Genomic DNA, 144,179 nt, shown 5'->3' with positions numbered 1-144,179 from the left:
AGGCTTCTGCATGACACTCCATTTTTCTTCTTCTTTTTCTTTTTGTAATAAATGACAGTCTAATTCAGGACTTTATATTCTGAGTTTAATCAAGATTAGTATTTTGCGTTTTCCAAATCTACCTCAGGCCTGGTGGGAGAGAAAAATGACATTGGACAAAAAGACATATATATATATATATATATATATATATAGATAGATAGATAGATAGAGACAAAGAGAGAGAGAGAGAGAGAGCTCATTACTTGAGGCAAAACTTCTTTGAAAAACCACTCCAAAAGAGAAAGAAAGTTTAAGAATGAAAGAGTTTTTCAAGTCATAAACAAGTCATTTTCAAGTTAAGCAAATTAACTTAAAATTGACACATTTATTAATCATATTAAATGAATCAATACAATTAAGGTAAACCCAAACCTAATTACCTACAATCATGTCACAATGTCATCTTCAAAAAGATTCATGAATTTTACATAAATTATATAATTGGTTGGTGGCATGCTTTAATGATTCAACCATTAAAGATCTTGGCAATGTTTGTGTACATCCAGTCATGCCTATTGAATTTATCCCTTTGTCTTGGGATAGTATACATGACCCAATTTACAACATATTTGTTCAGCATTAGCATTCCCTCTATCAGAAATAATAATTATTCCCTAATTATCTTGCAATGATGCCTTCAAATTATCATAAAACCAAGTACAATTCAAAATAGAATAGTAAATTAATCATTAGCATCAATAGTAATAACAAGTAAAAAATCTTCTTGATATTTACCAAACAAATGTGTCCTATCAGTTGACAACCAATTCTAAATTCATGAAATGATGCATAAAAAACAATAAATAATTGGTTAAATCCATCATCATATTATCAATTGTGTGTATAACAAAGAACCTAGGATTAGACTCTAATAATGCTTCATACAATTAAGGAATTTCCATTTATGAATCATCATCTGCTCTATTGATTAGATATCTGGCCTCTCCTTGTCATGCTTGTTGCACATCAAATGCTTGTCAAGAATTAGGCCATCTATCAATTTGCTCGACCTTTTAGACTGATAGAGCATTTAATGCTTGTTATATGTGTGTGTATGTAATGCTAATACATGTTCAATCTAAAAATAGGCTCTTCACTAACTGCAATTGCACACATCTACCATCCATAACTATTTGCATTATACCTAGCATGAATACGTTGTCTGACATTTATAATCAAAATATATGCAAATCAATGCGCTAAAAAACTTATTCAATGCTACTCGAAATGCATCTCTACTATAAAAATATTTGTTCAACTCCTATAATCTCATGTCTTACTCAAAAACTCCTCTAATCTCATTTGATCATATTATAACTATTAATGTTCCATTGAACCACCTCCATTGGAACCTATTTGTGAATTTGGACATGCCTCTTCATTATTGGCCCCTCCTTGTATACAAATATTCAAAAGTTGAATGGATCCTATCTCTTTATAAAAGACTATGACATCTATACTTATGGATATATTGAATTATCACTACAACATCATCATGTCTCTGTAATGGCAAAAACCAACATTCTTGGCGTTTAATCCTATATTGGATCAAAAACCAACTAACGGGTTGGGTTAAATGGAGAACCAATGAACCGATCCCAGTTTCATGAAACCACTTAAGTCATTAAACAATCGAAATTCTAAAATGTTATGGCAAGATTTGAACCCATTACCTCCTTTGTATTTGTTTTGCTTGATTACCATCTAATCCATTTCTTTATTTGTGTTAATGGGAAAATTTATGATACTGGAAAGACAGTCCTAGAAGATCTTTAACCAATCAAAGCACCTTGTGAATTTTGATGAATACCACCTGATTAGTCACATCTTTTATGATACCAACCTTGTGAATTTTGATGAATACCACTTGATTGGTCACCTCTTTTATGATACTAGTTGATTGGATTTAAGTTTTTCCGGTATGATATAATGCAAGTTAAGAGGTTTGAACTTTGAATATCCACCACATTCAAGTATAATATAATTTGTAAAATAAATTATATAGTATTTATACGACCCATAGTATATATGCATATATGCCACTTTATCACAGCTCAACCTTTGATTTAACCCCAATCAAACCTCGTACTTGTGAACCTCCCTTTCCCAATTCTATGTTTGGTTCCGGTCTCTGAACATTGTTTGTATGTGCATATGAACAAAATCAACTTGTAGTTGTAGATAATAAACTGGTTTTAAAATAATTGAACATCTATACCTAAATAACACACATAGAGGTAGGGGTAAGCCTTCAGCTTGTTTGATTCAAAACCAAATCGAATAAATAAAAATTATTGAATTGAGAACTGGACCAAAACCAAAGTAATCAAGTTGAAATTCTTATTTGGTTGTCTCAATTAAAATCGAATTTACTTGTGAGAACTATTAAATTGCTTATTTAGTTATTTCTGCATGAATGAAAAAAAAAATCTTATTTTTTTCATACATCACCACTTGAGATTTAATAGATTACATCCTTAAAAAAATTCCCATGGAAATTGGCTAGTTAAATGGAAACAACATCTCAAGGATAAATTACATACTCCACTGCCATTTTGCTTTGAAGATTTGGGTTCATTTTCTTAAAGCTATTGGGGTCGACTGGGTCATGCCTAGCTCTATCAAGGACTTGCTCTATTGTTGGAAGTTAACTGGCCCGAAGAGAAAGGGGAAATTGATCTAGAGCACCATACTTACGACTAATCTTGTGACCATTTGGACTGAGAGAAACAGTTGCATTTTCTGTAACAAAGCTAAAAACATAGATGACCTGATACAGATATCTATGTGTAAGCTTGCATCTTGGTTGTTAGTTAGACTTGAGTTTAAGCATCAAAATTAATGTATGTTAGATGCTTCACTCTCAATCAGTTTGGAATCTATAATGAGTTTTTTCCTCTTTCTCCGGGGAGGTGTACCGGGAAGTTGTTGTACCCTTTTCTTTTTTAATCAATAAATTCTTGCCTTTCCCTTCAAAAGAAAAAAAAAAAACTATTCGGTTGTTATATCGAGACCGTTGGTTTTTCCTCAATACCAATAATGATAGCGGGCCTTATTCTCAAAATGCAGATCATTCATTCTATAATGACAATACGTAAATTATTGTTTTTAAAAAGGTAAATTTCTTAAACTATCCCTATCATTAGTGTTCATGAAATTGACAAACTGTATCCTTATTGTTTAGATATTGTTTTATGGTACTCTTAAGTTTTCCGACAATTAATACATCTACACTAATAGAAAAAAATGAAATATCGAATTTGCCCTTTATTATTCACCAAAATTTTAAAATAAAACCCAACTGACTATGTAGATCGTTGATTACTCTTTGTATGGTTGATTGAACGACACCACTGCAGAAGATCTGAATGCCAGTCTGGAATTTCCAACGCCTCTCGAAAACTGGAACTATACCCAGGGAGGCTATTACATGTTACCGGACTGCTGTTGGAGAGGTCAGCCGCCGCTGCAGGTGGTAATGAAACAGGGGCGAGAGAGAAGGAAGGAATGGGTGAAGAGAGAGAGAGCGTAGGGGATAGGGAGAGAGAAAGAGCCGCTATTGGAAATTAAATTATCGGGGGCTCTATGGGTTTGTCTGTAAACTCCAAAGTCGCAAAAGCTTGATTGCAGCGACGAACAACCAAACTGATGAACAGGGGATCTATCTAGAAACACAACCAGATTACCAAGGGCTTTATGGGTTTCTCTATTTTACAAGGGTTTCTGTTACCAAGGGCTCTGTGTAAGGAACTTACTTACTTAGGAGAAAAAGGGTTTCTGCAAACCCTTGCTCTTCACTAGATTGCTTTCTTCTCTAGCTGCTGCCCATACCTAGTTGCAGGTTGGTCACTTGCATTTAGTTAATTCGAGTTACAGAGCATCTACCCTCCTTTTCCCCTTCTTTCCTTTCACAAACTTTTTCATTTCCTAGATTTGAAGCTTGAGTTGAGACTCAATATTCCTATCCTGAGAGTCTGAGACATTGAGAAAAAGGGTGGTCTTCCGCATACCCATTAAATTAATTCATTCATTCGAGTAGATGGTAATTTAATTGAATAGGAAACTACATGACCTTCCTTCTGTGAACCAAACTGTTCTTCGTATTCGATCCTCTGTCCAGACTTAATGGCCATGTCTGTTACTCTTGAATACACTCGGGAGATGATGAAGGTACCTCTGTATTCGATCTTATGTCCAGATCGGCGTTCAGATATGCTATAGTGAATGGGTGGGTATTGATCAGTGTTGTATGATCACCAAATTTTTGACGTTCAGAAGTTGCAATGGCCTCCATCGCTTACGATAATGATACCAAAATCATCGCCACTGCTGTAACTTCCGACAGCGGCGATGAACAAAATTGAACTAGAGGAGAATTAGAAACATCAAGGTGGTCGTGGTGTTCCGTCATCCGGGAGGTGGCCATAGTGTTCCGTGGTCACTGCAATTGCCACTAGTGATGGTGTTCTAACAGCGGTGGTGAACAATAAGAGTATTTTAGGATTTTCAAAATAATCAACACTCACATGATGTTACATCAGAGTGTGACAGAAAATTAATGGCAAGGGAGATGTTAGACAATTATCAGAAAACTTAAGGGTATCACAAGACAATATCTAAACAGTAAGGATACAGTTTGTCAATTTTATGAACAATAAGGATAGTTTAAGAGATTTACCCTTCTTAAAATAATGGTGAAACTTGCATGCTTGCATCTTGTAATGTGGCTAGATCCCTTAAAATAGGTGCTTAAGCTAGCTTAGCCCCCAATTGAAATATTTGCATATATAGCATGGTTGAGTATAGGTTAGGGTTGTAAATGATAACCATTTATCCAATTTGAATTTGAATCTGAATTCAATCCCATTAAGGGTTATCTGAATTCAATCATTTTTATAATTGGATTGAATTATCTGATTCAATTAATATATATATATATATATATATATATGCTCATATATACTTAAAATTTATATTGTATTTATATTGTATCTATCAATCAAGTTGGTTTAAGTTACATCTTTATTTGATTGTCATAGCTTCAAGGTCATACAAATTATTTTCCATTCATTATGTTAATGAAATAAAATATTAAAGTCATTTTTAATTTATTTTATTATAGTATATAAGTTTATGATATTTTAGTTAATTTGTTAATACTATTCAATAACCAAAATTCCAATTAGGGGTATTCAAACTCGGCTATCAAATGAATCAAATTGAATAAACCGATATACATTATTTTTTATTAATAACAATATAACATATTTATATATTAATAAAAAATAATATCCTCACAAAAAACCAAACCAAATAGAATTGAGTCGATTCAATCTGGTTAATTAGAATGGGTAAACCCAGATACCAGTAAGATTCTCGGTTATACTGGTCGAATCATCCAATTTGAACTCACCGAATGAACACCCAACAACCAAAGTACCAATCTGATCTCAATTGGAATCTGATATAAAAGTCCAGTGGATAAAGATTCGAATTCAAATATAAATAAATAAATTTTGGATATATCCATATTCTATTCGACCCGTTTTCATCCTTATATTCTTTTTTTTTCCAAATAATTTGCAGCTCTATATTAAGTGCATTGTACATGAGATTGGTCAGAGTAGAATGGGTTTAATATCTCATTATCTCCTTCTTCAATGAGATCAATCTTCCTTTAAGCTCGGATTGAGTCCGGGTTAGGATTACTTAGGACCAGATCCGGGTTGTGAAAAATATACTGAACCCGACCCGTAGTTATACCTAAAAGGGTTATATGACCTAAAACAGGGAAAAGGGTTTTTGAGTGTTGCTCCTTTAGGTGATCGAGGGTTTTAGAGAGTTGGGGCCTGGTTGAGGAGGTGCAGCAGCAAAAGTAGAAGACCGGAGGTCAGAAGCTCTGCGAATTACTTCCGGTGCGTATCATTTTACTTGCTATTCCTCCTTTTCTCCTTCTTCTTCTTCTTCTTCTTCTTCTTCTTCTTCTTCTCTTCTTCTTCTTCTTCTCTTCTTCTTCTTCTTTCTGAGAGAAAACAAAATCTTCATTCCTTTCTCTATGATTGTTTAATAGAACGGGACTCCTTCATATTTCCCTTTTTTTTTCTACAATCTCTTTCTCAATGAACAGATTTACAGACTATGGCCTGGGCAACTACAGGCGATTCCCTGTCGCCCAGGCTCACCTTACCCTATTGGCAGCTATGGATGTTCTAATATTGTTTGTTTGACATTCCATTTTCGGTTTTTGCAGTTTTTGCGAAATGAATTTCAACAACTTGAAGGTCCCCAAGGTTCCGGGAGGAGGTGCGGCTGCTGCTTTGTTGAAGGTTGGAGTTATCGGAGGCCTTGGTCTATATGCAGCCTTTAATAGTCTTTACAATGTCGAGGGAGGTCATCGTGCGATTGTCTTCAATCGTCTAATTGGTGTCAAAGATAAGGTATATTTTCTTTCTCTGCTCGATTTGTTTAGTTTAATTCGTCATCAGGAACTTGTAGAACTGATACTTTTCATATTGTCTCTGCAAATTGCTTTATGGGTATATGTACTTTCGCCAATGCATTTCCTCTGGTTTCCTGATTTCTAATTTCTTGGTCGGGTTAAATATTTTTGCTATTATACTTCTAGGCAGAGTATGATTGAAATCCTTGCTGTATTTGATTCTTTGTTCTTACACAAAGCAGGAAATAGCAACCCAAAACGGTCCTAGTAGTTCCTCATGCCACGATTTTTCCAAGTCAAATTTCAACCCAATAGATATATAACAAAAGACCCATCCAGAGGTCCCTCAGTACATGAATTCTCTGGATCTGCCATTTTAGCATTCCTTGTGGAAGATATCCTTTGTTGCTGTGGGGCTTGGAACTCACTCTGACGGAGTGGATTGCCTTTTGTCAATAATATTTGCGTTTTCTTTGATCTATCTCCCTGTCATCTGCATACGTGTCTATAAAAACTTATGTCCGTTTCCAGCAGCTTTTAGTCAGTGGCGTAACATCTCCATGAAACTGCTATGCTTTTAATGTCCTATTAAGTAAGGCCCATTACTCAGTCCTGGTCCTGGCTATCCAAGGTCTTGAGAGGAGTAGAATGGATATGTTTTTGTTTTTTTTTTTTTAACAAAAGGTGGTCACTCTCGGACTTGAGCTCATGTTCTCAAACATTTTAGTCTGAGTTTTACCCATTTTACCAAGCAATGGCCCCTTTTAAGTTACCATTGGGTGTATGTAAAATGTTTTAGGCAACATTAGCCTTTTACATCATTTCTTTCCTAATAAACTATTAGATTTAATTTTTCTAGTCTAAGTTATGCTTTTTTTAATAGAAAGTTAGGGAAAATCAAATCTATGATACCAGAAATACAGGGTACTGGAAGAGCTTTGAGCAATCAAAGCACCCCTGTGAATTTTGATGAACACCACCTCTTTCATGATACCTATTGATCGGCTGTAAGTTTTTCCGGTATCATAGTCAAACCCAGAAAAGTTATGCTCTTAATCTTTACCTTTTGAGTTTTTAAATATGAAGTAGTGTTTTATATTATCTTCTGTCTCTCCTTGTGTGTGTGTGTGTGTTAAACACCATGTTATCTTAGACAAGGAAAAAGGTGAGGCAAGCATCTTGTCATATGCTGTATTTTACTAGACCATAGAATACATAAATGATATGGTATATTGATATGCTATTCATTACTTTTTTTTTCTTATATTTTTACCATGATACTTACTTGGATTCCAGCCTTCCAGGTGCTGTTTCTTTGCTTATTTGCTCGAGTTTGGTGTGTTGTAATACTTGCTTGGTTGGATTCACCATTCAATTGACTTGTTAAGGACCATTATCCAATTAAGTTCCTTGCTATCAAAGGTCTTGGGTGGGGTGGTTGGATGATCATAACTTCTTGACTTGTTAAGGCATTTTGTTGCACAAAGTGACAGCACACAGTCTTGAATTCATTTTTTTTGAAGCTATTGAGTTAATTCTTTACTTATTTATTTGGACTCTTGCTATATGAAAATTCATGATTTTAAATGTCTTATTGTTTTTCTAAATGGATTAATGGAATTGATTATATCGTGTATAGGATGATGAAATTTGTGAGTAAAATTAAGTGATGGTGCCTTGTGAAACTAATGATGTAAAAGACACTGGTTTAAGAAAAAACAATGTATGAGGCTTACATTGAGAGAAGTTATACTTTTAGCAAAGGAACTGCTTGTTGCCTTCAATTGGGTGCATGGAGTGTTAAACAGTATGGCTGATTCTTAAGCAAAAGAAGGGGTTAACAGGGATAAGCTATTCTCAGGGTAACCACAAGTGGTGTTTAAAAAAGAATATGCAAGGGGCTAGGTGGTTGAGACCTGTCTAAGTTGAGGGGTAATATTCATAATCAATTAGGTTTACAATGTTACCAATAAAAAAAAGAAAAAAAAGTATCAGGTTGACACCTTGAATCTCACTTTGAGATGGGGGTAAGGAAACCACCTCAGACCTGAACCTTGAGGCTCATGCCTGAATGTATATAGTACATTCATTTTCCTTGTAGACCTCTTGTAAGTCTTGTGTGTGCTTCTAGATGTATGTATTTATGTACTTGTATCTATTCATAACATATTTAATGTGAATACACCAAAAAAGGAAGGGCCAATACATCCAAACAAGGAAGAAATTGCCAATGAGAGAAACCTTGAAAATTGGAGACTTTCAAGGTGGGGATCACAAAGCACCAATAGGGTGTCTGCAATTGTGCATCCTACAGGGCCCTTTGGTATCATGTGACTGAAGTAGAGCTAAAAAAAATTGCCATTTGTTTGGAAGCATTTCAAGATCTCCCAATTCGGGGGCACCATGAGTGTTGTCGTGGGTATTTTCTTTCCCTGAATTAATTTTTGGTGCAGATTTTTCCTTATAATGGGTGTGTTCTAGGTTAATTTAAGAGTTGGAGGAGAGTTATTTAGGTTGTATTTACTCTAGTAGTCAATACTCTAGTATCATGGGCTCCTGGTGCCTTTAAATTTTGGAGTTGAAGTTAAAGACTCTAGATTTAACTACTGAGAAAAAAAACGAATCAAGATTCAACTGTTAATTGTTTCAAGAACAAGAGTTGTTATTAGTTCATTTGGTTCCTAGATAAGTGGACTTGACAGTTGATAGTTTTACCATGTAGGATCAAAGAGTAAAGCTAGAACTCTTAGCCAACCATACCTGTATCTTCCTTGATCTTTAGAGTAACAATCGGTAAAATCTTTTAAGTAATACATATCAGTCAGACCTGTTCAGCTTCTTTTGTGGATTGATTAGTTCCAACATACTGCTGTACCATCTTAGCCCCTTGGGATTTACACTAGGTCAGCTTTCGAAATTACCAATATATCATCCCACTACAGCCATACCTCAACTTTTATAGAAACCCTAGTTTTTTCTCATAGTTAACCTACAATTTTTTTTTGATCAATTAGTTAACCTACAATCCACTTAAGTCAATTAACATTAATTCAGTTCATCCAATAAAAGAGAACCTAGATTACATGCTAGCTTAAAGAAAAACTTACAAAGAAAGAACTCTACTCATTAACCCTGCACGGTGCACCGCAGGCTTCTCTGAAATCTTAGCTGATGATGAAAGCCCCATTGCATGTGCTAAAGTGAGCCATTTAGTGTTGCAGTTTAGCTCTGATCTCTTGACCGGCTAATCTGTGTCAAAGCAATGGCCACATCTCTAAATTCTGATCTGTTGCCTCTCTTCCTTGGCTCTTTCTTGATCTGAAAACACTCAGAAAGAGATCAATCATGGAGGCAAGGTGCCAACCAGCTGGTTGGTAAGGTCTCCCACTGGTCGTACTGGAGACATGGGATCGAATCCTGCCTGCACCTGGGTTGGGGGATGGGCTACCCCCGTTGTGTAGCCCTTAAAAAGAAATAAAAAAGTGAGATCAGTAATGGAGGCAGATACTGAACTCAACAGGGTAATGTGGGGGTTTCACCCTTCCAATGGTTTTGCCTCGAATTTTTTTTTATAAGAAATATAGATTTTATTAAGAATCAATAAAAATATACATAATGAATGCTTCCCACAAAGAGGTGCAAGGTGCACCTGGGTTGGGGGATGGGCTACCCCCGTTGTGTAGCCCTTAAAAAGAAATAAAAAAGTGAGATCAGTAATGGAGGCAGATACTGAACTCAACAGGGTAATGTGGGGGTTTCACCCTTCCAATGGTTTTGCCTTGAATTTTTTTTTTTGATAAGAAATATAGATTTTATTAAGAATCAATAAAAATATACACAATGAATGCTTCCCACAAAGAGGTGCAAGGTGCAGCCTCAAGACAACTCAAAGATCTTATAATTGAGCCCAAAATAGTTGGTTCCTATTTGCCCCTTGTTTAGCCAGAGAATCTGCCATTCCATTTGCCAATCTCTTTCCCATTGAAAGCTGACTATTATATTTGTAGTTAGCCATTTGAATCTTCTCAAGGCCTCCCTATAGGACCAAGCCATTGTCTCTGGTTCTTTCAGCCACCCAATTGCCTGTTTCAAATCACCGTCAATTAACAAGTGTTCAAAGTTCAATTATTTAGCAATCTCTGCTCTTTGCAACACTGCTTGGACTTCTGCATTAACCGAGTCCCCCACTCCAATAGGACCAGAGAATAAGGCAACAATTTGATCCACAGCTTTTCTGAAGACTCCCCTAATATACTGGATGGCCCTGGATTGCCTAAGCTACTACCAAGGTTCTAAATATTGATATAAGCCAATATGCCAGATGGGGCATATGGGTCGGTATAAGGTCTGTCTACCCCCTGAAACAGGTCAAATCCCAAAACCAAGCTTAAAGTATACCGATATGATATGTTATATGTACCAGCTGATACGGGATGATACGTTGTGAGATGACTGTTAGAACTCTACTCATTAATCGAAAAGCTTAAAATATTAGTATTTTAAAGAAACCTACTACGCAATTTTATAGAAAAGATGACTCCCATTAGTAATAAAAAAATCTTCTTTGATTTTCTATTAATCATTTTGTCTCAAACCTAACAAAACAAATCTTACTACTATGTGCAATACCCCTTGTTTAAAGGGTCCTTACCCAATGTTAGTCCCAGCTGTCTGGGGTCTTGGGAGGGGTGGACTGTATATGGAGCTAACTTTTGGTTTTTTTTTTTTTTTTTGCATAAATCGATTGCTCTCAGACTTGAATCCACGTATGAACTCTTTTTCTTTCTATGTATAGAACTTCTACCACTTGATGAGGTACATCATACTTGAAATTCCATAAAGCAAATTATATTGTGGTTAATGTCCTACCAGAAATTCTTTGCACTAGCAATCAGAGAACAAAAGTAGAAATCTATTCCTAATTTACATGGTTCCTTTAAGAGTTAAAATGCAAATCAAGTCACTAAATGATCAAATGACAACTTGTACCTGATTTTTGGAAAAAACAATAAGATTTTTGAATAACTTCACTTGCCTCTGGTTCAATGTGAAGCACACGTCGATACAGAGTTAAGAACCCTGATGTTTAGTTTTATATACACTGCTATCAAACTAAAAAAGGTTACACACACAGCTTCAATGTTAATTGCATGGGGGGTTCTTTGTTGTAAAGGATCTTTATCCTAACAATTTCTTGTTGTACTCTTATTTTTCTTTTAATCTTAATAAAATTTCTTGAGTTACTGATTAAAAAAAAGGTTACATACACTAAAATGTTCGTATCTGTACTCATAATCTAATTTGTCAAGTAGTTAATAGGCCTCCAAAACACATAGATAGTTGCCTAGTCAATGCATAGGCAATATTTTAACTGTGCTGGTTGATTGTTTATTTTCATTCCACATGATGTATGTCAAAGAAATTCTGCTTGGAATTCTCTTGTTGTACTTTGCATTCTGCATGGTAGTTATCATGTAGAAATGTTCAGAGTGTGTTTGGGTTCAGCCATTTAGGGTTAGCTTTAGGGGATGGTGGTATATGCAGTTTGAAGCCATTTAGGCTGCATTTGGAACTGGTGTAAAATGTCATTGGTGTAAAAGTACATCGAACCGTATAAAAATTGACCGTTTGAGTTTTGAAAAGCATGATGAGAAGCGGAGTTTTACATCAATTTTATTGATGTAGTATTTACATCGATAATCGATATAAAACTCTACTTTAGATGTAAAACTCCACTCCATACACTGACAAAACTGAACTGGCGTAAATATTTACGTCGATCTTGATTTACATTGCTTCCAAACACAGCCTCAGGGTTAGCTTATGGGGTGATGGTATATAAAGTTTGAAGTATATGACTTCATCTTCGAATAAGTTAAATGGTTTCTATTGTTCTCCATGTGCTGATTGGGGTTTTCATAGAACCCATTGATCATACCATACAGAGCTCTCTTTCTTGATCTTAGGCTTGGTATCTTTTGGCATTATACAAGTATGCATGCCATTTATTGTTCACCAGATAGTTTTCAAGCATATGAATTTTAAAACAAATGGCAACCAGTTCTTTCCTTAAAAGGATATATATTTTTTTATTCTTTTGTAGTTTCTGTTTTTTCAATCAAGAAGATATTTGGTGCGGGGATGATAAATTGTCTCCAAAAATATGATGGTAAATTGATTCTTTACCAGATGGAGTGTGTTTATACTTTTGTGTGGTATCCTGGTTTTAGAAGACCCTAATGAGGAAGATGTGAGGTGGTGGAAAGAATGTGTGGATGGGAAGTTCTTGGTCAGATCATTCTGTGGTGTGCCCTTCTGTGAAGAAACCAGTTGGAGGAAACAAGCAACCAGCCATCCGGGGGCAACCCAATTCCACCTAGACTGGAAACCTTTTCTTGGCTTGTGGCTTTGGATTCATACTTTGAATCATTTGAAGGCTAGTGGTTTTCACTTTCCAAATATGTATGTAATGTGCCGAAGCAGAAATCAAGGGGATGAAGTTGAGCATTTATTCACTTTTCATATGGGATTTCTTCTTTGAAATGTTAATAACTGGTTGGATGTTTTCCTTTTTTCTGGAGATTGCGGTGAAACCTCCTCACCCTTGTAATTGAGGATGTTGATAGCAAACTGTTGTTTTCATTAGGTTTACAATAATGGGTCCTGTGTTGGTATTTTTCCTGTTATTTTCTTTTTCGATTTTAACTGGTTGGATGTTTTCCGTTTTTTTTTGAAGATTGTGGTGAAACCTTCGCACCCTTGTAATTGATTTGATATTTTTGATGAAATTTAATCTTTATATCATTTTTCCCGTCCTGTTATCTGTTCTGTTCATGTGTGGAGATGGAATTTCAAAGAACATTAAAAGATTGGCTAGACATATTATAACAAAATCCTGAAAAATAAAGTATGCTGCATGTATTCTTCATCCTAGATATCTAATATCATTCCCCTTGTGAGAGCTGTTAAATCCTCTAGTGTATTTTATTTCTCAGCCTACTGACTTGGTGAATTTGCAGGTTTATCCGGAAGGAACACATTTGATGATCCCATGGTTTGACAGACCAGTCATTTATGATGTTCGTGCACGACCACATCTTGTTGAGAGTACTTCAGGAAGCCGTGACCTCCAAATGGTAACCTATTCCATATATGTTTTCATACATTCTCTATTCTTCAAGGAAAGCCACAGAAACTACAATTCCAAAGGAATTTATATTTTTATGTATTGAGAATTTGTTATTTGTGAAGCAATATGACAAGTTTTATTTTAAGAAAAAGTAGAATGAGGGTAGAGCAATGAAAAAATCCCCTGCAGTCCAATATTGGAAAAGAAAATGAAAAAAAAAAAATCAATCTTACAGTACGAGCATATTTTGATGTTTCCAGTCAGTCTTGCCAGGCCACTTTAGGCAAACTCAGCAGCTAAACTGTTAGCTGATCTAGGAGTCTAATTAAGTCTTTGCCATCAACTCATCATAGTGGACTATTGCATTCCATCAAGATCAATGTAACTCCCAAAGGATTTTATTAATTTCTTTTTGTAATTAAATGTGGCAGCCTGGTCTTTGGGGTTGCTGCTGGGTCTCGTCACTGTCTTTGCAACCTTTTTCTTTTTCTTAATAATTTTTTTATTTATTTAAAAAATGTACTGCAAAGGCTATTTTCCCCATCTGGATCTATTTTTCTATTTCACATGCATTTGGTTCTGTGATGGATTCAAGTTTGTTTTATGTCCTATATGACATGGGCTTTTGCTGTGTGTTTGACTTGTTGTTTTTATGTTATTGCAATATTACACTGATTGGTGCAATATGGTTTTATTTTGCAGGTCAAAATTGGTCTTCGAGTTCTTACAAGACCTGTCCCAGACCAATTACCTACAGTATACCGAACCCTGGGTGAGAATTATAATGAGAGAGTCCTACCTTCTATTATCCATGAGACTCTGAAAGCTGTGGTTGCACAGTACAATGCCAGCCAACTGATCACACAAAGAGAGGTAGGCTGGGACATTTATCTTGTATACTAAATTGCTACCGATACAATATGGTGCTGCTCCCCCCCACCACTCTCTTTCAAGGACCTCAACAGTCTTTTTTTCTTCACTCATCAAAATTATAGTTTCATGACCATCTGATGACAGTCATTTCCTGTATAGTCTGGCTGGTTACTCGCAGTTTTTAAGATAATTCTGATAACTTTTTCTTTTGATGATTAAGGAGAAGTTTTATTGAAAACAGAGAGAGTCTAGGAGTCTAAATACAGTGGCTTGGGGAAAGAAACAGAATCTAGACAACTGCAATTTCTTTATAAAGATGAAACTTGGGACAACTTTTTTACGTGTTACCACGACTGTTTTTAATACTTGGATAATTGGGGTTATTTGACAAGGAATTTATGGGTCGTATTTGTTATGAATGTTTGTATCATCTGCATATGGAAGGACATTTAGGAAAAGGTTAAAACCTAAAGGTGTTTCTTATTTTTAAAAAGCCTAACTAACTTTTCTCCATCATCCTAGGTCTTGTACCTGGTTTGTAGATACTAATTCTGAAGGTAGATTGCTATTTTTATTAATTTATTTATATTTATCGATGCATGGTGGCAGGCATTCACAGTCAAGCGGTATTGCAGTGAACATGGAATTTGCTGCGGAACTGGTGTGTGAACCCAATAATCAATCATGGCTGGGTTTGCACACTTTTGTTTGCAGCAAATCTTTGGTTCGTTGCAGTAGGTTTCAGCCCACAATGTACTAGGATGCTACAATACCTGCCCACTATCTATGATGGGTCCTATCATGTCTGTAGTGGGTTGAAGCACTTCTTAATGCCTTCTAGAGATACAATCTTTATTTTTTTTGGAGGGGGTGTACTGTCTACCGTGTGATAAGAAACTCCACTTCACTTTGGCGTTTTTCTCATCATAAAGCCCGGTTGTGTGTTTCCTCTTAATTTTGTAAAATTTCTTGTTACTGAAAAGAAATGTTGTTTTAGGCTGTCAGTAGAGAAATACGGAAAATATTGACAGACCGTGCAGCCAATTTCAATATTGCATTGGATGATGTGTCCATTACAAGCCTAACATTTGGGAAGGAGTTTACAGCTGCAATTGAAGCTAAACAGATTGCGGCTCAAGAAGCAGAACGAGCCAAATACGTTGTTGAGAAAGCAGAACAAGACAAGAGGAGTGCTGTCATTAGAGCACAGGTAAGGAAGTGCTCAATAGTCAATACTGTGACTACTGACTAGGATAATGATCTTGAATTCTTGATCACCATCCCCACAAAACACATTCATGGCTGCTAATGCTCACTCTATATTCTGTTTTTTTGGATCTCTAGGGTGAAGCCAAAAGTGCCCAGCTGATAGGTCAAGCTATTGCAGACAATCCAGCATTCATCACATTGAGGAAAATTGAAGCTGCAAGAGAAATAGCACAGACAATTTCCAACTCAGCCAATAGGGTATTTTTGAACTCTGATGACCTGTTGCTGAACCTTCAGGAGATGAATTTGGAGAGCACACCTGGAAAGAAATAGGCAAAAAGAGGTTAATTTTGTGTCATCCTAGTTATTTTTTCCCTGAGTGTCAAAACCTTGGTCTCTTAGACAAAGTGATATTTAAATTCAATTCGATGTCTGAAAATGCGGGTTACATGTGAAACAGAAGTTAGTGTAAAACGAAAATAAGTTGACTTTTTGAACTCTTCATGAATGTTTACCTAGCGATGCAATTCCTTCCAAGGTCTTTTCTATACAATCCCTCAGTTTTGGACTTTTATATCTGATAATACTTGAGTTATTCTGTAGTTGTAGCTTTTTTTCTTCTTTAGCCGAGTGCTTGCCGAGTTCTTGTGGCTGAGGCTGATTTATTGTTAGGTTAATATTTTCGGTTGCCAAATCCGATCCGATTATTTGAAATTAGTTGCCAATCCGATCCGATTATTGGAACATTACATCCAAATCTGATCCGAAATGCGATGGGATTTGAAGGCCTCCGATTTGAATTCGACAATCCAACTCTATTTAAAATTTAAAAAATATAAAAAAATAAAAAAGTTAATTATATTTTATAAATTAGTATAAATTAAAAATATATATTTTATAATTTTAAATTAAAAAATATGAATTCATATGTAATATAATTTGTAAAATATGTATATTTTTATAATTTTAAATATAATTGTATAAAAATTATATATTAAAATCAATAAACATTATAATATAATCAGATTTTGATTTTAGTGGGATCGGACCTTGAATTTTGGATAACATTGACAGGCCTTATCTCAGATGCACAAGTTAAACCAACACAGCGAGCGGCAAGCGTCGATTCTGCATTGGTTTCGAATTCAAGATCTTAGGTCCACTCCCTGGTCTAGTCAAATCATAAAAATGGGTGCCAGTCTGGCAGTTAGCCAGGAGAATCTAAATTAAGAGCAAACTGGGAAAATTATGTAGGCAATGGATTTATAGTCGCTTTTGATATGAGAAATGGATTGCACTTCAAATCTTGAAAAGAGGTTCTTGCAATCTATATTAGAATGAAACAGTGAATAAGCCGTGGATAATCTGCTGACTCAGATAACAGGAGATGCATGGTTTTCTATGGACTAAACCTTGCTCTCACGAATCTCACCATCATTTAGATCTGTTACCACCAAGGTTCAAACTATTGATTCAGTTTTTTATCAAGTCTCGGTTACCCTTTGAACTATGATTTGACCTGATACAATTGGATGTATCAGAAAGTTATCGACACGATACGTATCAATTTATACAGGCCGATATATTTCGATACTTTGAATCCTACGTAAAAGTTTTGATGGATTGAAATGGTTAATATGCAATTTTTACCTATTGAGAGTATCGATAAATGCAATATGCATAGATATGGTGGAAAAAGCAAAGATATGTGAATGTGAGCCATCAGGATATTATAAAGAAAGGCCGGGGGGATGATAGAAGAATTAAAATATGGCTAGCTTAAATGATAATTAGTAATTTATTTGTTTTTTGATTTTTTTGGTTGCTATAATATTAATAGGAAAAGTTGATAAAATGACTTTTTTTTTCTATAAAACAGGAGGGGCTACTTAAAACCAGGGGTGGGAGGTGGGGGTAGCATGTCCCTAGAAATTACTAGCACAAATATAAACCAACGACCAAGGAAGATCTTGGAGTTTGAGATTCATAAAACCTGGACTACACAAATGAACTTCGTGAACTAACTCGTCAGCAACTTGATTGTCCTTATGGTATACATGTCTTTAAGCAAGGTTCAAGGTATCGACATGTATCGACCGATACGTATCTTTCTGGGACCCCTCCAACCCTACATTGGGTGTATCAGGGGTCTGACTGGTTCAGGGGGTGGAGGAGCCCTAAACCGTCCCCCTAAACCAATTTTGAAAAAAAGAAAAAAAAAAGGTATTGATTTGCCCGTCCGATACACCCGTATCAATATTTTGAACCTTGCCTATAAGTAATATCTTTTTCAAAATGGTTCTTCAGCTCCTAAAAGTCTTAAATGATGTTCTTTAGTTTCCACGAAGGATCCATTGCTTTCTGCAGTGCAGACAAGAGATGGCAGTCTTCAAATTACTATCAATGATTATGGAGTAGCCCCTGAAATTTAACACCAGGTTGTGCGCTTCCCAAGCAGCCGAAGCTTCAGCCATGTTTATTGTTGATTGCTGTAGATATAAAGCTTTAACATCAATAACCTTTCCAAGGTGGTTCCAAGCAATAGCTACCACCCAACAACTATCACCACTGATGCAAGAAACATCAAAATTTATTTTAATAATATCACTTTTAGGGGAAAGGATATCAATAATCCTTGAAAAGTTTTTTGTTTCTACTCTTCCATAGAAACCACAAAATATACAATGTCTTCTCCATTCTGTTATCACACCCAAAGTCCTTATTTATAGAAAGTCTTTTCCACCACTTATTTATCGATGGGTCAGTCTCATCAGCGCCCTCTCTATATTGAGCTTAACTGTCATCCAAATTTGTTTTGCACAGCTGCAAAACTTGAAAATATGGATAGAATCCTCTTCTTCACCACATCGATTGCAAGATCAATCAACATTTGCTCCTCTATTCCTTAAAAATGTCTTTGATGGAAGACTATTATTCAGAAGGAGAATAATAAAGACTTTTAAGTTTTAGAGAACAAATAAGATTCCAAACTTTGGAATTCCACTTAAAATTTTCCATAGATCTTTGAATCAAATTGACCTTGGCATAATGCATTGGTTTCATGGTGAATTTACCATTCACATTAAGGGGGCATTCTTTTTCTGGATTTTGAGAGGGGGGAATGTTGGTCAATGGGATTTTGATTCCCATTGACCAAAAATCCCATGTTCTTTTTTCAGATTTATGTGGGGACCAGGGAAAGTTTATTTTTCTGGGTATCACTTACCCGGGTAAGTGATACCCTTTGTAATAATGAATTTTTATGGATAAAATGGTTATTGCCGTATTTACATGGGAAATAAAAGAACATGGATAAATGCACTTAACTGGGTAAATCTTTCCTGGAAAACAATTACCTGGGTAAGTGCATTTACCCAGATAAGTAACTTACCTAAATGTGAACGGAGCCTAAGTATTAATATCAACTTATCTTTTTTTTTTCCTCACTCCAAGGGGATGAAGATGGCCTTGATCCTATGCCACACATGACTTGAAACCAAATCATAGATTTTATCTTCTCTCCAAACTTTCATTTCTTGATCAACAACTTCACTAACAAGAAGATTATTGTTCTCAATTCTTTCGTGATTAACTTCATCTGCAAGATGCATGTCTCCAACCCATTAATGGTGCCAAAATTAATAGATTTTCCATCTCCCATCATCTAATCAGAACCCAACTTGAGGCTCTCTCTAGTTAGTAAAATTGCCCTCCTACACCCATGATATTCCTTTCCCAGTTCTTACATTCCAGAAGTAATCATTTTTCAAATATTTGTTTGACAAACCTTAATCCATAAATGATTTGTGCTTGATAAAACCGCTTAAAAAGTTTTATAGCACATACCATTTTATCTAAATACAGTATTAATTATATCTTAGTTGAAGAGTTTTTCTTCCATTTGGTGATTTGTATTCGAGTCTTTGTAGTTGTATCTATCTATATTTAATTTTCTTAGCAGCATTTCAAAATTGAAATAGAAAAATATGCATCAGTTTGCACCAATAAATACCGATTTGTAATAGTTGAGTATAAATTTGTAACAGTCAAATATGGCTTTGTAATCATTATTGAGTATGATTTTGCGATGGTTTGTAATGGTTAAATATATATTTCAACAATTGAGTGTTAATAGTGACAGTTTGTAGCAGTTGAGAATAGCTTTTCAACTATATATCTACTGTAATTGAGTCTCAGTTTTTAGCAGCTTTAAGTGACAATTGATATGGAGCAAATACTACGGGGCTTTGGTGGATATGGTTGATTTTTTATTTTATTTTATTTTATCAAAAACCTCATTTTCCTATCATGCCACGGTTTGTCAAAATAGGGGTGAGAAAAAAAACCGAAGAATCGAACCAAAAATTTGGTTAATCAAATCGGTCAATTTGGTTTCGGTTAATCAAAATAGAAAACCAACAGTTAATCGAATTGACTGGCATATATATATTTATATATATTTTATGTATATTTATATATTATATATATTTTATATTTTCTATACATTACAAATTGATAAATATGCATTATATATACATATATATATATTTATATTTATAATATATAATATATTATTTATTATTTAAAATATAATATTATATATATAATTCTAGTATTTTATTATATATTTATATATTTTTCTATAATAAATATTGTAAATAAAAAACCAAAAAACCGATAAATCGAATCGGTCACCCAATTAACCAATTGGCTTCGGCTAAAAACCAGTAACCCCGGTTCAGTTTCAAAAATTAGCCCACACCCTAGTCAAAAAGGCAAAAAATGATGTTTGGTGGCTATATAGGTGATTACCAAATAAACAAAAAAAATCATGTTTTCAGAAAAACAAAATAATGTCTATAATCTTATGTAACCTACTTTGAACTGTTTGACACCATGTATTTACCTATGTATGAATGTTTGTGATAGGTGTCAATACAAATATCGCACTAAATTTGGAATACAAAAATTAACACGAACAAATCCAAAGGAATTTAATCTTTTTTTTTTTTGCAAAAATTTAAGTGGGATACAAATTCTCTTTTTATTGGCAAAGAAAACCCTCTGATTCTCTTGTCTTGGACAAAATCCAAAACCGCGACTGAAACTTGCAATTATGAGAAGCAAGTAACGCTCAATCTTGTGTGAACGAAAATTTACTCACTCAATCAACGATTAGGACATGAACGGCTTGTAGAATTGACAAAAACCTTTTGGATCACGGGAACATGAAAATCGAAAATTCCCCGATAGATAATGGTATAAAATTGTAGCAATTTCGGTGCTTCGGCAGCTGAAGAATTGGTGTTTTTTTTCCTTGATCTTAGTACAGTCCGTTTCCTCTCCTTTTTCAAAAGCAACGAAAGCGATTGGAGACAAATGGAAGTGGTCGGAGATGAACGAAAGTAGTGGTCAAAAGGGGGGAGCAGAATGTGTCAAAGACCACCCAAACAAGAAAGCCCCCCATCCCCTTTTATAGTGAAAAGTCCACCCAATTCAGATCTGAATCAAGCATTTAATTTGGGGTGGGGGGATCCACAAGATTAGCTTTAAATAGCTGTTGACAAGATTTCCTCCACCAATTTTGGTGTAATCCAATCAAGATTGATTGGCGAAACTTGCTGAAATAGCTAATTAGGAAGAGTTTGACCCCCAAGATTTTAGTAGTTCGATCAAGCTATCCCTCTTCATATTTATGGCTAGTCATCTTACCTTTTCTATAGATTTTCATTTAAATTTGATTGTCATTTAATTGGGCCATTAAATTCACAATTCGTGATACATCTTGGGATCAAACGCCACTTGGCAAAGGGATTGGGCCCATGCATCTTTTAGTGCATTGACCAATCGTGACTTCCTTAATTGGTTGACCAATTATGCCTTAGTTGCCTTTTAAATGAGATTCCATATATCCTAATTTAAGATTCAGCTCATTTATGGTCGGATGACAGATTCGAATCAAAAAGAAATTTATTTTCTTTACATAAAAGGAATTTTCTATTAGGCCCGCCAATGTTTTCTTGGGCTAACTGGGCTAATACTTTGGGTCCTACCGAAAAAGCCTTTCATCTTTAGTGGGCCCGGCATGCTCTCATTTGATTTTACTAGCTGTTGGGCTGAGGCGTCAACCCATTCAATCCTTCTCATTCTCTCCTCTTAATGGGCCCAAGTCCTTTTTCATTTAATCTCATATTGGGCCCTATTTACTTCACTTCTTGGGCCCAAAATTTATATACCAACAATAAGATAAATAGATAATTCCTGCAACACTCAACTATTTGTTATTTCCCTCATTTGCATCTTATCTACGGTGAATTGGCTTGTCTTACTACATTCCTGCTTTTGCTGTACATGAATTAAAGTAAGAATGGCAACGGGCTAGGTTCTAGGCACGGCCATATTCTCCATCCCTAACCCCAATTTTAAAATAAATTCATGTCCCTTCTTGCGGATAAAACTACCCTCTATTCCATATCCCCCGATATCTTAATGGGGATCCGAATTCCTGAAATTTTCTAATTAAAAGCTTTTCTTGAAAAATAGATTTACCTGCCTCAGTTCTCAATGGGGTCGGAGAAGCTGAGTACCCGGCAGGGATGGAGAAATTGTTATCTCTAAATAAGAATCACATCACAAATAGTGGTGCATATGGGTGCAACCGAATCGAACCAAACCAAACTTTGCCATGTAGCAATGCATACTATTTCTTCAACTTGTTATAATTTTCAGATTTAAAATCAGGATTGTTGCCATGGTTTTTAAAACTGGACCAGACCGAAAAAACCGAAAACCAGTCAGGTGATTGGTTCTGTTTTTCCCTAAAACTGGATTTTTCCCAAAAACCGTTGATTTTGATCAGAAAATCACTGACCTAGGCAGTAAACTGTTCAAACGATTTTGACCATTTTTTTTAATTTTTTAATTTTTAATTTTTATTTTTTAAACAGTCAGACTGTTCAACCCAGAAACCGGACCACTGACCGGTTCATTCTCCGGGACGGTTTTAAAAACCTTGATTGCTGCTACTATAGCATGCTCAATTGCTCCTTGTTTTTTTTCTTGATCATCATATAATAAGTTCATACACATCTCACGTCCTTTCCTCTATCAGCCTCTATGGATGTTAATGGGTTGGGTCAAGTGGTGAACCTGCACTGAGCGGACCGCATTGGGTTAGGGTCGGTTAGTCTTAATGCGATTTTGGGTTAGATTTGGGTTTAGGTGAACTCTGTGTTGGGTCGGTTGGCTATGACAAACTCAAGCTGTTGACATCCTACATTGCACCATGATTATTTGTTTATTACCAATGCCTTCTCAAAAGTTCAGATGAACATCTAGAACATGGTGGGTCTCAATCTCATGTTGATATGTATCATGTTGGAAGCATGTTGCAATGTATTTTGTCTGAAGCAGATCACAACTCCCTTTTGAAGCCAATTTTTCTTTGTATTGGCTCCCATAATTGTGACTTTGACATGCAACTTTCCAAAGTAATTGGACTTTAGGCCCGAGCTTAGATCAAGTTTGAGGTCTCAGTTGGTCAATCAACTAATTTTAAAATTTGACATATATACACATATATACATATATATATATAACTTAATTAGTGCTTAAGGATCCAATTTGGACAGTACAATTATATATATATATATATATATATATATATATATATATATATATATATATATATATATGGACTGCCTAAGTTAGACAAACATATGCAAACCTTGTATTAATTTTCCCGTCTTTTCCTTTCTTTTCCTACATTTTCTTTCAAACCAAATATGGCCTAAGTGTTAGAGGATGATTTTGTCGCAACAAATCTGTTTGATCAGCAGTAGGGACTAGGGATGGCTAAAATTAAAGTTTCTGTCTTTGCTTTGTTGTTTGTTTTTGCTTTTCTTTTCTTTTCTGTCCTTATTTTAGCGTCAGTTGTTTGTGTTGTGTGGTGTCTAATAGAAGTTAAAAGGAAAGGACAAATTACGACAGGAATGTAAGCTATACGATTATATTATTTCTTTCTTGTATGTTGTAATTCATTTCACACCAGTGGCTTTAAAAAAAAAACAAAATAATAATAATAATACATCAGAAATCTCCAAAATAGTATTGGGATTCACCTGCATACCCATTTTAACTTCAGCTAAGCATTACATGAGCATTTCCAGGGTGCAGCAATTTTTACAACCATAAATGGTTAAAAAATAGAATAATATATAGTATGAATAGGAAATTTTCCCTGTTCTGTGAGTATTAAAAAATTATGAAATAAAAATAAGTACAACATGAGAAAATTTACTTCACCATATAAAAAACATATTTGTTGGCGTTTGTGTTTGTATGTGATTTGCCACCAAACATCAAAGACTTTCATATTCCTTTACCAACAAACTTTTTTTTTTTAATCCGAAAAGAAAACTGGTGGATGGGGGACCCACCTAAACTTGAATTAATCAAAGGCCAAAAGGCACATCAAATTACATGAGAGAGGGAATTAATAAGCACCTCTAGTCACCAAACGCAGATGGATAAACATAAAACAAGAGAAGAGAGTTTATCTTTCTCACAGTGTAAGCTAGGTTCCAAGGATAGGAAGAAGTACCATTCATTATGTCTGTGAGAGATTTATTATGTGCCTTGGACCGTTGGGGGGGTTTGGGAATTGGGACCTCTCACAACAAAATAAGTTCGGTTCGGTTAGTTTGTATCACAGTGTAAGTAAGTTCGGTTCGGTTTTGTTTTTTGAAAAAATCAGATTTCAGTTTTGGTTGAGATTTTACCGAACAAAAAACTGAATTATATATTAAATATTTAATGTGATCTATTTAATATTTTATGCTAATTAATTATTATATTTTTCAGACCAATTTGGCCATTTCCCATTGGGCTTTAATTGTGTGTGAATAACTTTTAATTAATAATTGTTAATTAAAACCTTGACTAATCATTAATTAGTCATTATTTATTCATTGTTTTTGAAAAATGCCCAATTCGCCAATTCCCCATTGGCATAGGGCTTTTTGCATATCTTTTAATTAATAATAGCTAATTAATTAAAACCATTGGGTTTTGGGGCATTCTAACTTTTAATTAATAATAATAGTCAATTAACTAAAACCATTGGGTTTTGGGGGCCATTTTAACTTTTAAATAATAACACTTTTTAATTATTGATCAATATTTGTCATTTATGTGGGATTAGGGCCCAACCAAACTGAATTCGGTTAGGGTCGGTTGGAGAAAATGGTCAAACCGAATAGTCAATTTGGTTCGGTTCGGTACCGAACCGACCGATTGTACACCCATACTGCACATCTTACCATGTATCTGGGGAGTCCAAACCTCCTGCCCACTAGAACTCTGCCCATGTCTACCCACATAACATCACAGCTACACATGGGGATCATCTCATCCTCCTACATGGTATTATACATGGGGAGATGTTCCAAATGCTCGGAGGTAGTGTGTTATGGGTAGAGTTCTTATGGGCAGGAGATCTGGAGTTGTATCTGGGACCCATCATAAGACTATGACCCACAATGTCTGAGATGAGTGAACACATATCATGTTGCAATATCATACGTAGTCTTTTGCTGTGAGCAGATTGGTGTTGCTACTTTAAGGGATCTTGGCAACATGGTTGCTTTTGTTTTAAAAAACAACAAACAACTGCCACATCAGCAAAGGAGGGTGTTCTTGCTTTAAGGGGAAGGTGGATTCGGTCCTCACAAAATTGTGCTCACACCGCCCTTTTCAGCCTTGTATTGGGAACATCTCCCCATGAAGATGTTTCCAATACAGGGCTGAAAAGGGTGTGAGAACGTTGTAAGCACAATTTTATGAGCAGCAAACCCGGGGTGTTGATGAATTGTTTTTATTTTCAAAAACAAAACCAACCATGTTGTCAACACTCCCTAGTTGTCCTGTATGACACCTAATTACACCCATGCATTTGAAACTATTAATACACCTTTGTAAGTGTCTGTATGTGCCAAAACATCTCACTTTCTTGATTCCAATGTCATGATTTAAGTTAAAACATTATGACCTAAAAACCAGGGGGCCAAACACCATGAAAAGCATTTTATAAACAACTTCAAAATTTGGTGGCAAGTTTTGTGGACATCTTCTTGTCCCTTCTCTAGTGTTTAGATTTATTTGTTTGGAAATTTTTATTGGCATTTAGTACTTTCCATATCATATAACGATCGTGATTGTATAACAACATCCTTTAGCAGAAAAGGAGAACAAGGCACAACATTCATCAATTGTAATAAATTCTAGCAACACCATTATTTAAACCAAGGTTTTAAAAACCAGATTGGACATGGAACTGTTATGGCCACCAGTTCCTAGGTCAAACAGTTCGACTGTCTGGTTCAAACAGATGGGCCATTCTGACTTGAAAAATAAAAAAAATAAAAAATGACCGAAAATCGTTGTCCGTATCAATGGGTTGCCGGTTCGACCACTCGAATCAGCGAATCATTGACCAAATCAATGGTTTTTGGCCCAATAGTACTTTTAGGGTGAAGCAAAACTGGTTACCTGATTGGTTCCTATGTTAACTGGCCCATCCATCCGGTTCGGTCTGGTTTTCAAAACCATGATTTAAATACATTTGCGAAGAACATTGATACCAAACACCCAAATAAAATTTATGCCATCTCTCATGTAAACATTTGTAGAAAAACCAACTTGATCAGTTTTACAATAATATTGTTATTTGATAACTAATCAAATTGAGAGAAGGAGAGAGATGAGTAGAGTGCTAAGAGAAGAAAATAAATGGAGAGAGAGAGAAAGAGTAATTAGATTAGATTTTTGGATGGTGGCCTGAAGCCAAAGCAAATATGGACATTATATAATTGATCAAAAATATGAGAATTTACTTTATATATGGAGATATTTTCCAAAATTACAAAAAGCAAATGGGATGAAAAGTAGAATACTAGAAAATCACTTGAACTCAGTTTGGGAAGAGTACAAATACAAATATTTACAGTGGAAATTAGGAGTGAGCATGGGTTGAACAGTTCCATGGCAGAACCTGAGACCTACGGGGCGTTGCTACTTCAATAAATACATTTAAACTTCATAATTGTTCTAATAAATCCCTAAGGCTTCTTTGGTAGTAAAGTTTCAAAACAACGTTTTTCATTGTGTGTGTGTTTTATTCCTCAGGAATTGAAAAACAAGAGAAACATTACCAAATGCATTAGTTGTTTGGCATTAAACCATTTCAACTTGTCATTTTTCATATTTTAGCTTTCAGGCATTTTAGAGTCATTTGATTTTTAGTTGTAGAGACTCAATGCTTCACCAATTACCATGAAAATTTTATCCAAATTCTTTATATGAATCATTGTTATGAACACCCTAATTAAAGAGTAGACCAATTAATGAGACCGTTTAACATGTTTCTTACCACTTGGGCATGAAAGATCAAAATTACTATAACCATCAAGTGCAGGTGATGTCAAAAGGGTTAAGCCTATACAATATTTACTTATGGTTTGAAGGAAAAAGTAGGGAAATCTATACAAGTTTTGTAAAAGTTTCCTTACCTTTAATTTCCCTTCCTTTCCCTACTTTTTCCTTCTAACCAAACACAGCTAGAGAAAGAAAAAAAAAAGGAAATAACCCTTGCATGATTTCCTTAGCTTACTAGTGAGGGTAGAATTCCCTTTGCAAGTCTGTTCTGGCCAAGGTAACCTTGTCTCCCATTATAAAGCAAATACTTTCACTTTATTTTTCTACATGGATGTTAAAGCCACTAGCAAAATTTATGGTGTATGAATTGCACCGTGAAACAAAAGACATGAACAAGTGATAAAATGATACACCACAAGTAGTCGACAGCATTGTTGAAGTCTTGATGATAACTATACCTTGTAAAACATAAATGATTTATGATTATTAGCGGTTGCAGTAGACAACTCTAATCCTTTCCCTTCAATTCTTGATCCTCCTCTAGTGGAGATCGAGTTGAAAACTCCAATGTTGAAGTGGGTAGATTTGGACAACAATGTTTTCGAACCATCATCCAGGCAACCTGTTTTGTTTTACCCCAAGTTTGGTCCCTAGCCAAAAGCCATTGAATTGTTGACCTAGATGGTCGAACTGTCAACCCATTCAATGGTTTTGATCGTGTTTTTATTTTAATTATTGTTTTTTAATTTTTTTTGTCAAAACAGGCCATCCATTCAAATCGAACGATCAAACCATTGACCTAAAAACTGGTGGCCAAAACGATTCCAATTCCGAGTCATTTTTTTAAATATTGTTTAGTAATGTTTTTCTTAAGACGAGGACATTGAGAAATCTTTATCACCTCTATGTTTTGCTTTGGTGGGTAGGTGCATCCATGGATGCCCTCCTTTTACTGTAATTCGAGAGTTCTTCATAGGAACCTTTCATCTTTGGTTAACAGTGGAGGTGACCACCTTGGATTCTCGCCATATTCTTATTTGTTTTGAATCAAAGGAAGAGTTTTTGTGGGTATGGCATAGAGAGGTTTTTGTGATCAAATCTTTTCTTTTTCATCTATGGACATGGAAACTATGGATGGAGCTTGGTTGGGAACCTTCTATGGTTTTGATCTGGTTATCCCTTCCCCAACTCCCTGTGAACTTGTATAATGGTCAATTTGTACAATTTATTAGGCAAGTCATTGAACAACTGTGGCTAGGGTTTGGAGATAGATTTATTGAAGCAAAACCCTAAACAGGGTTTGGGTTAGACTGGGTCAGAGGTCCCGGGGTGCTTTACCCAGCCCGGTGTGGGAACTCCAATGCTTAAGTTAGTGAAGAGTGTTGTAGCAAGCTGCTTTGACTGTAAGTATGAGAGTATGAGAGCTAAATCGTGCGTACCTTATGAGGCTAGAGGTGATACACTTATATAGGCGAGCTATCGTAGGCCTTACAAAACATAGCCGAAATCTTTGGCCTGCGTAACTAGGAGTTCATTTCGCACCCAAAGATGGCTTCGTGTGATCTAATAAGGCATATCGAGTCCATTTGATCCTGGTGGGATAAGGATAAGGCTCACTGACGTGTGGTGTGATCCTAGAGAGATCGGAGACCGCTGGCTAGCTTCTAGAAGAGGGCTACATGGAACCTCAGCAAGTTGGGACACCACAAGCTGCTTAGACCTCAGTCTTAGCTGAGGTGTCTGAGGTGCCCAAGCTGACCTAGCCTACTGAGGTGTTAAGAATTGTTAAGTTGTCATTTAATCAACAGGTCGCTCCACGTGTCTGCGTACTAACGGATTGAGCCAATTTACACCTCATCAATTGCCCCCTACTCCCATGCCTGAGGCACTCAACACGGACATCATGTGGACTATAAACTCCGTGGACGTCAAAAACATGCTCAACCAAGTTCAACCTCGAAATTCGAGTGATCACCCTCCTAGGAGTCATTGGATTTGATCGGTTATACTGGCTATAAATAGGGCCCTTGTGGACCCATTTTTCTTTATCCCATTTGAGCTCTCGTGCAATTGGAGGTCATAGAGCATGCATCGTCAGTGTAGCTAGGTTGGTCATCGAGGTCAGTTATCTCTTTCTATGAGTCATCTTCCCTTGCTTGTTTCTTTTGTTCTTTTCCTTCAGTTTGTTGAGTAATAGTGGGTCTAGCGAAGAGAGGGTAGAGTCTGATCAGGCTGAGGAGGGCAACTTGGTTCAAGACCAATAAGGTTCCCATAAAAGGGCCTCAACTTCTCATTGTGCCCTAGCTTCCCATTGACCCTCCAATCCTAAAGAACAGGACCACTTCAGTCCTACTTGGCTGTCCATCGAAGTTGTCTCCAATCTGGCAGCTCGATATAGGATTCCGAATCCTTTTGGTTATTCACTACCATTTGTGGCCTTCCCCTAGGAGAATGATAAGGATGAGGTCATGATCTTCGAGGAGGTTTTGAAGGCCAATCTTTGATTCCCGCTTCATCCATTTATTCCCGAGGCCCTAAACTTTTACAACATTAGTCTTAGCCAACTACACCCAAACTCTGTCCAAACTGTGGTTGGTACTATCTCCCTTTTCACCAGTTCAGCCTCCCTCTGGACATCAAAACTTTCACCGCCCTTGTTCAATCAAACAAAATACCTACTAGTAAATTGGGCTACTTTATCTATTACTTGTCTTACAGGCCTAGGTACAAGCTTCTTCACGGGTTCCCATCTAAGATCCTAACCTAGAAGAGCAAGTACTTCATCACCTTAGGCACGGAGTGACCTTTCTCGACACACTGGAGGAAGAGGAACAAGGACATCAGGGAAGATCTAAGTGAGCAAATGTAAGCCAGGATGCGGGACTTGGTGGAACTCAAACTGCAACTAGATACTACTTGTCCAAGGAGAAGCTTATTTAGGCCAAGCTGAGTCCTCCGGGTAGGTCGCCACCTCGGGTGTGGGTACTTTATCTTGTGATACTTTACTTTATGTTGACTTGGCTAACTTTCGACTTTCTTCTGTAGGCAATATGGCAGATATCTCGGCAATGGGGTTTCTTACCGATATGAAGAAGAAGAAAGGAAGAGGAAGTCATCCCATAGAGATTCATATCGGGCGCCAGCTACTAAGCCCGTTGCCCCCACCATGGCCAAGGAGGTTCCGATCATAAACTTAGTCAAACAAGACTAGGAGAAAGGATTGCCACATCAGCCCGAGGTGGTCCAATCACCCGAGGTGTGTCCTAATGTTTCCGAAAGCACGTCATTAAACATTTCGGAACACCAGTTTAAATATTTATAATTTTATTCCGATTCTCAAACAACTATTAACGCAATAAAGTGATGAGAATGGGTCGTATCCACAGGGAGCAGGGGAAAAATAATTACGTACTTAGACCTAGGAGAGAAAACACAAAGGGGAGTTGCAGAAATATAAAATTAATTAATTAAAAAGAGAAATACAACATTCATTAAAACCAAATTCGAATAGTACTGAGAATAACAAGTGCATAAAAATAAATAACACAAACAAATAAATAAAAGGAATGAAATAAAAATGTCTGAGAATTTGATCAGAGGTAGCAGTCTTCGGATCTCTCTTTCGACCCTCGAACTTCTCGAATTAGGCCTTCCGACTTACCTAGCCAAATTTAAGATCTGCAGAAAAGAAATAAAACACAAATTAAATCTAATAAAAAATAAAATTGCAAGAAGGAAAAAATTAAAATGGAAATTAAAGAACAGAGAGTAATTCTAAAACGGAAGAAAAAATGGTTGGGATTCAAATCCAGAGGTGGCAGTAGTGGTGTTGGCGAATTGCAAGTAGGAACCCCTCCTCTTGCTTGGGCATCCTCCTCTTTCTCTACCCTTGAACTTCTCAAGATCAGCCTTCCTTATTACCTGGGTGAATTGACTAACCCCTTCTACAGGGCCCCTAAGATCGATTTTATAGAGAATGATGGACACAACTGGAAATAGGGAGAAAAATGGGGGCGGCCGCTGGGATTTAGAAAAGTTAGGGATGCCCTAGGGTTTCTAATGGATGGCTAAGATGGTTTTGGGGTGATACTATGGCTGAAAATGGAAGGAGAGGGCACACAATATTATGTAGGGTTGAGATGTGGATGCCTAGAAATGGAGGGTGTAGATTAGAACATTTAGGGTTGAAGGGTTAAGATTAAAAGAATATGTGGTGCCCTAGATTGAACGGTTGGGATATAGGATGGAGGGAGTGGTTGAGATTTAATGGTGAGGAGTTGAATGGTGAGGATTAGGAGAATAGGTGGCATCCTAGGGTTTAGAAGCTACAAAGGAGAGCCCTAAAATGAGTGATTGAGATTAAAAGAGGTGGAGGGTGGAGATTAAACACCTAGGGGCGGCTAGGGTTTGCTAAGTGTGAAAAGATTAGGTTAAAAAGGCCCCCTCTCTCAACTTGACTTCACACCAGCTTTCCAAAATCTGCATTTCAGCCATGAAAACTTCCCTGTTTTCCCCAGAATTTGCATAGAGACCCTTAGAGGCCACAAAATGCAGGGTTATCACATTCTCAATGTCCTTGGGATAGTTCTATGGGTGAAGTCCTTGAGGAGAGCTGGAGCATCATGGATACCTGGACCTGCCTCATCAAAAGCAAAGAGGCCACCTTTCCCGTGGAAATCTCCAAGTTCGCTGAGATGCGGCCTACCAAAATGGGCGCAAAAATAATGTGTGCCATGGTGGTAAGTTCTCGAGCCCATTATTGTGTTGCTACTAAGGTGCTCTCTGGTACTTAATGAATTTCCCTTCCTATTGTAGGTCAGTTCCATTGTGAATGCCTTCATAAAGCAATCTGAACAACACTTCGCGAAGGTTAATGAGGCCGAGGCGGCGGGGGCGGAGTATAAGTCTAGGGTGGAACAGGCTGTCGAGTTCATTGGCAAGTTGAAGGATAAGTTGATGTTTGAAAGGAAGCGCAACGAAGAGTTGGAGCTTGACCATACGGAACTCAAGAAGGATCTTGAGGAGAAAGTGGTCACCTTCACTGACCGTGAGTCCATCCAAATTAACGTGATCAAATAGGCCAAGATCCATGCCACAAAGAGTACAAGGCCTCACTGGAGTTTCGTAAGGAGAGGTAGGTCCTTGGCATCACGACCTTTCGTAAGGGTTTCAAGCTTTACCAAATGGTCATGAGGTCGATGTACCCCTAGCTCGACCTTGGACCTGTCACACTTCTTCTGCCTACACCAAGGAGATGACCGACAAGGTCAACGAGGACCCAGACTTTGAGGAGGAGGAAGGCGATGAGAACGACAAGGATGCCATAGAGGAGGCCGACTTGGATGCCACCGGAGAGGATGTTATGGAGGAAGATGTTGCCGAGGAGGATGCAACCACTACTGCTAGAGACAAGGGCGAGGAGCCCCAAGATGTCTGATAACTTTTCGCCTCTTTTCTTGGACCCCCCTATATATATCGAGTCTCCGAGTTCAGTTTAACAAACTCTTCTCTTTTTTTTTTTTACAACACTAATGTAAAATGTTTTTGAAGTAATGAGTGAAGTTCAATTTCCTTTTGCACACATCGCGTACATCTGCCCTCAAGATACTTAAAGTTCAAAAATAAAACCTAATGTAGGTTCACCCGAGGTGCCTATCTCTCAAAGTGGCTAGACACGGTATGGGATTAACCCAGGGTAACTGTGTGCCGAGGCGACTAGGCATAGTATGAGATATAACCAGAACTACCTATGTGCCAATAAGGCATGATAGAAAATATAATCGAACTACCCATATGCCGAAGCAAATGGGCTTTATTGTAGTGTTGAGGTCATTACTAGACTAGCGTAGGAGCCCTTAGGTTTAGAGCAACTTGACATCTGCTCTTCGGTACATAACTTAGCCGACATGCACTCTTCGTAGGGCGACTTGACCAGGTCACCGAAGCGGGTGGTCTTCCATACTTAGAAAAATTTTGTTGATGTTGTAAATGCTTGACTCCCGATCTTATAAATAGTACTTCCTTAGATTCTTAACGTTCCAGGCGCGAGGTACCTACCTCCCTTCCAACGTCTCAAGTTCGTACGTCCCTTCATCGAACACCCGTCGTACTCTGTAAGGACCTTCCTAGTTCGGTCCTAGCTTACCTACACCGGACTCAGGTACCATAACTTTTTGGAGTAAAATGTACGCTAATTCAGAAGTGGTGTCTCTTGACTCAGGCATTATAATGAAGGAATGAGAGATCCATCATATGGATGGCCAAACCCTGTAGGTAGGTTGGGCGAAATTTCAAAAAATTTCCTCTCCCCTCATCTGGGAATCACATTCAATGATCAATCTTGAACCATAAACTGAACTAGATCTGAAACCAGAAGCAGGAGAGAGATATACCTGATACGGAGAAACAATATCTCCCAATGGAGGTGTTCATGCCCAAGGAAGGAACCAAAGACTACTCCCACTGAACATGGCGCAGTGTAGGATGGAGCAGAATCAGCAGTGTTCTTTCAAAGAACCAGATCCTTCACAAGAATCAATTGGACAACACATGAGCATGACTTCCAATCAGCCATTTCACAAAGGACTGATATCAAGAACCGTTCTTGATCACTCCTACTGTCATGGAGATGCACTGGCAATGACAGCGGCGGCAAGGAGAAATCAGCGCAGTCTTACTGGAAGCTGTTTTCTCTCTTCTGTAATCTTTTCTCTATAGGTGAGAATGTGTTAGAGGCTGCTGCCCCCTCCTCCTTTTATAACCTTAAAGGGATCAGCTCCTAATCCGATTAGGAGTAGCTGATCCAAATCTTATTTGGATCTAAATCCCCTTTAAGTGATAAGAATGAGTCCTTATCTTATTTACAGATTAGATCAACCCTTCCTGATCTTATCAGGAGGTTTCCAGATTCAAATCTTTATTTGGATCTAGACTCTCTGAGTGGATAGGGATAAGACCTTATCCTATCTGCTTAATCTAATCTCAGATCCGCCCCCTTCTTTAACTGATCAAATCAGCCCAGTTCGAAAATGGGCTTTAGGCCCAATAAGTATATGTGCTCACTTAGCCTTCCAAACTGCTGCTCAGTTGGGCTTCCTTGTATGGCGTGGGACCCAAGCATTGATCTACACATCAGCCACAAGGGTTCAGCCCAGCCTTTGTTACAAGGCTTAGCCGAATTCACTGGAAAGCCCAGTGAACCCCTCCCATCACATGGACTCTATGGGCCCAACACTTACACTAAGTGGTCCTTGGACCAAGCCACCTTGTAACACCCAGGAACTGTGGGCAGATGCAAGATTAGCCCATCAGGTATAACCCTTAATGGCCTTACACTTAACCTCTTAGCTCATAATGATTAAACACTACCCGACAAGAGAGGACCTCTCCCTTGGCGGTAAGGAACAGTGCTGCACTCTCTGCTCACATGGATCCCGAGAATTAAAACCTTTTGCAAACATTTTGAAACCATAACATATATATGTATATCCGTATATAAATATATTTTTCAAAACAAATTTCGACGGTTGAAATCAATTGCTGGCAATTTAGTTTCCATCAGAGAGAGTGCATCCCCGATCATTACCTTTGTCCGACAAAGGGGCTGATCTTGTCACTATGATCACCCACTCAGATGAATTCTCAGACTGTCCCAACATACCCAGGTTTTGACCCCCTCTAAGGATCTCACTGATTGGCATATCAAAGACAACCTAATCCGGCACCTAGTGTAGTATCATAATCGAGTCTAGGGGTCAGGTGTAACTTTCCAGTTTTTTCCATCAATCACCAAGGTCCAAGGCAATACTGGAAATCTGGTCCGGTTTAGGGTTTCATGTAAACCTACACTGCATGTGCCTCGGGTCTCACCCTGGCGGCTGAGATAGGCCACCCCAACATTTGGCAACACACCAGTGTCAACCTTGGTAGGATAAATCTCCCTAGACTTATCCAATGGCTGTGAACATTGTAAACTAACATGAGTTTCATAAGTGTCCAATTTAAGGGTATTACACAGAAACACACCACAAAAACATGAATCAAATATATACTTTATTCATTTACAATAAATGTCATAATGTACATCATTCTGATTGGAGCTAAGGGCATAGGCCAGGTTGCGCACTTCTTCGATCAAATTGAGATTGGCCCGCAGCTTGTCATCATTGGCCTCCTCGCCATACGCCTCTAACCGCAAGTTTAGTACTTTGATATCGACAGGGATGACGACCTCTGTACCATACGTCAAGTTGAATGGGGTCTCTCCAGTAGCCGTTTTGATTGTAGTACTATAGGCCCAAAGGACGTTGGATAGCTCATCTACCCACAAACCCTTAGCTTGAGAGAGCCGAGCTTTGAGTCTACTGAGGATTGCCCTGTTCGTCACCTCCGCCTGCCTATTTTCCTACGGATGCACTACCGAAGTGAAACTTTGCTGGATCCCCCCATCTCGATACACCAGTTCTAGAACTTTATGTCTTTGAATTGTTCATCATCTCGGCACACCTTCGGGAGTGTGAATATTCATACTATGTTCTTCTAGAAGAAATTCTTTACATTCTAGGTTGTGATTGTCACCAGTGGCACTGCCTCCACCCACTTCGTAAAGTAGTCAACTGCCATGATGTGCTTCGTGCCGACCTCCCTCACCAAAGTCAGCCTAGCTATTAATGCCTCGTACTCTGCTTCGTTGTTCGACGCCTCGAGTGTATGCTAGAGAGCATACTCTAGCTTCACCTTGCTAGGTCCGTAGAGTCTAAGCCCAGCTCCGCTTCCTTACGGATTAAACGAGACATCAATGTGGACGATCTAGGGCTCCTCATCCCAGGCCGGGATGGGTGTTGACACCTCAGGGATCGGCGTGCTAAACGTACACTCGCTAATGGAGTCTGCCAAGATCTGTGCCTTAATTGCCGAGTGCGTCTCAAACCGGATGTCGTATTCACTCAGCTCAATTGCCCACTTCGTCAACCATCCTGAGACCCCAAGGCTTTTGAAGAACATGCTTCAGAGGTTGATCAGTTAAGACAACAATGGTGTGGGCATGGAAGTAGTGACGTAGCTTCCGAGCTACTAAGACTAAGGCGAAGGCTAGCTTATCGGTGTTGGGGTACCTGGTCTCAACTGCATGCAAAACCTTGCTTTTATAATAGACGGGCCTTTGGACCCGGTCTACTTCCCTTATTAACTCCGAGCTCACTACCAAGTCACTCGTAGAGAGGTAGAGTTTTAGCTCGTCTCTTGGCTCAGGTCGGGTTAGCATAGGTGGTGAACTTAAGTATTTTTTGAGATCATCAAACGCAAGCTAGCACTCCTTGTACCACTCGAAGTCCTCATTCTTTTTAATAGCATTAAAGAATGAGGTAAGGACTGCCCAGTCAACTAAGACAAAAATCGGTTCAGGGTGGCAATTTGGCTAGTTAACCTCTGTATCTCTTTTATTGACCTAGGTGGTCTCATATCTAAGATTGCTTGGATTTTGTCCAGGTTGGCTTTGACGCCACATTGGTGCACTATATAACCAAGAAATTTTCCTAATGTGACCCCGAATACACATTTATTAGGGTTGAGCTTTATGTTATACTTTCTTAATATTTGAATAACACAATTTAAATCACAAATAAGAGAATTTGAAAATCGGGTCTTCACGACTATGTCATCAACATAACATTCAATTTTATTGCCTATCAAAGGTGCAAAAACTTTATTTACAAGGCACTGAAAGGTTGCTCCAATATTTTTCAGTCCAAAGGGCATAACTTTATAATAGTATAGCCCGAGTTCAGTTACAAAAGTAGTTTTCTCCTGCTCAGCTAAGTCCATCCGGATCTGATTGTAGTCGAAGTGTCCATGAAGCTCAGCAACTCATGCCCTAAGGTCGTGTCTACCGGCGGTCTATTATGGGGAGCAGGAGATTGTCCTTTGGGCAGGCTCTGTTGAGGTCACTGTAGTCGACTCACATGCACCACTTGCCATTGGCCTTCTTCACGAGCATAGGGTTGGCCACCCAACTCGGGTACTAGGCCTTTCTAATGAAATCTGCTACAAGGAGCTTGCCGACCTCCTCATCTACAACCCTCTACCTCTTTGGGGCGAGGTTTCTTTTTCTCTACCTGATTGGCCTGACTAAAGGTTCTACATTCAATTTATGAGTAATTACCGATGGGTCTTTCTCATACATTTCTGCTACCAACCATGCAAAAACATCTAAATTATTAAGTAAAAAACTTACCAGTGTAGACTGAAGTGGTTCTTTTAGGCGAGCTCCGATCTGGATAGTTTATGTGCTTGGGGGGGGGGGGGCTCCAACTCAATGTCACCTGCCAGCTTTGCTTTTTCCTCCAATGCCATGACGTATTACTTTCGGGATTCCAATTGGTCACCCTATATGACCCCTACTCCGTACCTCAACAGAAATTTCATCGATAGGTAATAGGTCAACACCACCGCACAAAGTGCATGCAAGATGGGCTGACCCAAATTTGTAGGGGGACGGGGTGGCAACCACTGAGAATGTGTGCTCGAATCGGACTGTGTTGGGCTCTATCCTTGATGCGATTGGAACTTTGATCTTGCCCAAGGGTTTCACTACATCTCTATTGAAGCTGACGAGGGGTACATCCACTGGCTACAAGTTCTTCTGATCTAGCTCCATCTTTTCGAAGGCCTCCAAGAATAGGATGTCTACCAAGCTCCCTGAGTCAACTAGAGTTTACTTTAACTCGAAGCCATTTATGATCATTTTGACAATGAGGGTGTCAGCGTGCGGATACTAGATCCTGTGAGCATCATCCTCGGTGAAGTAAATGATTTCCTCCACCCGAGGGCGCTTTGGTGGGTTCTCGTAATCGTGCTTTAACTCCTAGACTATATTCTTCCCTGCTGCCATACTGTACCCTACTACTATAGAACCTTCTATGTTCATGTTGATCATGCCACGGATCGACCTCTCTGGTGATGGTGGATCCCGAGGTGGCTGGTTACGATCTTGCCACCTACTTGATTCTAGTGCATCTTTGGGCTGGTCAATAGGTCGGGCATCTCTCTCGTCGCATTTGATAAATTGCTTGAGGTAGCCATGATAGATCAGCTCCTTGATCTCATCCTTCAAGTTTTGGTAACTTTTTGTGCCATGGCCAATGTCACGATGGAAGTGGTAATATTTGTTTGGGTTATGGTTAGCGGGGTCACCTCTCATCCTGGGCAGCCATTTGATGTACTAAACTATTTTTATTTGCATTAATATTTCACCCTTTTTGGCATTTAGGGCGGTGTAATTTTGGGCCTAGACTGGTGGGGTTCTATATCACCAGCCTGATCTGGAACTCTGGTGGAGGGATTTTCTTCTCCTTGGCGACCTGCTTCGCTTGCCTCAGGGTGATCGTCTTCTCTTCGGCCACTTGCTTCTTCACTGCTACTTGATACTTCCCGCTTCTTTCTCTAGTCGCTTTCTCTTCTTGGACAACTGTAGCTCTAACTAGGATCTGAGTGCTTCCTCCACCTTCATGAACTTATTAGCCTCAATGTGGAACGCCTCCAATGGAAGTTGAAGGGATCAACTCGAGATATCAACGTAAGTCAGGGTGGCAGACGCCCTTCACTGCCACTATGAATTGTACTACCGGGTCGAGATTTGGGATCTGGAGCCGCTTGAGGTTGAATCTCTTGATGTATTCTCGAAGAGGATCATTGGGCTGTTGGACTATATTCAGCAAGTGGCAAAGTGTGTGGTGAATAAATCTGCAAACTGGTTCCAATTCTTGATCGAGCCGGTAGACAATCCCTGGTACCACAACCGAGTTATACCTTGAAACGTTGTTAGGAGCACCATATACAGGCTCGCGTCATCCACCCCATGAAACTGCATCAGGGCCTGGAAACTATCATTGTGATCTATTAGGTCGGTTGTCCCGTCATAGGATTCCATGCTCGAGGCTTTAAAGTCTTTGGGTTGTAGGGCCATAAGAATCTCTGGTGCTAGAGGTGAGGGCCAGGTCATGCACAATGTTGCTAGCTACGCGATGACCGAGCTAACCTCACCCTTCTTCTCTTTCTCAGCCTCCTCGTTGTTGGTGGGCACGATGTGTGCGCATGCGGAGTCTCCTCTTCGACACCTTAGTAGTATTGTTCGCTTCTGTCCTTGTTGACGTCGTGGCTTTGTTTTTCTCTTCTACTAGGACTTGGCTTTGGTTGTCAGGATGACTAGATGAGTCTAGAACCTGGTCCTGATTTCTAACACCATGCTATTGATTGTTGGGTTGTTGGTTGTTCTGCTACTGCTGGTTCACATTTGGCCGGGGTGGCTATGGCTGCTGTGGCTGTTGTGGTGGAATGAAAGCGGTAAACCTCTCCTCCCAAACTTGCATCTGAAGGGTCATGCCGTAGACATATTGCACTAGTTCGCCAAATTGTCATACGTCAATCCCTGTAGGAACCATTGATGGCTCAACTGCGGGGAGAGGAGCGTTTAGCTAGTGCAGCAAGAAGGGTTGGTTTGGCGCTGCTGGCACTCCACGTAGTGTCAAAGGTACTATCATCTGCCCGATGGTCACTAAGAGCACTTTTGGTTGGACAATAGGCTGTTCTTGCCCCTAGTGACTAGGCTTTTTGTCGCTATTCCCACAAACGACGCCAATTGATGATGCGCGATCTGTACTCCCCTAGTTGGAAGGCAGCTCAGACGTCAGACTAACACATGGTTGGTCTAACTGCAAGAAGAACAATATAAGAGGTCCTGGGGTGCTTTACCCGGTGTGGGCACTCTAATGCTTAAGTTAGTGAAGAGTGTTGTAGCAAGCTGATTTGCTTGTAAGTATGAGAGTATGAAAGCTAAATCGCGTGTACCTTATGAAGTTGGAGGTGATGCCCTTATATAGGTGAGCTGTCGTAGGCCTCACGAAAAATATCCAAGATCTTCAACCCGTGTAACCAGAAATCGATTTAACACCCAAAGATGGCTTCGTGTGAGCTGATAAGGCTTATCAAGTCCGTTTGATCCGGATGGGATAAGGATAAGGCTCGTTGCTGTGCGGTGTGATCCCAGAGAGATCGGAGACGACTAGCTAGCTTCTAGAAAAGGGCTACGTGGCGCCTTGACAGGTCAGGACACTGCAAGTTGCTTGGACCTCGGTCTTAGCTGAGGTGTCTGAGGTGCCCGAGCTGACCTGGCCTGTTGAGGTGTTTGGAAATGCTGAGTTGTAATCTAATCAACAGGTCACTCTACATGCCCGCGTACTAACAGATCGGGCCAAATTACCCCTCATCAAGAGTCATTAGGATAGCGATACATTATGTAATAGGGGTGTACATATTAAATGTCAAACCGACCAAACCGATCAAACCGGCCTGACCCAACCCGAGTTGGTCAGTTTTTCAAAGTTTCTGGTCGGTTTCGGTTTGTATGAAAAAATAAATTGACAACTCGGTTTGGTTTTGGTTTTCATCAAGCCAAACCAAACTGAACCTATCCTATATTTTTAAGTAATTATTAATTAGTCCCTACCTTATATGTTAAATGTTGATATATTTTATTTGTGTTTTGTTTGAACTTTGAAAAAATTTGGTTATTTATGATAAAAACCAAAAACGTACAACAATACAAATATAATACAATGGTACAATATTTAATTCAGTTTTGTATTAATTTAAATATATATTGACAAAAAAATTAGTTTTGCATAAAAAACTAATCGACTTAAATATATATTTTGGTTTTGCATATAAACTAAAAAGAAATAAACTTAAATATAAATAGATATTTAGTTTAAAATATATATAAAAAGTAACTAAACCAATAAACTGACTCAAACCGACTCTTCATGTTTGGGTGGGTTTTGCTTTAGGGTCAGTCGGTTTCGGTTTAGTGAATAAGTAAACCAACTAGGTTGGGTCGGTTGAAAAAAATGACTCAAACTAACCCAACCTGACCCATGAACACCCCCCCCCCCCTATTGTAAGGTCAGTGATGAAAGGATGAAACTTTCTCCACATATAAATTGCAAGATTTCTTTAAAAGATTGCGCCAAATTAGGATATAGAATTCTAACAAAGCGAGTCAAACAACGAACACGGGGGAGTTGTGGACACTCAAAGAAAAAAAAATGGAAAAAAACCACAACAGTGAGTCTAATAATGCTTCAAAGGAAAAACTGATCCAAATATATAATCAGTGACAATATAGTAAAAGAAAAAGAACCGTAAGTTTAATAACATCTAGGAGACGATCCAAGTTTGAAGATTAACAAGAAAAAAAAAACAAATGTTATAACCCCCCTATTTACTCATTATGTATTTTTGAGGGTCAGGTTTCATGCCCCTTTTGTTTATTTTCATCAATAAAGCTTTATTTTCTTTAAAATATACAGAGAAGTATGGACAGGCCCAATATAGATTTCTGATTTCCACTGCAAAGCTATAAACATTCAAAATGGCAACAATCCATACTGCCCGTGAATTGGCATCAATTCCGAGCTGGCACCTACCCAACAATTCTCTGTGCCTATAAATTCTAACCCTGGGTTGAACCGTCTTTAAAAAGTATATTTTGTAAAACATGAATTAATAAAAAGTAAATAAACAATGTGATGTTTTTAAGGTGAATCTGAAATCTTGATTGAATGTATTGCGCATATTATTTAATACATCACAATTGGACTCTAAAATCATTTTATCCAACATTAAAAAATTCAAACATTTTCACAAAAACAAGGAATTGTGGCCTTCTCATCCATAAGTTTATTGTACCTACTTTCTAAGTGGAGCAAAAGTTTCTTTTTTCTTTGCTATGACCAATCAAAGACCTTAACAATTAAACTAGTTTATGGAGTCAAGCAAGACTTTGTTTGATAGCATTTAACTCTTAGTGCTGAAAGAGGGCCTTACCAATTAGAGGCATTTTAGAGCATTTGGCTGCCAATAAGGCTGAATGGTTTGGCATGATATTGTCTTCCATCAATGCTCAAATTTAAATGATTAAGTTCCAATTTTGCCCATTAGTTATTTCTTTTGTTTTTTACAACCTATTTTGCACTATACAACAACAACAACAATAATAATAGTTTTTAGATATAGTAAATATAAAATAAAACTATTCATATATTATTTATTATTATACTATTTAATTATTCTATTATATTAATTATTTATTTCAATAAAACAGAAATTATTAATAAATTAATTAATATTACTTTTATATTTTAATCATATCAAATTATTGATTACCGAATTTTTAATAATTAATTAGTGAATGAATTAAAAAATTAATAAATAATTATTTTCATTAATTAATATTTACTTAATTAGTTATTGTGCAATTATTTTTAATAGATAAGAATAAATAATTATGTGATCATTTATTTTGAATTTCTAATAATTAAATAATAGTTATTAAATGCTCAATTCTTTAAAAGTATTTAATTATTTATAATTTTTATCAATTTCATCATTTGTTAATCATTTTATACTCATTTAATTAATTGTCATATCCAATGTTAAAATGGTCAATTGTAATTTTTCAGAACTTAACATTTAGATTTTTCAGAACATTCTCTAATTCAGATACCAGCATTGAGAAAAATTCACTGATGTACCTTTGAAAATAATTATTGTAATTTCAAAAGCATTCAGATGTCAAACTCCAGGTCATCTTGGTTACTTATAGCCGATTGAGCCGTGTGGTCCAACTTGCACCAAGTCAAACCCATTTTACATCTTAGTTGTATAATTTGGTCAAACCGGATCTAGATGGGCCAAGAATTTTGGATCATGGACCATAAGGCCTAGTCCACGTAGAATCGTTGAAAAGCTTTGTATTTTTTTGTTATTTTTTAATGAAGACTAGTAGGGAATCTGTGCGATGCACGGGAAAACCCAATGTCTAATTTGCTGGTAAAAATGATGAAAAGGATATATTGAATGTCGGCTCCTGGTAAATTTTCAAAAGTATATATACTAAATTATTGATTTTTTAAATATATTAAATAATTTATTTTTTTTAAATATTATTTACAAAATTACACTAATTTATCTTTTATTTTCATTATAAGTTAATTAATAATTTCCTTTTCTAAAATTTTCCAATATTATACTAATTTATATTAATAACAGAAATAATTTGTGTAATTATTGGTTCAAATTAACGTTTTCCTTTACCAATACTAATTTGTCTTTAAAAATTTAAAATGAAAATCACACAATTATTAAATAATTTTCCAAAATCTATCAAATGTAATAAAAATTCCCAAATTTCCATAATATTCCAATAATTTTCAATAATTATTTACTACATTTAAAGAAATTTTCCAAAATTACATTAATATATTTTTTTAATATTTTCTTCTCCAAAATTATGATAGTTTGTTTGCCAATTTGCAAACTCCACCAAATCTTTCCTGAAGCTATAATTGTTGAATTTATTTTTCAATTTTATAATTTTTAATTAATTTTAAATGACATTTATAAAGAAATTATTGGTTGAAAATTTTGTATATTCATTGATTTCTAGTAATTTTTTTTGAAAAATAACACAATTTAATTGTTAGTGTAATAAAATTAATTTTAAGAAATTGTAACTATAGTAAAACATTTATTATAATGATTACTCTATTTAATTACTACACCAAAATTTCAATAATAATTATTAATGTAATAATTATTTTGAAAAATAATTATTTAACTACACTAATAATTATTGTTGGAATTACAATTATTTCAAAATTACTGTAATTACAGCATTTTGAAAATAACAAATTTTACTATAATAATTAATGTAACTTAATAATTTTTATTACACTAATAATAAAGTTACACTAATAAAACTACATTAATAAATTTTTGAAAATGTAATAAGATGGAAATATATTTCAATGGCTGGGGTATAAATGGAAGAATGAAATCAGGGTCTTTGACGATAACATTGAGCCATTCTTATTTTTATTAATGGGTAAGAAAAGTTCTTCAACCAAAATTGTGAAAATTTTTAATGATTATAATTTATAAGAAAGAAGCACGAAATTTCATTGAGGGAAAAGTTATTTACAAAATTCGTTAAATCACTTAGGCTGTGTTTGGTTACAGTGCAACTTTTTTTGCACTAGTACAAATGTCTTAGAACGCAAATGTAAAAAAATGCAAATTCTTATTTAATTTTGTTTTGGATTTTAGTTATTTCGTTCCATGTCTTAGTTTGCTTCATTTGTAGTGCAATTAAACAGAAAAAAGATAAAATTTAAAATAAAAATAAGTTTTACTTGCATTGCCATGTCTTAGTTTGCTTCATTTGTACTCAAATAATTTGCACTGCCATAGTTTTACATCAATACAAATTTATTTGCATTGCAACCAAACACAGCCTTAAGAATTTTCCCTCAACTTCCCGTCTATCTCTAATTTTATATCAAACCAAACGCAGCATTTACCTCTTGTTTTGTTGGTAGGTATAAGAACCACCTACCCCATATAAGCTTTGAATGAGAAGCATCAACCTACCCTCTTTATTCTTCTCTCATCTGCCACCTGCAGGCTACCCAATTCCTTATACACCATTAAAATTAATGAAATATAAACCCTTATTAAGAACTGTTTCATTGGAATTTCTTAGATTCTCTTCCATCCAATGGAATACTTCTACCTCCAAGTTGTTACACGGATTTCACAACGTGAATTGTTTTTTGTCGTTGGTTCTAAAAATAAATGAAAACCATCTCGTTTAAAAATAAATTGTTTCTTAAAATAAAAATATAAAAAATATGTTCTTGATTATGTGTTTTGTGTTTTCAAAATTGGAACCAAAAGTATGTCTTTGAATCTGGTTTCAAAAACATATTTTCATCTGATTATTGAAGATCATGTTCTATATGATCATAAAATTTGGTTTTGCTTTAAAAACTATTGTTTTGTTGGTTTCAAAATAATATGTATTATTATTATTATTTTTTTTTTTGAAACAAAACAAACTTGCTTTTCTCTTTGAAAACAAAAAGAGTTCAAGAAAATGTTCTTGTTCTCGTATGATGTGGTGATTCCAAAAACAAGTGGAAACTTTAACATTTATGTTGTAGAATGCCCCATAAGTGTCAGGATTAGATATAATAGACACAATATAGGAAATACATTCAATAAACACTTTACAAATTTAAAAATACTCATTTAACATGCTTACAATGACGTGTCGACCTGGTTGAGACTCCTTAAATGCATGTTTGGAAGGGTTTTCACATAGCGACTTTTAGTATTATATGAGCTGAGAAACACGGACCATTATAAAGGCATGTTTGATAAAAGCTTGGGAAATCCAGGAGCTGTAATATCGACTTTTTGTTAAGCCATTTCAAATAACATCTTTGAAGTTCAGGGCTTCAGGCCCCATTTGGGAGAGCTTTTGGATTGAGCTGCTACAGAAAAACCGCTCACATTGAGCATTCATTTATATTGATAATGGCTTCAAGTAGATTTTTGGATTTTTATCAAACATGAATGATGGACTTTTCGAGGCTCATTTCGAAAAGTCAAGCATAATTATATATCTCTCAATTCATAATAGAAATGTGTGACTCTAATTAATGACAAGTAAATAATTGATGGAGAAAATGTGTAGGAAATCCCAACACATGTCAAGGGTGTATTAGGATTATGCCATTTGGTTGAAGTAGTTGAACTTTGATGACCTCACAACCATCAAACGCCCATCATCAATTACGATAACCGGCAGTCTTTGGTGGTCCCTTTTGTACTTTCATCTATATGTGCTCATCACCTGGCCCACCCACGTCTGATGGACGGTCCACATTGAAAGATTTTCCCTTCCAATTATCAAATACTAGTTTAGCACATGGGATAAAGCATTATTTCTGTAATATGCACCACACGTGCCAGGCTACGACCACAGCATATTTTTCGAACGTTCATGTTGTCTAACCTCCACGTGTCGGAAAAAAGATCCAGATTTGTAGATTCCTACCAGTAATAAGGAGATCCAGATGCCGACACGTGCTCGTAAGAATTCCTTTTTTTTTCTTTTTTAATACTCTTATTATATTATTATTTCCTTTTCTCTCTCTTTGTTCACAACGGACTGAAGAACAAAGACTGAAATAACGAGAGAGATTTTTGTTCGTCTCAGAGCTTGGGTGGTTCTTTCATGCATTCATGGCGATTTCGAAGTTCTTGATCGTTACGATCTTTCTGGCCCTAGTGTTTGTAAGAATTAGAGCAGATATAGCAACCGAAGATGAAGTTGTTGCACCCGAAGTCTCTGATTCTTCTCTGAAGATCGAATTGGAGCAGCTTAAATTGAAGATCCCTCTTCTTGGTTGGTTTTGATTCTCCTTTGATCGATTGTTGGAATTTCTTTTGATTCTTATATTTTTATTCGTTTTCAGTGGATATTGTTTTAGGTTGGTTTATCATTGGCTTTTTGATATATGAATTTGACAGTTTTCCGGATTTGGAAATCAAGTTTCTGAAATGTGTTTGTTGAATTTTAGTAAGTTTTGCTTGTTGAAAAGATTTTAGATTTCTTCTTTGTTTTACTTAGAATCTCTAAGATCTTGTTTGTTATAAGGGAAAATTATGACAAGCAGAAAATTGCGGGTTTGGATGCTTTACTAAAGAATATACATTTACTTTCTGAATTCTTTTGTGTGATAAAATGTTTTGGACGAAAAGAAAACCACGGATAAAATTGTCTTTGCTTTCTGCACAAGTATTCATTACCAACTGTTTAATGGAATTTTGTTGAAGTTTGAATGTCTAGAACAACATGAGCGAGGTTGTTGAATGTGTCATTTGACCTTTTGAGTGTCTGGTTATATCTGTCTTTCATGTGATTTGTCTTACCGATTTAACCATAGAGATAACAGGATTGAAAGGCATTTTGGATGGAAATAAAGGAATGGCTGTTGATTATAGTATAATACTAATGAAGGAAAATATGATACTTATTTCTCCCCTAAGTTTGTAATTTGCCATTTTCTTATGTCTAATCGTGACATTTTTTCCCTGTTCTCTGTTGAAGAGTCTAGCATTGATGAGAAAACTCGAGAATTAAAGAGCAAGGATGAGCGCATTGCAGAGATGGGAAATACTATAAAAGAGAAATCGGATAGCATTGCATCATTACGGAGCGAGATAGATTCCCTCCAGGTAAGTTTTAGGGTTGAATCGAACGTTACTTAAGAAAAAAGAAAGAAAGAAAGAGGGAGAAGGAAAATTGATGAGAATAGTCATTCGTTATAATTTATAAACAGAAAATATCCCCCTAAAGTAACTTCTTTGAAATAAACCCCTAACTCAACTTTCTATTGTGCTTCCTCAATGGTGGTTGACTAATACATACAAGCAGTATCCAAATATGGCATAGGCTTTTATCAACGTGAGGCTAAGGAAAATACCTTGAGGCTCATGTGTGAATATATAAGGGCCCATTTGGTAACAGCTGAAGTGGCTTAACTGAATTAATTATTGCTTTGTGTATTAATGAATGCCATTAAGTAGGTTGAGCTCCTTAATGGTTGAATAGAATATTAGGTTGGCCCTTAAATGACTAAATATTTTACTATCCAACTATTTTATTTATATAGGACAAAGCAATACATGCGTGCATGTGTATAGTTGCAATTATATCTTTGTTTCAACATTTAAAGTAGTATTGTTTTACATCCAAGGCAAGTAGTTATTAAATGGTTTTAAGCTCCAAGAATTCTTATATTTTTTGTTTATATGATCAGCAACTATTAATAGTATGAACCTTTTGTGCATTTTCTATGCTCTTATTTTAGTTTTATCTTTTTGTTCTTAAAAAATGGCAACTCATGAGGCTTATGGCTCATGCCTCACTTCACACCTTATTTATGAACACTGAATACAAGCATGCACTTGGCTTATCTGCAATTATTTCCCTTCTTTGCAATTAGTCTCATGTAACTTTCTGGAACTAGCTTGCTTTGAAATGGTTAGTTAGTGCCTTGGAATTTTGCCTCCTTCGGAATTATACAATTTGTGCATACAAATGAAAAACAATATTATTCATTGTGCACAACCAAATTTGTCTTGAGTACTTCATTAATTGGTTTTCGAATTTATATATTTATGAAAAATGGTTATCATGTATTGCAGAGAAAGGGGACTGCAGATGCTGCAGAGATGGTGGGAAAGGCTCATGCACGGGCAGGTGAACTTGAGAAACAGGTTAACTATGATGGACAAAAACACTTTTAATTTTTCTTACAGAGAAGTGGAAAGAAAAACTTGCTGAGTGAATCTTTTTGACTTCAATCTTTTGGGCAGGTAGAGAAACTGATAAAGGAAATAGAAAGCCAAAATAGGAAAAAAGATGACTTGGAGGCCCAAGCAAGTGACACTGAGAAGAAAATACATGAAATGGAGATCAAAATACAAGATGTAAGTAATTTGTTATGTTTCATTGCCGATAAGGCTTTTACTTTTATATCTATATCAATAGCTCTCTCTCTCTCTCTATATATATATATATATTATATTCTTTATATGCTTATCATGCTTAGGGTTCTGTTGTCATCATTCTAGAATTATGTATTTTAGGTGTGACCTTTGCTGCCAGTGATCCTTAATGTAAACCTGATTTAATTGAGTATTTACTATTGTTGTTATTTATTTATTTATCTTTGTAAGAGGTAATTGAGGAGTAGATAGACAAGTAGAGGTGGGAAAGTCACTGGGGTTATTCTTCTTGGGTGGGGAGAGGGTGGAGAGGAAGGTAATTGAACAATTTATAAAGAACAGAAGGGAAGAACTTAATAGAAAGAGAGTGAGCATCTTGGGTGGAGTGGACCAAGCTGAGGTAGGAGCAACTGCCCTTTTGCACAAGTGTTGGCAGGTTGGTCTAACCTTGGAATTGACGGAGTTGAAGGGATGGTTCAACCATTGTTCCCTGTTGAACCCGCCATTAGTTGAGGTTTGTCTCGAGTTTTGACCTAAGGTGAAGAGGTGACCACCATTCTTTTGCCTTCAGTTGGCTGGTCAGTTTTTGTTACCCTGCCTAGTTGAGTTAGTTTAGTCAATGTTTAACCGAGGTTGGACATTTAACTGAGGTTGGTTTTTTATCTCTGTTCCCATTGTGCACGACCCTAGTCAGGTCTCTGTGTCGAGCTTAGAGCTTGTGTTGAGGTAGTCACTATTTTTTATCTCAGGGGTGAACTAGTGTTTGTTACTTTCTGGTTGAGTCAGTTTGGTTGACGCTTAACTGAGGTCAATCAGTTTTCCGTTGCTGTTCTCTACTGTGCCCAACCCTGGTCTGGGCTTTCAAATGGGCTTGGAGCTCGTGTCATGCTTGCTTCATTGCACAAGATAGGCGAGTTCTACAAAATTAGCATAGGTCATCTTTTTTTTTGAAGATTAAAGGTAATTTTCATTAACAAAAAAGGAAAATACAATCTGAGAAGTGGCAAGATGACACCTCACCAATACAAAACAGCAACATACTAAAAAACTGAGAATTGATCAGAATTACAAATTCAATTTTGAGGACATTCCAAAAGATTCCCTCCCATATCTGATCAACCACTTTGATTAAAAATCTAAAGGCTCCGATACTCAGTTCGCCACCATATTCCAACCAGGGTTGCAAGCACCTCGAAACTTTTGACTTATCTTCGAAACATTTTCTAATTCTTCCATTCCATTCCGAAGGACCCAACGTAGAAAAAGGAGAAGCCACTCCAAACGATCCTTCCTTCCTCGCTATCTTTGATCCATACTCACCCTCATCCTTACCCCCTTTTCCTAGTTCCTTTCAAAATTTGGACTTTGAACCCTCACATGTCCTTACCTAACACCTCCTCCTCACGCCGATCTTCATCCCAATCTCTATTCTTCTCAATTCTTTTACTCTCTTTTGTTTTTCTCCTCCTTTCTAACTCAAATTGCTCAAAGGATTTCCTCGCAAAATCTTCACCTCCCCAGAAGAACAGGCCCAGGGAGTTCCCCACTATCACATCTCTCTCAACCAACTTGCTGATTTCCACCTCTCTGTTCTGGACTGTACCCATTTCTTCTTGTATCTTACTCTCCCTTCTCCTCCTCCTTCTTGCTCAACTCTTTTACTTTGGACCCTTCTCTTGGTCTCCTCTTCAGCAACTGTATCAATACCCACTAGTAGAGGTGTAAAGTGGGCCATGCCGGGCTGGCACGACACGGCCCGTGGGTGGCCTGTGCAAAGTGTGGGTCGTGTCATGCTGGCCCACAGGCCGTGCCGCCCTCCAAGTTAAAAATTTGGGGGTCGGCCCGACACGGCCCACGGCCCAGGCCCGTGGGCCGAGCCTTGGGCCAGGTCGGGCCGTGCATCGGGCCAAAGCTATTTATTTGAAAAAAATTGACAAAAAACTTAAAATTTTAATTTTATATGAATTTTGTGTATTCGATTGCTTATATATACAATAATTAAAAAAATTAGTATAATAAAATAAAAAAAATTATTTATTTTATTAATATATTATATACTATATATTATTATATAATTATAATTTATATAATATTATATAAAATAATATATATAATATATATACATATATATAAATATATAATATATATACATATATATAAATATATAATATATATACATATATATAAATATATAATATATATACATATATATAAATATATAATATATATACATATATATAAATATATAATATATATACATATATATAAATATATAAAATATATATGGGCCATGCTAGGCCGGGCTGTGGGCCATACCGTGCCAGCCCGCTCGGTCGTGCCGTGCCCTGCCGGCCTGTGGACTTAAAACTTCAGGCCCAACACGACCCTCATGATTGTGCTGGGCCTGGCACGGCTTGTGGACCATTGTGCCAGGTCACAGGCGGCATGGCCCGATTTACACCTCTACCCACTAGTCTTCTCTTCCTGTTATAAATTCTCTCCTGCTTATCACCCCCTTCACAATCAATAGACCACTTTCTCTTCCTTCCACTTGCCCTCCCCTCTTCTTCCCCAATCATTTGGTCTTCAGTCTTGTAACGTTTGGATTCCATTTGTCTGGAGCGCTATCTGTTAAGATGACTTCTAAGTGGTGCTCGGATATCGAAATGCTGAGCTTGGTGGTTTGAATGCCTAAGTGGTAGCTCAGACCGGCAAGCTAGCAGGTCGGCTCCACTAGTCTTCCTCTCCTAACCTTGTTGGTTGTTCAGAGGGGGTACAACATTCCTTATCATGGTGATGATGTCTTGGACTTGTTGGTGCTCATTGAAATGCTCCTAAGCTGTCAATTCAGTTCGAACAAGAGAAAACCAGAATGAAAGGGTGTGTTCAATGAGTCACATGCCTAAAAATATTATCTTATATATGTATTATATACAAGGCTGAGAAAGGACAATTATGTCTCTCACAAGAAAGAATAAAACAGAAAAAGATAATGCACATATGATGCAACATAAACATGTGATCATAGGAGCAAAATAAGGAAAGAAATTGTATGGGACGTAAATCAGTCTCTACACCCCCCTCAAACTGATGTCGAGGCACAAACATCAGTTTTTCAACTAGAAAATGGTGATGAGAACAGTTCATGGTCTTTGTGAATAAACCAGCCAACTATAAAGCAAAGGACACGTAGAGTAAGGACCATAGTTGTCAAGGTGACGCCTAGGCGACAAGGCACCCTTGGGGGCTCACCTCGCCCAGTTGCCAAGCAGTTCTGTGCACTGGGTTATAAAATACTTATATATTTTTAATTTTTTGACATTATAATTATAAAATAGACATTATTAAACTAGAATGTTCATTTTATGTGTTTATATACTAATTTCTTTTTATAATTTTCTTATTTTATTAGGGTTTAATCAACACAAACATTGCTAACTGCTGTATTGAACAAATGGTTCAAAGTATCGATACACCTCTGTGTATGGACAGAGGTGTATCGGTACTTATAACGATACTCCCCCTATTTTTTTATTTCTTTGGTTTTCAATTTCATTTTTAAATATATATATATTATTTAAAAAAATTGGTCCTCGACAACACCTGTAAACAGGTATCGGGACCCCAAAGATACAATACAACACACCCGATATGGGGCGTATCGTATCGAAATTTTGATCCTTGATTGAATCCTCAAAAATTTCAAAACCTGAACCAATAAGCAAAGGAAGAACTTAAAATTTTGTTTAATCAACACATTTTCTTCTTCCACATCTTCTTCTTATTCCACCTTTTCTTTTCTTCTTTCCTATAACAAAAGTAGGGGTTCAGCCCCTATATTTTTTTGAATTTTCTTTCCTTTGTTCTTTTTCTTCTCATAAAATGTTGATTTTCTAGACTTAAACATGAAATTTATACTTCTCCTATGAAAATTATGAATAATTATTAAGGAAAGATGGTTATGGAACCTAGGGAACTACCCTAGGATATATGGTTTTACTTAAAAAATCCATCACCTAGGTGACTAGGCGACAAGGTGCCCCCCCTGTCACCTAGCCTCGCCTTGGTGCCTTGAAAACTATGGTAAGGATTGTTCCATGGCATCTACACCCAATCCCTGGATCATTGACTCTGGAGCCTTCGATCACATGACTGGAACTCCAGGTGTGTTTTCCTCCTTATCTCATTGCTCAACATCACAATCTGTTACCCTTGCTAATGGTTCCACATCCTCAATTTGTGGTGTTGGTAATGTTGACCTAGATCCTGTATCCCTCTCATCAGTTCTGTATGTTCCTAAATTGCCTTTTAACCTTATGTCTGTTAGTAAGCTGACCAAATCACTTAACTGCTCCATTACCTTTTATCCTTCTATGTGTGTCTTTCAGGATCTCAAGATGGGGATGAAGATTGGTGGAGGGCATGAAGCAGGTGGATTGTATTATTTTAACGGTGGTGGTGGTAGAACTTCAACAGCTCTCCAGTCATCTCTCTCTCCTCTTTAGTGGCACTGCCGATTTGGTCATCCGTCGCTCAAAGTCTTGAAGTACTTAGTTCCGTCCTTGAGTCAGCTTTCTGTTTTGGATTGTGAGTCGTGTCAATTTGGGAAACACCATTGTGTTCCCTTTAGTTCTAGGGTTGATAACCGTGTGTCGAGTCCTTTTTCTTTAGTTCATTCAGATGTTTGGGGTCCTTATAAAGTAATGTCATATAATGGATACATATATTTTGTCATTTTTGTGGATGATTTTTCAACGATGACGTGGCTCTATTCAATGAAAGAAAGAAGTGAATTGTTTACCATTTTTCAAAAATTTTATGCTGAAATTCGTAACCAATTTGGTACCCACATCAAAGTTTTTCGTTCTGATAATGGCTGCGAATATTTATCCTCATCATTTAAGGAATACTTGGACCAACACGGCATTATACATCAGACCTCGTGTACCTACACCCCACAACAAAATGGGGTGGCTGAGAGAAAGAATCGCCATCTCCTTGAAACAGCAAGATCCCTAATGCATCACATGCACGGTCCCAAACCTTTTTGGAGTGATGCAGTGCTTACCTCTTGTTTTCTGATTAATCGGATGCCCACGTTCATCCTTGATGGTCAGTCTCCGTTTCAGGTCTTGTTTCCCACTTTGTCTCCATTTCTTCTTACGCTGAGAGTTTTTGGGTGTGTGTTTTGTCCACTGGGTCCCGGGAACGACAAGTTTGATGCTCGTTCTCTCAAGTGCATCTTCCTTGGCTATTCTCCGACCCAGAAAGGGTATAGGTGTTACCATTCTGGTTCTCAACGGTCATTTGTGTGTGCTGATGTCAGTTTCTTTGAGTCTACTCCGTTCTTTCTGGGGACTGGTGATGCTTCTTCCTCCTCATCACCTCCTCCTCTTCCACTTCCCGTTGTCGATCCTTATGTCCAACAGAAAACTGATCTCTGATGAAATGACAGTCAACTCTATATGCTTGGTTTGAATGGGGTTGGAGGTGATCTTGATGGTATTGACATTGTCTGCATAAATAGGATTTGGTGAGAGACCAAGGTCATCGAGGAAGGCCCTGAGACATAATCTGACAACATATGGAGGACATAGCTCTATACTCAGCCTTAATAGAAGATTTGGAAACAATCTGCTGCTTCTTACATTTCCAAGATATGAGAGAGTCTCCAAGAATGACACACCAGCAAGTAGTAGAGCGTGGAGTGTCTGGGCATCCTGCCCAATCAGCATCTGCATAAGTTGATAGGCTAAGAGATGTGGATGTAGGAAACATTTATCCGTGTGACGGTTCAACGAACATATCTGATAATACATAGAACTACAGTCATGCGGGGTTGCTGAGGAGAAGAAACAAATTGATTGACTACTTGGACAACATAAGAAATATCTAGGTGTGTCATGGTGAAGTAGACAAGACTACCAACAAGCTGTCGATAAAGAGTAGGATCAGCAAGAATATCCCCATCATCCTTGGAAAGCTTTTAAATTCATCTCAAGGGGAGTATCAACATGTTTGTCATCACTCAGATTGGCAGATTTCACAAGGTCCATTGCATATTTGTGTTGATTAACAAAATGCCCACGAGTAGAATGAGTGACTTCCAGCTCTCCTTTTCTCCTTTTCCTCATTATGACCAACCTCTTTCAAGCTCTTGTCACTCATCTGAATCAACTCTATCCCTTTGCCCTCATTTTCTCCTTCAGCCCCTGCCTCCTTCCTAGCCCAATCCTTCCCGGAACTCACTTCTACATAGCCCTCTCTAACTCTGCACTCCTCAAGATCAAAACAAATCAGCCTCCAAATTCTTTCTATCTCCTCCCTACCTTTTCTAACATCGGATTCAGCCTTTTCTTTTCTTTCCTCTATAGGACCTTCCTTTCCACCCTCTAACTTGTCACCGCCCTCTGCCCAAAGGTCATTACCATAAAAAGGATCAACATAAAGGTCATTACCATAAAATGGCTCAACATAAAGGTCATTACCATAAAAAGGGACACACATACCTGACTGAAGAGAAAACAAGGTAGGACTAGAAGGGCTTTGGGGTTGGGACTTCATAGCTGAGGCCGAGGAGTTCCCCCTAGTTGGAAATTGCAGTGAAGTGGTTGGGTTAGTGATAAGAACCCACTAAACGACCTGCTCTAGGAACTCTTGAATCAAGTTGTTATGCGCACCCATAAGCTAGAAAACAAGTTGTAGTTGATCAGATTAGAACCTTAAGGAAACTAAGTCCTTAAAGAATCCAATCTTGAAGACGCCACAAAGGTTGATCACTCCCTTGATAAGTCAAGATATTGTATTCTACCAAGAACACAAGAAGGCAAAGCTAAGCTTGCTGAAAATACCTCTATATTATTGATGATCTCGTTTTACATAGTTGTAGCCTTTATATAGGCATGTAAACATTCTTATAAGGAAACTCCTAACTAATGAGAATCCCTTTTAGGAAAACAAATATGCCTTGATATAGGAATCCTTCTAAAAGACTACAACTAATGACAATTAAGCATAGAAAAGTCAAAGTAAAACAAAACAAGACAAAAACAAGCCCATCAATACATCTTAGCATGCGGATTGGGCCTTTTCTTATCATGTCCATGCGCCAAGCCCATCAATACATCTTAACATGCAGATCGGACCTTTTCTTATCATGTCCATGCGCCTTGGTCTTATGTCATGGATTCCAAGCTTTGTTCTTCAAGATCTAAGCCTTGCACATCGTCTTGCACATAAAGATAGGTGATTATCCTTGGTGAAGCTTTGGGAACTTCTAGAACAGTCTAAAATCTTCTAGAACAACCTTTTTGTCATGCACTTCCATGATTAAGTCTTGTAAAGCCTCTTTCATCCTCTTTGTCCTTGCCCTAGTCATTGGACCACCGATTCCTTGCAAAGGATCTTGAGAATATTTGGGAATATTAGCTTGAGCCATTTGGCCAACACCTCCGATCTCCATTATTCCCTCCTTCCTCGAAAGGATTCGTCCTCGAATCACCTACATCAAACAAAGATAAATCAACAACATTAAAAGTCACACTAACATTACCATAGTTGGTTGGCAAATCTAGCTTATAGGCGTTATCATTGATTCTTTCCAAGACTTGAAAAGGTCAATCTCCTCTAGGCTACAATTTTGATTTCCTTTGTGTAGGAAACCTCTCCTTACGCATGTGCACCCAAACCCAATCTCTAGGTTCAAAAACAACCTTCAAACGCCCCTTATTAGCTTGCTTAGCGTATTGCTCATTCTTCCTTTCAATGTTAGCCCGAACCTTGGCATGTAAATCCTTCACAAAAACTGCCTTTTTCTTACCATCAAGATTAGCATGTTCATTAGTAGGCAAAGGTAAAATATCCACAGGAGTTAAAGGATTAAAGCCATAAACAACTTCAAAAGGTGAAAAAGAAATAGTAGAATGAACAGACTAGTTATATGCAAACTCAATATGTGGCAAACACTTCTCCTACTGCCTTAAGTTCTTTTGAATGATAGCATGCAACAAAGTAGTGAGTGTCCTATTAACTACTTCAGTTTGACCATCCGTTTGAGGATGTGCAATAGTAGAAAACATGAGTTTAGTTCCTAATTTATTCCATAAAGTGCGCAAAAAATGATTTAAGAACTTAACATCTCTATCACTAACAATTGTCTTAGGCATACCATGCAAACGAACAACTTCTTTAAAGAACAAGTCAGCAATATGTGTTGCATCATTGGTTTTAGAACAGGCAATGAAATGAGCCATTTTACTAAACCGATCAACAACAACAAATATGCTGTCCTTACCACTTTGAGACCTTGGTAACCCTAAAACAAAATCCATAGAAACATCAATCCAGGGTTGGTTAGGCACTGGTAAAGGGGTATACAAGCCATGCGGTTTAACTTTAGATTTTGTTTGCCTACACGTAATGCATTTATCACAAACATATTGTACATCATGCTTCATATTAGGCCAATAAAAATGCTCACGCAATATATCTAAAGCCTTTTGTACACCAAAGTGCTCCATCAAGCCGCCTCCATGAGTTTCTCTAACAAGCAACTCACGAATAGAACAAATAGGCACACACGATTTATCTTTCTTAAAAAGAAATCCTTCATGCCTATAGTAATCACTAAACGCACACTTATAACATGCATTCCATACTTGGCCGAAATCAGAATCATTAACATACAAGTCCTTAAGCAATTCAAAACCAAGTAACTTAGTTTGTAAAGATGTAAGTAATGCGTAGCTCCTAGATAATGCATCAACAACAACATTTTCCTTTCCATGTTTGTACCTGATCACATAAGGAAACGTTTCTATGAACTCTAGCCACTTAGCATACCTTTTATTAAGCTTACCTTGGGATTTCAAGAACTTTAAGCTCTCATGATCAGAATGAATGATGAATTTCCTTGGCCACAAGTAATGCTGCCATGTTTGAAGAGTCCTCACTAACGCATAAAGTTCCTTGTAATAAGTAGGATAATTCAAGGCTGCCCTACTTAGCTTTTCACTAAAATAAGCAATTGGTTTGGAATCTTGCATCAAAACAACCCCTATTCCAATTCCAGATGCATCACATTCTATCTCAAAAGCTTTATCAAAGTTAAGCAAACACAACAAAGGTGCATTAGTTAGTTTATTTTTCAAAGTTTCGAAAGCTCGATCATGCACTTCATCCCACTTAAAAACAACATTCTTTTTAACAAGTTCATTCAAAGGTGCAACAATAGAACTAAAATCCTTAACAAACCTTCGATAAAAACTTGTTAAACCATGAAAACTTCTTACTTTGTTCGCATTCTTAGGTGTAGGCCAGTCCCTTATTGCCTTTACCTTCTCTTCATCAACACTAATACCTTGCGAACTAACAACAAATCCAAGAAACACAACAGATTCTATGCAAAACGTGCACTTCTTAAGATTAGCATACAATTGGTGCTCTCTTAACACACTAAAAACAGCATGCAAGTGTTTCACATGTTCATCCAAATTTTTGCTATAAACTAAAATATCATCAAAGTAAACTACCACAAATTTCCCTATGAAAGCACGCAAGACATGATTCATTAACATCATGAATGTACTAAGTGCATTAGTTAAACCAAAAGGCATCACTAACCACTCATACAATCCATATTTAGTTTTAAATGCTGTCTTCCATTCATCTTCCTCTTTCATGCGAATTTGATAATAGCCATTCTTTAAATCAAATTTAGAAAACAAACAGGAGCCATGCAATTCATCAAGCATATCATCTAATCTAAGGATAGGATATCTATACTTAACTGTTATTTTGTTAATGGCTTGGCAGTCCACACACATACGCCATGTTCCATCTTTCTTTGGGACTAAGATGACAGGAACCAAACATGGGCTAAGACTCTCTCTTACAAAACCCTTTTGCACCAACTCATGCACTTGCTTTTGTATCTCCTTTGTTTCTTCGGGATTAGCTCTATAAGCAGGTCGATTTGGTATGGAGGAACCGGGTATGAAGTCTATTTGATGCTCAATACCTCTTAAGGGAGGTAATCCATGGGGAATCTCCTCGGGAAATAGGTCATCAAACTCCTGCAATAAAGACACAACAACATTAAACAAAGAGGGGTTAAGGTCATTAGTAGAAAAGTAAACATCCTTGTACATAAGTACAAGTAGTTGTTGCCTTGCAATCATGACACTCTTAACCTCATTTTTTTCAGCAAATACACTCATTCCCTTGCTTGTCTCTCATTTTTGTACACTTTCTCTCCAATTTTCCTCTCGGCCCCACTCTTTCCACTAGCACTTTTCCTCTCGGTCTCACTTGCTCTCTTTGCTTTTGCTTGTTCACTTTCTTTCTTTTTCTTTTCCTCTTGCTCACACTTTTGTTTTTCTCTCATTTTGCACTCTCTTGCTATCCTAATCTGATCGTCATAAGCTTGCAAAGGTTTGAGAGGGGTTAGTACAACAATTCGGTTATTCATTACAAAAGAATAACAATTTTTATACCCATCATGTGTAACCTTCCTATCAAACTGCCAGGGTCAGCCAAGCAATATATGACCAGCATGCATTGGTGCCACATCACATAGAACCTCATCCTCATACTTGCCAATTGAAAAGGAAACCAGAACTTGCTTGATTACCCTCACTTCTCCACATTCATTTAGTCATTGCAATTTGTACGGTTTATGATGCTTTATGGTATGCAAATTCAGCTTATCTACCAACAACGTACTAGCAACATTAGTACAACTTCCACTATCAATAATCATAGTACATACCTTATCCTTCACATTGCATCTTGTGTGAAAAATATGCTCACGTTGCTCCTCATCACCATCATCCTTAGGCTGTATACTTGGGGCTCTCCTTGTAACCAACAAATCACCATGAACGGGTTCTGCAACTTCAATATCAAAACAATCCTCCAATGGTGGCATCTCATCCTCGCTTGAGCTAGCATTTTCTATTTCTCCATTCTCCAACACAATCATAACTCTTTTGTTTGGGCATTGAGAAGCAAAATGCCCGAATCCTTGGCACCTAAAACACTTAACTTCACGTGACTTAGAAGAAGTTTTAGTGTTGGTTTTATCCTTATGAACAACAACTGAATCCTTTTGCTTTGCTTCCTCTTTTGTTTTTGAGGCAACTTTGTTATCCTTCCAATTAGGTTTCCATGAAAAACCAGATCTGAACCCTTTTGATTTGATTTGATTTGCTTCTCCACTTTAATGGCTTTGTGCAACTCCTCCATCTCCACATAGTGTTGTAAATCAACCACATCAGCAATCTCCTTGTTTAAGCCGCAAATAAATCTAGTCATTGTTGCTTCTTGGTCCTCCTCTATGTTTGCTTTAATCATGACTATCTCCATCTTTTTGTAATAGTCCTCCATCTCTTTGCAACTTTCTATGCAAATCTCTATAGTAATGACTAGGTATAAATCTCTTGCGCATTACCAATTTCATCTCTTCCCATGACCGAATTGGCCTCTCTCCATTCCTATGCCTATTGATCACCAATTGATCCCACCATATGCTTGCATAATCTGTGAACTCCACGCTGCTAGTTTTACTTTCTTCTCCTCGGAGTAATCATGGCAATCAAATACGTGCTCAACCTTTCTTTCCCACTCCAAGTATAGTTCGTGATCATTCTTTCCTTGAAAGGTTGGAATCTTCATCTTTATGCTGCCCAAATTGCTATCTCTTTTGGAAACAACCTTCTTGCCTCGTTTAGAACTCGATTCCTCCAAATCCGAATCATCTTCCTCTTCTTCCTCAAACACACGTCTTCTAGTGGACTTAGAAATAGATGGGGATTGCAAATCATCCAGCCTCACATTCAACTTTCTGAATTGTTCATTAACAACCCTTATGAATAATTTCATGTCAATCTCTTGTGGTTCTCCTTCAAGACTCATGTTTATAACCTGCAAAAACTCGTTGGAAATAAAAGAAATTTTGTTCCTCACAATATATTCCCAGCTCAAAAAGGACTATACAGCTGGCTCTTGAATTAGTCAACTAGTCAAACCCAAAAAGGAAAGGAGAACTCGTTATGACTTATAGGAATATGATCTTGCAATTCAAGAAATCCCATTTATGCTGGGAAAAATGATTAAAAATCAGATATGCAATCTAACTCCTTTTTTTTATCGAATTGGATGTTCTTTTCTGTTTCTTTTTTTTTTCTCTTTTCTTCTTTTTTTCTTTTTTGCCAAACTAAATACACAAAACAGAATTGACTCTATTCAAAAACACAAAGAAGTCGAATGGAAGAATTCAAAGAAAACTATGCAAGGACAACACAAGAAACGCGCAAAGATCAAAGAAAAACACAAGACAAGGATAAGCAAAGGATAAGTAACATGTTTCTAGAGACAAGGCTCTGATACCAAATGATAAGAACCTACTAGACGACCTGCTCTAGGAACTCTTGAATCAAGTTGTTATGCGCACCCATAAGCTAGAAAACAAGTTGTAGTTGATCAGATTAGAACCTTAAGGAAACTAAGTCCTTAAAGAATCCAATCTTGAAGACGCCACAAAGGTTGATTACTCCCTTGATAAGTCAAGATATTGTATTCTACCAAGAACACAAGAAGGCAAAGCTAAGCTTGCTGAAAATACCTCTACATTATTGATGATCTCGTTTTATATAGTTGTAGCCTTTATATAGGCATGTAAACATCATTATCTTATAAGGAAACTTCTAACTAATGAGGATCCCTTTTAGGAAAAAAAATCTGCCTTGATATAGGAATCCTTCTAAAAGACTACAACTAATGACAATTAAGTATAGAAAAGTCAAAGTAAAACAAAACAAGACAAAAACAAGCCCATCAATACATCTTAGCATGCGGATTGGGCCTTTTCTTATCATGTCCATGCGCCAAGCCCATCAATACATCTTAACATGCGGATCAGGCCTTTTCTTATCATGTCCATGTGCCTTGGTCTTATGTCATGGATTCCAAGCTTTGTTCTTCAAGATCTAAGCCTTGCACATCATAAAGATAAGTGATTATCCTTGGTGAAGCTTTGAAAACTTTTAGAACAGTCTTAGAATCTTCTAGAACAACCTCTTTGTCATGCACTTCCATGATTAAGTCTTGTAAAGCATCTTTTATCCTCTTTGTCCTTGCCCTAGTCATTGGACCACCGATTCCTTGCAAAGGATCTTGAGAATATTTAGGAATATTAGCTTGAGCCATTAGGCCAGCACCTCGATCTCCATTAGTTAGATTGGCATCTCCTTTTCTAGGAAACATTTTTTTTTTCAAATATCTCTGACATTTTGCCAATATGTCGGCAATATTTCAGATTTCAATGATAGACTTTAAAATTTTAGAATATTTTTAAAATTTTTTGATATTTCATTAAAATCATCATAATATTTTAAAAGTATTTTTCTGAAAGAACCAACAGAGAATTTGTGATTGGAAAATTGACTTACTATTTTCACATGATTGACTTACTATGTCATTATAATTCAAAAGAAAAAAAATGCACATAACTACAAAAGAGTGTTCTCAATCTAATCAAAACATATAGTAACAAAAAGAAAAAAGTCAAAATGGCAAGTAATAGACATTTAATTAAGAGAAGATGACTAAAAGGCTAAAAGGGAGATAGAAGGATACTTGTTAAAGTCTCTTAATTTTCTCCTATTTGATTTGTATAGTTCTTTGATCCTTAAATATGCAATTACATTTGTTCCAATGATTCCTTAAGGGTTTTTTAACCGATTCTATGTTTCTAGAAACTTTCTTGATTTTTTAGATTTTCTAAATATCTTAGTGAACTTAGTGAAATATCTCTGAGATATCTCCATCTTTACATGGCTAACTAACCATCGACATTGAAATTATGAACCATGAGTTCTTCCCTTTATCTTTCTCTGCTGCAGCTCCAAAAGATTAATGATGAACAGAAGAACAGAATTCGCAAGACTGAACGTGCCCTTCGTGCAGCCGAGGTATTTTAGTAATTTTGGTGTCTGCTGTGTTTCTTATTTTTCTAAAGCTAGGTGATGATGAAAGTTTAATATACTTTTCATGTCTACAGGAAGCAGCGATGAATGCAAAGTCAGAAGCTACTTCAAAGACTAAAGAGTTGATGGAGGTAAGAACAAAGTGCAGATTTTTTAATTTTATTCATGGTCGAAATTTTCTGTTATGTGCTGCTGTATACAGATGAGAAAAGAAGAGGAAGAGGAAGAAGAAGAGAGTGCAAGAGAGAAATAGAGGGAAAAAGGTTGAGGGGAATATAATAGCTCCCTACCAGTCAATAGCCTCTATAGGTTTTAGAATACAAATAAAAGGACTGTGCTGCCCATAATAAAATAGAACTTCAATAATTCTTATATTATAATATTAGGTAATGAAGTGGTACTGAATAGAACAGAATAGCGGAAAGGGATTCATGTAGCCCCATATAGTTGAGACAAGGATTTGATGATGATGATGATGATGGTGATGATGATGAGACCAAGATACCCCCTCATGCCTCTTAACAATTGTAGCTAGTGAACCCATGCATTGAAGTGAACCCCAGAAAATCAGGAACTGGATATTAGTAGGATTGAACTCATCCTGTATTGGATTTGCATAAAATTGGTTAAACCTAATCAAAGTTGAGCGTACTGGATAGTTTTGTGTGAAATCTGGTGTTTTCTAAAAATGACAGGTTTGCATGGCTTAGAAGGCTGTACATGTGTATCTGTAGTCTGTGATTTGAAATCCATCAGATTCTCTCTCTCACTCTCTCTCTCTCTCTCTCTCACACACACACACACATATGCACACAAACAGGCATGTGCTACCAGTGAATGCCACTTTCTTTTCTCTTTGTTATACTTTTGTAGTGATTGGCAAATGGCATTTTGTCATAGTTGTAGCTGGTGCATTATTCTGTTTTGCATTTAATTTAACTCCTGGTTGAATGCCAATTAAAATAGACTTCTTAGTATCTGTTGTGTGACTAAATAGTTGGTCATTATCATGATCAGGTTCATGGTGCATGGCTTCCACCTTGGCTTGCAAGTCATTTACTTCATTTCCAGGTAAAATGATGCTGAATCTGGTGCCTACATATATGGCAAGGCCTCTCTTGTGTCCTCATATAAAAGAAGAAAAAAAATGATGGCATTTTTTTCGGGCTTTCTTTTCTCTCAACTTGCAGTCCGTTTTGTTGAAAGAGTGGGATGAGCATGGGAGACCTTTCCTGCATATTGCATCACAAAAGGTTGTATTCTCTTATCTATCAATTTTTATTTGTTTTGGTGTCAGATATGGTTTATGAATATCGTTGAGCATTTGCCAGATGAATTTGTCTGTTTTACAATGAATCAACTGATTAGCTTTGCATTTCCATATTGTTTCAGGCATTAGAGATAAAAGCTCAAGCTCAGAACTGGGCTGAACCTCACATTGAGACAGCTAGAACTGTAAGTTGTATCAACAGGCATTCTGTGTTCCACAACCTTTTGCTATTAAATTACATTAATTAATGGGTTTTTCTTTATGGGGTTACTTTAAGATTGGTTACTTAGCCGAGTCTTGAGAGATGAATCACATGTCTTTTGGTTTCTTCGGTATCCTCATCCTGGTTTTATATGAACATAAGATTAGTAATTAGTTAATTAGCTGACCAACATGTCTCTGCCTTTCAATTTCTTTTTTCTTTTGGAGAAAAGGTAAAGTTTTGTACTAAACCAAAATCTTCAGAAAATATACATCATATAGTTCATGTACAGTGTGGAACTACACAAGAGGATCTATCCTTTATGGTACCCCTGGATGGGGCTACAAAATACAAGAGTTAATTCAAAATAAGCATGGCAAGGATTCATGTGCTCCCAGCCAAGAGTGATGGGAGGCTATCACCCATTGCAGCACCTTCTCTTTGAGATGGGCCTTGTTGTCAAGCACTCTGAGTCTCCTCTCCTTCCAAACGTTCCATGCTGTTTCTAAAGGGATGATACTCTACATTTTGCCCCCCTTAAACTTCTAAGCTTTTAACATTTGTGCTAAAGATCTAGGGTGGTATCATCTGAGGTTTATTGATCCACAAAAATGATCAAAAAAAGATGCCACAAGAGGGCAGTGCAATAAGATGTCGTCAAGGTTATTTATAAAAAAAAAAAAAAAAGAGGTCAAGGTTTCCCTTTCCTCTGTGAAGAGCACACGTGGTGGATGGGATATTAACAACTCTCCTCTCTAAAACATCTCTAGTTAGGCATCTACCTGTTGTTGCAGCCCATGCCATGAAACACACTTTTGAAGGAGCATGCAACATCCATATTTCTTTATATGGAAAATTTTCCTCCATGGAGGGATTGAACATGTAGAAGAGGGACATATCCAACTTATCCCTTTTATAAACTCTTTAATCATCTTTATCTGGTTGAGGAGACATGAATTCAGCTTCTGCAATCTACTGGTTAGCTCTTGTAGTTTCCAATCATTCATATGTCTTGTGAAAGTTGCACTTTAGGTCACTTTTCCCTTCTCACTTCATATTAGTCAATCACTCTCACCCTTCTGTTTTCTGCTATGAGCAATAGAGGAAGAAAGTTATCCATTAATATGGCACACTGATATTTTTCTATATGACATTTTGGAATCTAGGATGGCCATTTACTGCTTCTTGGGGAGCTTCTATGGGAATTCTATCTATATGGCATACTGATATCTATGAATGTGTGGAAGAATTGGTGTCAGTTTTTAGTGTCAATTAAATTGCAGAATTGTGTAACTGGTTTTTGGTGGGTGATAGTGAACGTTATGGTCTCACCACTTATAGAGATAGAAGGGAACTATGGAAAGAATTGTTCGCAATTAGAGGGTTGTGGGATGGATCATGGTGTGTTAGGGGGATTTTAATGCTATAAGATTCACATCAGAATTCAATAATCCTCAACAAAGAACAATGGCTAGTATGAGGAGTTTCAACAGTTTCATTAATGGTTGTGAGCTTAAATAGACAACTCTTCTCCATAGTTCCTTTACATGGACAAATTTCCAAGCTAATCTGGATAGGTTCCTATTTTCAGCTATTTGGGACTTGGGAGGAGCATTAACTGAATATACGTGTTGGGTTTGTTAGAAGCTTTTTTTTTTATTATTTACGTAAGTGGTGGCTGTTATTAGTTGTATTTTCTTTTTATTTCTTTTGTTACTTAAGAAGGGCTAATATTGTAAGTTTACTTTTATTATAATCTTAATAAAAGAAGGTGGCAGTGCAGATCAGTTAAGTTCAATTTCTCTGCTCTTCATCCCTAGTTTTTTTCTCCTCTCTTCTCTTCTTCTCTCCTATTCCAGCTAAGTTCTGAACTGTTTTATTTTATTTTTCCTCATTGTTTAAGACTGTTTTTAGGTCTGATCACATTCTATTGGAGCACCATTTATTGACCTGATCAGTCCTAGATGCCTGACAGTCCTTTACATATAGAAAACTCTCTCAACACTTAAAAGGAAGGAAAGAGGAGAGAAAAGGAGTGATCGCCCTCTAAGGAAGGAGGTTTCCATCCCTCCAGCTGCAGTGGTTTGTCGGTTCTTAGTGGTTTTCTAGACTCCCTCTATTTGGTGATTTGAAGAGGGACTGTTTGTAGATGTTACAGGTTAGTTTCTTGTATTCTTGATTTTTCTAGTGGATAATCACGCTTGGGTGTTGTGGTCTGATGAGATAATCGAGTCATATTCATGTCACTGAGATCAACTAGTGTTTTTGAGAAGGTTTTTTCAATTTTCTCGAGTTGTGGATATCAGAGTTTGGTGTTCTAGGCGTTGGAGTTTGCTGTTTAGCATTTTCTTGTGTTGGTGTGATTGGGTTTTTGGTGGATTTACTGGAAAACATATCAAAATTATTTTCTGCATTATGGCATTGTTGAGAAGAGAAGTTGGTCTAGTGGGGTGATACAACCAGATTTTATGGCTGTCTAGATGACCTCAATTAAGCTTAAAGGTGCGAATTACATAATTTGGGCAAAACCTGTAAATCTGACTACCAGGGGTAAATTGAAATGCACTTAACCAGTCCTAATCAACACGCTCTTCACTTTTCCTGCTTCGATTGTACCTTGGGTTTGGTTTATCTAGACTGGTAGGATAAGAGACAAGTCTCAGTGCCCATGCGTAAGCCTTCTCAGAACTCTTTATCTCCTTTGAAATAGTCTTCACTGGCTGCGACTTAAATGCTCTTAAATTTAATCATACTTGGGATCCCAGTCCTCTCCTTCTTGGGAAGAAGGCAGTAGGTTGTTAGTGGGTTTACATAGTTAAGCACTGGCTTGATGGTAGTGTGGAAAGGTAGGGAACTAGTGGGTTTACATAGTTAAGCACTGGCTTGATGGTTGTTAGTGGGTTTACATAGTTGGTAGCAAATGGATAATACCCAAATATATGACATTGATTAAATTGATACTTTCTCTTCCTTTACTAAATTGGGGTATGTGTTATTATTTCTTTTGCCCTTTGTTTTACCTAAATGTGAAGAATGTCTTCTTCCATGGTGATATTTAGGAGGAAGTGTATATGGAGCAGCCTCTTGAGTAATGTTGCTCAAGGGAAGGTAGGGAAGCAATGCAAGTAAAAGACAGTGGTAGAGAAAATGAATCTTGTGCTCCCAAAGGAGATTGGTATGACCTCAGAGGATGAAAGGATGGTACCATGAGAGAGATCTATGTAAATTCGAGCAAAGGTGCTTTAGAGAGGGTGCGCTGGTTAGAGAAGTGCTTGGTAGGGTGATTTGTTAATGTTGAACCTGATGAAGGGGAAGTCTTGAGATGGGTCAAATCGGAGTGGAGTTCAAAAGGAGACATCCAGGTGAGAAAGTTAAATGTAGGTTTCTTTCTCTTCTTCTTCCGTAGCAAGGAGGAGGCATATGAACTTCTGAGTAGAGAAACATCAAAGTTCAGGTCACCGGAGCTTAGGTTGGGTAGATGGAATCCGCTAGTGGGGGCAATTAGAGAAGTGGGTAGCAAGATTCTTATCTGGATTAATGTCCTAGGGATTCCGCTCCATAGAACATACATCTTATCCCCCTGAGTATGGCGTTAAACTTTAATGGAGAGTGGTATGATTTGAGGTTGGTTATTGAAGGTTGCATCTCGTTTCATTGGATTCAAGAGGATTCAATGGCCTTGCCTGATCGAATCCAGGAGTTAGATTACCCTGCAAAGGATATTAGGATGCTGGTTGAACTTGAGAACGCAAGTCGGGAGGAGGAAGACAATGGAAAGCAAAAGGTCGGGGAGTTGGAAGGACAAGAAGAAGAGAGAGGGGAGATGCCGGAAAAGCGGGGGTGGTAAAAGGTAGTTTTGCAAATGGGAACTGAAGGGCCCTTTTTTGCAAAGGAACACATAGTGGGAGTCTTTGAACAGGGGATCATTTCCGAGAAAGATTTTAGCTCCTCAAGAAAGGACCTTGGAGGAGATGCACCCTCCACATAGAGTTTTTCTCGAAAAGGGACACTTGGAGGTTGATGGGCTTGAATCAGTAGGACATTGTTTCAAAAGGGGGTAGGGGTGATTAGAAGGGGAACAAAATTGTCACCAGCCAGTGATAGGAGCGAGGCGTAAAATGAGTTTATCGCTGAAACAGGATAGCGGTAAACTTTAAAAGAGGGGTGAGAATCAAGAGAAGGGCTAACAAGAGGGGTAAAATCGAAAGAACATTCTCTTTGAAGAAAACGAATTTCGACTGCTTGAATTCTAGGAAACAAGTATGCAGAGGGGATAAGGAAGGAGTAAAAAGAAATTGGATTTGGGTGGTGACCAAATATAAGAATGGAAGAAAGATTAAGATCTTGGGAGGAGAGAAAGACAAAAGAATAGTGATAAGCTCGACAACGGAAGGAGATTTGCAGAGAACTGACATAGAAGAGAAGATCTTGGATGGAGAGAGAAATAAAGAAGCAGAAGCCCGGAAAATCCGAAAAAGATAGTTCCAACAAGCTGAAAGAAGGGGATTCTGACTCTAACTCGAAGGCAAAAAGCAATAAAGATGAATTCTCTCAAGAAGCCGACAAAGAAGAGTTGGGGTCTTGGGGGAGGTTGTATGTTCAGAAAGGAAAGAGGTCTTTGGTCAACCAAGTTTTAAGCTCTACAAAGAATATAGTAGAGGCAATAGAAGGAAGAAAAGAAAGAATATTTGCGCAATCTGATCCAAGCAACATGGTGTCTTCACACGAACTTGAGGAGGTGAGTCAGTCTAGCTCGCAGAGCATTCTGACGCTGGAAACTCCAAACAATGGTGTAGGGGAAGAAGGAAAAGGAATAGAAGAAGAGATAGGAGAGAAAATAACAGAAAAGGGAAGACTAAGAGAGGAGGAGGGAGGGGGTGGAGTACGGAATCGGGTTTCCAATAGAAAAAGAAGGCTTATAGGCACTACTCAGCATAGTTTTCAAGGCGCCAAGGTGAGGCTAGGCGACAAGGGGGCGCCTTGTCGCGTAGTCGCCTAGGCGGGCGTCTAGGCGTCGCCTAGGCGATGGATTTTTTCAAGTAAAAATATGTATCCTAGGGTAGTTCTCTAGGTTCCATAATAATTTTCATGAGAAAAGTATAAACTTCATGTTAAAGTATAGAAAATCAACATATTCCAGCATATTCATGAGAGAAAAAGAAGAAAGAAAAGAAATTTCAAAAAATATAAGGGCTGAACCCCTATTTCTGTTATAGGAAAAGAAGAAAAGAAAAGGTGGAAGAAGAAAATTGGCATATAGTATAGACACACAAAATTAGTAAAGAAAAAGAAGTAAATGTGTTGGCTAGACAACATTTTAAATTCTTCCTTGCTTATTGGTTCAGGTTTTGAAGTTTTTCAATGTTCAATACAGCATTTAGCAATGCTCGTGTTGATTAAACCCTAACAAATAAGAAAATAATAAAAAGAAATTAGTATATAAACACACAAAATGAATATTTTAGTTTAAAATGTCTATTTTAAAATTATAACCTAAAAAATTAAGAATATAAAAGTTTTGTATAATACACTATAGAAAACTGCTTGGCGATTAGGCGAGGTGAGCGTCCAAGGGCGCCTTGTTGCCTAGGCGTCGCCTTGACAACTATGCTACTCAGAATTCAGAAGAAGAGAAACAAAGGGAAGAAGGAGAAGGTTCAGAGACTGGGAATAGGGATAGAGAGAGAGAGGGAGGGAGGGAGGGAGGCAGCAGAACATACACAAAAAGACCAAGAAGTCAAGGAAATAGTTCAAAATGGGGAAATAAATATTAATAAATTGGTGGAGAGGGAGGTGGAGGTTGGAAAGTCTCTTGGCCTAGTTTTTTGGGGAGAGGAAGGTTTTGCGACAATAGCATTTGGGAAGTTTTAAAATAAGAAAAGAGAAGAGAAAAAGAAGAGGGAAGAATACTTGGGAAAAGTAAAGGGGTGGGATGAGGAGGGGCTGGATGAGATTGAGTGATTTGGGGGGAGGGGGAAGGCAGGGAATGGGGGAGGAAGATGAGGATTCTTAGTTGAACTGTAAGGGGTATAAGGAATGGAAGGAGGAAGTTAGTGAAGAAATTGCTTTGAAGTATCAAACCAGAGGTGGTTCTTCTCCAAGAAATTATTTCTTGTAATTTCTGTTTTGAAGTTGGTTTGTCAACTAGGCAAAACCAGCATTTTGAGATGTACTGCGTTTTTTCAGTTTAATTAAACTTCCTTTTATCCTTCAAAAAAAAAATTATGGGCTGAGACAATGTCACGGGCCCAGTTTGGTACCACTCTGTTTTTAGTAGAGATCTATTTTTTGGTAAGAATGTCCTAGCTTTGTACGCTGATGATATTATTATTATGTGTGATACATAGGGAATCAAGGAGTTGAAATCATTCTTGCAACTGTAGTTTCAGACCAAGGACTTGGGGCACTTGAAGTATTTTCTAGGTATTGAGGTAGCAAGGTTGTAGTGGGGAATCTCGCTATGATAGAGGAAATGTGTGCTTGATTTATTAGAGACAAGACTACTAGTGATGTGGACAGAAAAATAAAGTACATGCAGTACTTCAAGTATACATCAATAAGCACAAGAAGTACCAAAGTGATAACAACAAAACGAGTTGTATGTTTAGGGATTTCAGACTTGAAACCGAAGTAAAAATCTTCTGGAACAGTTCCGCTATAGTAACAATGGAAGCAAGCTCTAAAGCAAAAAAAAACAATGGCAGCATGCTGGCCTCCCATGCGGACATGTAGCGATAAAGGGATTGGAAGGTGTCAAAAAGGGTCGACTCCTCAAAACCCAAGTTCCCAATACTTGAAAACCCTAACTGGGGCTGAGCTACAGATCAAACAAGAGAGAAAAAAACAAAAAGACCCCTACAGAAACAGCCCCCTTCTCTTTTATATGACCCAATGGCTTGTTGGAGAAGCCAATTAAAATTATTTACAAATGAGCCCCTGGATTGTTTCCCTTTCATAAACAACTCCTTAAGAACAAAACAAACCCCCAAAAGATAACTTTTGTAACAGAAAAACCCAAGAGACCCAAACCCAACAGCTATGCACCCAACTGCCCCTGACCAGAATTTGAATTATAAAATAACGAAAATCCCCCTGGTCCCAAACTGTCAACAAAACTACCTAAAAACAACAATTTGGGGTCCTACTACAAAAACATGCAAAATGGAATACATTCACTTTTCTTCCTTTTTTTTCTTTTTTTTCTTTCTTTTGGCCTCATCAACTAGGAGCAAAACCAATGGACATTATTGATTCAAATATCAAGATTTCTGATAGTGAGGGGGAGTTCCTGGATGATCCTAGGAGATATAGAAGACTGGTGGGAAAACTCGTCTATCTCACCATCATGAGGCCATATATTTCTTTTAGTGTGGGAGCATTGATCTAGTTTATGTAGAATCCAAGCACAAATCATTGGAAATGGTATTATTAGGGTTTTTCTATACTTGAAGTGTGCTCTAGATCAAGAGCTGTCTAAGGGAAAGGGGGAAAACTATCTTTGGAAGGGTATACAGATGTAGACTGGGCAGGATTGGTGACTAGCAGAAAGTCCACAATTGGATGTTACACCTTTCTTGGAGGAAACTTAATTACTTGGAAAAGCAAAAAGTAGTGTGTAGTTGCAAGTAGTGCTGAAGTTGAATATATAGGGCCATGGCAAATACAACATGTGAGTTGGTTTCGCTAAAGTTGAATATAGGGTCACTCCTATTAGACTGTTTTGTGACAACCAAGCAGCAATCCACATTTCCTCTAATCCCTCGTTTCATGAAAGAACCAGTGGATTGCCACTTTGTAAGGGAGAAGGTCACAAGTGGAGAAATTGTTATAGTATATGTGAAGTCAGAAGATCAATTAGCTGATTTCTTCACCAAAGACTTAGGTTGTGCACGGATGGATCACATTTGTAACAAGTTGGAGCTTTATGACATTTATGCTCCAACTTGAGAGGGATTAGAAGTTTTTTATTCTTTATTATTTACATAAGTGGTGGCTGTTATTAGATGTATTCTCTTTTTATTCTTTTGTTACCTAAGAAGGGCTAATATTGAAAATTTACTTTTTATTATAATCTTAGTAAATGGGTGTGACAGTTGAGATAAATTGAATTTGATCTCTCTGCTCTTCAGCCATAGTTTCTTCTCTCCTATTCCAGCTTAGTTTGAACTATTTTACTTTATTTTCCTCATTGTCTAATATTGTTTTTAGGTATGATCACAGGCTTTATTAAGACCTATGTATAAAGCCTGTGATCACAGGCTTTATTTTCCTCATTGCCCTATTCTTTTATCTCTAGATTGTTTTTTTTTTTTTTTTTGAGAAAAGGTAATGTAAATTTTATTCATGATGAAGATAATCATACAAGAAAGGGGGGAAGACCAAGAATCATTCACCCCCTAAGGATCTGATCATAGATCCCACAGATTGACAGAATTAAGCATCACAAACAAGTTCTGATTACAAAACACATGGTAGAAAGCCAAGAGGCAAGTCTAGCTACAATGCACTGGATCAGCACCTCTGGCTCTTTCTTCTCTTTTCTAAATATTCTGTCATTTCTCTCAGACCATATAGTGCTGATTAACTGCATCTGGAATGGCACTCCAAATGTACTATCCTTTCTTTGATAAGCCCAGCAGGTACCAGCATTTAAGCAGATTCTTCACTGTACCCGGCATTACCCAACTAATACCAACAGTATTAAGGAAGGGAGACAATTCTCCGAGCAATTTTGCAATGCATACAGAGGTGGTCAATGGATTCCTCTTCAAGACAACGGATTGCACAGCTAAGATCATCTAAACTAAGACCTCTTTTTGCCAGATTGCTTTTTGTTAATTTCCCTAGTGCAGAAGCGCACAGCAAGAATTTGATTTTGGACGGAGGTTGAGGGTTCCAGATTTGTTTATATGGGAAGCCAGTTGCCCTTCTAACAGTCATACTCTCAGCAAAAGATCTGACTGTGAACTTTCCATCATCTGTCCAAATCCAGATCCACTTGTCAGCTGAAAGAGGCTGAAAGGAAAATGCATCAAGGCAGCTCAGCAGATTTACAACATCCTCCACTTCCCAGTCATGGAAATCTCTAGATTGTTTTGTTGGTGACCTAACTTCCTTCATATTTGAGAACATGCAGCTCACTTACACAACTTTATTAGGATGGTAAAATCTTGGTGGGGAGGAGGATGCAAATGGGGCTTGATGAAGGGTTTTGGCTTTTGCAAAGAACAAATCCTAACTCAGTTAGACAACCTTGATTTCAAGAAGACTCAGGGGCCTTTGTCTTTTGAGAAGAGAGAACAAAGGTTGAAATTGATGAATAATTTGCATTTACTGATTTAAAACATTGAAGGAAGAAATCGATAGAGACAAAAATTGATAAGCAGATGAATCAAGGAAGGTGATAGAAACATTAAATATAAATAATTTCACTCCCTAGCTGACAGTAGGAAATGGAAGAATTTTGTCCCCAAACTAGAAATTGATGGGAAACCCATCCTGAAGCAAAGCAACTACTTATCAAAGGATTAGTAGCCAACCTTGGATGGGTGCCAGCTGTTGAGTTGGAGAGGTCATAGTTGCCTAGGCAATACCTATGTTACAAGGCACACCCTTGGAAGGTTACCTTGTTTAAGCACTTAGCTGTTCTGTACATGGTGCTATGAAATATTTTTATTATTTTTTGTGATTACAATAAAATAGACATTATTAAACTAAATTATTCATTTTTGGGGTTTATGTATTAGTTTATTATTATTTTCTTAATTGTTAGGTTTCGATCAACACACATGTTGGTGTATGCTGTCTTGAAACCCTTGAAGACTTCAAAACCTGAACCGATAAAAAAGGAAGAACTTGGAATTTTGTCCTTCCAACCTTTCTTTATATTTCCTTTTCTTAGGACAAAAACAGGCTTGGCCCCTACATTACTAGTGAATTTTCTTTTCTTTCTTCTCATGAATATGTTGATTTTCTATGTTTTAATATGAAGCTTATACTTTTAAACAAGATTTATAGATGGTTACTAGTAAAATATGGTTGCTTTTTACTATGGAACTGTTAGAGAATATCAACCTACTCAAGGACCTTACCTAACAGCTGAAGCTTTTAGGTTGAATGGTTCTTTAAGATGGTATCAGAGCCATTTTGACCAAGTGGTCTAGTGTTCGATCCTCGTTACCCCCATTATAATTAAATAAGTTTCAACACAAGGTATGAGTGGGCCTGTGCTTGTTCACGCTTCAAGCCCAATGGACTTTTTTGTGAGGGGGCGTGTTAGAAAATATCAACCTATTCAAGGACCTTAACTAACAGCTTAAGCTTTTAGGTTGAATGGTTCTTTAAGAGGAACATAGGGAATTGCCTAGGATTCATGATTTTTATTTATAAAAAATAGGAACTTGCTTAGGGGTAAAGGCACCTCTTGTCGCTAGCCTCGCCTTTGTACCTTGAAAGCTATGAGATCCTTTGAGGAGGAAATGGGGAAGTAGTGTTTTTAATGGAGCAATCTAAAGCCTCAGGACTAGATGGATTTCTATGGCTTTTTTTCAATAATATCGGTATCTTGAAATAAGATTTGATGGAGATATTTTGAGATCCTCATGAGAGGAATAATAAACCTAGGGGCTAATGCTACCTTCCATTTTCTTAATCCCAAAAAATTTTGAGGATAATCACTTTAGTGGCTTTAAGCTTACTAGTTTAATAGGTAGCTTGTACAAAATAATTGTGAAGGTGCTATTTTTAAGACTCAAGGAAATGCTACCTGCTCTAATTTCAAAGCAGCATAGAGCCTTTGTTTAGGGAAGACAAATAGTAGACAAATATCTAATTTCCAATGAATGCCTTGAATTGAAAATGTTAGATTAAACAGGATGGGTATGAAAATTGGAGTTAGAGAAAACCTATGATATGGTGGATTGGTCTTTTATAGGAGAAACAAGTGTAGAGAACTGGGAAATTGCCGCATGGCTATTTTTGTACTTTTTCTTGCAGTGAGAAACAACATGCCCGAACTCCTTACATTCATAGCACTATATTTTAGAGAAGTCCTTCCCTTTTGGTTTTGTTGCCAGGAAGACAGTATCAATGTTGGATTCCTTTCTTCCATCCAGAGTAGTCTGTGTGGCAAATCTGGTTTCGACCCTCAGAATTTCCCCAAGAATAGTATCCAAGTCAGGAAGTGTTCCTCGACTCAGGATATTAGATCTAACAACTTCGGATTCAGGTCTGAGATTTATTAGGAAGTGCGTAGTCTTTCTTCTATCAAAATGTTCCTTCATATACTTCAGCAACATTCTGAAGGATCATTTCCCATGTGAACAAGCTCATATTCGGTCCAAAGGTTAATAAACCCAGCATAGTACTTTTGGACCTTTCTTTCTCCTTGATAATAGGAGAAGATGTCAACCTCTATACCCAAGCGTACTGGTATTGGTCCCTTCTGAATTTTTGATAAGTAGTACTTGTATTCTCCTTTTATGTATTACTTTTGTTACTTGTAGAGCATACATGAATGATAGTAGAAAGAGATGCTATAAAATGAGTTAGTCTAAATAGAAATAAGAACAAGTATGCTTAATATAGTGGGTATGTGCTGCTCAATAGTCCAGCTTTCTTAAAAGAGATTATGTGTAATGCTAATTCATGTAGTTATATTTTGTGGTTAAATTTGATGGTCTAATTATTGATTGTGCTGTATAAAGAGATGGATCCCATATTTTCAAGAGCAATGTGTGTCATTTGCAACCTATATGGAACCACATATTCAGTTGATAAGCTCAAAAACTGTTGAGGTTTATGAGACATCTAGAAAGGCTGTGAAACCACACATTGTCAAAGTGCAAGAATTCACAGATCCTTACTTTCAGGTATATTTTATGATGCTAAAGTTCTTTATTTTTACCCTTATTATGATACCAATTGAATGTTTTGATTGTTGACAGGAAGTGAAGAAGTTTTCCAAGCCTTATGTCAATCAGGTTGCAACTGTAGCAAAACCTCATGTTGATAAAGCACGGGTTGCTCTGAAACCTTATACAAATAAAGCATTTCATGCTTATGGAAAATTTCTTAAATCTGCAACAGTGTATCATGACCAGGTAAACTTTCTTGAGTTTCTGGTTCACTTGTAGCCTCTTATTTATGATTTCTTCTTCCTTTTGATTTATTAACATCCATGTTTCTTTTTCATGGTCACTGTCTTTATGGGGCATATTTTGGGAGATGGTTGGTTGATTCTTAGTTCTTGAAAGTGTCAATGTAAATGATCTATTATGTTTTGAACATCTTTAATTTTTAATATTTCAAAGAAATTAATGGTACAAAGATGCCTAATGAAACTGTTTACTCTGGAGGAGAAGACTATCAATTTCTGCTACTTTGCTGATCAAGGATGCCTTCAAAAGTTGTAGGCATATCAAAGAAAATACAAAAGAATTGAATCCATAAGCCCAATGGTAGGAGCATTGTCTAAAAAACAATAGTCTCTTAATATTTTCTTATATGATATTTCCATCTTTGTGGTTACTAGTACTACTAGTATGAAATATAACTTTGATATTTCCATCTTTGTTTTATTTGTACTCTTTATTTAAATTCATCAGGCTGTGTTTGGTTGTTTGCACTAGTACAAATTCATGGGAGTGCAAATGAAAAAAATGCAAATTCTCATTTAATTTTGTTTTGGGTTTTATTTTATTCTGCTTCATGTCTTAATTTACTTCATTTGTACTGCAATCAAACAAAATAAGCTAAAATTTGAAACAAAAATATGTCAGAATTTACACTCGAATCATTTGTATAGTTTTGCATCGGTGCAGATTTATTTGCATTGCAACCAAACACAGCTCCAATGAAAAATACTGTTTCCTATATATTTCCTAAAGAACTCTCTAGTATCAATGTTGACCAAAACCTTCAAAGCTTAACACTTTTCTGATTGACTCCCATCCTCTCTTTCAAATAACAATATGTTAAATACCAAAACCCATTTTCCAAATTGTAATGGATTTTATGCAGACATAAAATCCAGGGATGCAAACAAGTATAACCAAGACAAGAACAAGACCTGGAGACTTGTCTGCTCAATGTGATTGGAGACAGAAGGGATATTATGTAGTGTGTTTCTAGGGTGAAAGAGTGTTGGATGGTTCATGGTTCATAAGTGTGAATAAGACTTAGAGTCTAGGCCTTCTACCTAGGGGTAATCATTTAAGCCTGGACAACATGTGTTTACATATATGTTTTTATAGTATGGCAGTTATAATTATCGTTGGATCGAGTGGTTAAGTGTTGGTGAGCTTATTTATCTTTTATGTTCCAGTTTTATAGTCTGTTATGGGCCTAAACTTGTTTTATTTTATTCTGTCTAGGTGTCCCATCACTAATCAGGGGCATTCTAGTCTATTCCTTTAATATCTTATTGTTAATATATATAATAGCTTCTAGGGCTGGCTGAGAACACATTTTGCCGCCCATTAACAAGCTTCTTCTTCTTCTTCTACTGCTGTACTTCAGCAAACATGGTATCAGAGGACCAATCGGCTTCATTGATTACATCTAGTTTCTTACCTTTTTCCTTATTCTGTCTTCTATTCTTTATCTTCTCTTATCTCTGCTACTGTGAAGAAGCCCTAGGACTGATCGAAGACTACAGAAAGGTCTTTGTCTAGGGTTTCTCTTTGGGTGTAGGGACCAAGGAGTGGTTTTCCCAGCCGTTTATGCCCTACTAGTGGTTCTGCAGCAGTTAGTAGCCATTTGGCTACTAGAGAGATCTGTGTATAACATATCTAGGAAGGACTGAGTGGACAGTCCTAGTTGCTATCTGGGAGTTAGAACAGATCGCAAGGGGTGGTCACAGCCCAGGTTTGACTTCCAGAAATGGTGGTTTTGGCCATAGAAGCTGCTCTCAGCCCAGAACTGGTTATAGTGAGTGTTTTCAGTCCATTTACAGAAGTTTTTTTTTTTTTCCGAGATTTGCGTTCAGAGGTCTTAGGAACTATAGGAAGTTAATCTCAGCCTAGTAACAGCTCCGGTAAGTCTGAAATCTTGTCCCTCTTGTTGAGATTACAGCTGTAGGTTGGTGTCAGAGGTAGAATATGTCTTCAATATCAGGAGAAGTGTCTTCTAAGGACAATAGGACTGGTGGGAGGTCTTCAAACATGGAAAACCCAAATCTGCATAGCTTGCAGATCACCAGTGTGTTGTTAGATGAATACAACTTCAGAGAATGGTCTGTTTCAGGCAAGCTTTTCATTACTTCCCGGGAACTTGTGGGTTATATAGATGGACATAAGAAGGAACCTAAAGAGGATGATGTTGATTACTCAACCTGGCGCAAGAAGAATGGTAATGTTATGTCTTGGTTGCTTGCCTCAATGACTCCAAGAGTAGCAAGGACTATTCAGCACTTCCCTACAACCTCTAAGATTTGGGAGTAGGTGTCTAAAACCTACGAACAATGGAAGAACAATGCAAGAATTTATAGACTAACCCAAGATATTGTTGCATTGAGACAAAGGGATATGTCTATTGCAACTTACTTTGTAACTTTAGAAGGACTATGGGAAGAACTAGACCACCACCTTGTACTTGACTGGGAAAATACAAGAGATAAGGAGAGGCATGATGAACAAATTGAAGAAGGCAGAGCTTTTAAGTTCTTGGCTGGCCTAGACCCGATGTATGAAAGCATAAGATCCCAAATTTTGGAAGGGATGAGCTTCCAGATGTACATTATGTTTACTATCTTGTAAGGAATGAAGAGGTTAGAAGGAAAGAGATGCAATTAGACATCCAAGTGCAACCTGTTGAGCATTCATCCTTGATTTCTTCAACCCAAAAGGGAGGCAAGCATTTAGACAAGAGGCATTTCAAGTGCTCTCATTGTGGAGGAGATAGACATTTGAAAGAGACTTGTTGGATTCTTTATCCTCACCTGAAACCAGCTGCATTAAGGAAAGATAAGAAGCTAAGGAAGGGTCAAACAACAAGTGGAAATGTTGTCATAAGTACTAGTGGTGAAAGCCCAAAGAATGCACTTATAGTTGCACCTCCTCCAATGGGACAAACCACTAATTCCCACACATGAGGTCCTACTTTGATTTCACAACTGATGAGTTAGAAATCCTTGGCTCGGCTAAGAACAATTCCCTTGTATCGACCTCTCATGCCAAATCAGGTATTGTCTTTGCTCATAGTGTGACTGGTCCTATAATGTCTAATTATTGGATTATTGATTCTAGTGCTACTGACCACATGAAACACATGTCTTCTTTATTTTCTTCTTATCATTTGATGTTTGGTCAAGATAAGATGAAAGTTGTTGATGGTTCCCTCTCCACCATCTTTGGAAAAGGGGAGGTTGACCTAAGCAAGGATCTCTCTCTTAAATTAGTTCTGCATGTTCCCAATCTTGCTTCCAACCTCTTATCTGTTTCTAAGCTTACCAAAATTTTAAACTGTAGCATAACATTCTTTCCTACTCATTGTGTCTTTCAGGACAAATTGATGAAGAGAACGATTAGGAGTGGTCATGAGTCTAGAGGCCTCTATTATTTTGGTGCAGACATCAATTCAGCCTTACAATCATTTGCTTTTAGTGGTCGAGATAATGAGGAGTCAGTAGCTAGGTTACATTTGTGGTAGGCTAGACTAGGTCATTTACCTTTTACTTTAATGCAAGGATTGTTTCCTCAGTTGTTCAAGTGTGTTTTGAGTCAGAGTTTGGTTTGTGAAGTGTGTCAATTGTCAAAACAATGTAGAACTCTTTATCCAATTTTTAGTAATGAAATTCAAGCTCCTTTTGATTTAGTTCATCTTGATGTATGGGGCCCTTCACCTCTTGTTTCTATAGATGGCTTTTGTTACTTTATCAGCTTTATTGATCACTATTCACAATGCACATGGATCTACTTGTTAAAAGGGTGTGATGAAGTACCATGGATAACCATGGCATTTTGTAAAATGATTGAAACCTAGTTTGGCAAGAAGATTAAGCAGTTTCGTTTAGATAATGTTGTTGAGTATTTTGGAAGCTCCTTGAATCTGTTCATGGAGGATGCAGGTATATTACATCAATCATCTTGTGCTAGTACCCCTCAACAGAATGGGGTTGCTGAGCGCAAAAGTAGACATTTATTGGAGACAACTCGAGCCTTACTGTTTCAGCACAAGGTTCCCAAGCACTATTGGTTTCAAGTAGTCCTTACAACATCTTATCTGATAAATAGAATGCCATCTAGGGTGTTGGGTATGAGAACTCCTTTCTCTGTCCTTTGTCCTAACCTTCCAGATTTCCCTCTTCCTCTAGAGTCTTTGGCTGTGAGTGTTTTGTTAATGTCAAGGATCCTAAGAAGACTAAGTTGGATCCTAGGGCTATAAAGGGGGTCTTCCTAGGGCACTCTCCCACACAAAAATGTTATAATTGTTATGATCTAGTTACCAAGAAAAAATGTCACCAAGGATGTGGTGTTTTTCGAGTCTTAGTCCTATTTTCAGTCCTCTAGGAATCCTCTTCAGGGGGAGACTAGTAGGATGGAAGAGGATTCTTCCTCTCCTTCCTTCTTTGTGCCTCTTTCAGGCTCGGGTCTTCCATCTTCTCCTCCTAATCCTCCCAGTTTTAGCTGCCCAGGTGAATCTAGTGAGACTCCCACTAAACCTGTTTCTATTCTTGGTGTTGAGGATGTGACTGATGACATTAATAGACAACAAAAACATATGCAATTGCCTACAGAAGAAGAAAAAAAGATTCTCTAACTTGTGGCAACAACCAATCGGACTCAGATCAATTTGTCTTAATGGTTCCAGGTAATCCTATCACTCCTATTTCTGATTTTGATCTTCCCATTGCTCTTCGTAAGCCTACTCGTTCTTGTACTACTCGACATCCCATTGCTAAATATGTTTCTTATTCATGTTTATCTCCTCGTATTATTCCTTTGTGTATGCTCTTTCTTCTATTCATGTTCCTGCTAGGTACTCAGAGGTAGTGTTTCACCCAAGATGGAGAGAGGCAATGAATGAGGAAATGAAACCCTTAATGAAGGCAAGGACTTGGGACTTTGTGGATCTACCAGAAGGGAAGAGCACTGTGGGATGTAAGTGGGTGTTTACTATGAAGCACAAGGAGGATGGTTCCATTGAAAGATATAATAAGGCCAGACTAGTGGCAAAAGGGTTTACTCAGAAGGAAGGGATTGACTACAAGGAGACTTTTGCTCCAATTGCAAAGCTTAATACAGTCTGGGTTCTATTGTCATTAGATGCAAATTTTTCATGGGAGCTACATTAGTTAGACATGAAGAACGCTTTCTTGAACAATGATCTACATGAGGAGGGATTCTTGAATCCTTCATCTAGTTATGATTTTCATGGGAAGGTATGTAGGCTAAGGAAATCATTATATGGGATACACTTAAGCAATCTCCTCGAGCTTGGTTTGAAAGGCTCTATGTTGCCATGAAGAAAGTGGGATACACTTAGAGTGGTGTAGATCATACATTGTTCATAAGAAAACAGGGTAACAGTCTTATAGCACTCATAGTCTATGTGGATGATATGGTGATTACAGGGAATGACTCGAAAGAGATAAAAAGATTGAAGGAATTCTTGACATCTAAATTTGAGATCAAAGATTTAGGCCATCTGAGATATTTCCTCGGAATTGAAGTTGCAAGGTCACAAGAAGGCATTTATATATGTCAAAGGAAATATGTTCTTGATCTTCTAGAGGAGACAAGTATGATGGGGAGTAGACCAGTAGATACTCTAATAGAGCAGAATCGTTGTCTCCAGGAATCGGTTGGAGAGGACTACCTTGATAAAGAAAGATACCAAAATCTGGTGGGAAATTGATATATCTATCTCTTACCCGACCTGATATAGCTTATGTAGTGCATGTTGTCAGCCAGTTCATGCACTCTCCCAAGATTCCTCATATGAAAGTAGTTGAAAGGATCCTTAGGTATTTGAAGACATGTCCAGGGAAGGAAATTTTGTTCAAAAAGCACAATAAAATTGAAATTGAGGCATATACTGATGCAGATTGGGTTGGACCAATTGGAGATAGGAAGTCTACTTCTGGATATTGCACATTTGTTGGAGGGAGTTTGGTTACTTGGAGAAGTAAAAAGCAAAATGTGGTTGTAAGATCAAGTGCAGAAGCTAAATATCGGGCTATGCCACATGGTGTTGCAGAACTATTGTACCTTAGGACCCTCCTTTGTGAGCTTGGGATGAAGGTTGTTGGTCCTCTCAAGCTGTATTGTGACAACAAAGCTGCCATCAACATTGCAAATAACCCAGTACAACATGATAGGACTAAGCATATTGAGATTGACTGACACTTTGTAAGAGAGAGAATGGTGTTGCAGAACAAAGCTGCCATCAACTTTGCATTCCTTATACACCCCCTAAGATGCAGATTGCTGATGTTTTGACAAAAGGACTGTCTTTAGTGAAGTTCCTAGGCTTATTTGGCAAGCTAAATGACTGATATCCATGCTTAGCTTGAGGGGGAGTGTTGGATCGAGTGGTTTAGTGTTGGTGGGCTTATTTATCTTTTATGTTCCAGTTCTATAGTCTGTTATGGGCCTTTAGTTATTGGGCCTAAACTTGTTTTATTTTATTATGTCTAGGTGTTCCATCACAAATCAGGGGCATTCTAGTCTATTCCTGTAATATCTTATCGTTAATATATATAATAGCTTCTAGGGCCAACTGAGAACACATTTTTCCGCCCATTCACAAACTTCTTCTCTTCTCTCCTCGTCTCTTCTTCTTCTTCTTCTTCTTCTGCTGTACTTCAGCAAACAATTATATATGTTATATATATGTAATATTTTATGCTATTATATATTATAATATTATTGTAATGTATACATATGTATAATATTTGTGTTAAGGCTTAAGGGATATGATTATAACTTTATTTATTTATTTCAAATTGCAGCCTCTGACATTGTTTACTTCGATTTTGTTAAGGTCCAAGCTTCTACACATGAATTTTTTAAAAAGCATGAGCTGACAAGACCTCTTGCAACTAAAGAGTTGGTTTGGTTTGTGGTATGTAATGCATATTTCACATGCATTGAAGTATTTAGTTTCCCATTTACATCTTTGCTTGATATGTATATTATTCTTACATATCTTTCTGTAATTCATGTAGGCCTCTGCCGTATTGGCTTTTCCAATATTAGTGCTATTTAAACTGTGGTCATGCATGTTCTGGTTAGTTATTTTTCTATTTATCGGCCCTGCAATTATAATCATTGCAATTGTTCTGTTCATTTTTACAGGAAAATGTCTATCTAGGCTTTTTCCTCCTCTTATTCTGGTTCTACTTTTGAATTTCTTTTTATACTCAGAGGTTAATTTTCAATATTTATTTTTCTTCCCTTTGCAGTAAGGAGAAAAAAGTTATTCGGAATGGCAATACAAATCAAACTCGTCGTAGGGCCAAGCGGGGACATCCTGATAAGTAAAATGCTATGACTAGTTCAATCTAGGTTTTTCAGCACATTCTCTAGGTATGCTTTATTGTCTTGTTATTTTTAAGAACCTATAGCAGTGTCAGATAATTTCTGTATTCTTGCAACTCTATTTGAATTCTCTGAAAAGTGTCATGGCAGCACTCAGGTTTTTTCTCTAAAACAAGTAGCTTTACTAGACAAAAATAAAGGGTGCGATTGCTAGACATGCCATACTTGTTAATTTGCAAGCTTGCAAGTAGATAACCAAAATTCATAGGCCATTATAGTCACTAGAATAAGATAAGAATACACATTACTGCTAGGGTAAAGAAGAAAGAAAATAGAAAAGAAGAGATAGAACCAGCATCATGATCAATTATTGGTTCAGTCATTGTTCTTTGTGTGTGTATGTTTTGAGGAAAGATAAGGTATTGTATTAATAAAACCACAAAAAAGCATACAAGATGTATACCAAGAAAGGGAAAAGAGCTGAAGCTAAAGATCAAAGATCCAAAAAAAGCCTAGATCCAGTCCTAAAAGGACACCAGATCCCAGCCCCTAAAAAACACAAACCTTGGAACAACCTAACCAGAAAAACAAATGAAGATGCACCCAAGAGGCACAATGCCAGAAACACAGACAGGGACCAAAAGCAGCTGAAGGTGCTAACCACACAGCTTCCCACTACTTCTCCTTCACCTTCTCCTCCTTCCTCTTGTGCTATGAGGCCCCTAACAGGTGGCTTGACCACAGCCACATCGTAGATCTTAGGAATGCCTTTAGTCCTTGTACAGCCAGGAAGGTAACCTAGACTGTCCACAAAGCAGCAAGAAACTGCACCATCTGAGTCTACCTCGTCCTCAGAGCTGGGACTAAAAAAGAACACAGATTCCGAACTGAACAACATTTGCTCTCAACCAGTCTCGAACCTGACCTTCTCTTCAGCAAAAGACTCCATGAAGTTGCCAAAATCCAACAACCTGTCAGCATGATGCTACAACTCACTAGGATGTGAAGAGAAGCACGCTTCTGGAGAATTGCTAACCTCATGAACCATGGTCTCAGTTTGAACACAAGAGACCACAGTAGGTTGCTGGTTATGAGGTGAACCACCTTCACAAGCCTATTTCTCAACTTCAATTAACTGCCGAAGATGGATGGACCCATAAAAGGACGAAAAGTAGAGATAGGCAGAAAGCACATCATCATTGTTCATTTTCAAGATCATGATTTCTCCTTGAGGGCAGTTCAAAATACAATTAACTGCTAGTTGCCATGCATGTCCACATGGCAAGGGTGGAAGAGCTCATTATTTTCATCAAACTTCAGGTACGAGGCCATATTGCAATGGAGTAAGGACTGGATTGCCTGCCTGAAGGGAAGGAGAGCTGCGGATGGAAGATGGCTACAGAGATTTTACAAGCCTACCTGGTTTATATCAAGAAAGGGCATGTGGAAGAGGAACTGAAAGAAGATTCAACAGAAGGTGAGGGGTCCCACAAAAGAGACGAGAACACAGCCCCCATTAGTTGGAAAAGAAAAGAAGCTTGTGTTAGTCACTAGCTCACAAACAACACTAAAAGTTTTGATGGAAGTGGAGAAAGGAAACTGGGATAACAGGTATGTAATGACAGCAAAAGGGAAGGTGAGCGATTGGGAATCAATTCTTGACTCGGTGATAAAAGAGCTTAAGGTTAAAAATACATCAACTTTATTCTCATTCTGCGAGAACAGAGCTTCTAGAGAGATGGAATTTGTCATTTAATGAAATAGAGATAACTGATATGCAAACAGTTGTGAAGGTGATGGGGCTGCTGTTCAACCTCTGGAAAGCAAGGTTTAAAATGTTGATGTCGGTGGATATGTCGGCCATCCGAATATAAGAAACATATCGGAAATGTTGGAAATATCGTATGGAAATATTGTAAAACTAATAGAAATGGTAGAAACATTGTAAAATATGCAAAATATGGAATGATATTTTATGAAATGATAAAAGAAGCATAGGTGTAGAGAACTGGGAAATTAGCCAAAGGCTATTTTTGTACTTTTTGTTGCAGTGAGAAATAACATGCCCGAACTCCTTACATTCATAGCACTGTATTTTAAAGAAGCCCTTCTTCCCTTTCGGTTTTGTTGCCAGGAAGACAGTATCAATGTTGGACTCCTTTCTTCCATCCAGAGTAGTCTGTGGCAAATATGGTTTTGGCCCTCAAAATTTTCCCAAGAATAGTATCCAAGTCAGGAAGTGTTCCTCGACTCAAGATATTAGATCAAACAACTTCGAATTCAGGTCTGAGATGCATTAGGAAGTGCATAGTCTTTTTTCTATCAAAATGTTCCTTCATATACTTCACGCAACATTCTTAAGGATCATTTCCCATGTGAACAAGCTCATATTCGGTCCAAAAGTTAATAAACCCAGAATAGTACTCTTGGACCTTTCTTTCTCCTTGATAATAGGAGAAGATGTCAACCTCTATCTAGTATTGTCTTGAGGTGTTTGATTGCTGATATACTTTCTCGAGATACTCATACATCTCATAGGCAGTCCTGTATCCTCTCATAGGAATTGCAATGTCAGTTTCAACAGATCCTAAGATCCATGATGCAATTTTTGCATTATCAATTCTCCACTGATTAACCCTTGATGTCCCAATCATTAGGTTTAACTACTGATCCATCCAGATATCCTCAGAGACCTTTCGCCTCCACATGAAATTGGAAATTGAATTTTCAAAGTGCATAGTTCGTACCATTAAACTTAATGGGGAGAATTTCCATCCTTTCTAATGCCATTGAATCACAAGAGCAAGAAAAACCACAAGAAGAAATGTTCAAAACAGTAGAACAAAGAAGTACCTCTCAATTGTCGTCCAGAAAAGGAAACTATATGGGTCTGTCAAACTCTGAAGTGGCTCAAAACCCTTCTAAATCAAATCCGATTCAAATCAAACCAATTAGAATCAGTAGATCTGCTTTGGGCAACACTAGATCTAAAGTTTCAGCCTGATCCTATGCTTCTAGAGAGAGATCCAGCACAAAAGAGAAATCTGATGGTGCAGCAGTCCAGGAACAGAGTCTGCCAAGTTCTGATTGAATGCAGCCTTAGAAATGGGATTCAAGGGCACTCGAGAGCCTCCCAAATACTTTTAGGGAGTGCTCTAGATGACAGATAAGGAAGGGGTGAAAAAGAAGTTACTTGCAGATCAGATCGTAACTTGGCTCTGATACCATGTCAGAGTCAGACCGAAAATCAGAGAAAGAGAAAGAGAGAGAGAGAGTGAACACAGCCGAATGGTGGGTGTGACACCTTGTGTCAGTCGACACCCTAGAAGTTATATTTATATTAAAAGTTAAAAGGACAAATGTGCCCTTAATGTACAAAAGAAACAGAACAAAGAATAGCTATACAACAAGGGAAAAGAAAAAGTACAAAAATAGCCCTGCAGCTAATTTCCCAGTTCTCTACAATAGGCACACCTTTTTAAATTATTATCTTGTTCCAAATCATTAAACAAAACTAAGAAACTAAGGTTATAGATAAAAGAATATGTTCTGAAATTAACCTGTAAACCTTAAGGTTCAGAGCTTCATGATAGAACGAGTTAAGCAAAATTTTAATTCATAGAAATGTAAATGGTGGTAATCATGTTAGTTAAGTGGACAATAACATTGTTACTTCACATGTTTACAATATTGTTACCAACTTATGTTATAATACTATCTCTTGGACTTCACATAGTACTAGTAGTGTTCACCAGGGAATATGTTGATTCCAGTAAAATTTCATGCTGCTACCCATAGAAGTGGAAATGGAAATTTGTCGTGAAAATTGCCTCTTGTACTCCACATAGTGCTGGTAGTGTTCATTGGGAAAATGTCAATTCCAGTAAAATTTTGTGTTGATACACATGGAAATGGAAATATGTTGTGGAAATGTTGGGGAAATTAGGAACCATGTTGGAAAGAAGTTATACTGGAGAAAATCATGGTAGCTTTGGGAGGAACCTTAGAAGATTACAGTTTTGCAGATCTGTTCATTGTGAAGATTAAGATGGGTGATGTGAAACCAGAACTGATTCCTCATTCCTACGACCTGTTGGTAGAAGGAAAGTGGAGAAAGTTGTGGATTGCAATGGGAGTCGAAGTGTCACTATGGAATGGTTGATGAGAGCTTGAAGACGATGATGAGTTGGCTAACTGGTTCTCACGTCGCAACAAGAGAATGGGGACAGAGGAGAGGAGAAAAGAAAAAACAAAAGTAGAAGGGAAATAGTCGTGCGCAGTTGACCTAGATTTGGGGGTAACAGATAAAGGAAGTTATGCAAATAATTTTACTAAATTTATCATGGAAAAGAAAGAAAATTCAAAAGTTTTTTTGATAGGGGGAAAATATTCGAGGAACAATCTTTTGCTAATATTTTACAATTGGGTACCATGCCAGAAAAAGTTGGTTAGGTAACAAGGGCAAACCAGGTGGAACTCAAGGGGAGTCTAGCAACTTGTCGATTAATTCCGACGAGTTTGCAATTACAACCTTTCATTGAGTTTCGACTGGCTCCCAACTTAAAACTTTTAAAAACTTTTCGATGGTAGATCGGTCCTTTGGTCTATCATCATCTCAGGCCATCAGTGCTGGTAGGATTCAGATGAACCGTGGGTGGAAATCAGATCTGCAATGGATTCCTAGACAAGAGGGATTGCAGGGGAGTGCGATGCAAGTGATGAACGAACACCCTAATCCAAGATATACAAGAAGGAAATCTGAAGATGAGGATATAATAGATAGTGGATAGGAGGACTGTGACTACCCAGAGGACGGATTTGATGATTCAGAGTTGGAGGAAGTTTCTCTGGAAGGATCTGTAGTTGGTGATAAGGGCATGTTGGAAGAGACGGAGGATTCGTTATGGACAAACATCCTATTTATAAATGAAGAAAAAAGTTAAAATGAAACCTTTTCTTTAGATTCAGTGGCAGATGGTGGGAGTGATATTATGGTGGAGTACAATGGAGACACAGAGGTGGGGCGTCAAAGCCCAACAAAGAGGGGACTTGAACCAAATTCGCTTCTAAAGCAGGGTGTCCATAAGGGATTAGACGAGGATCATCAAAAACTTAGTAGGGGAAGTCTAGGAAAGGATAGGTGAGAGAGTCTGTGTGGTAAACAGAGAAGTATTTCCTTGAAAGATGATTTTCCAGCTAAAACCCCTACCAAGGAAGTTGCTGAACTCCAACCTTGTGTTCAGGAAAAAATTAACAAGTTGATTAGTGTGCCTATGCCTCCCACTCACCAAGTTCCAAGTATTGGTGTCAATTCAATTATAAACACTAACCTGTGCTCTTTGCCTATGTTTGATGTTCCAGATCCCAAGTTTTGCCATTTTCCACAAGAAGATAGTAGGGTTGGGGAAGAAGTTTTCGATAATAAGGTAAGGGAGGAAGAGGCAAGGGGTAGGAAAATATGGGAGATGATTGAGGACATCTTCAAGGAGTTGAAGAGAAAGGAGTGCATGAAGGGGATTATTGTGAGATAGAAGAAGGTATGAATGAAGATAAGGAACAAAGGACCAATTCAAGAGATGAGTATGAAATGGGGGGGGGGGGGGGCAGACAAAAGTTGACGGGAATGGGCAGGGTGATCTAATGACGGAGTTTGTGGAAAAGTTGGGGTGCAAAGTACATGAGCCTAATGACACAAGGGTGTATTTAAGGAAAAATGAGGAGGGAGGTTAGAAAAAGAAAATTGAGTGAAGTGGATAGATTGAAAAAAGATGTAGAAGGGAATAAGGAGTGTATGGAAGAAAGAATGAAGATTGTAAGCTGGAATGTTAGAGCTTTAGGGAGAGCAAGGAAAAGAGAAATAATAGAAGAGATGTTTAGGAAGGAGAAGCCAGATATCATTTTAATCCAAGAATCTAAGGTGATCAATTTTGACAAAAAATGGGCTAGGAGTACCTAGAAAGCTAGGGGATGGAGCTAGGTTGTGTGGGGAGCCTTGGGTGGTACCGTGACATTGTGAAATAATGAGATTGTGAGGGAAATGAGGAGTTGATTGGGAATTTTTCAATTTCGATTAAGTTTAAATAGGTCTCAGAAGGGTTCGAGTGGGTGTTGACACCAAATGGGTATAGGGAAAGAGATGTGATTCAGACCAATAAAATTAGCAGGATAATTTAGATTAAAGCAAAAGAAAGGAAGGAAGAAGAAGAAGGAAGATTGGAGAAGAAAGGAGAAAGAAAGGAGTTCGATAGTCTCCTCTTTCCCCCACTAATCTTTTAATAAACTTACTTAAGTTCCATAATTTACAAGATTGCCCTTAAGTAGACATCCACATCAGCACTATACTTAGAGAACATAAACAAGAGCTAAAGGCCCATAAAGAAAAGGCCCAATGAGAAAACATAACAAGAAAGAACTAATAAGAAAGACACTAATGGGCTAAAGCTTGCTTATACAGTGAACCACTTTCCTTTAGGAACACCTTTTGTCAAAACATCAGGCAATTGTTCTTTAGAAGCAACAAATGGTAGACAGACTTCTCCTGAGGCAACTCTCTCTCGTATAAAATGCCTATCAACTTCAATGTGCTTAGTTTTGTCATGTTAAACAGGATTATATGCAATGTTGATAGCAGCCTAGTTGTCACAATATAACATCATTGGCTTCTTGCAGTCTATACCCAATTCATCTAAAAGTGATCTCAACCACAAAAGTTCAAAAACTCCATGTGCCATTTCCTTGTACTCCACTTCAGCTGAGGATCTTGCCACTACAGGCTACTTCTTACTCCTCCATGATACAATGTTCCCTGCTACCATAGCACAATAACCCGAAGTGGACCTCATATCATTAATACATCTGACCCAGTCAACATCAGTGTATGCTTTCAGCTTCATGTGTCAATGCTTAGCAAACAAGATACCTTTCCCTGGAGTCCCTTTTAGATAGCACAAAACTCTCTCAGTAGTTGCTAAATGTGTATCTCTGGGAGAATGCATAAACTGACTGATTACACTAACTGCATAGGAAATATTTGGCCGAGTCATGCAAAGGTATAATAACTTCCCGACCAGTCTCTGGAACACTCCCTTATCAGGCAGCATTTAGGTCTATAGGAGTAGAAGCAGGTCGAGCACCCAGTTTGCCAGTCTCTACAAGGAGATCAAGGACATACTTCCGTTGAGAAATGAAGATACCATCCTTAGATCTGGCAACATCAATTCCTAAGAAATATTTGAGTTCTCCCAAGTCTTTAATTTCAAACCCAGTGTTAAGAAAACTCTTGAGATGAACAACTTCTTGAGTATCATTACTAGTAACCACAATATCATCAACATAGACAATCAGAATAGTCACTAAGGAATCTCTCCTCTTAACAAACCAGGCTTTAGGAGATTGCTTAAGGCCATAAAGAGACTTCTTTAGTTTACAGATCTTTCCTTGCGTCTCTTTACCATACACCCCTGGAGGTAAAGACATGTAGACCTCTTCATGTAGGTCCCCATTAAGAAAAACATTCTTTACATTAAACTGATGAAGAGGCCAATCAAAAGCAGTAGCTAAAGATAACAAAACTCGAACTAAAGTCATCTTGGCTACTGGGGCAAATGTTTCCAGGTAGTCAATACCATACATCTGAGTATATCCTTTAGCAACCAAACGGGACTTATATCTCTCAACAGTACCATCAAAATGATACTTAATAGTGTACACCCACTTACAACCAACCGATTCCTTTCCCTCAAGCAAATCCACAATTTCCCAGGTATTGTTCATATTGCAAAGCATCTAGTTCAATCATCATAGCATCCCTCCATTCTGGTTTGGACAAGGCATTTGGGACAGATCTGGGAGTCACATGTGTGGAAACAGAGGCAAGGAAGGAATAGTAGGAAGGGGAGAGAAGGCTATAGGACAGGTGTTTGGAAATGCAATGAGTTGTACATTTCCGTTTGCCTTTGTGAAGGGCAATAGGGAGATCAAGGTCAAGAAAGGTATCCGAAGTGGTAGAAGAGGGTTGACCTGTTATCTCAATAGTGATGGGAGGAGAGAGAGGCACATCTAAAGGCGTGGAAACAAATTGCATGTCTCTGAGTCTTTGTCTCTAGTACCACCTTTGGATAATAAGATGGGAAGGAAAAGTAGGGGGATGAGCAGGAGGAGGAGGGGGAGCAAGAACATGAGATGAAGAGCCAATAGAGGACTCGACTGGAGGAGACTCTATAGAAAATTCAATGGGAATTGGATGAGGAACAGATGGTGACAATGCAAACAACTACTTTGAATGCTCCCCCTCAAGAGAAGTACCAAAGAAAGGAACAAACTCTACAAATGTGACATCTCTAGAAACAAAGCGAATTCCATGAACCGGATCAAAACAGCAGTACCCCTTCTATGTGAAGGCATATCCCAAAAAGATACACTTGTGTGCTTTAGGCTCAAATTTATATCTTTGATGACTGTGAACATGAACATAGCAAGTGCACCCAAACACCCTAAGAGGAAGAGAGAAGAGACCCTCATTTGGGAAAAGCAAGCTAAAGGGAGTTTTAAACCCCAAAACCCGAGAAGGTATTCAGTTTATCAAGTATGTAGCTGTAAGGACAGCATCACCCCAAAACTTAACAGGAACATGCGAAGCAAAAAGGAGGCTCCTCGCAACCTCAACAACATGTATGTTCTTCCTTTCCGCCACTCCATTTTGTTGAGGAGTGTAGGAACAGGAATTCTGATGAATAACTCTAAAGGTATCAAAGTAGGAGAAAAGGTGTTTCTCAAAATATCCCTTTGCATTATCAGATCAGAATATTTTGATTCGAGTGTTAAACTGGGTAAGTATAAGTTCATGAAATTTTTGTACAATATTTAGTACTTTATCCCGGGATTTCATAAAATTTAACTTTGTTACCTGAATTGAGATCAAACCTGACATGATTGAGGAGCAATGGGAGGATTTTGTGAGTCACTTTCCACGGTGAAGCGCTAGAAACCCTATTAGACACTTCGGCATCCCAACCATTCATAGAGAGCCCATGAATACTAGTCACAATCTTGTGCCACAACATGTTTGTTTCCTGTGGGTATCTCCATAACCACTTTCCTAGTAGAGCCACGTTCCTTTCCTTCAACCTTCCTAATCCCAATCCTCCAAACTTTCTCCTCCTAGACATTAGACCCCACCTTACTAAATGATCTTTCTTCTTCTCGCCCGGTTCCCACAAAAAGTCCCTCATTATCTTCTCTAGTCTCTTTCCCACAGCTTGAGGCATGCTGAACACTGAGAGGTAGTAAACTGGAAGATTTGCTAGGGTAGACTTAATGAGAGTAATCCTCCCCCTAGAGAGATGTAATTCCTCTTCCACACAGCTAGTTTCTTTTCAAATCTTTCCACAACTAGATCCCAAAAATCTAAACTTCTAGGATTTGCACCAAGGGGGAGGCCTAAATACTTGAGTGGCCAATCACTTCTTAAACATCCTAGTTCCCCAGCCCACAAATTAACATCTTCTTGTGCTAAATTGATCCCTACCACTTGACTCTTATTAAGATTCACCCTCAGATTTGTCACTTTTTCAAATAGTTTAACCAACATCCTAAGGTTTCTTGCTCCTAATTCATCTCTAGTCTCACAAAAGATAATGATGTCATCCGCAAATTGTAGATGAGTTAACACCACCCTCTCCCTCCCTATTTTCCAGCCCTTTAACAACCCTCTCTCCTCTGCCTTCGAGATCAATCTGCTAAAGACCTCAGCTAATATGGTGAAAAGGAAAGGGGATAAAGAGTCCCCTTGTCTCACTCCTCTTAGGGCCCCAAAGAAATCCTTGATTGCACCATTTATCAATACTGAGAAGTGAGAAGATTATAGGCACACTTTGATCCATTTACACCATCTTGCTCCAAAACCACACTTCCTTAGTGCTTCAACTAGGAACTCCCAGTTCACCAAGTCATAGGCTTTCTCAAGATCCAACTTGCATACAATGCCCTTCCTTCTAGCTTTCTTGAAATCCTCCACACATTCATTGGCAATGAGTATTTGATATGAAATTTGTCTATCTTGAATAAAGGCCCCTTGGAAATGAGATATGATTGACGGGAGGGCCTTTTTTAACCGGAGGGAGAGAACTTTTGCAGGTATTTTGACTTGTCACCAAACTGATTGGCCTGAAGTCTTTGGGGTGGCAAGCACCAGATTTCTTGGGAACCAACGAAATAAAAGTGGCATTTACCCCTCTACTAACAATCCCCCTATTATAAAACTCCTCAAAGACACGCATTAGATCATCCTTTAACCATGCCCAATAGTCTTGGTAGAAAGCCATAGTGAATCCATCAGGCCTGGAGCTTTAGAGTGATCCATAGAAAGGATTGCTGCCTTTACCTCATCTACCTCAAATTTTTTTTCCAAGCTTTTGCTCACAACATCTTCTAGGGCTGGCCAATCTAAACCTTCCATCTCCCATCTTCTTGAAGGAGGCCTTCTAAAAATTGATTTAAAATGATCCACCAAGGCCTCAACAATCTCATCGTGATTAGTTATTATGCGATCCTCCAATTCTAACATAGAAATCAGATTCTTCCTTTTTCTTTCATTTGCAATCATGTGAAAGTATTTTGTGTTCCCATCCCCTTCTTTGATCCATTGCACTCTTGATTTCTGCCTACAAGTCATTTCTTCTCTAAGGAGTGTGGATTCCAACTCTTTTCTTAAGTTGAGCCTTGCATCTCTTTCCCCTGCAACCAATGAGCCAGATTCCTCCTTCTTATTTAATTCTTCAATTCTATTTATCAAATTCACCTTCTTCTCTTCTATCCTCCTGAATTTACTACGATTCCAATCCTTGTTTTTTTCCTTTTAAGTTCCAAAGCTTCCTGTGGAATCTAACCCCTTCCCAAATAGCATGGGGGTCATATTATTTCCACCATTCCTCAATCTTTTGCACAAATTCCGGGACCGTCAACCACATGTTCTCAAACCTAAAGGGCATCGACCCTTCCCTGCCTACCCCTTGTCCGATACATATAGGCCAATGATCTGAGGTGACCGTGGGTAGTGTCCTGCCCACCATGTTACTCCAATGTTCTTCCCAATCCCAAGAAACAAGAAACCTATCCAGCTTTGAGCACATCGAATTCTCCTAAAAATTAGTCCAATTATATCTATGTTGCCTAGTCCCAATTTCCTTTAGTTAAAATGTGTCTATAAAACTATTAAATCTTTTCATTCTGGTGGTTACCCTTTGTCTTGGATTATTCGATTCAGCAGTATATCTGATCACATTAAAATCCCTCCCCTAAGTACCACGGGCCTTGCCATAAGCCTCTACATCTGCCAATTCTTCCTACATCTCGTTACCCTATACGAATTAGGCCCATAAAACATTTGTTAAGACCCAATTAAACTTATCATTTAGATTCTGCAGTTTTATTGACACTGAGAATCTACCTATCAATTCCTCCACACATTCCATTGTATTCTCATTCCACATAATGACTATCCTTCCTGAGGTCCCACAAGACGGAGCAATGGCCAATCCAATGTCTCTACCTCCCCAGACACTCCTTACCCACCTTCCATCGATTTCTTGTGCCTTCGACTCTTGGAACAGCACCACATCTGGCTTTTCTCTCCTTAACACTTCCTTTATGAGACTTCTTAGCTACCCTCCCCAGTCCTATGACATTCCATCTTATAATCTTCATTTCACCATCACTTCACTTAGCTCTACCTTATCTGTTAATTTCAGTTTTTCCTCCACCTTTCCTACCTTCCTTCACCCTCTTGTCCCCCCTCCCTCCTCTCTGTTTTTTCAGCTCCCTTACCTTCCTCTTGCCTGCTTTTCCCCCCTCCAAGCATCTCCTTCTTCTGAGTCCTGTCCGAACCTACCTTAGAGATCTTCAGCCCCATTTTCTTAGCCCACTTCCTTAGCAAGATTTCCTCATCAGAGTCACCCTCCCCAAGGACCTCAGCTTCCTTCCCTCTACCTTCTACCACCCTCGTTTTCCTTACAAGATCTTCTCTACTTTCCCCTACTACCTCTACTGCTACTACCCCCCTCCCCACCACATCGCTTGCTACCCCTTCATTCTGGGCACCTTCAAAGTTCTGGAACTCTCTGTGAGCTTGGTTCTCGGTTGTCGTGTCTTCAGGGATAGCACAAACACCATTAGTAACAAAAAACGAATTCACACAGTTACCTTGGATACCTGGTAATCCTGGGGTGGTAGTAGGAAGGCTCAGAGAGGGCGAAAGGATGGCATCCCCCGTCCCCGAGTTAGTAGGTGTTGCTAGTTGGTCATTGTCTTTCTGAATCATGTGGCCTTGGCCTGGGTCTAGCACCTTGACCCTATTTGGTGAGTCAGTGTTTATCTCCTGGTTCACTTCGCTCATCCCTGTACCCGTCCCCTGACACTGGCTTTGGCTTTGGGCCGGTTCCTTCTCCTTTGACAGCATGTCTTCTACTGTGTCCGACATCCTTACGTCTATCGTTAGCTTCAAGTTGGACTGAGACTGAAAAGAATGAGCATCAAGGTTGAGGTTTAAGAAGGCTTCCAGGTTTATGTCACCCATCTCCAGACCATGGTCGCTTCCGGCTATGGAGTTTTCATCCGAGCTAGAGACCTCAGAGTCTTCCTCCGAGTCGCACCAGTATGACTCGCTATCTTCCTGTATCTCGTTTCTCCTTCCAGAAAATCTTGGATTAGGGCGGTCGGCCACCCTCTTTTGCCGTGGATTCCAACTCAGGCCGCACCCATTCTGTGAGCTATCCGATTTCAGCGAAGTTGAAGATGATGATAGACCCTGGATCCTGTCTATCAGAGGTCGACTAGGAAGCCTCACGTGATGACTTAACAAGTCATTTGCTGCTTCACTAACCAATCGGTGGGCCGGATTATTTGTGTTAGATTCGATTCGAACCACCAGTTCATTTAAGTTCGGGCATTCATTTGTTTTACTCCCTTGTGGGCCCGCTTCACAGTGGCATATTCTCCCTACACTAAGCCTTGTATTCAGGTTGTTCCTTCATTGGTTCAACAATCCAGCCATTAATATATCCCTCCATTCCTCTACTGATTATGGCAAGTCTAGCTAAAATAGATAACTCTACATAGTTGTACTCATCCAACTTGATGTTGATAATCTGTAGGGTAGGGTTTTCAAGATTGGGAAGGCCCTTCCCTGACTTGGTTTCCTTAGAAGAGACCTCACTGGTGGAAGTCATCCTTGTAATGGAAATATAACTTCAACTCAGAAACACCAGCAGCTCAAAACAGCACCCCCAAGATGACTACCTACCTTAAGAAAGCAAGAAACAGTCCCTACAACAAGTCTGACTGTGACTGTAATCAGTCCAGAGGTCTAGAACAACTAATGACAGTCCAGAAATCTCCAAAGAACAACTGTAAATAGCCTAGGAATCAGTTTGTACGAATTCTGGGTGCAAAGAAAATCAGAAAATAGAGTTTCTCCGCCTCCTAGTAGATTTCCTGGAGTAGAATTTCGCTGTCCAGCATCAGCCAATGCCTCTCCTGCTTCACAGAGCTAGACCTGCAACTCAGGCCTCTCTAGCAGTCCACAGACTACTCTCTTTCTTCTTACCCTAATAGGGCATAACCAAAGCTGCTTAGGGTTCCCTTGGTCTCTTCTCCAAGGAAGAAAACCGGGTAACTCATCCCCAACCCATGACCACTCCCACAACCCTGGTGAAGGTAAGATTTGGCCCCAAGTCTTTGCTACAAGCAGCTACAGATCTTATCTAACTAAGCCAGTTGGCACCTCGAAAAATGAAACACACATTTAAGAATCCAAATTAACTGCACTTGATGGCTGTATTAGGGTAATTTGGATTAGTGGAACACAGTGGATGTAGAACTAACGGTAATATTCCACATTAGTCAAAAAATACATGGAGCCCATAGTGAGAGAGGTTGAATAACTTGAAGTCCTTTATACTGACAGCCTACTCAACTGCTGTCGAGTTGGACCACCAAGTGCTTATGCCCCACGAATTTGGATTTTCTCCTCATAAAGTGCACCTCACACCAACCTCACAGCTTTATCGCACTGTGTATTAGGAACATCTCCTAATAAGAAGGCTCCGTAGTTACTCACAAGCAGGTTAGGGTTTCAGTAGAATGAAGTTCCATATAGAGAGAAGAAGATAAAAAAAAGGAAAAGAAGATTTGAATCTTAAAGAAAAACTCCTATTGCAATGATACCATTAAGTATTTTGAGCAAGACAAGAAGAGAAAAATGAGAGAAGACAAGAAGAGAAGAGATTAAGAGAATGGGGCGGCTATTCTCTCTGTCCAGCCCAACTAAAAGAGACTTAAAACAAGGGAAAGTACAAGATTGCCCTTCATTAGGCGGGCTGTACATAAACAGTCAATAAGAGAGAAATAACTTAAGCCCAGTAGGCCCAAAATGAAATAAGTTTAAGTAAGAAATATCCCAGCCCATAAAACATTGGGTAAAAGACTTAAACCTTATTCATCAAAAAAAAAAAGAAAAAGACTTAAACCTCCCTTAAGTTTTCTTCTAAATACTGAAACATCCCTTATTTTTTTTTTAAATTAGACTAGAGCCTCCCCTATTGTATGATGTCATCGGACAACCTCCCTTCTGTTAATAATCTCTTTACATCCATTTACACGTGACTTCATGTTTAGGTTAAATTTTTTAAAAACCCAATCTTTCCCTTCATCATCCCTTTATTTGCCATCTTTTTCCTTCGCCTCCCATCTATTTGATTCTTTGAAAGTCAGAAGAACGGATTCATCTTATTCCTATTTCAACAAGTTAACTTTCAGTTGTCTTAATAAAATAATTGAAAAATCTTAACTTTCTTTCTGGATTTGTAATAACGCTTCTTCTGGGTTTGAAAAAATCTTATCCTTCTTATGGGGTTCTTTCTGGAGATGAAATGTTGGCTTGTGCTCCAAATTACATTTTGCGGCCATGATTTTGACAAACACCGTCCCTTGTGTTCCTGGAGTTCATGAGCATTGTACCAGCCCATATATGAGGGTTGGCTGGTTGCATCTTATACGAAGCTATAGAGATTTATTAAACTAAACCATCATAATGGGTGGCTGTGTATCAACACCAAGCAAAAGAATTAGACCTGGAAGCATTGCCACAGATCTAACAAATGCTGTGGAAAGATTTCCCCTTCTTGTGTTGAGTTTTGCGTTATCACTTGCTTTTTCTCATGTTTCTCATGTCTTTCGTTCACTTAGAATTTTGTATGCTTTCAACTGTCTTTGCTTTGCTATTATGTGACTTTCCTGATACAGATGCTTCTTCAAGGCTGGGATTTGTTAGCATTGGAGCTATGTTAACAAATCTTACCCTTCTAGGATTTGAAACAGGAAAAAAAAAATCTTACCTCTCCACTGATGGCATTGCTAAGGGTAAAAATTTCTTCCTTTCCCACCTCTGTATATAGCAGCAAACTCAGGGCATGTTGCAGTTGCATCAGAACTCATTTATGCATTGGATTTGCATCTTGTGATCTTATCTAAAAAGTTCTATTTACATGAAAAATAGTAAAACAGAGACAACTTTCTTTTATTAAAAAATACAGATTAAGTGAACATCTAGAATGGGAACTGATTTACATAATAGACTACTGCTGCGGACTCGATCCTGATCATGTAAATGCTATTGCATGAAAGAATCCTTTGTTTGCAGATAATAAGAATCCCATTCATCCACAGAACCATCCCATCCAAGGTTCAAAATATCGATATGCCCAATATGCCTGTAGTGGTGTATTGGGTGGTATCGATACTTTTTTTTTATTTTTTTCCGAAACCGGTTCAGGGTGGGGGCGGTTTAAGGCTCCTCCACCCCATGAACTGGTCAGAACCCAGATACACCCTCTTTAGGGGCGTATCGGGGAGCTCCCGGAACGATACATATCGGCCAATACGGGCCGATACGTATCGATACTACGAACCTTGATCCTATCCTTTTTCTTTCCTTAGGTTACAGTCAATTGGGTTGCATTAAAAATTTAAACAATGACAAAGGGCAAAAAAGTATTTTTATTGGTTCTGTTAAATATAACAGTATCTTGTTTTAAGATGGGAGGTTTAAGTCCTCTCAGAAATTAGAGGGGAGGTATAAGTATTTAACATAAAACTCGGGGGAGGTTTAAGTCTTTTACCCTAAAACATTAAGACTTGTAACAATTACCATCAAGGTGTTTCACTGGGTTAAGTCTTTGGACATCTTTAAAGATGTTCCTGGAATTGAGGTGTTGAGAAAGTGGAGAGAGGTTGTTGATTCTGCTCCTGGTAAGGAGATGATTAGGTCTGTTTGGTCCCCACCCCCTTGTGGCTTCATTAAGCTCAACTTTGATGGTAGCAGTGAAGACAATCCAGGTCCATCTGGCATAGGAGTTTTCAGAAGTGAGGAGGAAAATATCATTGCTCTCTACTCAGGTCCAATTGGAGCTGGGGACTCATTAAGAGCTGAAATTATGGCAATTATGGAATGGGATTCAAAAGGCTAAAGAGCTGAATGTCAGGAAGTTGTTAATTGAAAGTGACTCAAAGCTTGTAATTAGCTGACTCCAAAAAGAGGAGGACGATGGAAGGTAGTGCTACACTTAAGAGAAGTGGAAAGCTGTTAAATTGTTAGATGGGATAGAAGATGATTTGTAATTGGGCAAAAGAGATGCAAATGCCTTTGCCAATAAACTTGATAATTAATGGGTGGAAAGGAATAACTTACTTTGGGCTGTTTTGTATTGCTTTTGTTGGGGAAGGCTAAGAGAGTTTATCCCTCCTCTTTCTTCTTGTACTAAAATTCCTCTCTTTTTAATGAAATTGATTCTGTTATTGATCAAAAAATAAATAAATAAAGATCATGAAGTAAAACAAAAAAGTAGATTGAAAATACCCTACCCAATAACAAATTCCCGCGCTAAGTTTCTAAGACAATTATCTTCTAGTGAATACTCAAAAAGAGATGATGGCATTCAAGGTATATGCACAATGACTCAAATATCCCCAACATTTTGCATATAGGCTGAATCTGAACCTATATTTTCAAACACGAAGAAAATCCTTATTTGTAGATTTTAACATATGAGTAGTGTGCTAAATTCAACTTTAGGTCTAAACTGTCTAATTGATGTTTTTTAAGTGCCAAGATATTGTTCTAGACTTAAATATTGTAGGCAATTTACACTGAAAAAAACATATATGTATATATTGTTCTAGACTTAAATATTGTAGGCAATTTACACTGAAAAAAACATATATGTATATATTGTTCTAGACTTAAATATTGTAGGCAATTTACACTGAAAAAAACATATATGTATATATTGTTCTAGACTTAAATATTGTATCAACATCTAGTTCAGTAACTCTCTAACACATCTAACCTTTTATGTATATCCATTTAGGTGGCACAACTAACTCCAAACATCCAAATTGCATGCAAGATATGATTATCGATCTGGACCTTTAAGATAATATCCCAAGATCAATTATCATCCTAAGCTAAGTAGATGCAACAATGTCAAACCCTCAATCTAGGCCATCAATTTGGTGGAAAGTGTGTTGTTTAGTGGATCAATCAAATCATCAATAGAGTTTGATCTCCATTCTTGAGAAATGGAGGTGGTTAGTGTAATTGGTTTTACCATATTTGACATCTTGTTGATGCACTAAGATTGAATGCTTAATCTATGCCTTGTCAAGTGGCTTGCCACTATCTGACATACGGAAATAATTTTTGTTCCAATGTCCGGGGTTTATTGATAGGCCCCCAATTAATTTTACATACACCAGGAAGGGGAAAGGTCAGCTGGCGGCCAAGGGGGGGAAATAATTGAACATGGGGGAATTTATGGCTGGAGGGAATAAGGAGAGTTTTTGTGGCATTTATAGCTTGTCAGTTGAGAATAGGAAGAGTATAGGGCATTTAGCATTTATAGCTTGTTAGTTGGGAATAAGAAGAGTGGGGCATTTATATTTCGGCCAGCTGGGCATTTATTATGGAAGGCAGTTATGCTGTAAGATGTGTATAAGAAGGGGCTTTGGGGGATGGAGAAAACAGACTTTTGCTGAGTACAGAATTCTGAGAGTGCTTGGGAGAGCCGGCGGTCTCTCGAAGAACCGACCTACTGTAAGTGATCTTCTTTTATTCTGAATGAATATCAGTTTTCTGTTGAAGTACTAGTGGTTTGGATTCTGCTGTGAGTCTGTGAACTGCGTGTCAAATTTCAGGAACATATCAGTGGCATCAGAGCACGTCTTTCCTCGGCCATGGTGACAACTAAGGAAGTGGCATCGCAGGTGGAGGGTTTCGAAGAACGCTTGACTTCTCTGCATTCTGAAGTGGATGGCTTGCGTGATGAGATAACAGCTGGACTGTCGAAGATCACATCCCTGGAAGGAGGCGTTCAAGACTTGGTAAGGCGTTTTGATCTGTTGCTGCAACAAGAGTCCTTGTCAGCTCCTTTGTCTACAATTGACAATGTTCCTCCTGTATCCACATCAAGTCGTGCGGCTGACAAAGGGAAGGGTGCAATTTTCCCGATGTCCCCTTCAATGACAGTCCCGGAACATACTTCTGATTCACTTCCTCGGAAGTTGGAGCTACCTATTTTTGATGGGGAAAATCCAGACGGCTGGCTTTTTCGCGCAGAGCGCTATTTTGAGATTAATGCTTGCTTCTGGCAGAATGTCTGCAGGCAGCAGTGGTCTGTTTAGAGGGTGATGCATTGGCGTGGTATTATTGGGAGGATGGTCGGCGACCCTTTCGTAGCTGGGCAGAATTCAAGGAACTCCTCCTTGAACGTTTCCAATCAGCTCAGGAGGGAAACTTGCAGGAGCAGCTTCTATCATTACGTCAATCCACTACTGTCAAGGAATATCGTCGCCATTTCGAGGTGCTTTCTGCCCCCTTACGTGACCTACCAGAATCAGTCCTTGAAGCAGCCTTTGTGAATGGGTTGCGCCCAGATATCCAGGCCGAACTCCGACAGATGGAACCCGTTGGGCTGATTAGAAAAATGGTTGCAGCCCAGAAAATTGAGGAAAAGAATCAGGCCTTGTGGGCCTATCAATCCAGTTCATATCCTTGTGGGCTCGCAACTCCCTCTCTAGAACCCACTTTAACTCACGGGTTTCACAAGTGACTACTTCTGCTGTCACCCGACCTACACGAGCCGCAATCCCTCCTTCTCCTGCATCAGTCCCTATTATTAAGGCCCCACCTCCTGCTTTCAAGAAGATGACCGACAAAGAGATGCAGCAGAAACGAGCGAAGGGTCTATGCTTCCGTTGCGACGAGAAATACAGCTCGGGACATTGTTGTGCTCAGAAATCACTTCAGGTTTTATGGGTTCAAGATGACGTGGAGGAACTTGATTCTGATGCGCCTAATTGGGACTGCCGGGGACACTGAAATTGCTCCAGCTCCAGAATCAGCCGCACTTTGTGTCTCGTCTCTTGTTGGGTTGTGTGCGGCAAATTCCCTTAAGGTGCGTGGACGCATTTTGTCACGTGAGGTGGTCATATTGGTAGACTCGGGTGCATCCCACAACTTTATTTCCGCAACTTTAGTGGAAGAATTGAAATTACCCCGCACCCTTACACATGAATTTGGAGTTCAGATGGGAAATGGTGATGAGGTGAGAACTTCCGGAGTCTGCCGTCAGGTTTGCCTCAACTTACTCGAATTGGATGTCATTGCTGATTTCTTTCCCTTAAAGTTGGGTTCTACGGATGTCATTCTTGGTTTTCCTTGGTTAGCATCCCTCGGGGACTCAATGATGAATTGGGACAACATGTCTATGAAGCTCAATTTGGGAGGTGTCCGGGTAAAGTTGCAGGGCGACCCTTCTCTCTGTTCCTCTCAGGTATCTTTGCATGCCATGATGCGCAACTTACAACATGAGGGACAAGGGGTTTTGATAGAATTAAAACAATTGCAGATAGTGGATCCTCCGCTGAACTCTGTCTTGCCTACATCACCGCCAATCTCCACCTTACTAGATGAGTTCAAAGATATTTTTGACATGCCTACAGGCTTACCCCCTACACGGGCTACGGAACATGCTATTGTCTTACAGGAAGGCACTTCTCCTATCTCTGTTCGTCCTTACAGATATCCTCAATTCCAGAAAGATGAGATTGAACGTCTTGTCTCTGAGATGCTGGTTGCGGGTATTATTCAGCCAAGTACAAGCCCCTACTCAAGCCCGGTCCTTTTAGTCTAAAAGAAAGACGAAAGTTGGCGTTTTTGTGTGGACTACAAAGCCCTTAACCGTGTTACGGTTCCGGATAAGTTCCCCATTCCGGTCATCGAAGAAATTTTCGATGAGCTCCATGGTGCTTCTATTTTCAGCAAAATTGATCTTAAATCGGGCTACCACCAGATTCGGGTCCGCAGTGAGGACATTCCCAAGACTGCATTTCGCACCCACGAGGGCCATTACGAATTCCTTGTCATGCCCTTCGGTCTCACCAATGCGCCCTCGACCTTCCGGTCATTAATGAATACTGTATTCCATGATTTCCTTCGTCGCTTTATGCTCATATTTTTTTATGATATTCTGGTTTACAGTGCTTCTGAAACTGCCCATTTGTATCACCTTCGATAGGTCTTCTCTGTGTTGCGCACCCACCGTCTCTTTTCCAACTCAAAGAAATGTATCTTTGCTCAGCCTAGCATTGAGTACCTGGGTCATATTATTAGCGTAGCTGGTGTTTCTGCCGATCCTTCTAAAATCCAGGCCATGGTTGACTGGCCTCAACCATCTTCACTTAAAGCTCTTCGTGGTTTTCTGGGACTTACAAGCTATTATCGCTGTTTTGTGCATAACTATAGTAAAATAGCATGGCCATTGATGCAGCAGCTTAAAAATGATGCTTTCTCATGGAATGCGGAGGCTGAGAATGCATTTCAGGAGTTGAAACGAGCTATGACGACCGTACCAGTGTTGGCCCTTCCACATTTTTCCCAGCCCTTCTTGATCGAGACAGATGCATCCGGGGTAGGTCTCGGGGCGGTATTAATGCAAAATAATCGGCCTATAGCTTTTTATAGCCACAAGCTTAGCCCGTTGGCACAGTCAAAATCTGTCTACGAGAGGGAATTAATGGCCATTGTCTTTGCTATTAAAAAATGGCGCCCCTATCTTCTTGGAAGACGCTTTATTGTTCGGACCGACCAACGGAGTCTCAAGTATCTATTGGAGCAACGGATTGTCGAAGGTGAGCATCATAAGTGGCTTCTTAAGCTTATGAATTATGACTTCGAGATTCAGTACTGTTAGCGTAGGGGTATTTTTGCTGATCTGTAATGTTGTGTTGGAACAAGTGCTCTTAAGTAAGGGCACATAGGTCTTTTCAGTTATGTTTTAGTAATAATATAAATACTTCCTGGCCGACTGGGAGAAGTCAAGTTGACTCTTTCAGTTCGAACCAGAATTCTCTCTTCTCTCTTTCTCTTTCTCTCTTTCACCTTTTCTTCTACCTAACTAATCTCAGACAGGCAGAACTCTAAGGCAGACCTGAATCCTAACAAGTACAAACCGGGTGCCGATAATACCGTGGCTGACGCCCTATCCAGAGTTCCTGCCGAAATGCACTTGAACTCACTTACAGTACCTATTTTTCTTGATTTTGATGACCTTAAGGAGCAAGTTGATGATCCTTTTCTGGCCAACATCAAGCATACCATACAGCAAGATCCGGCTGCCTATCCCGCCTATTCTTTAGTTGGAGAACACCTACGTTATCATGGTAAATTGGTTCTGTCGGCTTCTTCCCCATTTATCCCCCTCTTACTTAAGGAGTTTCATTCGGGAGTTGTGGGAGGACACGCGGGTATCCGCCGGACATATAGGCACATAACAACTGACTTTTACTGGCGGGGGATAAGGCGTTCTGTCCAGGAGTTTGTGCAGGCCTGCGATGTGTGTCAATGCAGTAAATATGAAGCCATGTCCCCTGCTGGCCTTTTACAACCTTTACTCGTACCTGAACAGATCTGGGAAGATATTGCTATGGACTTTATTGAGGCTCTTCCTAAATCAAAGGGGTTTGATACAATTATGGTGGTGGTCGATCGTCTCTCCAAGTATGCCCATTTTATCCCTCTCAGTCATCCCTTCTCAACTCTCACGGTTGCTCAGGCCTTCCTGCACAACATAGTCCGTTTACATGGCATTCCCCACTCGATTGTATCTAATCGTGATAAGGTCTTTATGAGCTTCTTCTGGCGCGAGCTTTTTACCCTGCAGGGTTCAGAATTGCGTCGTAGCTCAGCTTACCATCCTCAGACAGATGGACAGTCAGAGGTGGTTAATCGATGTTTGGAGACTTATTTGAGGTGCTTTGCGGCTTATTCCCCCTCCCGCTGGTCTTCTTGGATATCGTGGGCAGAATACAGCTATAATACCTCTTTTCACACTGCTGTTGGCATGACACCTTTCAAGGTGGTTTATGGGCGTGATCCTCCATTAATCTGCTATGAGCTTGGCTCTAGGGCTAATGCTGATGTTGAAGCTGTTCTCCTTCAGTGAGATGCTATACTCAGGGAGCTACGTGCTCATCTACACCGGGCACAACAAAAGATGAAAGACTCGGCTGATGTGAACCGTCGTGATGTTAATTTTGAGGTTGGGGATTCGGTGTATGTACGAGTGCGACCTTATCGCCAGCAGTCTCTAGCTCGCCGAGCCAATGAAAAGCTTGCCCCTCGATTTTATGGACCATTTGCTATTGTGGAAAGAATTGGTGTTGTCGCTTATAAACTTCAACTTCCTCCAGAGGCAAGGATTCACCCTATTTTTCATGTCTCACAACTCAAGAAGGCAATTGGCAATCATATCTCTTCTCCCGTGATTCCTTCCACTCTGTTAGCTGATATGGATGCTGGTGGAACCTACGGCCGTTCGGGGGGTGCGTCCATCTACTATGTCTGGAGTTACTGGTTCGGAAGTGCTTATCCATTGGCAAGACCTGCCTGATTTTGAAGATTCATGGGAGCCTTTTGACTTACTTCGCGACCAATTTCCTCATTTCAACCTTGAGGACAAGGTTAGACTTTGGGTGGCGGGTAATGATAGGCCCCCAATTAATTTTACATACACCGGGAAGGGGAAAGGTCAGTTGGCGGCCAAGGGGGGGAAATAATTGAACATGGGGGAATTTATGGCTGGAGTGAATAAGGAGAGTTTTTGTGGCATTTATAGCTTGTCAGTTGAGAATAGGAAGAGTATAGGGCATTTAGCATTTATAGCTTGTTAGTTGGGAATAAGAAGAGTGGGGCATTTATATTTCAGCCAACTGGGCATTTATTATGGAAGGCAGTTATGCTGTAAGATGTGTATAAGAAAGGGCTTTGGGGGATGGAAAAGACGGAATTTTGCTGAGTACAGAATTCTGAGAGTGCTTGGGAGAACCGGCGGTCTCTCGAAGAACCGACCTACTGTAAGTGATCTTCTTTTCTTCTGAATGAATATCAGTTTTCTATTGAAGTACTAGTGGTTTGGATTCTGATGCGAGTCTGTGAACTGCGTGTCAAATTTCGGGGACATATCATTTATCCTTATAAGTTTAATTGTCAACTACTGGTTGGTTAAGCACCAGGACAGTCTGATCCAAAAAGGTATTCAGTGTTTTGCCTAATGGGCAGGGTTAAATTATCATCACTAAGTCTTGATATATCACCTGACCACATGTATCTATTTTTTATTTTTTATTTTCTTTTATGGAAATACAGAGGAAGGTATGCATGTGGCAAATAGCCTGGGGTTGGTGCAGAGTAATTTCAGAAGCCTGGGTGGATGATATCTGTTACTATTGGAAACTTCAGGCTATATGTAATTTACCAAACAAAAATTATGTCAAACATGAATAGGGTCCATCTTAATTGACCCCATATAGAGTACAAATTGGCTCAATTTGGTGATGGGAGATGGCACTTATAGGTGGCAATCTGCCGTGCACCTAATTAATTTGAAGAAAGAACATGTTGAACAACGGAACTGATAGTCGTTAAATAACAACTTTAGAAACATGAATCACAGACTTTAGGTACAAAACTTTATCAAATGGCTTTACCAATTTTTTTTTTTTTTCATCCCAAGATTCAGAAACGCCGTATTCTTGTATATTCTGACTTGCTCTATTCCCATTTTATACAGCGGAGATTAAGAAATTTCTCAACAAGACCACATGTACTTTTCGGGCGATGTCATTTCTTCATCTGTGAGATTGTTAACGTTAGGTTTGACATTGAAGCCCATTTTCTGAATGAAGAAAGAAAATGCTTGAACTTCTCCCAAAGGAAACAAAATATAAAAGGGAGAGAACTATACCAAAGTGAGTTGAAATTCTAGGGAGTGGTGTTCATTTTGGATCCCACTTTTCTTCGTTTTGGTAGAACATTTCTTATGATGATAGTAAAATTTATATATTTATTTGCATTTGACAGCAATTTGATTCTCATTTATGTTCTAGTTTGGTTTAATCAGTGACACTCAGCTGATAGTAAATTTATATATTTATTTGCATTTGACAACAATGTGATTCTCATTTATGTTCTAGTTTGGTTTAATCAGCGACTCTCAGCTATCTTTTCTTTCCATTCCATTTGGTTCATTACTCTCCTACCCCGTTGGTAAAAACCCACTTTCAAGCAGACAGCTAACTGAAATCGTTTGGCAAGTTGACGCATTTTACTTTCAAGCTGTGGACTCTGGAAATGCTCATGCTAAGCCTATATACCGCTCTTTTCTTTTGATGTCAATCTGGCTTGTTTCCATATTCAATTAATTTCCATTTTCAAATTTGCCAAGTGGATGAAAAGATAATTTTTAAATGGACTCTATATTTCACTGAGTTTATGGGTGGGGCATGCCAAGGGTCTGGATCACCTTTCTGATTATCAATTTTGATGGTGAAGAATAAAGTTACAGATATGTTCTTAAATATAATGAAAAAAAAAAACCAGGTGGCAAAGATCACTGCTTAATTTCTGTATGGCCAAGTAACCTCTCAAGTCATACTGGTTCCTTGACAGTCTGATCCCGTGAACATCAGACTCTATGGCTGGACGTCCATTGACGCTCTTTCATAGAAAAAATTTGGAGAGAATAATTATTACCTTAGAAATGGTAATGAAAATGTCAACAAAGAGTTGACCTAAATCTAATGGATACTGGTTGAAAACAAAATAATTCCAGTATGCTCTGTTCTCATCTAAGTTTGGTTGGATTAGGTTATATGTAGTCTAAGGCTCTAAGCCCAAATCTAAAACTAAAATCCCGTCTGCGGTAGACTGGGCTGGCGTCTTTCTGCTACAGGCACGAATCAGTGGGGGTTGATGTACGTAATATGACCCAAATGTCTAAAGTTCAATAACCTCTTTCTAGATTTGTTTGATCTAGATCTACTAATGATCTTTGTAGGGCTATAAATAGATACTGTTTGCCCGATTTGAATTAAAAATTTGATCTAATTAAGCTGCTCCAAATTTCCAAATTCAATCTGTCTATAATTGGATCGAGTATTGGTTGGCAACAATGGCTATATACCTAAGACAATCTATTTCGATCTGAATTTGATAATATTTAACTATATACACATTAATTTGCATTTACTGGTAAAGTTGGTTTAGTTTTTTTTTTTTTTACTAAAGACTCATAGGTTCAACCATTCAAGATTCGTGGAAGTTATTTTTGAGTGATATTACTCGTATGTAACATCATTTTGAGTTCATGTTTTTAATAATTTTAATACTGTAATCATTTTAGTTTAATTTATTATTGGTATGCAATATCTGAATTTTATTCCAGTCCAATCTAAATCTATAATCTGAATATAGATGGAAATGGAGTATACCCCATTTGAATCCAATCTGTTGGTCAATGACCTCATAATTCAGATAATCACTATATCACTCACAAAATGATGGCGCGATATCAACCTTGTGGAACTGCAACCTCTCTAAGGTATGGCCAATGGGCCTCGCGCCCCTACTATAACATTGATTAACCCACTGATAAAAGAGTGGCATAAACTCGGCTTCTAAAGGCCCAAAGCCTAACTGCTGAGCCAAAACATGAAAAAAAGGAAAGAAAGAAATCCAATCCATTGGGTCCCTAGATCAGTTCCCATTTCCATGTTTTAGGTACTGTTCAGTTTGTGTTTGAAAAGAAAAAAACTTGGTATAATTAATAAAATGATTTATTATCTTGAAAGTGTAATGTATTTTTTAAATTCAATCAGCTACGTTTAATTTTTCCATTTCAAATTCATATTGTTGGTGGAGGTTCCTTATGGATGTTTCCTTTATTAGCGACCTGGTTCCCTTAGGAAATCGTCACAAGATTGTTCCCGGATTGACATCTTTCCCAGTTTTACAAAATATTTGCTTTGCCTTCTTTTGCTTACCCTCTTCAATTTGGACCCACAGCAGCCACAATTGTTTCCTCCTTCTTGGACTTGGATTCATTCTTTTTCACCTTGGCCCTGCAGTCTTCCTCATGCCTATTCTTGTAGCAATAGTTGGAATATTTAGGAAGGTTTTCATAAACAACTTTCTGCCAAAAACCCTCTCTTCCATTCCAACTCAAGACCTGTCCCATTTCTTGAATGATCAAACACAGGAACATCTCGTTGTGAAGATTTACCAGGAGGGGTGGAAGGTTAATCGAGACATGAACCATCAGTGCTCCCACCCAACTTCAAGCCCTGTCATCCATTTTAACATGCAGAAAGCTTTTAATTGTAGAAGCCTCTTGCAACCAAACCCCAAGATATTCTCTCATCCTCAAAATGCAGCAAAACATGTCTTGGATCTAAGGTAGTCTACTATGTTTTTTTCCATAATAAAAGTGATGATAATATGCTCCCTAATCTCCATCAAGGAAGGGTATCCATAGGAAAACTTACTGGCTAGGACGAAAGGAGGTGAGGGAAAGATTAATAATCTCTGCCTCTAAGGACAGAGTGACCAGCTCTCCACCAGTTAAAGAGAGAAGTTTCAAAGGTATCTCGATTTGATGAGGATAAAGAGAACTCGAAAAAGGGTTGGTAGAAGTACTCACAAATCACAATCACTTTGGGCTCAAGTTGGGTTCATGTATTGATGGATGTGTCTATGGGCCCTCCTGTATCCTCTGCCTCCTTTTTTACTTTTTATAATATATTTTTATTTTATTCTAAAAAATCCATCAATTGCATGGGTTGGATTTTTTGGGTTTACATGGCAATTTCTTTGTCTTTAGAATGTATAATCTGCACTTATAACTTGTTTTGTTTTCATTGCTCTCAATTAATTCAGAATTTTCTTGTTAGGAAATACTACGCATTTTTAATAAATTGGTATTGACTTTCTGGACAATAGACCAGTCAAGAGACTAATTAATTAGAAAATGCACTTAAGATCGGTTATTACTGTGTTAACCCCCCCCCCCCCCCCTCCCACCAAAATATATATATATCTTTACTACAACTTTGGCATCCCTGTAATTAGACCATGCTCCTTATATTAGTCTTTCTCTTCATTACAAATCCTAAAGGACAGTACTTAGCTGGCTACTGAGAAGGACTCGATTGGTGGCCATCCAACACTTTTTCAGATCAGATAATGCTGGATGTCACAAAGTTGATTGACATGGATTTCAAACAAAATCTGGGGATCAATTGACATTAAAATCCAAGCAAATTGAGAGGGCTAGATTGAATGCCCGACAAAATAAAGAACCATCTTTGGTTGACAGCACATTGATCTATGCTGATGAACACGGATTTGTTGCTGAAGGTTCAACAGCAACAAAACATGGTGCTGAAGCAGCACCATGATTGGTTTACTACAGCCTACAGGGTTCTCTCTCCAACATGACAACTGAAATCGAGTAGCATGCAACCAATAACTTTACCAATGATGATGATCACAGCACCCTCTTACTGCAAAAGGAATAACACCGCCTCTAAACAAATCCATGCAAAAAAAATGGTAGAATTCGTTTTCCAAATACCAAGATCTTATTTATAAAAATGCATCATCGAAGTATGTAACCAACATCAAGTTAATACAATCTAATGTTTCACCTTTCTCTTAAATCACAGCACCCTCTCTCTCTCTCTCTCTCTCATTAAACCTCACCTTTTGTTCATTTATGTGGGTTAATTACTTAATTAGTGAGAGACAACTTGAACTGTTTATGGGTATAGGGTCCCATGTGTTGACACTACCCGTATTACTATATGTGAAACTCAATTAATAATAATATTTTGCAGAATTAATTAATTACTTAACTAATGTTAGTAATTCATAAAATTATTCATTTGATTTCCATTTTAAAATGATTAACACAATATAAAATTCAAAATGAATTACTGCTTTTATAATTTTAATAATTAGTTACAATAATATTATGCTTTGTTTATATAACAAATTCTTGCATATATTATTAAAATATTTAAACAGTAATAAATTCGACATAATATTATAATTTAAATTGCACGTTGATCAGGTTCAAGGCAAGTTTCAGGGAAACCCAAACTTTGGTGACCAAGGACAGGGTGGGTGGTATTTGTCTAGCCCACCCCAAGCTTTGGCCCTAACTCCCCCCTATAGATTATGTGTGTATGATATATTGTTGTATATATATATATATAATGTATGTATGTATGTATGTAAGCATGTATATATATTATGACACCTTTAATACATATTATATAATATTTTATATATGTATTATATAAAATAGACTTTACACAATAAATAATATTGTATAATCAGCCGTAATAAACATTATTAAAAATAAAAATTTAATGAAAATTAATACATCTTCATCAAACAATGCATACCATAAAACAATTCTTGTGATTAGGGTGCTCATAAAAAATTGAAAAAACCGAATCAAACCGAGAGCTGAACTAAACAATGTGGTCAACTGAACCAATTGGTTTGGTTTTGGTTCTCAGTTAACCTAGAAAAAAATAGTGATTAGCTGAAATGATTGATTTATATCTATCTATCTATCTAGATATAGATAGATAATATACATATGTATAAAATATTAGATGTCATTTATTATGTATAGTATAATATGATATACATACATATATATATATATATATATATTGTAGCATATGTTAAAAACATAAAAAAAAAAAACAAAATACCAAAGAATTGAACTAGTAAAAAAATAAAACTGGTTAACCAGTTAACCGGTAGTATCGGTTCAATTTCAGTTTATGGATTTGCAAATATTGACAATACTAGTTCGATTTCAAAAAGTAGCCCACTGTTTGGTTAACTGAACCATGAGCACCCTTACTTCTGATGGAATTACTCTGACTTAACCCAACTCGAAATGGCATAAAATTCCTAGCTCAATTCTTACACAAAGCCATGGGGAAATTTAGGACTGGGCATGGCTTTGATTTTATGGGGAAATTTGATGGATGTAATGATGGAAATATATCACATTTTTTAATTTGACCAACCCCCCCCCCCCCCCCCCCCCTCTTCCAAATGAAATTTCAGTGGTTACCAAATTAATGACACAGTACATGCATAGAAAAAATAAATAAACATGCAAAATATGAAGATTTATGCAAATAGAAAAAAAGGGAACTTTTTTTATTAAAAATAGTGTTGCACTTATTTCTTTTTGGATTTAGATCCCATTGATTATCTAAATGTACAATTGCATAGCCATATCAAGATATGTCTCACCTTGTATTGATATTATCTCAAGTAACTATTCAACTTTAACCTAAAAGCTAAAGCTGTTAGGTGAGGTCCTTGAATAGGTTTTTATTCTCTATAACATGCCCCCCCCCCCCCCCCCCCCCCATGCGAAAGCTTAGGCAAGTACAGACTCATTCATACCATGTGCTGAAATTTGATTAATTAAAATGGGACAATAAGGATCAAACACTAAAGCGCTTGGTCAAATAGGCTCTGACACCATCTCAAGGAACTGGTGAACCTAAAATATAAAGCTTAAGCTGTTAGGAGAGGTCTTGAAATAGGTTTCTATTCTAATATATTATCTCAACTATTATATGGGAGCATATTTGCTTGTTAGGTCCTTCAATGAGCTTCCTAATTAAATGTTGAGGAGGTCTTACACCTAGCAAATTAATTTGCAGTGTCCAAAAGGAATCTTTGAGTTTCTTTCCCACCTTGTATTTTTTAAGAAATTTAAGTGTGTTCTTAAATTTCATCTCCAATGGTAATCATGGGGAAAAATTTTATCCCAAAGTACATTGAAACATATGCAAAATATGCTTGCTTTTAATGGAAAATTTTATATCAAAACTTTGAATTACTTGTATTAATTGCTAAATATCCTTTAAAAGGTGAGTTACCAGACCCGATAAAGGCTTCTAAAGGGGATCAATTGTATAGGTATTGAGGTATTATCTAAGCTTTAATTATAAAGTTATCCATATATAAAATCCATTTTCCCCTAATTATAGAACGTGAGATGATATTTGTCACTAAAGAAGGCTTTACTAGAGTGAAAGTCTTAGGGGCAGAACTAAGGCTCCATTTGGTTTGTGAGAGGATTTAGGTGAGATGGGAATGGATGGGATGGTATGAGAAAGTGTGAAATTTTCACTTTTTTCGTTTGGTTACACAAGGGAAAATAGTGGGAATATTCCTTTTTCCAAGTTTGGTTTGTGGGAAAATAGTTGAGAGAAAATATGTTAGAACAAGGTATAGAAAAGAATGCTTCAAATGAGCTTGTATATATTTTGATCTCAAAAGATCAATCCTATTCAACCGCTATTTGTTTAGCATTTTAACTAAAAGATTACATTTTTTGGGTTCCAAAAAAATGTGCATAATAAATCAACTATGTATAATCAGTTAAGTCATGCAATTATCATATACATTCATTTCATAGTTCCATTTGCAATATAATATCCAACTTCCTATAACTAACTGCCAAAACCTATGCACCACAAAAAAAGAAAAAAAAATCTCAAAAAAGGTTCATAAGTAATATAATTTGTTAAACTATTATACTCAACTATAATTTGTGCACCACAAAAAAAAATAAAACAAAAAAGAAGTGCACAAGTAACTTTAACAACCCATTTGTTCATAATTAAAAATTAATTCCTAGGATCTAAATCCAAAAAGAAATAAAAAATAACTATCCTTGTCCAACCATTTAGAAGTCTTCAAAGCTACTACCCTTCTAAGTCCTAGGGGTGTCTACGGTTCGGTTAACCAAACCATGGCCCCTTTTTGTAAACTGAACTGGTGGTATCGGTTTTTTCATTTCGCCAAACCAAAACCGAACCAGTACCACCAGTTAACCAGTCATAGGTTTTGGTTTTTGACCGGTTTGGTTCTTCGGTTTTTCGATTTTTATATTTATAATATATATTATATAAATATATGTATAATATTATATTTTAAATAATAAATGATATATAATCTATTATAAATATTTTAAAAATATATAATATAGTTGTAAATAGATCATTATAAATATAATATAAGTATATATTTATATATAATAAATATATATTTATATAAAATAAATAGAAAATAAGTAACATATATTAAAAATATATATAAAATATATATAAAATATACATATAAATATATATACCAGTTGGTTCGATTAACCATTGGTTTTTTATAGGTTAATCGAAAACTGAACCGGTCCTTCAGTTTTTCAAAAATTCTGAACCAAAACCAAATCAACCAGTTTGGTTAACCGCATTTTGCAGTTCGGTTTTCTCAATTCGGTTCGATCTTTCGGTTTTTCGGTTTTTCATGGACACCCCTACTAAGTCCTTCACTCCTAGTACTTAATAAAAGGTCATGGCCTATTTTCATCTTTGGAGAGGATATTATAAGGATCCCTCTTTATATCATAATCTTGTTGGTAGTTTGATTTATTTCACAATGACTTATTTGGATATTACGCATGTTGTTTAAGTGGTTATCTAGTTTGTCTCTACTCCTCGTTAGCTTCATTTATTTGTTATTCATTAGATTATTTTATCTTTATGGCATGGCTAATAGGGGCTTATTCTTCTCTCATTCGTTGACATCTCTCCTTTGTGCATACTTTGATGTAGATTAGGCTGGTTGTCTAGATACTCATCATTCTACCACTAGGTGGTGTGTTTTCTGGGTTATTCTCTTATCTCCTAGAAGTGCAAAAAAGCAATCCGTTGTCTTCAAATCCTCTGCAAAAGTTTAGTATCATGCAATATCTTCTACTTGTGGTCAAATTGTCTGCTTATAGAACTTACTTCAAGAGTTTCATTTCCCTCTCTTTATAGGGGTGCTCACAATTTGGTTAATCAGATCATGACCAATATTTTGAAACCAAACTGAACCAGTCGATTTTTTAAAAACTCAAATTGAAACCGAATTGAAATAATCGGTTAACCAATTATTCAGATAATTGTTTAACCATTTAAATGCCTATCAATTTTTAGTTTTATTAGAGCGTAATTTTTATTCAAATAAAAAAGATCTATTATAACCAAAAACTTATAATCACGAAATCTAAATACTTTTTAATAGACCATTTGGTATTCAATTTTAGATTAACATAATTAACTAATTACGTTATTGGAAATTTTTTTTTAAGAGATTTATTAGATATGAAAAATAAAAAGAGAAAGGGAAAATATATACACAAATACAATAAAACAATAGATGTCAAAAATAAAAAGAAAAAGAGGAGTTGGTGTTTTGCACCTCTAAGACTAAGAGAGAAGAAATGAATTGACTGAGAGAGAGAGAGAGAGAGAGGAGTGTGGATTGTGATAATAGCTACTAGCATCCAGAGAGTGAGAGAAAGATGTTAGAACTAAAGGAAACTGAAAAGGAGGAATGAAAAATGAAAATTAACAATTTGGGGGTGGGAATATTGAGTAAATGAATAGGGTAGCTGGATAGCTACCTATTGTAAGGCGATCAACCTGAGTAATAGTAACGCGGATTGATGACCATGACAAGGTCAACCAAGCCCGGGTCAATACGGGTCATTAAATATAAGTGTTGAATATTTTAGCACAATTAATGAATATTCTTAAAACTAAAAGAGCATTCTTGAATAGGAAATAAACATAGGAACATTTTATAAATAAAGCAAGGAAATAAACATGTGACAAAAGGTAAAACTAGAAATAATGATTAATAAGGTAATTCTAGAAGGATATTTAGCTCATCTTTTAAATATGTATAAAGAACATTCTAGAATATGTGTGTAAAATAGGAAAAACACAAACTTAAGAAGCTTCTAGAATGTGCACCCAAAAACTATAAATAGGGACCTTGAAACCTTCTTGCCCCATCACTAGTGTTTTCAACCTACCGTTGATCCAGTCGGTTGAACCATTCGAACAATCACCTGGCCAAGATTCTAGGTCCAATTCAGTCAAGACCGGCTAGATGGTAACAAACTGTTGACTCAGTCAAGAACCACTCAACCTGGCCAGGTTGACCATTGACCCTTTCAACCCGGTGACCAAGTCGTGGGTTGCACACTCAATGCATGCAAACTTTCGGAGGCGATATATATATATATATTGTACCTCTATATAAGTAGCCCATACTTCAATCTCTACACATTGTCTTTTTCATGATTTTTCATGCAAAACCGCTTTGGTTTAAAATTACTTTAATAAACTCAAAGTTTTTCTTGATAGTTTTTAAGCGATCTCTAATATCATCTTTATTACACTATACCAAACTTGGAGGTGATAGCTTTGCATGTAGCTGTGTATGTTGGGGTTTAAAGATTTTAATGACTTTATTCCCCAAGATAACTTACTTTACCAAAATCTCAATTAAATGATTATCCATTTCAATAGTCCAAGTCATATTAGTCTTGTTGCCTTGTCCTTCTATTTTTTGCTATATCATTGATAATGAAACAAGAAAAAAAATTTAACATCTGTGAAATTAATTCATTCATCCATGTTAATTTTAGCAACTAATAATACTTAAAGCATTCTAATATAGAGTAATACAAAAATATATTGAAAAAAATAAACATAAACACAATTCATCCATGTTTATTGTTAGCCCAAGCTATTTAGCAATCGTTCCACATGTTATTTGCAATGATGTGGTTCTTCCATTCATACTTTCTCATTTTGTAATGTTGTAGATTGACACCCATCACATGATTGTGTAAAATGCAGCATGCACTCATAATTTTTACTTATGTCTTGAAAGGATAGTGTTGTTCAAAGACTAAGATCTATTCAATGCATTTCTAGTAGAAGAATGATGAAGATTGAAGAGTTCTCATTGTTTCAAATGATACTAAGCACTCCTATACAGTGTGAGGAGGCCCATTTTTAGCACAATACCCACATCAACTAAGTAATACTTACCTAATTACAGAAACACGAAGTTGACATAGTAGTGAACTAGTAAAATTAATTGCTTGTAGGCTCAAATTTATGATTTTTTATATTGCACCTCGTGGTATATAAAATTTATGTTCTCTTGTAGGGGTAGAACTTAGCATCTTAAAATTTGATGCTACACCTTTCTATCTTGGCAATACATATGTAAATCGTAGATTAAACAAACATGCAATGTAACTAAAATGTTTTGTATAGGATATGATTTATGCCATTTTGTGTTGGCACCATTGTTCCTAAGGAGGGCGACCAACAGTATGTTGTGGAGGTGATGCATCCCCTTGTAGGCATGGCGTGTCTTATTCTTTGGCCTGGTATAATCACATACTTGGACTAAACTGGTGAAGCCCAAGTTACAGATTGCAGAGTATAGGAGGGTTCAGGCTTGTAAGTCCCTCAATTTTGCATACATGTCTATGACTCCCCAGCCGCTTCATGTTATGGCTCCCCCTCAAGGTCATGCAAAGGAGTAGGCACTAGTTAATCCTCAACTAAGCCCGTAGATTTTAGTGGAGCGAGAATTCATGGGTGTCGCTCGAAAGGGAAAGCATCCTACTCTAGAGAAGGGTTAATGTGGCTGCCCTCCTGCAGTGAAGAGGGATAAATCGGTGAGGGTGCCTCGCGTTTTTATTCCACCTACCTCAACCATGCCACATGCCCCCGAATCGAGCATTGCATCATTGCGGGTTGGGGAGGATCAAGTCAGGGGCTCACCACAAACAGATCCTGAACAGGTTAGGTAGGAGTCCCCAGTCCCGACACCTAAAGTAAGAGACGTGGCTGATACATAATCAATATAGTCCGTGATGCTGGTCCCCCCAGCCAAAGTTGTTTCTGTCTGTGTTTCATGCAAACGTGTGAAGAAAATGGCTCCCCATCCATGTAGGAGGAAGACCGATAAGGTTAATTTGGTAATAATATGTATTTTTTATGCATTTGTTTTAGTACTATTGCAATTAGCATGGCATTGCTTTTACTAACTTGTTTACTGTCTTTTATTTTAAAGCGAGTGGAGGTTGGTGATGCTTAGCCTGATGCAGAGGCCCCACAAGTCCCATCCGAAGGCATTGTGGGCGAGGAGGTATAGATAATTTTGGTATTTGTATGATTTCCTTATTGCGATTATCTCACTGTATTAATTGTTTGTAGTTTATCTCATCGTAGGTGGTGTTCGATGTAGATCCTTCCACCGTACCAGTCTTGCCCATTATTAGGCGGCTGGTGCGCAAGCTACAGTCCTTGCAGCCCCCCACCAAGGGTTAGGGAGAAACTAAAGACCCTTGTAGTGACCTTAGGGATGCTAGGGTTGCCAAGGATGCTATTGTTGATAACATCACACCTGTTTACAATGAGCTAGAAGGAGAGACCCCTGTAGGTCTATAAAATCAGCCCCCTGGTGAGCTAGTGGGTTAGACAGAGATTGTCTAGAAGGATCTTCCAACAGCCATAATGCATGGGGAGTCAGTCTCTAAGTCAAGGTAGCCTACCAAGGAAGGGCAGGAACGAGCTATAATGGAAGTGTCGTCTGAGCCTGTGCACAAGACAACGGTAGCAGACACCAATCATAATGAAGAAAATGTGCCCACTTCTCCTTCCAAGGCTGAGATCATTGGGGACACACCAGTCGTGGGCATAGGGGCTCAGCCCGAAGTTCAACCTGTGAGCTCAGACATAACATCGCCACCCGAGATTATGGCGCGTGACAAGGAGCTTGTGTTAGTGTGACAGGAGGTCAGGGAGTATTGTGGGAAACACAAGATCACTCCATTCGGTTACTTTGTCAGACCTAGTCACTATTCAGGGCCTCCATAGAAATGACAAGTACGTTGTATCAAGCTCTGTTTTGAAGGCCACTTCTATTATTATTCAAAAGGACTAGTTGTCATCTGTCGACATTCCTCTGATAGTTATAGGAACGTCATTGAACACCATCACGGCCATGATGAACTGCATCATTGACCAATCGATAGAGGAACTGTCATAGTCTGCATTCGCAAAATGGTTAAGGACTTACGAGTCCTTCACTGTGTTGGGTTTTTGAATGGACCAGATTGAGGAGCGAGTTGTGCTAATAGATCACATGTTCTAGAAGTCTGGTCTCAAAGGGTCACAGTCACTTTCTACTCGATCTTTGAAGGATGCCCATCTGCGCCTCAAGGTGGTTGAAGCAAACCTCTCAAAGGTGATCAAGAAGTTAAATGCTCTACTTGATGAATGTAGTCGTCAGCAAAAGATAGTGTCGCAATATGAGGTAGAATAGAAGGAGTTGTTAGATTTTGAATAGCAGAAGTAGAATCTAGTGGAGATAAGCAAGATGAGGAAGGAATGGTATGCAACGTGAAGTGTACACCTATTTGATGTAAATCGCCCAAATTGTGTAATGAGAAAAAAAAACATTTTGTTAAACTTTTATGTAGTCTATCTCAGATATGTTGTTAATTGTAATTTCATCGACCATAGGAGTTTAGGTTCATTTGACTAAGCGCAATGCCAATAGGGCCTTGATGGGCTAGTCATGGTTCGAGTCATGCCATTCAGACCCTGTATGAACTTTGGAAGCCTTGTTCAAGGTCCCTCATCCTGTTTGAGATCTCAACACAGTTGCAACACGCGGATACCTATATACCCAAAATGAATAACTAGACGCGAAAAGGGTTAATCCTCATCACAGGCAATGGCTTTAGTGCGATCCCTTTCTTGAGAATGTTTAACTTATGATGCTTTTGAAAAGGTTAAGCATTGCCCACAAAGGGCAGACTACACCTTAGTAATTTTTTTTAGGCTTTACTGCATATACGAAAATACAGTAAAGAGTTGTTGTTCATAAGGTTTTGAACATATGCAAAGAACGCAAGTACTATCTCATAAGAAAAGTTGTGTTAGTGTCATCGCACGTGTTGAAGTTAAGTACTTATTAAGAAAAACAAAGTTCATTGTAAACACCACGTTAAATATATTTTTCTTAAGACAAGACAAATGTTATCACAAATGCTGAGGTTAAGTGCTTTCGTAAATCAAGAAAAATGTTATTGCAAATGCCCAAATTAAGTTCTTAGGCCAACAAAGAACAATTACGTAAAATGTAAAGCTTGTCATAACGAAAGTGTTAAGTATCATCATCCAAGCACCTAAGTGTCATCAACTGTGAGAGAGTCATCACAATAATTTAAAGAAAAGGAGTTATCTGCATACACCTTAGCTAGTCGTTATCGCGTATTAAAATTTCATCGCATTGTTGCAATGACTGGTTTATCAGCCAAACTTTATTGCTATGTAAAAGTTTCTTATCGTGTGAAAGGAAAGTAGATCTTCCTCACTTTCTGAGGAAATAAAAACCTGTTATGCATAAAAGAACCGAATATCATCGCGTTCTAAGAAAACAAAAGATTCATCACAGTTAGGCTAGTTAAGTTCCAATGTAGTTGGGAAAGTTAGACCCCTCTGCATTAGCGAAAATCTGATATTGTTGTGTTTGGGCCCCCTAAAATGTCTTTAAATATGTATGATCACTCGTATAAGTTTCATTACTTATGTGAAAGTTAATCACTATATTTCGTCACACTCTTGGAGAGGGGACAGTTGCACATACCGATAAAGATAGATGAGGTTCAACTAAAAATTACTCTTCATGTATGCAGAGTATAGATCAAGTCATTCCTTATCATGTTCAATGCGGTTAGATTTCCATGTTTCCAGAGTAATCATACATATTCACAAGGGTGAAATACTCAGAATTTATCATCATACCTATGTCCAACATGCATTTCTTGGGACTGTCAGGGTGACTCATCACAAGCTGTAATGTACCTCTCTTGTTTCTCCATTGCTCCTGGGATTACCAGGGCCTTCACATGGAGCATGCGGTACCGTGGAACTAGTCACGACATCATAGAACTGGCTAGGGTAAGTATATGTGTGCCTAGGGTTGCCAGGGCCTTTGCATGGAGCATGCGGCATCATGGAATCAGTCATGGCATCCTAGAACCATGTAGGGTATGTATGAGTGCGCCTAAGGTTGCCAAGGCCTTCACATGGAGCATACGGCATCATGAAAATGACCACGGCATCCTAGAACAGGCCAAGGTATGTATGAGTTCACCTAGGGTTGCCAAGGCCTTCGCATGGAGCATACAACATTGTGGAAATGGTCACAACATCCTAGAACTAGCCAGGGTATGTATGAGTGCGCGTGGGGTTGCTAGGGCCTTCGCATGGAGCATGTGACATAGTGGAACCGGCCAGGGTAGGTATATATAGTAAGCACAATCAAGATTCATCGCGCAAATTGGAGTCAACAATACATCCATTCATAATAAATCATAATTTCATCGCACAATCCAAAATACATCATAGTGTATCATATTTTCATCGCAAAATCTAGAGTCAGTAACATATATTTGGAATTCATCGCATTTTTATTTTAGATTGGGTATGCATACAAAGAATCCAAAATGCACAGTGTTATGAATACAACACATCTTTCCTATAAAAGACATGACAATTACTTTTTCAAGAATATGTAAAATGTTTACAACATGCTTATTTTCAACACAAGTATACATGTCATACCTTTCTTTACAACATTACTCATAATATGGTTTCAATCAGTGGCCATTCATAGTCTCATCTTCCTCTCTTGTGTCTGTAGTTTTGAGTAAAATGTATCCCGATGGGTGAGCTTCCTGGACTATGTATGGCCCGACCCAATTAGGTGCAAATTTTCTGACAAACTTAACTTGTTTGACGTGGAGTGCCGTATTAAGAACCATGTCGCCCTCTTGAAATTTTTTGGGCTTTACTAATTTGTTAAAGTTAGTGTAGGTGAGGTGGTGGTCAAGCTAGGGGGTGGTCTCCTTGAAGGACAAAGGAAGACTAGGGATAAGGAATCAACTGGGAGGCTAGGGCAAGGAGAGTGGTGAGACGGCTGAGCAAAGAGTTCAATGCTATGGGTCAATCAGTGGATGAATGAATGACATTTTTTATGAGAATGATGCTTATTTATGGGAAAGATCCCGAGATCCTGAAAGGAATGAGTTAAATGTGTTTGTTTTCAACAAAGAAAGGGAATATTAAATTCGTTGTCGGTCATTAAGGAGCACTGCTAGGGTTTTGCCACGTGTTCCCATGGGAATCTCTTCGAGGATTGACTTTCCTTTCACTCGAACATCCTCATAGCTCACATGTAATACTACCTTTTGCACTTTACTCAACCGATGTGGCGCTAGTGACGTCACCACTTGGCAGACAACATCTTATTAGACCCATGTGGCGCTTTGTTACGTTCATCAGTTTGAAATTACACTTGCTACTAATATTTGAGCCTAGTTCTTAACGAACAGGGGTCTCATGGCGATCCAGGGTTTATCGCAAGGCCAAATGTATGTAAAACCTCATCGCAAGTTCAATTAGAGTCTATTTTAGGCATGTGGTGAACCGTGGGTTCATTACAAACATATGATGTAATACGAGTTCATTGCAGGGGAAAAATGAGCTGCAGGCTGATCATAAGCTTTCATGTGGCATCAATCTACTGTTTTTTGTGCTTTGAGGGACTGAGCGAGCACTATGTACCTATAGTTATAAGCCATGGTTTGTTTATACTTGATTTGTTTCTACAACAACTTCTCCCTTCCCTCATCAATGTACTCTAGTCTATCATTGAGTAACGGATCCATGTCCTTTGTTTGGAATTGTTTTCTCATCACAAAGGCTACACGGGCAAAGACTGTCTGTATCTCCACTAGTAGCATTGTTTTCTAATCGCCGTGTGATAAGCCTAGAGAGTTTCAGACAATTTTTCTGACCAGTCCTTCTGATTATCTGCAACCATTTTTCTTAGCATTTTCAACAAGGTTTTGTTTATGGCCTCTACTTGTCTATTCCCCTGTGGGTAATAGGTCGTAGATGTACCCAGTCTCGCCCCGTGTTGTCCCAATAAGTCTTGGACTTCCTGATTCTTTATAGATAAGCCATTATTTGTCAAAATTCTCATTGGGACCCTGAACCAGTGGATATGTTGCCTGAGAAAATTCGTGATGTTTTCTGCACAAATCCTTCGTAAGGGGATGGCCTCTGCCCACTTTGTGAAATAGTCAATGGCCACTATAACAAAATAGTGTTTGCAAAATATATTTATTTTGAAAAAAAAAAAATATATATATATATATAATATTATATGATTAAATAATATATATATATAATATTAAGTTTTAAGAAAAAGTGTTTGCAAAAGGTTTTAAATCCCGAAACACATCCAAGCAGAGAGTGCAACACTACACCTTGTAGTTAGAGGGGAGGTCCTTCCCTGTCGGGCAATGTTTGATCATTATGGGCTGAGAGGTTAAGTGTAAGAGACCATTAAGAGTTGTTTACCTGATGGGCTATATCTTACTTAAGTCCATTATCCTTGGGCCTTCATAGTATGGCTGGACTCTGTGATCATTTAACTGTAAATGTTGGGCCCATTAAGAGCCCATACTGATGGACTCAGGGGTTCACTGTACTTGATAGTGAACTTAAATGGGCCAGCAACTACCTAGGGACGTGAGCCACTTACTTAATGGGCCTAAAGCCTATGATCAATTGGATTAATCAAGTGGTCACATTATAACTTAAATAGTCATGTGACTTGGGTGAATATAGGTTTCGATAAGGGTCTGGAGCATCCATTCTGATAAGAGGATACGTCTTATCCATTAAGAGAGTCCAAATCCAAATAAACATTTGGATTAGGAACCTCCTAATTCGATTAGGAGTGATGCTCCTTAAGGTTTAAGAAAAGAGAGTATGATCTACTCCAGATCACTCTGCTATCATCTCTTTCTCTCTACTCTTGCCACCCCAGAAACCCTAATCCGTTCTCCCCTTTTGGTGACTGATATTGATCAGTTTTAGTTTTTGATTTTTGCAAGAAAATATCAAAGAAAATTCGTACTCACCTCCCTTGTACGATCTAAAGAGTTGGATTACAGTTTTGTTAAAAACTATTTTGTTGAACTGGCTTCATTCCAAGTTGCACCATCTTCAGTAGAGGTTGGTTTTGGGGTTCAGTTTGGACGTGAACTACCACTTTTGGAGCTACATTTATGGAATCCAAATCAAGTATACTTCTCCCTCTAGTTAGGTTTCAGATCTGGTCCATTTCGGTGCAAGAACGATCCTTGAAAAATGTAGTTTTTCTAAATCAGGGAATACGATTCCCAGAAGGTTGAAAGAAAAATTTTATGAAATTTTGCCCAACCATCTAGCATGGTTCATCCATCCATATGATAGATTTCACCTTCCTTTAGATAATACCAAAATACTTTGCACTTATCAACAAACCCTTGAAATTCCTTGTTTGAAAATGGATGTTGAGATGAAACCTTGCTTAAGAATGATACATAGGAAATTGTGTCTCTTCCTTCTAGTGTTTCCCCTAGTGGTAGTAGATGGGTTTGCATAGTTAAACTCAAGTTTGATGGGAGTAATGATCAACAAAAAGCTTGTCTAGTTACTCAAGGATACACTTAAGAGTATGGTATAAATTATGACACTTCTTCTCTTGTTAAGATGATCATTGTTCATCTTGTTCTTGCAACCCCCCCCCCCCCCCCCCCCCAAGATACTACATAGATCACACATTGGTTTTCCACCTTAAGAAGTATCTTTATGGTCTCAAGCAAGCTCTATGTGCATAGTTTGGTTGCTTTTATTACGTGCTTGTGCAGACCAAGTACACTTAGAGTTCTTATGGTTCCTATTTGTTCATCTCTTAGTGCATTCAAGCATTACTCTCTTGTTGGTATATTTTTCTTGTAGCTCCAAACTTTACTCTAGGTGGAGGGGCAGCACCATAAAATTTTATTAAACACAACCACTATCAAAAGGAAAGAGATAGGACATAGCTTGCCTTGCCCCAAGCACTCTCTTTTTGGTCTATATATGTGGATGATATTTGATGGTGTGTAATCTAGATGCTCTTAGCTAGAAGGAAGCTTGGACGTTGGTCCACTTTGTTGGCCGGTCGAACTACAAAACGATGAATGTTTAGAGGACCTGGGGTGGCTTACCTGGTGTGGGTGCTCCGATGCTTAAGTTATTAACTTGTGTGCGAGCTGAAAGCTTATATGCTAGAAGGCTAGTGAGCAAATAATCATGCATACCTTGTAACGTTGGGATTGGTGCCCTTATATAGTTGAGTTATCGTAGGTCTTACGAAACACCCCCGAGATCCATGGCCCGTGCTACTAGGAATCTGTTCCACACTTGGAGATGGACTTCGTGTGAGCTGATAAGGCTTATCGAGTCCATCCGATCCGGGTAGGATGAGGATAAGGCTTGAAGACGTGCGGCATGATCCTGGAGAGGTCGAAGATAGCTGGCTATCTTCTAGAAGTTGACTACATGTCACCTTGGTAGGTCAGGCCATGACAAGCTGCTCGGACCTCAATCTTGGCCAAGGTGCCTGAGGTACCCAAGCTAACCTGGCTCGCTGAGGTGGCAAGGAATGTCGAGTCATCATCCAGTCAGTAGGTTGCTTCCACGTGTCTGGGTGTCGATAGGTTGAGCTAAATTACCCCTCATCAATATTCATATCATTGGTGATGATGTTCAAGGAATGTGTCATCTCAAATAATTCTTGTAGATTTCTTTCAAGTTGAAAGACATTGTCGTTTTACCTACTTCCTCATATTGGAAGTTCACATTCTTGATCGTAAGACACTTTGTAAATCAACAAAAATACACTTTGGATCCTATTCATCTTGCTCACTTTACTTATTTGGACATTACTCATTTTGTTTAAGTGGTTATCTAGCTTGTCTCTACTCCTCATTAGCTTCATTTATTTGTTATTCATTAGATTATTTTATCTTTATGGCATGGATAATTGGGGTTTATTCTTCTCTCCTTCGTTGACATCTCTCCTTTGTGCATACTTTGATGTAGACTGGGCTGGTTGTCTAGATACTCATCAATCTACCACTAGATGGTGTGTTTTCTGGGTGATTCTCTCATCTCCTAAAAGTGCAAAAAAGCAACCCGTTGTCTTCAAATCCTCTACAAAAGTTGAGTATCATGCAATATCTTCTACTTGTGGTCAAATTGTTTGCTTATAGAACTTACTTCAAGAGCTTCACTTCCCTCTCTTTATAGGGGTGCTCACAGTTTGGTTAATCGGATAATGACAAATATTTTGAAACCAAACTAAACCAATCGATTTTTTAAAAACTTAAATTGAAACTGAATTGAAATAATCGGTTAACCAATTATCCAAATAATTGTTTAACCATTTAACTGCCTATCAATTTTTAGTTTTTATTATAATGTAATTTTTATTCAAATAAAAAGTTCTATTAAAACCAAAAACTTATAATCACGGAATCTAAATACTTTTTGATAGACCATTTGGTATTCGATTGTAGATTAACATAAATAACTAATTACGTTATTGGAAAATTGTTTTAAGATATTTATTAGATATGAAAACACTAAAAAATAATTATTATCTTCGTATGAAGAAAAGTGAAAATGAAAAGAGAAAGGGAAAATATAGACAAAAATACAGTAAACAATAGGTGTCAAAAATAAAAAGAAAAAGAGGAGTTGGTGTTTCGTACCCCTAAGATTAAGAGAGAAGAATTAAATTGGCTAAGAGAGAGAGAGAAGTGCGGATTATGGTAATAGTCACTAGCATCCGGTAAGGCATTGACATGGTGCTATGGACCTATGGTAGCATACTGGTAGTGGAAATTGCAAAGAGCCGAAGCCTAGAGAGTGAGAGAAAGACGTTAGAACTAAAGGAAATTGAAGAGAAGGAATGAAAAATGAAAAATAACAATTTGGGGGAGGGAATATTGAGTAAATGATTAGGGTAGCTAGATAGCTACCTATTGTATGGGGATCAGCCTGAGTAGTAGTAACGCGGATTGACGACCATGACAAGACCAACCAAGCCTGGGTCAATTCGGGTCATTAAATATAAGTGTTGAATATTTCAGCATAATTAATGAATATTCTTAAAACTAAAAGAGACTTCTTGAATAGGAAATAAACATAGGAACATTCTATAAATAAAGCCTCGAAATAAACATGTCATGAACCTGAACACTATAGTTGAATTTAGAGATGTAGTTTGGTTTGCCACGGATCTAGGTTTATTGATGACCTCGGGAGAAGATGGGGAAGCCACCTGAGGAACCTTGTGGTGCTCCTTCCTTTGATTCGGTGGTTGTGTCCACTACAATTCCTTTTCCAACTATTCTTGATCCACCGCGTTGGTATTACTTTGAAGGTTCATTCGATTAAGTGGGGAGAACCTGCAGTTCTCTTCTCAAAGGTAGATATTGAAAAATCTTTCTCCCCTTTTCAGTTTGCCTTGGTTGGAAAATGCTCTTATGGGCATCCTTCTCTTGCTAAAATCAAGGAATTTATGGTAGGTATGTTCAGGCTTCAAGGAGCTCTTGTCATCACTGCCCTAGATCCTAGACATGTGCTTCTCAAGTTTTAAAGTGAAGAGGAACACCTTAGGGTTTGGCTACGAGAGGTGGTTTTTGTCAAAGAGTACCTGTTCAGATATTTGAAATGGACACCAGGTTTGGAGTTAGGGTGGGAACCTTCAGTTTTGCCTTTTTGGATCTCTGTACCGAAGTTGTCGATCAATCTGTACAATGATAGGTATTTGCGCTCAATTGCGCAAGTAGCAGGAAGAGTTCTAAAGGTTGATCCATCCACTACTCAATTGACTAGAACTATGGTGGCTAGGGTTTGTGTGGAGGTGGATTTGTTGAAGGAGAACCCTAGTCGTGTTTGGGTAGGGCTCGGGAAAGAGGGGTTCTAGTAGAAAATAATTTATGAGAACCTACCTAAGTATTGCACTTTCCGCTTTAAAAATGGCCAAGGTGAAGGGAATTGTAAATTGAAAACTAAAAGATTTTCAAAATCAGAGGGAAAAGTCGCTAAGACCAATGCTACTTCAGTTTCAAATCCAGTGGAACAAGCACCAACACTGAGAAGGAAACAGATTGTGAAGCAGGTCTACCAGGAAGTGCAAAGAGCACATGCAGTTACCACAGAGAGGGTTTTGATAGAAACTCAAAATTCGGAGGAGGTATAGGTTCCACAACTTGAGGTTACTAAGACGGTGGAGATCCCTTCTGATGGGGTGCAAAAATCTTTTGCTTCCAAAAGTGATATTAGTGTGAAGCCTGTTCGGCCATACCTACTAGAGACTACTAGTCCTCTCTCTTCTAGGAAGCCATAAAGGCTCTAGAGTTTGGAGGATATGAGGAATTCCAAATTGGAATTGGATGAAAGATTTAACCGTTGGGGTCACAACAATGCCAACAAATCCGATGTTGAGTTGCTCGACAAAATGACTAAACGAATGGAAGGTCCTTCTTGTGCTCTTTCTTAGGATGAAGTTGGCGTGGATGCGGAGGTGAACTAGGCACATGTGGTTCGAAAGAAAAGGCCTAGGAAAAAATATGTGCAAAGAGAGAACAAGCCAGTAACTAGATTGCAGACATGCCAAGGTAAGGCTACTTCTAGTTGTTTCTAATGAATAGTCTTTTTTAGAACATTTGAGGGATTGCTAATGATCCCACCATTACTTGCTTAAAAAAACTTTGCAAATTACATAAATTTGGAGTGGTGGCTATGGCTACGCCCATGATTGGGGATGATAGACTCTCCTTGATTACTAGGAGACTTAATATGACTGGTTACATTATTAATATTAGTAGCAAAATTGTTTTGTTTTGGAATAGTTTTTTCTCTATACAGATGATAGAAGATTGTGATTAGATTTTAACTATGAGAATTACTACTTTTGTCGATGAGGCTTTTATTCTCTCTGTGGTTTATGCCAAATGTGACCGGTTGGAAAGAACAATTCTATGAGAAAGAATCTAGAACTTAGCTTCTTAGGTTTCAGAACCTTGTTTGATTGCTGGTGATTTTAATGTGGTTATGTGTAGAGAGGAAAAGGTTGGAGGGAGAAGTCTTGATGTTTCCACAATGGAGGATTTTGTAGATTTGATTAATGTAGTGGGTTTCACTGGAAGCAGATTCACATGGTGCAATAATAGGGAAGGATTGGACTGTGTTTGGGCTCAACTTGATTGGGTTCTGGTAAACTCTTTCTAGGCTCAATCTTTTCCCTTGAAACTGGTAAGCCATCTCAATTGAACTTGTTCAGATCATTGTCCTTTGGTTTTCTTAGTTGAGGAGGAAAGGCAGACGGGTCCTAAACCATTCAGATTTCAGTACATGTGGTTGTCTCATCAATCTTTTCATAATGTAGTTAGGGATTGCTAGAGTGAGAATGTTCATGCAAACCTGTTGATGAGTTTATTTCTCAAATTACATAAATTAAGAGGTAAACTCAAACAATGGAATTGGGAGGTTTTTGGGGACATTCATCAAGCTGTGGAAGAGGCGGAGGATAGAGTGCAAGGTGGGGAAATGAATCATTTACAGGTGAATTCAGTAGCCAGTCTCAATGAACTTAGGGAAGAATGGAAGAAACTTCATGAGATCCATAGATTGGAGAAAATTTTTTGGTGACAAAAATCTAGAATCAAATGGTTGAAAAAAGGGGATAAAAACTCCAAAATTTTCCACCTCTCTATAAAAATGAATAGAATGAGAAGCAGAATTTGCAAAATCAAAGACTCGGTAGGAAATTGGATTTTTTATCCAAAGGAAATGAAATTGAATGCGGTGAACTACTTTTGCAATGTTCTATCAGAGGAAGGGGCGGATTGCAATGATGATTTGCTAGAGGTTATCCTGTGTGTGGTTAATCAGGAAGACAATGATGTTTTATTGGTTGTTCCTTCAGAGGCTGAAATCCATGAGGTGGTCCACGACATGGATAGAGATAGTGCTCCGGGACCAAACGATTTTATAGGTAATTTATTTGTTTCTTGTTGGGACATCGTTAGCATTGATGTGGTAAGGGATGTTCAACATATTTTTAATGGTAGCTAGCTCCCAGTGAGTTACACTTTCTCTTTTATTACTCTCGTTGCAAAATGCAAAGTTCCTGAAAGTTTTGTAGATTTTCACCCCATAAGTTTAGGTAATTTTTGCTACAAAATTATTGCAAAGGTAGTTACTAAGAAACTATAAAATATCTTACCTAGACTGATTTCAATAGGGGGAATGTGGTGCTGAAACTAGACATGGAAAAAGCCTATGATCAGCTAAGCTGGTCCTTTCTCTTTGCTGTTTTGAGAAGGTTAGACTTCAGCAAAAACTGGATTGATTTGGTCAAAAAATTGGTAAACTGTTGGTTTTCAGTTCCGTGGAATGGAGGAGTCGTAGGATACTTTCAGTCCACAAGAGGGTTACGTTAAGGGAACCCTCTATCTCAATATCTGTTTATCATTGCAAAGGAAGTCCTAAGCGGAAATTTGTCTAAATTGGGTAAGGATTATCCTACATGTATTTATGCTACCCATAGGGGCTGTTCGGTAATCACTCATAGTCTTTATGTCAATGACACCATTATCTTCACTCAAGGCTCCAAGCAAGTGCTAGAGAAAGTCATGGAAGTCATCCGGAGGTATGAGAAGTGTTCAAGTTAATTGGTGAATAAGGCAAAGAGCTACTTCTTCACTTCAGCAAAGACATCTCATAGCAAGATCTAGATTATTCGTTCAGTCACAGATTATATGCATAAGAAATTACCTTCCATTTATCTTGGTATTCCAATCGGTAAGGGTAGGGTGAAAGCATAAGCCTTTGAAGGTGTAGTGCAGAAAGTGGTTACCGAAATTTCTGGTTGGAAAGGGAAACTGATTTAAGCAAGAGGCAAGATTGTTTTACTTAGACATGTCTTAAACAATATTCCTCTATTTGATGTCAGTAGTGGTAACGCCAAAAAGTGTTATTAGGCGTCTAGAACAGTTGATGAAAAGCTTCTTATGGACCAAATCCGACTCAACCTATTAGCATCATTGGGTTGCCTGGGAAAAATTTGTAAGACCTTTCTATAAAAGGGGCCACCAAATTAAGAATCTATATGATGTTCATAAGGCTCTTCGGTTGAAGGCTCTGTGGTGGGTGCTTTTCCACAACTCTTTATGGGCTGATTTCTTTATAGCCAAGGTGCTGAAACATGATCATTTTTATACATCTATACCTCCTTGCTACACTTCTCGTACTTGGTAGGTAAAAATGGAACTAAGAGGTGATTTAGTTCATCTATCGAAATGGATGGTGGGTAGGGGAGAAATCAATTTTTGGTTTGATAAGTGGACTATGAATGGCCCCTTGATTGATAAAGTTCTTCAGCACGAAGGGCTGAATTTGTAGCTAAGGGTTTGTGATGTCCTAGATGAAGAAGGGACTTGGCACCTATATCAGGTTTGCAGTTTTCAAGAGGATAATGTCTTAAATAGCATCCAGGGATCTGGTGTAAGCCATTCCAACTGCTGTGACAAAAATTGTTTGTTTAGTGGAGGCAAAGGTAGAATTTACTGTAAAATCAGCTTGGTCTTTTTATAGGACTGCTCATCCTTCTGTGACATGGTCCAAGGTGGTGTGGAATGCTCTAATGCCAACCAAGATAAGTTTCTTTATCTAGAAACTTATGGTTGGTAAGGTTGATGTGGGTGCTGATTTTAAAGAGCTGGGAATTCCTCTGGCTTCCAAATGTGTGTTGTCGTGACCCTTTAGAAGAAGACATCAATCATGTGTTGGTGCGTGACTGTTTAGCTCGAAAAGTGTGGCTCTTCTTCAACAGAATGTTAGGGTTGCCTTTCAGGGGAAATGAGAGTATTAAGGTGCTTCTCTCTTGTTGGTTTTTAGCAGCATCGTCTAGAAATCAATGGGTTGTTGTGGTGGGGATGATTGCTTGCTTTGTTGTTTGGGAAATTTGGAAAGAAAGAAATAGGCACAAGATGGAAAATAAATTCAAATGTTCAAAGCTGGTGATTTGGGTGGTCGTGCGGTGGCTTTATGAGGTGTCTTCTTCATTATCTCTGACCCATAAGGTGAACTACAATCAAGAACTATTCTTGTAAGGTTTGGGGTTACAGATCCATCTGATCAGAGGAAATACCATTAAAGTGGTTCACTTGATGGCGGTTCTGGAGGGTTTTTTGAAACTCAATGTTGATGGTGCTTCTAGAGAAAACCTAGGCCCCTGTGGTGGAGGGGTATCATTAGAAATGGAAGGAATGGGTATGTTTGTGCCTTCTCCAACACTTATGGCACTGATACGAATTTAGTTGCAAAGTCTATGGCCTTGCTATATGGATTAAACCTTGTCGTTGCTTTAGGTTTACATAAGATCATGGTTGAATCAAATTCCAAAATCTTGATTGATATTCTTAATGGAGTTTGTATAGCCCCTTGGAAGCTTTGGTTTTGGTTGTCTCAAGTACAAGAGCTTAGAAGTATACTGGAATTCTTTTGTGTACATATTTATAGAGAGGCTAATCAACCAGCAAATGCTCTCACAAAGCTTGGTTGCTTAACTTCTCAAAAAGTTATTTATGACTGCATAGAAACTTCTTCCTTCCCATGTCTAGAACTTGGTGACTGCAGATGGTCTAGGTCTTTCTTTTTTGCGAATTCATTGATCTTAGGTTTCTTGGACACCTGATGTTTACATGAGCCAGGTTTCCTTTGTATGGTTTTGAGGGGTAAGGCCTTACGTCCCCCCCCCCCCCCCCTCTGAGGTTTTTTATTACACATTAATAAATTTGCAATGGCCACCCCTCCACTGGGAGTAAACTTTTGGGTTTAAAAGAAATAAACATGTGGCAAAAAGGTAAAAGTAGAAATAATGATTAATAAGATAATTCTAGAAGGATATTTAGCCACATGTTTTAATATGTAAAAAAAACATTCTAGAGTATATAGGTAAAATAGGAAAAACATAAACTTAAGAAGCTTCTAGAATGTGTACCCAAAAACTATAAATAAGGACCTTGAAACCTTCTTGCCCCATCACCATTGTTTTCAACCTATTTTTGACCCAGTCGGTTGAACCATTCGAACAGTCACCCAACCAGGATTCTAGGTCTAGTTTAGTCAAAACCCGCTAGATGGTAATAAACCATTGACTCAGTCAAGAAACATTTGACCTGGCCAGTTCGGCCGTTGACCCATTCAACCCAGTGACTGGGTCGCGGGTTGCACAGTCAATGCATGCAAACTTTCAAATGCCATAACTTTGCACACCAATGTCCGCTTGGGGTGATTTTTTTATTTTGGGTAACTTTTCGAGATCTATGCATCCCAAGGAGCCATAGCGCCCTGCCCCATTATTTTCGTGAAAAAAAATGTTTTTTGGCCTCAAATTGCAATTTTGTATATTTTTATAAATAAAAAAATTAAATACAAAAGTACATATAACACATCTAAAAAAGATTTCTGCATTATTTATTGGTAATATATATATATATATATATATATATATATATATATATATATATATATAATATATAAGTGGGGAGGTTTGACCCAGATGGTTGAACTGGTGACCCATGACTCGGAGGTAAAAATGGTTCAGCCTTTGGGTCGTTTTTTAAAACATTGCCCATCACTTTGATGTCAGCCCTTTCCTTTTCTCTCATTTAGCCTTTTCTCCATTTCAGCCATCATTTTCACCCTTCTATCTCACCGGAATTCTAGTCCCAGTGAACTACAATGATTTGATTGATCCTTCACCAAAGGGTATGTAGACAACCCCTTCTTTGGGGTCCAACCACTTGTTTTATCTCCCTTTTTCTCCCTTTTTGGTTCAACCAATTCCTTAGACCACCTCACGTCCTTGGCCTTACACCTAAAAAGTCAAATGAAAAAGAATAGGGTAGCTGGCTACTAGTTGCCTAATTGCTACCTTTTCTTGGTAGATGTGTAGTTGCAAAGGAGTAGGTAAATTAAATCATTTTTATATTATAAGTTATAATTACTATATATTAATGATGTTGTATTATTATATATAAATAGAAAATACTATATATATACCGGTCGGTTTGGTTAACCAATTTTTTTGCTTTGATTTGCTTAATTTAATTCGGTTTTTCAATTTCTTGTAAGCAACCCTAGCCTTTACATGCCACAATGCAAACAACTTAACTGCTCTTCTTATTACATTTGATCCTATTTTTTATTAGTACACAAAGCACATTGAAATGGATTGTCACTTCATTTATGATGATCTTCTTGCTGAGACCATCTCTCTTCTTCATGTTTCCTTTAATCGCCAGCTTGACATTTTAGCTAAAGCTACTACTCATTATCAACACAACTTTTCTTGTGAACCAACTGATGGTGTCACCATATCAATTTGAGAGGGAGTGTAGAAATTTGAGATATTATTGGATGCATTTTATTTCTTTTCCTTCTTTCGTTGTTTGTAATTATAGAATGCCTTAGGGGTAATGTTGGAACTTGGAATAATGGAGTTGAGCCCAGTCCTTGATACAGTGGGAACTTGGAATTGCACGGATCGAGACCATATCCAACAACTACGTGGAAGTTTGAACTCATTAGTAATGGCGAAAAAGGGCTAAAATTAAAAGAGATCTATCTTTCTACTCTAATGACATGGAGCAATTGAGATAAAGAAAAGAATAGAAATACAGAAAAATAACGGCACCCTAATGTCCAATTGAAGGAACAAACTAGCAGAAATTTTAGCTTGCTAAAGATCCTTTAATTGAACATCAAACAAATCAAATCAGAGTACTTAGCTTGATGCCGCATCAGAGACTGATCGAACCACAATGAAACAAAAGATGGATAGAATAACCTCTTTAATTAGAAAAATTTTCCATTTGGACATAGCACGTACTTCAAATGTAAACCATGTTCCCTCCTTTTGCGTGTCTACGCTTGTGATTATCCCACCTTCGAAGACCAAAAGGAAAAAAAAAATGGAAATACAAAAGAGGAACATGTATACAAAACAAGGAGTTGTGCAATTCTTGGATTTTTTCTGCCAAATAGAGACAAGGTGGAACCCATGAAAAGGGATGTCCAGCTTTGTCTTGTAGCTAGTATGTCATTTTATTTCACGGTTTCTACGAAGTCTAGAGAAATTTCCAAGAGTCGCATAAACTAGCCGTAGCAATAATAAAACAATAATTAATTAATTATGTGTATATGAGCGTTGTCGGTATAGTAAAAATTTAAGACAAAACTCTTTGGAATACCAAAAACTTCAACCTAGCTAGAAGTTGCTAGCTAGTTGCACCATGTCGTCCAACCCTAATCCTTTGTAGCACTCCAAAGAAAAACTTTCAAGCTCAAATACTTCAGGCTAGAGCCTCTAAAGTCTCAACCGATAAGATAGTTTTTCTACGTTACTGACAGACCAATCCAAGATGGTCTTTCTAAAATTCTAATTACTTGTTACCCCATTAATAAGATAATTTGTTCCCTTCATTCAGGTTTTGCAAAATTAGACTTTGTGAGTTGTCAATTACCCAAAACTGAAAATTTTCTGAACTAAATTATATAATTACTTAACTATAATGTATTGTGTGTGTATGGATTTGCTAAAGTAATATTGTTTTTAAGGTGTTTATAATTACTTAACTATCAATATCATATATGGGAAAATCTATGATAGGGGAAAAATATGGTATCCAAAGAGTTTTGACCAATCAAAACCCACCCATGAATTTTAATAAATAATACTTGATTGGCTACCACACTTATGATATCAGTTGATTGGACAAAATTTGTTTAGATATCATATCTTTTTCATATCATAGTTGAACCCATCATATATATATTGTATGCATGTATGTATGTATGCATAACCCATATAATTGAAATACCAAAAATATTACTAGAAGCATGCATTTCGTTACCCTCTTAAAATGGGAAAATGAAAACAACATACAAAAGCTTTCTCATCAAACTATACTTAGAGGAGAGGGAAAAAAGTGAGAGAGAGAGAGAGAGATAAAAGCTTCTATGTTTGCATCATCAAGCTGTACTATAGCAAGGGAGTTGTCTCATTTATCTAGTCTAAGGCCCTTGTCCTTAGTAGGGAGGCCAGCAGTTCTCAAGTTCCACGCATGGGTCCATATGTTGGAACCTATTATTAGCAGCTGCATTCATGTCTATGTTATATCCAGCGTCAGATGGAAGCATGCAGTTAGTCAACATGGATGAAGATGCATCCATGGCTACAGACTGCTGGTTCAAGACCGGCGGCATGGCCCGCCACACTGGCTGGGTTGAAGCTCCAAGGTTCAAATTTAATCCCGAGATTGTGAAGGCTCCTGGGTAGTTTAGCTGAGATTGGACCTGTATGTTGCCGTTTGGTGCCCCTCGTAGGACCCTTGAGATCTCTTCTATATCAGCATTGCCCACATAGTTTCTTCCCACCGGAAAGTGATAAGTGTCTGCCGGCACTACCGGCGCCATGCCACCTTGCCCAATTTCGAGGTTGTATGGGTTGGCTCTTGGTTGGTTGGGGGGGTATTTCTTCCCTCCGGCACTCTTTTGAAAAACTCGGCAAACCACCCATTCATCCTGCCACACACAAGAACAACATTCTTAGGTTTAATCCTGTCAACATCTGTCTATCTGCTTCGGCTGTATTCACATAGAACGAGACCAATTAATTTTCCTATTGCATATATTGGGTCCATGTGCCTACACCCATAATGTGGAACAACAGTCCAAAATCCAAACTGTAAGCATCTAGGTCTAGCTAGGGTTGAAACAAGGGAGAAACACCAATCTAGACAATTCAGTCGATTAATTAACTGACCTTTGAGTCTTTATGCCACAAAAATCTGCATTAATCTTACTCAGAACCGGTATTCTTCTCAGGCTGCTAGGGTACATATAAAGCTGAAGGCAACCTATAGGCAAGGTCAACAATATTGCCAGGGTGGTCCAAATACTTTTGTCTGTCTAATTGCAAACATGGTAGTGCTTGAGAATAGATGTGGATCCCATGTGTGGGCATTACAGTGAGTCGCGTCGACCGATCAGGTACAAATTTCTCAACCAGAAACCCTGCAATCTAAATTGCTTTACAGGTTCAGGTTTAGAGAACCCAGATAATCAGGTTCTCCACATACATCAACCAGAAATGTTTCTGTTGGGTTGGAACATAGAATGATATTAGACCCGACCCTACCATTGTACAGACTCAGTTACATCAACCCCCCAAATGTACGTGGGAGAACCTTACTGCTTGTTGTCTGTTAGGTGAAGGATTGACACAGTAACTAAGAATTAGATAAGTCTAGCTCAGTGGCTGATCCTCAAGTTTGTCCATGCAACAGAAGTTTATATATAGACGTAAAATTGAGTGAAGAATGAATGGGTCTAGACAATTAAGCAGTAAAACTATCTTCCCTTCACTCAAATGTAACAACCCTAGTTAATACAGGACACTACTAATAGCTAGCTAGGGTTATTACAAGGAGAAAAGAACAGCAAAAGACCAGTTGGGTTTAAATACTTTAATACCAGGCCTCAGGTCTGATCTTATCCAAATTGCCACTAAAAGCACTATCACCATAATGCAACTCAACTATTCATTTACAGGCAATTTTCTGTAAATAGGGTGAATGGACTAGTAGTAACTTAAGTAGATTACCTTGGCAGTTCTGAAGATTGTTTTTGAATGGAGACGGTATTCGTGCATGACCCAGTTAGTTTTCTCTCCTCTAGGAGCTCTCCCTCTGTAGAAAACTAATGTCTTCTTCATCCCGACTAACTCTGAACTAACACTGTTGAAGATCTCCTTGTCTTTTCCAGTTGTCTTCCAGTAACCAGCATTTGTGGCACGATTGGTCCGTACTCCTGTTGGGTATTTTCGATCTCGAAGACTGAAGAAGTACCACTCTTTTTCTCCCATCTTCGCCTTCCCTACAAGAGAGATAGATAGAGTGTGTTTCTGATATTGTTGCGTCAGAAGAAATTATGTTACAGCTCAATTGGTTGGCGTGCTGCCCCTCAATTAAGGCCTAAATCAAGCTTTCCTTCGCCCAAAGAAAGAAACAGCACTTGACCAAGTAATTAATCAGATTATTGCAAAACTACACTTTCAACAAGGTTGTTGAGGAAATTTTGAGGGTTGGTGATAAGAAATTTGAGGGACATTTTATTGAAAAACGGGAAAAATTAGCTAGGATTCACAGCAATTATTCCTGTTAGAATTCAATGAAGTTGGGTGCAAGTAAAGAATCCCCTCTATATATTGATCTCTGTAGAATAATATAGCAAAATTGTATGTTCACCAACCAAAGTTGCACCAAGAGTGTAACAACATACAAGTCACTGTTCACCCACTCTGGAAATTAGCAATTTATGTTGGTATATATATTCTCTATTTAATGAAAATATGTACACAATGTTCACCAACCTAGCACTAGCTAGGAGGGGGGAATAAAAAGCTCTCGTGCTTGAGATAATTTTCATGGAAAAACAAAGTTAGGTTTGATAAATGTTAATATCTTCTGACTTGAAGAAACTATTGATTCTTCCTCCAACTGGGCTTATTGTTAAATTAGTAGTTAACTGAAAATTACGATCTAATTGCAAACTTAAGAGATTAATTAAACACTTAATACAATAATTCAAAGATATTGGCTAGCTAATAAAATGATGATTTGAGATACGGAAACACGTAAGTTAGAAACTTGATCATGGTGCCTAATAGATAATTATAAGAACATCAATTAATGGATCAAAGGCTTGAGATTACTACCTGGGAGCTCCCATGGTTCACACTTGTTGAGATCAACATCTGTTATTGCTCTTCCAGTGAAATTCGCATCAGATATCTTGTGGGTGAGATAGTAAGTGATGAGTTCTTCGTCGGTAGGATGAAACCTAAACCCTGGAGGCAGTGACTCCTCCTTGGCTACACCATCCATCTCTTCTTTTGCTTTCTGTTTACAAAGGCTTCAGCTTCTCTATATTATTGACTTTTGGTATTCAGAAATTTCCAACACTACTTGTAATGTTCAGATTCTAGCCCACTTCAGCACACGACGAACTGAGCTTACTCAAGCTAGCTGGCTACTACTGCATAGAGATATATCGAGCATATATATGCATGTTACATCTACGATATCCAACCGTCTAATTCACTCTGCTAGCTAGCAATAAGATCTTCAATTTCTGTCGAAACCCTTCTATTCTCCGATCTTGTCGTACTAATATCTTCTGCAGACTGAGAAATATCCTTCAAAAATTCAAATACAACCTCTAAACAAAAGCTAGAAATCTACAAACAACCATATATCACCAATTTGGAGAGGAAACAAACATGAAAATCAGCTTCAAACGTCCCTTGAATTGCTCAGATAATCTCAGGAGCAGCCTCTCTGATCCGCAGAGATCATCTCGATCGTTTCTGTAAATTCAAGGAACGAGAAACATCTCCACACGATTAAAACGATCACCAAATTCGAGAACTGCGGGGACACCAGAGAGCTGATACCTCCTTGGCCTGCTGTGGAGGTCTGATCAGAAGTCATCAATGAGTACGTACATGTCAGAATCCGATGTCCCCGTCTACTTTACCGGCGAATATCCGACAACAAGATTGATGGGATGAGAATGAGTGAATGACAGTATGAAGCTTCCCTTCATTGGTAGGCAAGGAGGTTTGATATTTAAGCTTTTCTGTGTGGGGAGAGTGTGTTTGTGAAGCTTTTACCAACTATAATGGTCGTGACATACAAGGTACTTTGGCCACGTCTGGCAATGAATAGGAAATCTATTAAAGAACTCCTCCATGTCTTGAATTTACAATTCTACCCCTTATGGTGGCCACAGCTATCCTCAGATTAGTGTTGTCAAATGACCAAAACGACTCCTCTTAGAAAACATCTATATAGATGTCTGATGGAAACCCATTACCACTTTGTCCCCAGCTCAGGAACACTTGGTACGTATTAATTTCTTATTTTAATAATTAGTCAGTATTTTAATTTTAAATGCTTTTTTTTCAATTGTGCAGTCTTATAAAACCCAAAAAAAGAAAAAAAAAATCTAAGGAAATTCTATATCAGTCTTCATTGAATATATAATATAATTTCGTTCATATGGGTCCTGCAATAAGCTTGCAACAACAGTATATACAGATTTTGGGTCACTTGACAAAAACTAAAGAGTAATTGGTTTTTTCTTTTACTTTAAGAAAAAAACAGGAAATTTCATGCATGGTTAATTTATGTAGAGAGCTCAAAATGGAAGAAATTGAAGAACCACGCTCTCTGGTTGGCCCTGGACCAAGATCATCCAAATTAATTAAGCTGTGTGTAGGGTATGACCCACAAGACAAGGATCCAGTAGCTAGATGAGAGGGTCACTTGGCTCCAAATTTAAAGGATAATATAATTATTGCAAGCTCTCCATTTTAAGGTTAACAGACCTTAGGTGCACCCTACTCTCTTCCCCACCACCCTATAATGTGTAATATATGTGAAAGAAGAGTATGTATGACCCACGAGAACTGTTGTTGTTGTTTGGGCTGTTTTTAACTTGCCACGTGTATATCCTGATGCGTAGGATTAATTGAGACAACCCTTTAATCCTTCTACCTGACTTCTGGCCATCTGATGATATATCATGCATGTATACTTAAAGAGTTCTAATGCATTAATTCCCTGTCTACATGCATGCAGCAAAAGCTGATGATGTAATTGATCACAATAATTTCAGTCTTTCTTGGCCCATTTAATCTCCATGCATGGTGGGATCCAGTGGGCTGCGGGTCTTCTGCTGTTATTGGACAGGTGGCAAGTTAATTAAGGGTGAATCTTTGGCCAATGATAAGGATTATATCATACAAAACGTCTATGAATAATACCCTGACTGTTCAGTAATGAAATTGAAGGGTGAATTAGTCATTATGGGAGAATGATTGATGAAGCATAGCATAATTTGAATTGAAAGGGCTGTACATTTCCGTAATTATACAAAGATGCCATGTCCATTTACGGTAGTCCAAGCACGTAAATAAGACAAAATCGCGCAGGAACGCCATGTCTGACTGGTTCACGACTTCACGTAATCCCATCGCAGGAGCCTCTCTCGCTTAGATTCAGACCAAACACCGCGGGGCCAGCAAACACGACACGTGATGGTGGGACCCATATCCCACGCTACAAGGGAAGCAGGTGGACGGCCAATGGGCAGGGTCCACGTCATCCGACCTCAAGAATCAAGTGGGGCCCGGCTGACGTAGGCCCTACTTTGACCCTCCCGGAGGCAAGACGGTCACAGAAGGAGGAACGGGGTTCCCCGATGTACAAACCAACTAATAAAATAGACATTGTTTTAAGGTGAATAGCTTCCCGCCACCTAACCGTTAGCAGGTTTTGCTTTCCTATTTGTTGCTTGCTTTGGCCGTTTGGCGGATTGGATTTTACTTTTTAGAATAGAGAAAACCTGGTAAAAATTAGGGTTTCATGCTTTCAATATCGTGTCATTCAGCCGTTGTGATTTGTGTGTGGGAGAGGTAAAAGTAAAAAGGACATGAATAAGTCAAATTGCAATATATATTTAAATATTCAGGTGCGAATGGATTTATATATCACGTGCATGGTTTTTCTTTTCTAGATGCCACCATCTATTAGCACGTGCCATGCACGTGGATAAAATTGAAGCTACTTCTTTTCGGTTCTAACTTTGGTGGGGTAGGGGTAGGGCAAATCTTGTGAGACCCGGTCTGGACCGTATCGGATAGGGAACCGTTCAAGGACAGATTCTAGGGTCAAACAGTCCGAATGGGCAGCTCGTTCTAATAAAAAAAACCGTTTGTACAGGTTAATGGTCTGATAGTTCGATCACTCGGATCAACGGTTTGTTGATCAAACCAATGGTTTTGACCAAAAAGCGGTTTTGGGGTGAAACGGAACCAATAGGGATGGCAATTTTTCCTATAAAACTGGGGCCCCGCCCCGCTCGAATAGAGTGGGTTTTCCCCAACCCTAAATAAGAACAAGGTACGGATGGGGAAAATATTTTTTTTCCCAAATCGGGGACGGATTTTGTATATAATTCCCAGATCCCGCCCTAAACCTGAAGGTAAATTAGTAACATATCTTTAGGTTTAATATTGATATTTAAAATATCTCTAAGTTTTCTCTAAATTCTTAAAATCCTAAGATCCCATAATTCTATTTTTGAATTACCCCTAAAGTATTATAACTCAATTCCTAAAATACCCCCAAATTCCTATATCTTATGTGTAAATTATCCATAAAATAGACAATTTTTAAGTAGTTGCCTTGGAACAGGAAAAATTCAGAGATTCCTTGTTCCCGATGGGGAGTGGATGCCCCACCCTACCACCGGGGACGGGGCAAAATATCTTGACTATGGGGCGGGGACGGGGAGGGGATGCCCCGCCCCAAACCCGCCCTGTTGCCATTCCTATGAACCGGTCAGGTTATCAATTCCTGATTTTTTTGATCCGGTCTGGTTTTGAAAACACTGATAATATTTATTTCTGTTTAGCTTATCTATCTTTTTATATGTTTTGATCAGCATAGTTTACATTTTTTAATTTTCTATTCAAGTGATAGCCAGGCGGTTGGACCGTTCAGTGATATATGACTAGCTAGGTATGGTTTGTTAAATTTTTATTTTAGTAATATAAAATAAATATTACATCTTTTAATTTTATAAAACAGATAGAAATTCTGGATAGAAAATGATATATATGCATGGCTGCGTGTGTATGAAAGAGACGGCATGTTTTTTCAAACGAGTTGCAGTACGGTGATATATATCTATATAGAAGAGAAGAACATGTCATTTCAATTTGATGTCTTTTCCTTCTTGAATTGTGTTTATTCATTTGGTTAATTAAGGCAGTGGTTTCTAAGGTGTTTAGTCCACATTGTAATAATAAATGTCTTCATCTTATTGGTTTATTGTGTCATTTCCTCATTGGTTCTTGGGAATTAAATTCTAGTGTTTCTCTATGATTTGGTAACTTTAGTATACTCATATAGATTAGGGTTTCCATGCTGTTGTTTCATATATATATATATGTTTGTTATCCTCTTTCCACACAATTCTGGATACATGAAAATTGCTTATATATGCATTTCATTGATCATCAGTCATCAGTTAATTTCCATGTGGCAAGTTTTAGTTTAAACCTAATCCCAAAATACCCAAAAATGAAGATAAAGTGATTTTTACACCTTTATATTCATATTTAAAATTCAAAAGCAAAATAAAAAACAACGGCTATTATATTAGGAAGAAGAAACTCATGAAGTGCAACAGATAGTATGCAAGGGTTTCAATATAGAGAAAGACACCAAGTACATGAATTATCTAAAGGATCCTTCA

The 144,179-nt window shown here is 37.9% G+C and overlaps 3 protein-coding genes and 1 non-coding gene across 10 annotated transcripts; 3 read left to right on the top strand and 1 right to left on the bottom strand.

Annotated features, from left to right (window-relative positions):
- Positions 1 to 5,818: 5,818 nt before the first annotated feature.
- Positions 5,819 to 16,245, top strand: LOC104611704 (prohibitin-1, mitochondrial). The gene is made up of 6 exons (XM_010278877.3): positions 5,819 to 5,957; positions 6,293 to 6,479; positions 13,501 to 13,617; positions 14,313 to 14,483; positions 15,481 to 15,693; positions 15,828 to 16,245. Exons 2-6 carry the CDS (start codon positions 6,303 to 6,305, stop codon positions 16,023 to 16,025), a joined length of 876 nt encoding a protein of 291 aa, XP_010277179.1. The 5' UTR covers positions 5,819 to 5,957; positions 6,293 to 6,302; the 3' UTR covers positions 16,026 to 16,245.
- On the top strand, positions 9,614 to 9,755 carry LOC148789994 (small nucleolar RNA snoR134). The gene has a single exon (XR_016079975.1). It is a non-coding gene; the product is annotated as a small nucleolar RNA snoR134 (small nucleolar RNA).
- A 29,924-nt stretch (positions 16,246 to 46,169) lies between the features above and the next one.
- Positions 46,170 to 108,036, top strand: LOC104611705 (uncharacterized). 7 transcript variants are annotated; one of them, XR_016079088.1, is made up of 17 exons: positions 46,171 to 46,431; positions 47,137 to 47,264; positions 48,237 to 48,308; positions 48,408 to 48,521; positions 62,441 to 62,509; positions 62,599 to 62,655; positions 63,542 to 63,595; positions 63,715 to 63,777; positions 63,917 to 63,979; positions 75,702 to 75,866; positions 75,942 to 76,097; positions 82,981 to 83,061; positions 83,165 to 83,226; positions 83,402 to 83,525; positions 100,898 to 101,622; positions 101,724 to 106,940; positions 107,657 to 108,036. XR_016079088.1 is itself a non-coding variant. In XM_010278879.3 (15 exons), exons 1-14 carry the CDS (start codon positions 46,269 to 46,271, stop codon positions 83,478 to 83,480), a joined length of 1,326 nt encoding a protein of 441 aa, XP_010277181.1. In that variant the 5' UTR covers positions 46,171 to 46,268; the 3' UTR covers positions 83,481 to 83,525; positions 107,657 to 108,036. The 7 variants fall into 7 exon arrangements, 1 of the variants encoding a protein (XP_010277181.1); XR_016079089.1 differs by having other exon boundaries at positions 100,898 to 101,909; positions 101,999 to 106,940; XR_016079087.1 differs by having other exon boundaries at positions 100,898 to 106,940.
- Positions 108,037 to 136,663: 28,627 nt separating this feature from the next.
- On the bottom strand, positions 136,664 to 140,457 carry LOC104611706 (NAC domain-containing protein 100-like). Its single transcript, XM_010278880.3, has 3 exons — positions 139,570 to 140,457; positions 138,457 to 138,728; positions 136,664 to 137,375 (listed from the first exon to the last, which is right to left on the bottom strand). The coding sequence occupies exons 1-3, from the start codon at positions 139,736 to 139,738 to the stop codon at positions 136,881 to 136,883; spliced, it is 936 nt and encodes a 311-aa protein (XP_010277182.1). The 5' UTR covers positions 139,739 to 140,457; the 3' UTR covers positions 136,664 to 136,880.
- Positions 140,458 to 144,179: the final 3,722 nt, after the last annotated feature.

Source organism: Nelumbo nucifera, chromosome 8 (assembly GCF_055504915.1).
Source record: "Nelumbo nucifera cultivar China Antique chromosome 8, China Antique-T2T, whole genome shotgun sequence".
Taxonomy (NCBI): Eukaryota; Viridiplantae; Streptophyta; class Magnoliopsida; order Proteales; family Nelumbonaceae; genus Nelumbo; species Nelumbo nucifera.
The sequence above is the reverse complement of the archived record's forward strand: the minus strand, read 5'-3'. Positions and strand labels throughout refer to the sequence as shown.

What these genes read in the sequence shown, in the direction of transcription:
- LOC104611705 (XM_010278879.3), top strand. Translation starts at nt 46,269, where the DNA reads ATGGCGATTTCGAAGTTCTTGATCGTTACGATCTTTCTGGCCCTAGTG. An exon ending in ATTGAAGATCCCTCTTCTTG is followed by an intron (nt 46,432 to 47,136) that starts GTTGGTTTTGAT and finishes TCTCTGTTGAAG; the next exon opens with AGTCTAGCATTGATGAGAAA. An exon ending in CAGGTGAACTTGAGAAACAG is followed by an intron (nt 48,309 to 48,407) that starts GTTAACTATGAT and finishes TCTTTTGGGCAG; the next exon opens with GTAGAGAAACTGATAAAGGA.
- LOC104611704 (XM_010278877.3), top strand. Translation starts at nt 6,303, where the DNA reads ATGAATTTCAACAACTTGAAGGTCCCCAAGGTTCCGGGAGGAGGTGCG. An exon ending in TAATTGGTGTCAAAGATAAG is followed by an intron (nt 6,480 to 13,500) that starts GTATATTTTCTT and finishes GTGAATTTGCAG; the next exon opens with GTTTATCCGGAAGGAACACA. An exon ending in GAAGCCGTGACCTCCAAATG is followed by an intron (nt 13,618 to 14,312) that starts GTAACCTATTCC and finishes TTTATTTTGCAG; the next exon opens with GTCAAAATTGGTCTTCGAGT.
- LOC104611706 (XM_010278880.3), bottom strand. Translation starts at nt 139,738, where the DNA reads ATGGATGGTGTAGCCAAGGAGGAGTCACTGCCTCCAGGGTTTAGGTTT. An exon ending in TGAACCATGGGAGCTCCCAG is followed by an intron (nt 138,729 to 139,569) that starts GTAGTAATCTCA and finishes TCTCTCTTGTAG; the next exon opens with GGAAGGCGAAGATGGGAGAA. An exon ending in CAATCTTCAGAACTGCCAAG is followed by an intron (nt 137,376 to 138,456) that starts GTAATCTACTTA and finishes TGTGTGTGGCAG; the next exon opens with GATGAATGGGTGGTTTGCCG.